The sequence below is a fragment of the Primulina eburnea genome, chromosome 8 (genome assembly GCF_022965805.1).
Source record: "Primulina eburnea isolate SZY01 chromosome 8, ASM2296580v1, whole genome shotgun sequence".
Lineage (NCBI taxonomy): Eukaryota > Viridiplantae > Streptophyta > Magnoliopsida > Lamiales > Gesneriaceae > Primulina > Primulina eburnea.
This window is the reverse complement of record NC_133108.1, coordinates 5,427,931-5,546,207: the sequence shown is the minus strand read 5'-3', so window position 1 is coordinate 5,546,207 and position 118,277 is coordinate 5,427,931. Positions and strand designations below refer to the sequence as shown.

The 118,277-nt window shown below is 35.6% G+C and overlaps 12 protein-coding genes, 2 long non-coding RNA genes and 2 pseudogenes across 22 annotated transcripts; 9 read left to right on the top strand and 7 right to left on the bottom strand.

The window, feature by feature from the left end:
- Positions 1–2,542: 2,542 nt before the first annotated feature.
- Positions 2,543–7,662, bottom strand: LOC140838675 (U3 snoRNP-associated protein-like EMB2271). Its single transcript, XM_073205150.1, has 7 exons — positions 7,078–7,662; positions 5,791–6,133; positions 4,875–5,099; positions 4,261–4,477; positions 3,967–4,142; positions 3,333–3,398; positions 2,543–3,179 (listed from the first exon to the last, which is right to left on the bottom strand). Exons 1-7 carry the CDS (start codon positions 7,512–7,514, stop codon positions 3,102–3,104), a joined length of 1,542 nt encoding a protein of 513 aa, XP_073061251.1. The 5' UTR covers positions 7,515–7,662; the 3' UTR covers positions 2,543–3,101.
- Positions 7,663–9,940: 2,278 nt separating this feature from the next.
- On the bottom strand, positions 9,941–10,977 carry LOC140838923 (uncharacterized; annotated as a pseudogene).
- A 1,423-nt stretch (positions 10,978–12,400) lies between these two features.
- On the bottom strand, positions 12,401–15,109 carry LOC140838674 (nuclear transcription factor Y subunit A-7-like). 3 transcript variants are annotated; one of them, XM_073205149.1, is made up of 6 exons: positions 14,964–15,109; positions 14,558–14,606; positions 13,645–13,775; positions 13,280–13,381; positions 13,038–13,202; positions 12,401–12,781 (listed from the first exon to the last, which is right to left on the bottom strand). In XM_073205149.1, the coding sequence occupies exons 2-6, from the start codon at positions 14,583–14,585 to the stop codon at positions 12,602–12,604; spliced, it is 606 nt and encodes a 201-aa protein (XP_073061250.1). In that variant the 5' UTR covers positions 14,586–14,606; positions 14,964–15,109; the 3' UTR covers positions 12,401–12,601. The 3 variants fall into 3 exon arrangements, with proteins under 3 accessions (XP_073061250.1, XP_073061249.1, XP_073061248.1); XM_073205148.1 differs by lacking the exon at positions 14,964–15,109 and adding an exon at positions 14,686–14,957; XM_073205147.1 differs by lacking the exon at positions 14,964–15,109 and adding an exon at positions 14,690–14,957.
- A 6,808-nt stretch (positions 15,110–21,917) lies between these two features.
- Positions 21,918–25,050, top strand: LOC140838673 (ferredoxin--NADP reductase, root-type isozyme, chloroplastic-like). Its single transcript, XM_073205146.1, has 5 exons — positions 21,918–22,222; positions 22,341–22,397; positions 22,870–23,208; positions 23,675–23,894; positions 24,307–25,050. The coding sequence occupies exons 1-5, from the start codon at positions 22,199–22,201 to the stop codon at positions 24,804–24,806; spliced, it is 1,140 nt and encodes a 379-aa protein (XP_073061247.1). The 5' UTR covers positions 21,918–22,198; the 3' UTR covers positions 24,807–25,050.
- Positions 25,051–27,117: 2,067 nt separating this feature from the next.
- On the top strand, positions 27,118–30,866 carry LOC140838672 (ADP-ribosylation factor GTPase-activating protein AGD12-like). Of its 3 annotated transcripts, none has more exons than XM_073205143.1 (9): positions 27,118–27,258; positions 27,851–27,944; positions 28,337–28,418; positions 28,742–28,817; positions 28,949–29,112; positions 29,263–29,401; positions 29,517–29,633; positions 29,740–29,835; positions 30,396–30,865. In XM_073205143.1, exons 2-9 carry the CDS (start codon positions 27,905–27,907, stop codon positions 30,675–30,677), a joined length of 996 nt encoding a protein of 331 aa, XP_073061244.1. In that variant the 5' UTR covers positions 27,118–27,258; positions 27,851–27,904; the 3' UTR covers positions 30,678–30,865. The 3 variants fall into 3 exon arrangements, with proteins under 3 accessions (XP_073061244.1, XP_073061245.1, XP_073061246.1); XM_073205144.1 differs by lacking the exon at positions 27,118–27,258 and adding an exon at positions 27,287–27,548 and having other exon boundaries at positions 30,396–30,866; XM_073205145.1 differs by lacking the exon at positions 27,118–27,258 and adding an exon at positions 27,576–27,760 and having other exon boundaries at positions 30,396–30,866.
- A 398-nt stretch (positions 30,867–31,264) lies between these two features.
- LOC140838922 (caffeoylshikimate esterase-like) lies at positions 31,265–32,230 on the bottom strand. The gene has a single exon (XM_073205550.1). It carries the CDS (start codon positions 32,228–32,230, stop codon positions 31,265–31,267), a length of 966 nt encoding a protein of 321 aa, XP_073061651.1.
- Positions 32,231–36,434: 4,204 nt separating this feature from the next.
- On the bottom strand, positions 36,435–37,277 carry LOC140837727 (uncharacterized). The gene is made up of 2 exons (XR_012119440.1): positions 37,075–37,277; positions 36,435–36,754 (listed from the first exon to the last, which is right to left on the bottom strand). It is a non-coding gene; the product is annotated as an uncharacterized lncRNA (long non-coding RNA).
- An 8,506-nt stretch (positions 37,278–45,783) lies between these two features.
- LOC140838671 (obg-like ATPase 1) lies at positions 45,784–52,739 on the top strand. The gene is made up of 12 exons (XM_073205141.1): positions 45,784–46,038; positions 46,198–46,365; positions 46,553–46,676; positions 46,819–46,910; positions 47,171–47,269; positions 47,636–47,749; positions 48,730–48,794; positions 49,273–49,389; positions 49,535–49,610; positions 50,537–50,629; positions 51,374–51,424; positions 52,448–52,739. Exons 1-12 carry the CDS (start codon positions 45,952–45,954, stop codon positions 52,544–52,546), a joined length of 1,185 nt encoding a protein of 394 aa, XP_073061242.1. The 5' UTR covers positions 45,784–45,951; the 3' UTR covers positions 52,547–52,739.
- Positions 52,740–54,797: 2,058 nt separating this feature from the next.
- LOC140838670 (LRR receptor-like serine/threonine-protein kinase GHR1) lies at positions 54,798–59,557 on the top strand. 2 transcript variants are annotated; one of them, XM_073205140.1, is made up of 4 exons: positions 55,053–55,132; positions 55,225–56,536; positions 56,706–58,247; positions 58,662–59,557. In XM_073205140.1, exons 2-4 carry the CDS (start codon positions 55,474–55,476, stop codon positions 59,243–59,245), a joined length of 3,189 nt encoding a protein of 1,062 aa, XP_073061241.1. In that variant the 5' UTR covers positions 55,053–55,132; positions 55,225–55,473; the 3' UTR covers positions 59,246–59,557. The 2 variants fall into 2 exon arrangements, with proteins under 2 accessions (XP_073061240.1, XP_073061241.1); XM_073205139.1 differs by having other exon boundaries at positions 54,798–56,536.
- Positions 59,558–68,438: 8,881 nt separating this feature from the next.
- Positions 68,439–70,101, top strand: LOC140838667 (small RNA 2'-O-methyltransferase-like; annotated as a pseudogene).
- Positions 70,102–72,710: 2,609 nt separating this feature from the next.
- Positions 72,711–74,695, top strand: LOC140838669 (uncharacterized). 2 transcript variants are annotated; one of them, XR_012119640.1, is made up of 3 exons: positions 72,711–74,055; positions 74,145–74,241; positions 74,476–74,695. It is a non-coding gene; the product is annotated as an uncharacterized lncRNA (long non-coding RNA). The 2 variants fall into 2 exon arrangements; XR_012119641.1 differs by having other exon boundaries at positions 72,712–74,019.
- A 12,434-nt stretch (positions 74,696–87,129) lies between these two features.
- Positions 87,130–90,155, top strand: LOC140838666 (protein POLLENLESS 3-like). 3 transcript variants are annotated; one of them, XM_073205136.1, is made up of 5 exons: positions 87,130–87,712; positions 88,227–88,439; positions 88,509–88,657; positions 88,736–88,804; positions 88,892–90,155. In XM_073205136.1, the coding sequence occupies exons 1-5, from the start codon at positions 87,488–87,490 to the stop codon at positions 90,060–90,062; spliced, it is 1,827 nt and encodes a 608-aa protein (XP_073061237.1). In that variant the 5' UTR covers positions 87,130–87,487; the 3' UTR covers positions 90,063–90,155. The 3 variants fall into 3 exon arrangements, with proteins under 3 accessions (XP_073061237.1, XP_073061238.1, XP_073061239.1); XM_073205137.1 differs by having other exon boundaries at positions 87,580–87,712; positions 88,520–88,657; XM_073205138.1 differs by lacking the exon at positions 87,130–87,712 and having other exon boundaries at positions 87,833–88,439; positions 88,520–88,657.
- A 3,834-nt stretch (positions 90,156–93,989) lies between these two features.
- On the bottom strand, positions 93,990–94,589 carry LOC140838921 (putative germin-like protein 2-1). The gene has a single exon (XM_073205549.1). The coding sequence runs from the start codon at positions 94,587–94,589 to the stop codon at positions 93,990–93,992; it is 600 nt and encodes a 199-aa protein (XP_073061650.1).
- Positions 94,590–95,219: 630 nt separating this feature from the next.
- On the top strand, positions 95,220–96,001 carry LOC140837726 (putative germin-like protein 2-1). The gene is made up of 2 exons (XM_073203840.1): positions 95,220–95,361; positions 95,460–96,001. The coding sequence occupies exons 1-2, from the start codon at positions 95,250–95,252 to the stop codon at positions 95,993–95,995; spliced, it is 648 nt and encodes a 215-aa protein (XP_073059941.1). The 5' UTR covers positions 95,220–95,249; the 3' UTR covers positions 95,996–96,001.
- A 2,520-nt stretch (positions 96,002–98,521) lies between these two features.
- LOC140838665 (berberine bridge enzyme-like 21) lies at positions 98,522–100,499 on the bottom strand. The gene has a single exon (XM_073205135.1). The coding sequence runs from the start codon at positions 100,376–100,378 to the stop codon at positions 98,771–98,773; it is 1,608 nt and encodes a 535-aa protein (XP_073061236.1). The 5' UTR covers positions 100,379–100,499; the 3' UTR covers positions 98,522–98,770.
- Positions 100,500–105,995: 5,496 nt separating this feature from the next.
- Positions 105,996–111,945, top strand: LOC140838664 (condensin-2 complex subunit H2-like). The gene is made up of 11 exons (XM_073205134.1): positions 105,996–106,360; positions 106,448–106,547; positions 107,356–107,462; positions 107,548–107,690; positions 107,770–108,190; positions 108,293–108,468; positions 108,534–108,707; positions 108,794–108,886; positions 110,845–110,946; positions 111,021–111,179; positions 111,320–111,945. The coding sequence occupies exons 1-11, from the start codon at positions 106,171–106,173 to the stop codon at positions 111,749–111,751; spliced, it is 2,097 nt and encodes a 698-aa protein (XP_073061235.1). The 5' UTR covers positions 105,996–106,170; the 3' UTR covers positions 111,752–111,945.
- Positions 111,946–118,277: the final 6,332 nt, after the last annotated feature.

Below are 118,277 nucleotides of genomic sequence, written 5' to 3'. Positions count from 1 at the left end.
AGGGGGAGCTTAACAAGTCTTTTGCAATGAAAGACTTAGGACCAGCAAAACAGATTCTTGGAATGAAGATCTCTAGGGATATGGCCAATAAGAAACTATGGTTATCTCAAGAACAATACATTGAGAAAGTTCTTGAAAGATTCAAAATGAATAAAGCAAAGGTTGTTGGTACTCCACTTGCAGGTCATTTCAAACTAAGTTCCATTCAATTTCCCACAAGTGAGGAAGAAAAGAAAGAAATGGAAAGAGTTCCTTATGCTTTAGCAGTCGGCAGTTTAATGTATGCGATGGTATGTACGAGACCTAACATTGCTCACGCAGTTGGCATGGTAAGTCGATTTCTCTCGAATCCTAGCAAAGATCACTAGTCAGCAGTGAAATGGATATTCCGATATCTGAGAGGTACTTCTAGGCTTTGTGTGAGATTCGGAACTAGTCAAACTGTGTTAGAAGGTTATACTGATGCAGATATGGCTGGTGATGTTGATTCTAGAAAGTCCACATCCGGATACTTGATGACATTTGCAGGGCGGAGCAGTCTCATGGCAATCAAAACTTCAAAAGTGTGTCGCATTGTCCACAACAGAAGCCGAGTACACAGCCACAACTGAAGCATGTAAAGAACTACTATGGTTGAAGAAGTTTCTACAAGAGTTAGGCTTAAGACAAGACAAATTTACGCTCTACTGTGATAGTCAGAGTGCAATTCATCTGAGTAAGAACTTCAGTTTACACTCAAGGTCAAAACATATTGATGTAAGGTATCATTGGATCCGAGATGCGTTGAACGAGAAATTGTTACATCTTGAAAAGATACATACCGATGATAATGGCTCTGATATGTTTACAAAGTCATTGTCCAAAGAAAGCTGGAAAATTGTAGAAATTTGGCAGGTCTGTTTGATTCTACAAAATGAAGCTTGAGGGGGAGAATTGTTGAAAATTCAAGTCTTATTTGTGTTCAAACCATTCTTCAAAGTTTGGTTCAAAGTTAGGCTACCAAACTTTGAAAATGCATTAATCATTCACACTTCACCAAACCCAAAATTTTTCCTATAAATAGTCATGCATTTGCATTCATTCATCCATCCCAAGACAAGCAAAAACACAAGCATTTGAGTGTTGTATAGCCTAGTCATTTAGATAAATTTTAGTATGCTTTGTGGTTGCGGCAATGTCCGATCTTCCACATCAGAAAGAATTTTCTATGTGATTAGAATTGTGCGAGTTCCACTTTGAAAGTGAGCTTGAGTGTGTGTCATCCAAGAATAATTTATTTTTGAAGTTATTGGTGTCCCCTAAGTTGTTCTAAGGAGAGTTGTTGTTATCTCCTATTGTTGTAGGAACGATTTGTACCCATTGTTGATATAGTGGAGATTTTTTTTGTTGGACTTCGGTCTCGTGATTTTTCCCTAATTTGGGTTTTCCACGTAAAAAATCTCTGTGTTGTTTTCTTCATAATTATTATCATTGTTGATATCGTGAAAATATTTTGATCTGATATTATCGCTAAAAGGAAAAGAATCAACTCTTCCGATGTAAGAAAAATTATTTGGCTATCTTTCCCAACAAAAAACAAGCCAAGGAATAACTTTTATGCAATAAAACAATACAAACAATACAAAAAAAAAATCGTAAAAAGTTATGTGCAGTTACTGGAGATACGGCGGAGAGCCCAGCCATATGCCAAAACATGGTTAATTTTGAAGAGTGATGATAGAATTAGGGATCTTTCAACTCAATATCCCTCGCTCACACGCTCGAGTCTCTCGCAAAATGATCTGCACAACAACTTGGACTCAAGAAAACTTCCGAAATTTGAACCAAAATCAATCCAACCTTCACTTTCAAAAAAAAAATTAATAAACCCTACAGATTTCAAAATCGATGGCAATCGAGGACTAAATTCCACTCCAGGGGAGGAGATACAGGCAAAAAAAAGTGATAATCCTAGTAATCCTCAGCTCCATAAATATATGCGCGAACTTAGGAACGGAAATAAATATTCATTTATTATTTATTTTTTATTATTATCGTCATTTATGACATTTTTTGTTCAATAAATATATATTATTTTATTTTGATACTTTTTTTTTTTGAAAGATTTATGATACTTATTACTTATAGACTGGTTATCCCAAATATATTAAAAAAAGTAATAATAAATTTTTTTTATTAAAATTTATTCATTTCGTATTATAAATTAATATTCAAATGTTAATATTTTTTAAATTTAATAATTAATTAAATAAAATAACAATTAGTATTTAAAATAAAAAAACTCTCAATAGCAAAGTTCATCCTCATCTACACTGAATCAACATCTTACGCAATTTCTTCGTTACAGTATTCAACATGGTATAAATCGTACATATATGTCTTAGATTCGATAAAGTTTTGCTAGATCGAAAATAAATTTAGGATATGTTGACATTGTAATTTAAAAAATGATAATGATAATGATAATAATTGTTATTTCAAAAATGATAATAATAATTTATCATACACGAGCATCGCATTTCTTTGTCAACAAATATAATATAAAACAACAAAATACGTACATAATCACTACCCGCCACGCAAATGGGTGAATTGAAAAATAATATAGATAAAAAATTATTTCATCCCATCATATATTACTTCTACAATCTACAAAAATTAACGAAACAAAATTTAAGTACAGCTTCAGGCTGTGCCCGTGGTGATGTTTGGTTCAAAGCTTCTTCCGAAAAATGATAAACTCGGATTCCGATTACTTTGCTGATGTAAAATGAACTGAAAACAAATTACCCTTTGGAGACAATAAGCCATTGGAGACGAACTCGATCGACCCACGACTTGCCGGTATGAAAATGCTCTCCTCGGAAACGAATGACTGACCAATACAAAATCGCCGACTTAGTGTGATCAAGAGGTAAATTGTCGAAGGCAATCACACCAGTTATCCTGATCTTTTTTTCTCCAGAACTTAGGCTGATGAGATCAAAATTGGTAGTTGGATAAATAACTCCCAAATACTCGGAACATCACAATCAACAAGGGTAAAAAATACCCTTTTTTGTTATAGTGTAATCAAGCGAGAATTCAAATTTTGAATTGTGTCATGAAAGCACAAGCGGGTGTACTGAAACTCCATTTCTAGCGGCAGAAAGACGTCCCCACCTACCTAACCGTGGTTCCTGTCCAAAGAAGACACACTTCGACGTTAGATAATTGGAGCAACTATCAGCTATCATGATAAACCAAAGTCTGGCTACAATTCAGGTTCCATAGTAGCTTTTTTAAGATAACTTCGTATAGCTTTGCTGCATAAAGAGAAGAGAATGCATCACCTGCCCAACTCCGGCAATGAGAAATTTTCCAGATTTTGCAAAAGTCAAAGAATTTACAAATCCGACCTGCCATACATTGAGATATATGATAAACAGCAATAGAAACAAGTTAATTGATGTTGGATAATCAAGCCCAAGGAGCCGAATCTATGGTTAAAGATGAAGTCGCAAAATATTTTCATAGATTTGTCATATGAAACAAGTAACTACTTCTACTCTAGAGTTTTAGGTTCAAGCATATAAAAGACAAAAATTTCATCCATGAAAACAAGCACAATACTACAGTGCCAAGTTGAAGGTCTTACGAGGGTTCAGACAACAAGACAAACAATTCTAAATATTCAAACGCCCGTGGCACCCTCAGCATGCATGTATTACGCATCATAAGCACACAACAAGAATAAAGAAATCAAATTAAACACCAACACCAGACATAAATTAAATCCAAATTCCAAAGACACTAAAATTTGAAGATGGAAAGGAGAGGCAACTTTTAAAATGCCGGATATAAGTTGTTCAAGTGATATCCATGTGAATCACATATTCACATCAAATAAAACAACAAAAGCTAATAATGACAAATTAATAGACATAAGATTGCAATATAGTCACAATAGGACACAATAATACACACCAGGGGGAGCTCAAACAAAGGAGATATGCCTTTGGATTCGTTCTCAATTTTCCAAAGCCGTACCAAACCATTTCCAGCTCCCGAAGCAGCAAGATCACTGTTTCTGCATACAGTGATTGAATTAACCCAAGAAAGAGCTGTGGAACCACGTTTCTCTAAATCTAGGGCATTGTTTTCTGCAGAAGACCAAGTGCAACGAGGGACTTTGTCAAAGCGTCTCATACTATAACCACACAACTGATTTAAAAACACAGTTTTGAACATTGAGACGAATGGTATTGAAAGATTACTTGCCTTTATGGCCATTTGATAGCCCATTATTTTCACAACTGGGAACAGTACTTGAGGTATGAGCATTTTTTACAATATGAACAGGCTTCTTGCGCAGTACGTTCCAATGCTCGATGCTTCCATCATCGGAACCAGACAGGAATTCATCATTACTAATAAAGCAGCAGCATTCAAGGGAAGACGCAGAAGCCCGAAATATTAATTGTGATTCTTCCGGAACCTATTTTCCATATACCATAGGAAGACAATCAAATGATAGAACAAACTTAAATCTCCACTTATAAGTCTAATAAAATTGAAATTAAACCACAGCCAGGTTTAAAGTGTAAGCAATGATTGAGGAAGCAATAGAAATATTCAAAAAATTTCTCACAATTTCAGAATGGGCACTATGGCTTCATGTCTGAAAGCAGGGAATAAATGTGTCTAAATTGCATCTCTTATTTTTTATTAACTATAGACTGTGAATTTTGTTCCTTTTTATTCTAATTGTGCAAAGTTTGCAAGGCAATGTCATCACAAGAAAGAAAATATGCAGCACTCAACCTTTTTCACAAGCCCAAGATAAGATCGTTTTCGCTATCGTTTAAATCTCTTACCAAAAGACTTGATATTACCTTCCACAAATGCATGGTCCGGTCACGTCCAACAGTCAATACACGTTCTTTCCTCAAGCTGTCAATTGTTAACACCTCACTTTGGTGTCCAAACAATGTGTTTATGTAAGTTCTATCTTCTCCATTCCAAATTTTTATAGATCTATCAAATGAACCAGAAAAGAGTTCTGAAGACCCCTGTCTGAATGTTAAGCAAGAGACAGGTCCTTTGTGTCCCGGAAAAGCCTGCAAATGATGAAATTGGTGAGATATGCCATTAAATTACAACTTAAGTATTTCAGTGGAATTTTCTGTTTAGAAATAGAAACAGAAAAACATGTGTCTGAGTTACACTGATAGTGAATAATCAACATCCATAAAATTCATTAACTTGTTAAAAGATGACGATCTTTTAAAAACGGAATAACAGGTTTTGTTACCAGAACGCCGAAATAGAAGAACTAATAATCCACAGGCTCTAAAGGAAAGTCAATATGTACAAACAATGATTGTGGAGAAATATCTAAGGTATTTTTTTGTCACGTTCCAGCCCCCCACGCCCTTTCAAATTCTAATAAGTGAAACCAAATGTTACAGTCTTTCTTCTCCCAAAACATAACTTCAAACATTGTACATCTCCCAACAAAATAATTACTTTTCAATCACAATGCACCAGTCCCTAGAAATGCTCAATTACCATATTACTACACTTCTAGTCTAATCTGATAAACTGTACTTCAAAGGTTTAAAGATACTGTATAACTTTAGAAAAACTATATACACCTCAAATGACATCATTAACTCAGCATATTCTCGCATAAAATGATATCTACTAGAAATAAATTCTCTCTCAGAAACTAAACCAAATATAGCCCAAAATTTCCTTCAAGGAATGTGCTAAAATTTGAACATTTAGGTCGGGATCATCTAAAAATACCTGAATATGCTCTCGTGTACGCACGTCCCACAAATGAACATGTCGATCTAAGCCTCCACTAGCCAAATACCGCCCATCAGAGCTAATAGCCAGTGCTAGAACGTGTTTACTATGCTTAGTAGCTCGACCTTGTGGGTCTTTTACGCCATGAGACTTTAGAACTTCATCACTAGGCCATGTATACTTTTCAGTTTTCCCATTAATAATATCCCAATGTTCTATGGTACCATTTTTGGAAGCTGAAAATCCTCTCGAGTCATCCTCAGATAGAGCCACAGCAGTAACAGGTTGCTGGTGTTTTACAAGAAGCCGGAATCCCTCACTTGGTTCTGGCTTTTGAACCCTGCGAATTAACATACACATATCAATTACATTTGGCAGAAATGACATTAAAAGAATTAAATGGAAGTTCATCATCATGTACACTTGCACATAAGCATAGATAAAGGCACTAGGCAGTAGTCATGGCTTTTGCATACGAGAGATGGCGAGCAAGATGAGAATACAATATGCTAGCCATGTAGATAGGACCAAGCCCAGATTCATAGAAACATGCCATCGCGACTATCCTATTCAATATCTGAGACTATCTTGTCCCAGAGAGCCTGGCGTAGCAACACTCAGCATCAGCATTCTCTCGCCAGTAAAAATAAATTGATCAAATGAAAAAAATATTTCATTACATTGGCTCTGGCATTGGAATTTCTGCTAACCCGATCCATGTGACGATCCGAGGAGCAAAAGTATGTAATTTGAATAAGTTGACATGCCAAGAGCAACGGGCTCCTGTGGGATAGTCTAGTCCCCCAACACAGACCACAAAGTTGGATAACTTTCATAGCGAAACACAGATTTGTAGGCATGAACTTAAATTTAGGAATCTGACAGGAAACCAATCAGCTATTGACTTTCGCCCGTGCTTAAACAATTAATAGTGGCAAATAGAAATATCTAAAACTGAAAAACTTAAAAAGAACGTAACATAAATATCTCAAACTAAGATATCTCCTGAAAATCTAACTTTTAGGACCCCGTCACAAAATACACCAACATCGAATTCCAATCACTCTTATCACTCAAAAGACGAGAAAACATGAGATAACAAATTCAGTTATGATACTCCAGTAGAAACTCGTGTATTTAGCTAAATCATTAGTGTCCCAAACCTAATGCTAGGTAATTAAATCTTGCGCTAGCATTCCAGCAACAACACCAATAAGTGTGTCAACGACTACTTAGGAAAAACCCAAACTTTCAGAAGACAAAACGTACAGTAACAAGAAATACCTTTCCCCAATAGCTCTGCGGAGGCGGCCGCTCTCTTCCAGCTGCTCCTGCTGCAAAAGCTTCGCAATAAGTGAATCCCTCTCTCCCTCCCTCTCCGTACGAGCTTCATCCCCGTCCTCCAATACATCTTCTACTTTTCTCCTTTTCTCCAACATTGCGTGCGCCAACCGCTTCCTCTTCTCCGCCGGCGTCTCGTCTATCTCTTCTTCCATCTCCTCCGCTCGCCCCCTATCACCATCCGAATCAAATGCTTCTCCTTCATCATCACTGCTTTCAATGTTTTCGTCACCTCCATTGCGAAACTTACGGCGGCGCTTCGGATCAGAATCTTCGAAAAATGGATCCCGTGTAACGGAGAACTGCTTCTTATTGCTAATCTTGCCCTTGTTCTCCTGGTCCGAAGGCTTCTTCTTCTTCTTCAAATGCTTTCCCTTCATGGCTGGTGATAGAGGATGCTTGTATGTGTTGCAGCAGCCAAAATCTTGAATGCTCCTCCGTTGATGGCTTCGGGGGTGAAGTAAAAATTTTACAGTCGATCCACAGAACTGAGGTTTAGCGGTAGGGTTTTCTGACGTCCCCGTATAATTATAAAAATTGCAGGGTAGCCCATAACTTAATCCAATTAGAATTTTTGCCCACCAACAAATCTGGATGGCTCATTAGTCATTATAACTTATAAGCATCTACTGGACTTTACTGGGCCTCGTGCGATCCCCAATTGGGCCATCAAAAAATTAAAGCGTTCAATATGCAATAAGCTATTCTCTGAAGGGCCTCGTGCGATCCCCAACTGGACTTTACTTCCTCTCGAGCACATAAGGTCGAATAACATATATCACATATCCACACACAAAAAATAAAACAGCTCTTTTTGAGGTCAAAAACTCTAGTATCAGGCATAAAAAAACCACGATATGTGACATATATATCATGCATGAATACAATGCATCAATATGTGCAAAGATATCAGGATATCGAGAGCCAAATTATCGATATCAACAATTATACATAATACGCTCGAGCTGGTCTATGGCTTAGCGGACCGTGCCTGGGATATGGTCCATCTTCGAAGCCAACAACTACCTAAAATGAATCGAATCGATGTAACCAAACATTTTCATGACGTAATATCATATCATATACATACAACGATCTCAATCGAAATATAAGTGGATCTCAATTATAGACAAAATCAATATGATGTGTTCAATGGTATTGATGTGTTTAACTAAAATAAAATTATGTGTGTGCAAAAGAAATATTTTATTTTATTTTGCACATCAATTATCAACTCATAATACGCGACACAACGTATAAGGGCATCCGCATTCGTTATCATTATAACACTCATCACCTCATCAAAAAACGTAGGGTCCACATGACACATACATATTATAATAACACATCTATTCTCACACATTCATTTTAACATTAACATTCATTATTTGTAGGTCACGATGTCCACTCATTCATCTTATTTTAATTTAAAAATAAATAAATTCAATTTCAAATTATTTACAAAATTTAAAATATTATTATGTTACATAAATAATAGTATGTTTTTATATATTTAGTACGTACTTTTATCTTATTTTCTGAAAGGATCGGTGTTTAGAAGGGGGGTTGAATAAACACTCTTCAAAATTAAAAAATACTTTGACAATTTGAGTTTAGTTTTGTTATAAACTGATACTAGGTATCACGTCGGTCAATGACAATCAGTTAAACTGAATGAAACAGTTACGGAAAATAAACTGACTGAAAGATAGAGTATCTAACTGAAAAATAACGACTGAAGTAAAGATAACACAATTTGTTTCTGGATGTTCGGAGACTTGAATAACTCCTACTCACCCCTTCTATCACGAAGATAGGATATCCACTAAAACACTTTGATAAAATACAAGATACTGCACTGACCCACTTCAGTTTGGACTTATCACTTTGCCACAACTGAAACTCTTAGTATATAACACTTTTACAGATGGTAACTGATCTTAGCACAACTTAAAAAAACTTTATGAAAGATTACACAGTGCTATTTAAGCTCGAGGATGTAGCCTTGAATGCTACTGATATAACCAGTAAGCGTGAGCTTTTAACTTCTGAATGTGAGTAGATATTTTTGCAGCGTAACAGCAAGTAGAATGTAATAGCTGAAATCAGTCGTTGTTTCTTCGGCTGCTATATTCGTTTATTTATAGGCTTCTCTCTCAACGGTAACATTGAAAGATATTTGAATATTCTAACAGTTGATTGACACGTCGATATACTCTGACAGTCGTACACTGCTTATTCTGAAATGTGGCGTTACACTACCAGTTGCAGGTAGTTGTACTATTTGTCAGTTGTTGCTTTCAACTGATGACGTGTACAGCTGAGAGATCAGCTGATAAAGAGTCAGTTGACGAGAATGACTGAGGAGATGTTCAGCTAAAAGAGCAGCTAGCTGTTCAGTTATAATTCAGTTGCGTCGATCAGTTAGCTAAATTCAGTTGCTTAGTTCAGTTAGTTTATCTTTTTGTCAAACACCGGAATTTAGTTTCCAACATTTTCTCAATGTTATTTATTTGAAATTAAATTTTATTATAAACTTAAAATGAAACGTGACAACATATAAAAATAAATAACACTTTCATAAAAATAAAAAAACATATAAATTAAACGTAAGAGAAATTGTAAAATACTAATTCAAAGGTTGTTGTTATATTGTGACCAAATATGTTCAACTAAGTCGGCACGAAGTTGGTGATGCACATGAGTATCACGTGTTTTGGAATTTGTTCGGAGATATTCATGAAATTCTCGGTTTGAGCCTTGGATGGGTTGTGCAGGTTCGTCACATTCATCGTTGTACCAATTGTCACGTGAACCCATCATCTTCAACAATCATGTTATATAAAATAATGCATTCTCACATAATATGTTTTAACTTTTTTCCGTACCAATAACGAGCTGGACCTTTGACAATTGCACATCGAGCTTGGAGCACCTCAAATACTCGTTCAACATCTTTTCTTGCAGACTCTTGTCTTTCCTTAAAAAGCCTCTCTTTGGATCCTCTGGGCAAGGAAAAGCCTTAACGAAAGTAGCTCATTCCGGATATATTTCATCTGTTAAATAATATCCATTCGTATATTGAGTCTCGTTGACCATGAAATTAATCTCTGGGGCATTTCCTTGCTAGAAGTTATTGAATATGGGAGATTCGTACAACACGTTAAGATCATTAAGTGAACCGACGACACCAAAGAATGTATGCCATATCCACAAGTCTTGTGACGCGACCGCTTCAAGCATGATTGTTGGTGACCCATGGCCTCTTGTAAACTGGCATTTCCAAGCAACTAGGCAATTTTTCCATTCTCAGTGCATGCAATCAAGGCTACCAAACATTCTAGGGAACCCGTGCCTCTCATCATGCATTTGAAGAAGACGTTGAACATCATCAGCATTTGGCCTTCTCAAATATCGATCACTAAATAGTTCAACCACATATCCACAGAACTTGAAAAGACACTTGATGGCAGTTGATTCACACATGCGTAGGTACTCGTCAAGATGGTCGGCCGGGACTCCATACGTCAATTGACGAATTGTAGCCGTACATTTTTGCAGTGGTGACAAGATTTTTCTTCTCGCAGCATCGTCCCTTTGCTGAAAATATGGTGAACGATTCTCAAGTGCATTCACTATTCGAAAGAATAACTCTCTTCGCATGCGAAATCTTCTTCGAAATATTTGATCTGGATACACCGGGTTTGTGGAGAAATAATCATTGAACAACCTCGCATGTCCGGCTTCACGATTTCTTTGGATGAACCTTCTTCTTCTTCGCATCACGTTATTACTTTGATATTCTTCAACTATTTGTCGGCTTTGTGGAAGTATGAATGACATTAGCTCTTTCCCCGGATCATAATCTTTATCATCAACTTCAACTTGGATTTCGTTTTCCTGGAATATTGAGACATTTTCGAGGAAACAAATTCAAATCTACATGTTTGCCAAATGGTATGTTTGTAGAATAGAGAATTGTATATCACATGGTGTCGATATATTTTAAAATTTGCAACGACTATATTCTAACGAATACTTTCCAACGACCATATTTGCAACGGCTATATTCCAACGACTACTTTTCAACAACTACATTAATTGATCGGAGAATTACATTAACGGAAATGAAAATTACATTAAATGAAAATTACAATAATAACAAAAAATTAAATATTACATCTCCCTTAATATCTTGATATAGATGAATATTTAATTTTTTTATTAAATTAGTCGTTAATTAGCCGTTAAAATTATTTTTTAATATTTTTAATAAAACTAACCGTTACAATTTTAATATTTTTACAAATAAATAATCTTTATTATATTAATTTAAATAAATTATTAAATTAATACATATATATATTAGATATATAAATACATGTAATAATTAATGGGACCACTCCTTTGAAATTCAAAAAATAATAAAAAAATATTAAAAAAATGGAATGACGTGGGATGTTCAAAGAATTGAATTCCCATATGATGTGGCACAAGTGGGTAGATGATCATTGATATGAACACTTCGTTGGTTTGAACACCAATATAGGTGTCTTAATACCACACAAATTAACAAATAACAAATAAATCATATATAGGATTATCATATGTTTTTGTATAAATCATATATAGGATTATCATATGTTTTTGTCAGACATCCTGAAAATAACCGATCTCTATGTGCCTCAACCAATTTATTAATAATTTAAATTTTCAAGAAAATCATGAAAATGTCATTCAGATAAATCATCTTAATATTAATTTAAATAATCGTGTAATCATATAAAAGTCATAAATAATTTAAATTCAACTAAGTTTCCAACTATTTATACACTTTAAATTCGTAAAATTGCACTATTCAATTAATAAAATATTTAAAAGCAATCATTTCTACTTTAAATCGTCACATAATATTTTTTTAAGTTCTAAATGACGTTAAATTAATGTTTAATTATATGACTTTTCTAATTTCCCAAACTTTGAAGCTTATATCAAGAATTCGCATTTTAATTTTCAACAATTATCTTTAATGATTACAAGGCATCGAACTATTAAATATTCGAATTATACATATCAATGATTTGGAAATCCCATAATTCATAATCTGAAATTTTTAAGAAATGATAACAATTTCTGTAATTTGATCGATACCTCCTCGAATCAACTAAAAATGTGTACCTACATTGAAAAAAAGACAACAATTATCAATATTGGTACTAAAATCGTACTGATCGAACCCATAAATTTGATCACACAAGGAGAGGAGAACTAAAGTTACACCATTACTTGATAAGGTAACCATGCAATTCTTAAATTCTTGATACGTTGAAATCCAACAGTTCCCTACAAAAACCTATAACTTGATTTACACACACACGTCTAACTGGTGCTGCCAAATGCAACAAAAAGGAAGTTGCAGAACCCTCTACACGAAATCTTTAGGGTGACCCTCATTTATACTTTATCTTCAAGAAACACTTTCTGAAGAATTAGGGGCTTCCTTTTCACAGTTGAGGTTGATGTCGTTCTTTGATTTACCACTCGATTCCTCCCTGTTTTGCTGGTTTTCATTCTTCTTCTGGAAACGACCTCCTGTTCCCCTGTTTCTCCTCAGTGCATGCAAATGCCGAGATTCATGCAAGTATGGCTGCGATATTGTTCAAATGGGTAAATCTTAAGTTCAGATTTTCAGAGACAGGACCTTACGAGCAAAAAGAAACTGCTGCTTTGCACCCGGTTCAGTGAAATGATGCCTGGTTTTAAAGGTCTAAAAACATGACTCACTTGGTAAAAGTGCAACTGTGCAAGTCTAGTTCATTAAATCAAAAACACGAATGAAGAAATCAATAATAATTGAACAATGATGGTCCAGGCAAGAACCGCGTACAATGCCCATAAAATACCTTCCTAGATTTCATAAGTTTATTTTCTGACTCAGCCTTTGCACGAGATTGTCTACGCCTCATGATGCCATGATATTGCTTGGCATTGACGAAGACAGGCTCCTCAACTGCGCCTGATGGCAGAGGAACACCACCCTGCTGAATTCCCATCAACTGAAGGTGGACCTTAATTGAGAAAGAACGGATTTTAAACTTTCAGAAACGTCTGCCAATATTAAAACAAAAGGTGGACACTAGCGTACCATAGGCTGTGAAGGATAAGGCTGTGCTGGATAAGGTTGTGTCTCATAGGGTGCAAATATACTTCTATAGTAAGGATCTGGATATGGGTAAGCTGTCTGTGCCTGCGAGATATAATTCTTCAGGTGAACTAATGAAATAATAGAACTGGAAAGTACCAGCCAGCCTGCAAACTCAATAACATATTTTCCACAAAGAATTAACTATCAGGGCAAAAAAAAAAGCACGAACTGTGTGAAAGATAACTGAAAGCATCTGATATCTAATAAAGGAGATAAGAAACAGAGGGTTCTGTAAATCAAAATTTGACTAAAGTTTTAGTTTATAAACTGACATGAAAACAACCAGCATTAAATGATTGAATTACATTTCCAAATCCAATTTGAGCGGTCGCGGGATAGTGCATTGCTGGTGATATACCAGGATGTCCGTTAGCCATGGAAGAAGACTGAATTTGAGATTCTGTGAGCTTTTGTTGCTCCTCAGCCTCACCATTCTCTGAAACCAATACACTAATTAGACAACCCAAACATAGTTACATAAATAAACTAGTCCATAAATTGGAAAAGAATGATGCTACAATATTATCTTCCATCACCAAAAAAAAACCGATACAAAAATTCAAATTGCCAAAATCTCATGATATGATTGATGTAAATTGTAAATATCTATATACATGTTGTACCTATCACTATCCATTGAAAACAGAGGAAATTCAAGCCCATATTAAAAGAAACAAAAAAACACAGGCTTATCCTTCCATATGTCTGAACAAAAAGAATGTATTTAGGAAACTATATACAAAGACATACTGATTTTATCATCCCAACTTCAAATGAAGAACAAAGTGACATAAAATTCATCACCAAAACATCAGCAGAAATCTGTAGGTTTATGGGTTCAACGTTTTCACATATTTTGATCCAAATAGTAACCTTTGATTGTTAAATATCACTGATGAAACATTCTAAAATATTATATAATATTGTCATAAGTGTAATTCTATCAATGAACTTATGTACGCAAAGTGCAAAGGATTCTTTGAAACAAAATGATGTGACATATTCAGAAGAAGGATTAAGAATGTTTTGCAGAATTCTATTCGTTACACGGTATAACACCTCATAAGAGCATTGACAAATGAGCTTAGAGGTCTTTTCAAGACAAACCAAAGTTCTTACCGTGACTTCCCATTTTCAAGCAATTCAGCGGTTTCGTATAACCTTATAAATAAAATTCTACAGTAGGATAAAACGAGAAAAACTACATTGCGACTTTACCAGCAAGGTCGTGAACGGAGGAGGTCATTAGGCAGCTCGTCTCAGCAGCCTACATCCAGAACCACAAAATTTTCAGTAAACAGTATGTATTGCACACCCCAAAAAATATAATTCTTCTTCACACGCACACACCAATAAACTATTAATCGGCTCCACATAGACATGCATCTGTATTTTCATTCCCGACAGACTTTTCAATCACCATGGATCGGCTCACTTAAGCACGCAATTTTTCCAGAAAAATCCAGACTCCATCCAAAAATTACGTGTAGAAACAGCAAATATTCAAAACAGTGAATTGCTGAATTTAGTAACTGATTTCCATTCAGCACCATTACATTAAAAACAAAAATCAGCAATACGTTGAAAAATCAGCTAATTAGGGTTCGGGATTAGAAATTTTCACCCGCCAATAATTCTCGGGTGCCTCTGTGGATCTCGCCCCGTGTCGCTCGAGGTTTTATTCCGTGCGGTTGGATGCAGGTTGAGATTGGTTATGTGGTAGTCTGGAGCTTGAAAAGGGGCGGCTAAATTGTTGATGGGAAAGGGGTAAATACCATTTTTAACTTAATTTGTACTTTCACTGCAGCCCAGTTCCCTCTAATCTAATCTCTTCTTCTTCTTTTTACCATTTTTAGTCGCGGTAACTTCGGAGAAAAAACAACAATAAACATTTAGTAAATAAAAATAAAATGTCAGTTTAAATTTTCTTTTATGTTTTATGTATCGTTGAATCAACGGGAAATTGATCTTCAGTATCCAGTCGTCGATTTTTTTTGTCTTCAGTCTCTAGGTACTTTTTTAGTACCACATTTCCACATGAAGTGTATCACATTTCCACATGAAATGTACCATATTTTGTATGACATAATACCACAATTTTGTGGATAGAGAGTGAACCCAAAGAAATGTTTTAATTGGGGATTTTTCATCAACTTCCCCAATCAACTCTAGTACAGTATTTATTTCTTTTTTTTATTGATTTTAATCATTATTGTCAAAATCATGTAATTAAACAATATATCATAACTAGAATTTTTAATTATGTTGTCAATCATACGTATACATCTCATGAAATTTGTTTAACCATGTATTTACAAAAATTTAGCGATAATATTGGTCATTTAATTATATGATTTTGAGGAGAGATATCTAAAATTTATCAAAAGAACATAATTAAATTACTATAATTCATCAAATAAATATACATGGCTAAAAATGTCGCACAACAACTAAAATCGATATTTTTCCTAAATAAAGTTTTATAAAAATGAATATTGTCATATTAAATCGAGACTTGTGTTAAATTCAGTTTTTCAATGGTCTGATTCAGTAATAATTTTACTGTTGTCCATAACTTTTATTTTATTTGGGGCTGAGGACTGGTTTATTAAAGCGGTCTAAACCCAATACTTTGTCTTAAATTCGAGACATTAGTGCGCATAGACTACAAGTCATTGGCTATTGCTGGCGAGTACTCGTAACTTTATTCACATCTTCACCGTAGCTCTGGAAAATGTAACCACGAAGGCGTTTTTTCCCCTTGTAATTTCACACTAAAATCTGTGCATGGATGTGCATCATTTCATTGTCACAAATAATACGAGTGAACTTTTCGGTAGTAAATTTAGAGATATTATTGGATTGAACTTTTTTGTTTTGCGGTCTTGGGAGCTTCACTTAGTGGCAGTGGTTTGAGTGGTTTGATACAGACGAGATGCCATCTTCTTCCTTGATTAATTTTAAATGCAGTTGCAAAAGTCTCCTTGGTAGAGATTGGGATGTCATAATTAAGCATATTTATAGAGAACAAAATCGGGTTGCTGATTTTATAGCATATGAAGCACTAAACTAGTAAAGAAATTCGAGAGCTATTCCGGTTCCCCCCGCATAAGCTACAAGGGATTAAAGACGAACACAAAGTAGAGGAGTTCCTGTTAAGATTGGAATTTGGACCTAACTCAACCCCAAAAGCTAGCTATAGGGAGGAGGATTGTCCAATCCCATATATACCACTCAAAGGTTATTTATCCAACCGATGTGGAACAATTAACACACCACTCTCACGCCCATGAATGAACATCTGGAGCATGATGTTTACAAATGACCCAATTATGGGAAGAACGGGTGGTCTAATTATAGGCAGTCCAACACATAACGGTGAAACCCGAGCTCTGATACCATGTTAAGAATGGAAATTGATGTTAAGATTGGAACTTGGACCTAACTCAACCTCAAAAGTTAGCTCTAGGGGGGAGGATTGTCCAATCCCATATATAACACTCAAAGGCTACGTTTGGTTGGAAGGATAGGATAAACTAATGATTAGTACGTAAATGATAAAGAAAATGATTGTGGTAGGATTGTAATATATGGTGTAAAATAATATTATGTTTGGTAAAATTTTTAAGTGTAGGATAATTTTGAATTTTTTGATAAACAGACGAAATTGCCCTTCCCTCTCGCGACGGCGACAGTGGCCGGCGGGCGGTCGGAAATGGTCTGCCGGAAAAGATCGGACTGCCGGAAATTACCGACGGATTCTGAAAAACCGTCGCTAATAGCGACGGTTTTTTGAGAAACTGTCGCCGATCTTGTTTTGAATTATTTTAATTACTAAAAATTTGACATTTTGCGACGGTTTATTACAAAACCGTCGCTATTGGCGACGGATTGTTTGCAAACCGTCGCTAACCGGCTGTCGGCCGGTGTTCGGCCGGCAATCGGCAGTTCGTCGCCGGTCTGCCCGTGCTCGGCCGCGGTCGGCGGTCCGTCGGTGGTCGGCCGGCGGCGGGAAGTGGTGGTGAGTTTGAATTTAGGAGAAGGGTAAAATTGGAAAAATAGGAGGTATTAAGAGTGGGATAAATAATCCTAGGGGATGATGAGGTATTATTTTAACCTACCTAATATAACCTAATCATTCATAGGAGGGATTGAGTTGGTTAAATAATCACGTGAACCAAACAGCTGACTAGGTAGGATAAAATAATCAATCCCGGCTTATCACCCGAACCAAACGCAACCAAATGTTATTTATCCAACTGATGTGGGACAATTAACAGTTCTAATAAATTAATTTTTTAGAGATCAAAACTTGTGTGAGACGATTTCACTGATCATATTTTATGAGACGAATATCATATTTAGGTCATCCATGAAAAAATATTACTTTTTATGCTAACAACATTACTTTTTATTATGAATATCGGTAGTGTTAACCCGTCTCACAGATAAAGATTCGTAAGATCATCTCACAAAAGACATATTCTTGATTTAGATATCGGTTCAAATGTGGTCATGAAATTTTACTTGCGATAATATTTAGGTGAAAGACTTATCATTCGATAAACACTTGCCACGTTTTAGCAATATCTATTATTGTATTCTAAAAAGTGATTGTTTAATGGATCTTGAGCACTATTTACTGTGGTTATTTTTGGTTGGTGGGATAAACAAGGGATTATTTAATAGTCTCAATCAATCTTATGTTTATCTCGTTTTTAACAAAAGTGGGACGAGCCATTTGGCCCGCACTCGACCCGAACTGTTCACATTAATTTCAAGATGATTTGTCCCGTCTCCATGGTGTGATAAATTATCATCACTTGAATATTGACTTTTATAACCTTAAATTTAAAAATAAAAAATATCATATTCCTTCCAAAAAAAAATATCTATTTTTCTCTTTAAAAAAAACTTATTTATAAATTCCAATTTAATTTTATTATTTATTTGAATAAAATTAATTTTAATAAAGTAATTTTATTAATATTTAAATATTTATCAAGATAGTACTTTTAATTATGTTATTACTCACAATTTTAGTTATTTTCAAATAATATTACTATACAGAAAAATAATAAATAAAAGATATAAATTAACGATGGTAATAATATTAATGAATTGAATAATATCAAATTTGTACCCCACTATTCAAAATTTTACTCATATTTTAATTATTACAATAATTGCATACTTACGAATTTAATTATAATAAATATATTAATATTATTTTTATTAAATCTAAATTACAAATATAAATATTAAATTATATGGCCAATTATTTTAAATATATAAATTTAACTACCACTAGGGACATTTTGGTCATGGCAATAAAATTTACAGAATTAATCCATCATTTTAAAATCAAATCAAACACCATGTTACTTATCCTACCATACTATTAATCTATATATCTCATTTTTTAATCACTCTTACCAAACGTAGCATGTGTGTAAGTTTATACTTGTCATTATTTATTACTTTATTGTAATAGAGCCGAAACCAAAATTTTGGGTATACTAAACTACTCTCTATTTTTATTTTAATTGTTTAACTAATTCAGTGTGTAATTAACAATTAAGTTGTACGACCAATTATTATTCCATCCATGTAATTTCGAAAACTTATCTATTCAACATTTTTATCACAAGTGTGTTCGATGTTTTCATAATCGGGTCGGTGATCGAATCGATCCATTTTAAAAATGATTTAATCGTCAGATCGATTTAACCGGACAGTCGGATCAAAAGACTGTTATAATATATCAAATAATAATATAATATATTTTAAATTATAAATATGTTATAAGTGTATATAAATAATAAAATATATGTTTATGCAATTTTAATTTTAAAAACATAAATATAGTTATTATATATATAAATATAATAAAAAAATCAAAATAAGGTCTAATACTATAAGGCATTGTTTGGTGTGGAGTGATTGATTTTTAATCATTCACTTATCATGTGTTTGGTGTGCTACGTGTGCATGATTAAGATTGTGATAGGCTCGTTCAGCCCGCACCCGGCCCACACTGTATGCATTATTATCTTCTTGTTGGTGGTTACACAATCCTTTGTGGGAGAATGAATGATTTTGATTAATTTAAATTTTCCTCTAATATCCTAAAATTTAAAATAATTATAAATTCAAAAATTTAATCATATTTAAATATAATTTTAATTTAACTAATATTATAAATAATTTAATTATTATTAATCATATTTTATTTTAATCATAATATAATAATTGTTATTAACCATTATTTAATATTCAAATTTTTATTAATATTTTAATTATCATAATAAATGCATATTTATGTTATTATCAAATTTTAATTATATGGAAAATGAACCATCACAGCTTGCTCACGCGATTCTTTATACAACCAAGGACAATAATGTATAATTCATGTTTTATCCATTAAAATAATAAGAAGTATGAACTAAATTTATACACATGATTTAATAATTTTTATGGTAAGAATTCAAAATAAATATTAAAATATAAAATTTTATGCAATAAAATATAATTGTACAAATTTAAAAATCGTCTTAAACCCAGCTTATGGATTTACTACTCACTGTTTAATTTTTAATTATTTTCAAATTATATTATTCAAAATAATAAATAAATAATAATAATAATAAATGAAAGAGACAAATTAATATCAATAACAAAATTAAATAATTATAAAAAAAATTAATTAAATTAATAAGAAATCATTGAATAATAAAATTTCTGATTAATTATAATTAATGATAAAACTATAATTAAATTATTGATTAAAATAATATATCATTAATTATAACGAGAATAACGATTGTATAAAAAAAATTTAGAAATAGAAAAAAAAGTTACTATTAATATCATGATTTGTAATGAAAAATGTAAATAATAAATAATAAGAAATAATTTTTTGATAAATAATAATAGTGACGAGTCGGAAGAAGAATAATTAGTAATATAAAAATGGATTAATAACAAAATAATAAGAAAAAATCAACGTATAATAAATAAAATCAATGTAAGTAATAACAAATAATTATATAATAAATATTAACAGAAAAAAAATAATGAATGATATGAAATGAATTGGTAATAAAATAATAATAAAAAATAATAAGAATTAATCGAATATTTTTAAAAATTATTTATTTGTTTATTATTATTTTATTTTCTATTATTTCTTTATTTTTTGTTTATTATATTTAGGTAAGATGATTATATATAAATAGTGAGGATATTTTGATCATTTTAAGATAATACACAAAATTAATCCACAATTTTAAAATCATGCCAAACATCTTATATTTTATCTAATTATGTTAATATTAAAGTTCAAATTCAAATAATCATATAAAAAATTAAATTTTAAATATAAGATTTTTTTAAGAAATAGAAGAAATAATCAAAATTTAAAATTTTAACTAAAAAAGGACGAACCAATTGGACCGGTTTTAACCGGTTCACATGTGCATGATATGATGGCTGAATATTTGTAATACCCCTACAACGGTTTATAAACTTGGTTCGGACCAAACTGGTTCATAATCGAACCAGTCGGTCCGATCCGAGCCCATTTTAAAAACATCCAGTGTGAAGTCCATATAATTTTAATTTAATAATTATATAATTTTGATACCATTATAAATTCGACAAAAATAATTGAGTTTGCGAGAATAAAATTTAATTTTGTAAAAATAAAGATTTGATTTAATTTTATATTAAATAAACCAAAGAGTATTTAAGTAAAATGGCTTAAAAAGACAACTAATTGGTCACTAAAAAAATGATAAGATTTAAGTCAAATCGACCTTCTCTCTCATGTCAGGTGAGACAATGAATTGTTACTCAATAGATTACACAAATAAGATATACGCGCGAGAAATAATATATATATATATATATATATATATATATATATATATATATATATATATATATATATATATATATATATATATATATATATAGTAGTGGGACCAATAAATTCAATTCCATTTGGTTATAATTACCAAATTAAATGACATAAGCGGCTTTTGGAGCTCTTGCACAACCAAACCAGAGTTTCAAAAGCCAACTCTACATGCCAATCTAACACCACTTTATTCATAGAATAATAAGCCGGTTTAGTCCAACTCACCCTTACAATATTATTGATAAATCTAACGATTCCGTTATAAAATATTTTAACCATGTGAATTTTACATATTTGGATCAATGATAACAACTGATTTTATTGTGAGGATAACATCCACACACGATAGGATCTCATTAACCAAATAAAAACATATAATAAATTTATTGACAAAAAATTACGTGAGACGGTTTCACGAGTCGTATTTTGTGATATGAATATCTTATTTGAGTCATCCATGAAAAAATATTACTTTTTATGTTAAGAGTATTATTTTTTAGTGTGAATATCAGTATAAGTTGACATATAAGACTAGTGAAACATTCTTATAAGAGGACATATGCTCTAAATTAAAAATAAAAATAACATGAACTTTTTTTAACTATAATTATGGTAAAACTCGAGTAAAACGCCTAAACTATGCAAACATTGGCCCATTTTTTTTATTAATTTTCTTCCGATCTTTAAATAATCCCGAGATTTGCAAGTAGTAGTGGGAAAAAAAAAGAATCCCTGAATCGATGAAAGCAAGAGACGTTGAAGAGCCAAGAATCTGTGTGCCCTTTGCCAGTGCCCAAAGGATCGCCACCAACCTCTGCACCAGTCGCCACCATCTTATTCTGGGCTCCTATATTTAATCAAATCAATTGCCAATACCTTATTGTCTCTTTGCAAAGTGTCTTAACACACACACTCTCATTGTGTTTGATCCGATCATGGCTCACTCTGTTATCTATCAGGTAGAAATCGGACATGATCAAGCTGTTCTTTTGTTTCTGGGATTTTATTTTTCTTGTTTTTGGTGGTTGTTGAAATGATTTTCTGTTAAATTTAGAAAAATCCTGGCTTTTCTTGCAGGTCCCTGTTGCTGTCTCTATCAGCAGTGATTCGACTTTCCCAAGATCCGTCTTTCAGGTTTCTGTTTTTCACTTCTGTAGTTATCCTTTGTTCTCATTGTGCTTCTCATGTTGAGATTTTCAATTTTAATCTTGAAAGTGTTGTCGTGTGGTGTGAAGCTTGCGTTTTCTGGCTAAGTGTGTAGATTTATTTATCTGGCCGCGTCAAGCTTGATATCTGTGAACATTGTACAATTAATATATCTAGTGTCCGCTACTGTAGTTCTTGTGTACTCGGAGTACGATGTCCCAATGGCAATCCTGCGCCTCATTCTCCTAAGCCAGTAAGGAGAAATAATAGGATATTTAGCTGCCAAGGATATCAGTTTCATGTTGTTTGCTTGTTCAAAATCACATTCTTGAGGGGACTTTGTCAAGAATCTACATATTTTCTGGGGTCTAATAGGATATCGACTCATGATGTGTTTCATTTCTGAAACTTCAATAACTTGATTGGCATTGCTATTCTGATTAATCTCGTTATATTGCAGAGGAATAATTTATCATTCCATGATAAATCACAGACCTCTGGCTTATTTCTGGACTTCAAACATGCTAACTCGGGACTGCATTCGAGGGCTCAATTTGTCATCTGCATGTCGGTGCAACAAGCTAGCAAACCGAAGGTGGCAATTTCACCTCTAAGTTTAGAAGATGCCAAAGAACCGCCGCTTCACTTGTACAAGAACAAGAATCCATATACAGCAACTATTGTCTCGGTTGAAAGGCTTGTTGGCCCCAAAGCTCCTGGAGAGACCTGTCACATTGTGATTGACCATGGTGGCAATGTTCCCTACTGGGAAGGACAGAGTTATGGAGTTATTCCTCCTGTAAGTTTCCTAAATCCTTTTTGCCTCTGCCAGAAAGAATAGACCACAATAGCACCTCAGAACTAAACTTTGATTCATTCAGATTAGCAAGTATTTGTTTTTACTACACTAGATTATTTGAAATTTTCATTTATTTATTTTTACCTAATCTTATCTTCTGTCTATAGTGCCACTGGATAAGAGTAAAATATTGGCAAATTTATTTCATTTTTTAAGTAAAACTAGTTTGTGGGAAAGAAAGGGTGAATCATGCCGTATCAGGAACACCACCTTCATTGTTATGAAAATTGTAGTTAAAGGTGTCTTGTCTCCTATATCCCCTATAATATTTTACATACTTTCCCATTCTAATACAGGCGTATCTCTGCATTTCGTTGGCTTGACTTCGTTCATGGCACACAAATTTAATTATCATTTTACAGAACCTATAACCAGCATCGTTTTGTGATTTTATTTGTTCATTCAGGGTGAGAACCCTAAAAAGCCAGGTAACCCCCACAATGTTCGATTATATTCAATAGCATCTACGAGGTATGGCGACTCTTTTGATGGTAAAACAGCAAGTTTGTGCGTTCGACGTGCTGTCTATTATGACCCGGAGACAGGAAAAGAAGACCCTTTAAAAAAAGGAGTATGCAGCAACTTTTTATGTGATTCAAAGCCCGGTGACAAGGTTTTAATCGCAGGCAAGATTTTAGTTTGTATGGTTTGTGTTACTACTTCGAGATATTGCTATCAATGTTTTTTAGTCCATGAATATCTTCATTTTGCTCTTGCATGACATGTTATTTATAGTAATCTTGTCCCTGTGAAATGAACATTTTCTTTTCTTCTTTTTGCTTTCTTATTCCCTGAAAAACTACTCTTCAAAGGAGAAAAAACGAAGGCTACATAGGTTTCTATTTGATTTAAAAAAGGAAATACACAGAATCATCAACTGTAGTAAATGGTTGAATCAGCATGTTGTGAGATCATTGGGGAACGATTTATATATGAAACTACTTGTTGGTTGTGTCTCTTTGAATCTTTTAGATGTCTGCATTTATTCCGTTGATTTTTAGTTTTTAGCCTTTTTGAAAACTTGGTAATTATTCATAGGTCCTTCTGGAAAGATAATGCTTCTTCCTGAAGATGATCCAAATGCAACTCATATCATGATTGCCACTGGCACTGGGGTCGCCCCTTATAGAGGCTATCTTCGACGAATGTTCATGGAGAACGTTCCCACATTCAAGTTTAATGGCCTTGCGTGGCTTTTCCTTGGGGTGGCTAATAGTGATAGCCTTCTTTACGACGACGAATTCACCAAGTATCTCCAAGAACACCCTGACAATTTCAGGTACGACCGTGCCCTTAGCCGAGAACAAAAGAACAGGAGTGGAGGCAAGATGTACGTCCAGGATAAAATCGAAGAGTACAGTGATGAAGTTTTCAAACTCTTGGATAATGGGGCACACATTTACTTCTGTGGGCTTAAAGGGATGATGCCTGGGATTCAAGACACTCTGAAAAAGGTTGCGGAAAAGAGAGGAGAAAGCTGGGATGAGAAGCTATCAAAACTGAAAAGGAACAAACAATGGCATGTTGAAGTCTATTGAGAATCGAGTTACTTTGGCCTGACCCTTCCTTTTGAAAGGACGCGGGTTACTTTTTTTTCTTCTTCTTGTAAGTGTCTGAGATTTTTTTATTCTGGTGTGGAGCGAACTGTACTGCCTTTTTATATTTCACCTGTCCATTGATGGAAAGAATTCATCAATATGCACCAGAAAAATGCTAAATAACCTCTTTGGGTAACATCTGAAGATCATAAACCAGAGGTTTGTTAGACCAGTCATCTTCATATGTTCGGGTTTTTCATTCAATGTTTTCATTATCAAGCCAATAATCGAATCGATCTATCTTAAAAAAACGGTTCAACGATCCGTTTAACTGGATAATTTCATCGGAAAACTGTTATATTATATAAAATTATAATATAATATAGTAAATAATATATTTAAATTTTAAAGATATTAAGCTAGTATCTGAATAATTAAAAAATGTATTCATTAATGTTTAAAATCTGATCAAACATAATTATCTCTATATTTTTGTTAAAAAAATTAATCGAAATGAAGTCTAATATTATTAAAAATATATTTTTAACAAAATTTAAAATTAAAATTAATAAATATATATATATATATATATATATATATATATATATATATATATATATATATAATAAAACATTACATTAAAATTTTAATATAAGAAATAAAATTTTTAAAGTAATATAAGAATTAATCTAATTTTTTTTTAAAAAAATTAATAAAGGGTGAATTGATCGAACCGGTTTTAACCGGTTCATGACGGTTATTTACTGGTTTCTATCGATTTTGATTATTAAAACGTCTTATAGGTTTAGTTCGGATCGAACTCGGGACCGATCAACGATCAAATCGATTGATCCGAATCAATTTTAAAAACTCTGAACTGAGGAATACATCGGATGGAATTCCCCTTATTATCTGCAAAATTTAATGTTGCGACTTTTAAGTAGTGCTTGGCATTATTAATACCACTCTATCTTAGGACACATGTATATTTTCATAATAGAATGACAAATATACCAGTAAATTTTTGATTTGTTAGATGAGACGATAAATAAGATATAATAGAGAGATAATAAATCGATATATACAAATAACATAATAATTAACATTTAAACAATTGTAAAGTATAAGCAAAAAGTTAATAAAATACAATCTTTAATGGTAATCATTATTTAGAACTCCTTTTGAAAACAACAAGAGTTGAGCGATCCCATTACTTTTCTATTGAATTAAAAGTCAACTCTCCGATTAATTGTGTGTTTGAAACTGAAAAATTGGTCAAAGTTCTTTTTCAATGATGAATCGCAATTTGTTCCCAATATATCTTTTTGATTAATCACACTTCCATACCTTTGGTAGCTTCGATGCTACATGTGAGAGTATTGTCCTCATATGATTTGGATGGACAAGATTGGATGGACAAGATTCACACACATATGTGATTTTAAAAAAAAATAGTGGACTTCATTTATGTGTGGTTAAATTTGAGCTCGTGATTCTATCATGAGGTAGTATCCCTACATGTAGGATGTAACCTACCTTTGACAATGCTGCTCCGATGATGCAAGGTGGATTCAACTTGTCAAATATCACTTCATACCCAAAGATAATATTATTCTTATATAATAATAATAATATTATTATTCTAAATAGCTTGAAATCTTTCATTTTTAAGATCGAAAGATTTTAATATTGTTCAAGTGGTATGCATTAATTTTTCACAATATTCTCTTATACATGAATAATGGGCTTGTTTGCTAATTTTGAAAAGCAGTGTTGAGTATATATAGTCGAGAAATTAAGCGTTATATATGTTTGTTTTTCTTTCATAATTTATATAATCGATTATTTAAAAATAATAATTTTAAAATATGATATTTGTTAGAATGTGAAAAAGAAAACTAATGTATTTGTGAGAAATAATTATTTTTTTAAAAAAATAAAAAATAAAAACCGAGGAAGAGATAAAATAGAAAGCTCCTCTTAAATAAATAATAACCAATACACTGATGCACAAGTTGTCTGTTTATATAATATTTTTTGGCAAAAATTTGTGTGAGACGGTTTCACATATCGTATTTTGTGAGACAAATATCTTATTTGAGTCATCAATGAAAAAGTATTATTTTTTAAGCCAAAATTATTACTTTTTATTGTGAATATCGGTAGGATTATCAGTTTCACAGATAAAGATTCGTTAGATCGTCTAACAAGAGACCTATTCATATTTTTTTATAAATTATTTAATTTATATTTAAATAAAAATCAAAATATAATTAAAAAAGTAATAACTTCATCTTAATAAAATAAACATGGCCGAGAGATAAAAAGCTCTAATGATGATAATTAAAACGGCGACATTGTTCCAGTTTCTTTCCAACAATAAACCAGTATCATCCTCTGTCCTTTTCTTTCCGAGGATTCGAACTGAGTTTATGCTTTGTGGATATAAAAGGTAAGGATTCAAATCTTTTTCTAGATCTTTTTTTCCTTTTCAATGTTTTGCCAAGGAATAAATGGTGCAAATCCTTCTCAAATTTATATCGCTATGTTTCGATTTGAACGAGATCGTAAGCAAAGATATGGAATATATCTGCGTAATGAACGCTTGCATGGGTGAAGATTCAATCTTTAATCTGCAACATTATCTGGGTCTTTCCCAAGATCGATTATTTCTTCCTTTTGATTTCATTCGTGCGATAAATGTCCAGTTTCTCGCGATGGATTTGTGGGGGTTAAGCCGAGGTTTGTTTCTGTTTTTGGAATCTAGTTGTCGATGTAACGGGGTCTGATATATGAATCACGTTTACAATGTTTTTTGTGGATTTTTGTTGCCATTTCAAGCATGTTTTTCCATCTTGGTAACATGGATTCACGTTTTTTTTGTGGTCCTGCTAATTGCTCATTTATTTTGGAATTCGGTCTGCTGATTAGGAATGATGGATTTTTATCATTTGGTATATACTGATTGTCTCTACTTTGTAGATGTTTGGACTGACAAATTAGATTGAATTTGAATCTCGATCTTCTGTGCTATTTATGTGTAGGTACTTATTCAGAGATTGCTTGAATTGAATAAATAGTATTGTTGCAAGAAAGCTATGAACAGCCATCCATCTTCCTTGGGACGACCATCTTCAGGTGTGTTTCTGTGCCTCGTTGCAATACTAAGAAAATTTTAGTATTCTATAGCTCAAGTCTGTAAAAAGAGAGGAAAAGGAAAAAAGAGGAACTGAATGTTGATGTCGTGTGACCCTTAAAATTGTCTACTGTGCATTGTACCTACTGCACGAACTGCATAATATTGTTAGATTACAGATAATGTATCGCCAAGTGCGCTGTTATGTAAGATGAAATGTAATCTTGTGGGACACATCATAATCAATATTTGGCATGACAATGCTGATTTTTAAATATTAAGGCTTGGTTCTTTGATTTCTGACATATGTTTAGACCACACGGCTTTCATCACCGTGGTTTTATTCGCAGACTTCAGTTTATCCATGGTGCATTGGTTACTGAAATTTGTACAGGTGAACGAAGATTGAAAGATCTTCTGAGTCAACGCGATAACCGCGTATGTGCAGATTGTGGTGCTCCAGACCCAAAATGGGCGTAAGTTCCCAACACTTAGAAATTTCTGATGTTAATTTTTATAGAAAGATTCAGTTATTGGTCTCCCCATAGATGTGGCCTTAGGGGTCATGCCGCTCACTTTTGCCCTTTTCAAGTGCTCAGAGACTGCAGATTCAGTGGTTTTCTTCCCTATATTTGTTATAATAGCTTGTTTATACCGAAAATAATTAAAAAGTTCTGCCTATAAAGGATTGTTGACGCTTTTAAAATAATGGAATTGAGATGAAGATATCTAAAACTTTCAAAGAAAATTCATTTGTTCCTGGTTTATGGTTTGTTCAATTGTTCTCTTCCCCCTTCAGGTCGGCAAATATTGGAGTGTTTATATGCTTGAAATGCTGTGGAGTCCACAGAAGCCTTGGTACTCATATTTCTAAGGTGATTGCTTCAGGAATTTTACACTCCGCTACGAGCTCTTTACCCTAACCACTGAAGGGTCCCATTCAGCTTCTGCTTTTCTTAAAGTCTTTGATTCCTTTTGTCATTACCTCGTAATTTCTATCCTACAGGTCTTGTCTGTGACATTAGATGAATGGTCTGATGACGAAATTGATGCAATGATCGAGGTTGGTGGAAATGCATCGGCAAATTCTATTTACGAGGCTTATATTCCCGAAGGAGTGTCAAAACCTGGACCAGACGCTGGCCATGAAGAGCGTTCAAGATTTATCAGGTGGGTTTTAAATGTTAATTGGTGTACCTTTTTAATGAGATGAAGACTGGTGGTTGTTTCTTCAATTGTTCTACTTTATCCCACATGTAAGACCAATAATTAACACATGGCTAACAACTGCTTTACGATTCCTTGACTTGCATGTTGTAGGTCTAAGTACGAGCTTCAAGAATTTCTGAAGCCAAGCCTGCGAATACTGTCAGGTGCTTCCAAAAAAAATTCTTTGCAAGCAAGTTTGTCCAGGAAGATCATGGATAGTTTTCGTACTTCAGCATCGGCGCAAAAATCAGTATGTTACCTCGACTATCTTGGTTTTGTAAGGAGGTGATATATAATTATGCACCGGGTTTTGGTGTTCTAATGATCATTACTTGTTTAAAGGTTATTTCAAATCTGATCCACAGGAAGGCATGGTGGAATTTATTGGGATGCTGAAGATTATTGTGCTTAAAGGAACAAATTTAGCCGTCCGAGATATGCTTTCAAGTGATCCATATGTCGTCTTGACTCTTGGGCAGCAGGTTAATATATCATTTCAATTTCTCAAAAACATACAATTTTTCTGTCAATTAAGTTCCATACATTTGGAGTTTCTTACACCTTTCATGCTGCTTCCTTTGTTCTCAGAAAGCACAAACAACTGTGATTAAAAGCAATTTGAATCCTATCTGGAATGAGGAACTCATGCTTTCTGTTCCACAAGATTATGGTTCCATTAAGCTGGTAATCCTTTATTTGTTGTCGTCAGATCCAAAAATTCATGGAGAGGCCAATTTAGCATATTGAACAGGGACAAAACTTACGAACGACCAAGCATCTCCCACTATAGCAATAGCTATAGTTGGTGGTGATTCTATACTTTGTTTCGTCTAAAACATATAGCAATCCACACACTACATGTAAATCGATATGCCAGACAAAAAAAATTTATATTTCATGGGAATTAACCCACGTGAGCTTGGGGATGCTACCCATTGTAGGATTGAGTATTTATAGTTGCACTAGAAGCTATGGTTGATAATAGTGGTGCTACTTAAATCTTTCAAAATGTGCAGCAATCCAAATGCCATGTTTTGATTGTTGTACCAGCTTGATGGTCACAGATAGCAACAGGAAGCAACAAACCATTGTTTGCGCTCTGCGCTCTGACAGTTACACTTTCAAAATGACTATACATGTAATTTAGAGATTTTCCTGTGTTGCCAAACCATTTGTAGTATATGATTGAACCTTGTACGATGACGGTGAGGGTGATATTTGTTTTTGTTCCATAAATTTAACAGCAAGTTTACGATCATGATACATTTTCTGCGGATGATATTATGGGGGAAGCAGAGATAGATATTCAACCAATGATAACTTCTGCGACTGCATTTGGAGATGCTGGAATGTTTGGAAACATGCAAATCGGGAAATGGCTGAAATCACACGATAATGCTTTGCAAGAAGACAGCATTGTAAATATTGTTGATGGGAAAGTGAAGCAGGCTGTTTCCCTCAAGCTACAAAATGTAGAATCTGGTGAATTAGAACTTGAACTTGAGTGGATTTCTCTTGACCAATAGATGTATATATTACTTATTATCACCTTTTTCAACTCACCAGTTACTGAAAATTAATTTTATTTAGTTTTGATTGGGAAAAGTACGCATTCTTTTCTGTTACTTTTTTCTCGGCTGAGTGTTTTATACTGTACCATCTGGACAAATCTTCCTTTAAACTCGAGACGGATCCAAATTTATACTAATAATGATTTTCAAGAATGAGATTGATCAAGTTTTTGTAAGTAACGCTAATTTGAGCTCAGTCGGTTTTGAGTTTCTTCTTTCTTGTTCTAAAGGGTTAATCGCAGTTTTAGCCATAGCAAAAAATATCTCCGAGTTCGAGTTTTTAGCTTAATCGAATTGGCTACTCGACATGGATTGGAGCTAGGCTTCCGATCGTGCTCAAGTTGAGTTTCGACCGAGGTACTCGTAAACGATTCACTCGGAAAAAGAGTCCGATCTTGACCATGAAACCAACGGTTTACTAGTAATATATGTATTATAATTAGCGTAATATGGATCGATTTGCAGCCTAGCATCTCTGCATGTAGAGAATGCATTTAAAAAAGTTAATAATAAGAAACTTCAATATTATGCTACTCTTTTGCCTACTTGGTTGTTGTTGAAGCAGCTCTTACTTCCATCCATGCCATCATAGCGTTAAAAATATTTTCGGCACTTTCATTTGGTTCGCCAATTAACTGATGCCACACGCCCCCCAAGATCTTCAAACTCTTGTCCTTGCTACTCGCTGTTTCATACAGGTATTTAGCCCCTTCAGGATCGCATATTATATCGTCTCCACCATGCATAACCAGCAATGGAACTTCCAATAGATGACAACTTCTTTTTATATATTCACAGGTTTTCATAAACTGCAGTGCAGATGCTGCAGTTGGCTTCCCGGAAGTCCGTCGATTCGGGCTATTTTCCGCCAGTTTCCTCTTCCAATCTTCCTTGTAAGCTTTACTCAACGGAGGGCTAGTGATCGCAATTCTCCAAGATGGAGCAAAATACGCAGCTATAGGTAGCAACTTCTCCAACGGCCACACCGGTTTAAACTTCCTCGAGATCTCACACATTGCACCACTCAAGATCAAGCCTTTCCATTCTGTTTTTTGCTTCAAGCATATGAGTATGGCAATGCCACCACCTAAAGACTCACCGTAGAGAAAGCGTGGAAGATTCGGATGAACATAATGGATTGAGTCGAAATAATGAACGCAGTCAGAGACCAAGGGGTGAATATCTGAGATATGATCGTATGGCCCTGCTGAGAATCCATGACCTTGTAAATCGAGGGCGCAACACAAAAAACCGGCTTTCGCCATGGCTACTGCATTTAGTTCAAAAAGCCAACTGCTCTCTGAGGTGTAGCCATGAATCATGGCTACTATCCCTTTCAGTTTGGATTTTGGATCTGCAGGTTGCCAAGTTTGGGTGAAAATGTTAATGTTTTCTTGGTTTTTCATGTAGGTTTCTTGGTGGAGTATCTGATGTTTCTTGTAAAAATCCTCCTTTTTCAGGGATCCGTAAGGGCTGTTCTCATTGGCTTCATGAATTGGATGAGCCATTTTCCCTGGTTTCTTGTGTAAATTTTGTGTGAAGTTTTTACATCGATACCACCCACTAAACGTTCAACATATAAAGAAGATGGAGGTGGGGGTAGGGGTGCTGATGTTCTTTATGATTAGTTGGAAAAAAAAATTCCCACCTGTCAACATAAATGATCCTCAAAATAATTTACCCATTTTGTTAATTTTTCTGAAATTAGAAAAAGAAATATAAGTTTGATAACATCAAGTATTTAACTAATACCATCATTATGGAAATTTTATTTTGCAATCAAACATAACTTTGAATCAGGGGATCAATCTACCATCCCTTGGACTAATGGTCACATGTGGTGAGATATATGTCTCTAAAATTGTCACATCTGAACGAATTCAAGACTATCTCTCAAATTCACTTAACGCGTTAAAGGTCATGCTTTTTTATTAACCAGAGGTCAGAAAAGGTCGTGCTCATGGTCTCTTCCAAAAAAGTCGAGCTCAAGAACATATCAAATGGGCCAAGAACATGAAAATTCTGACAAGACCAAGCTCACAGACCATTCCCTAAGGGTCCAAGCTCATAAGTGTGGCTGAGAAATCCGAGCTCAATGGCAGCTAGGAAATGTGAAATCTTTGTCAGTAGATAAAACCCCGATAAATATGGGACCTGATCGAATCTTATCGAAATAAGGTGAGAGCAATAACGCCATGGTAAAGAAGTCCTACCATTTGATGTTTCTTATCTCAAGTAGGGTTTTACTCTAACAAGAATCGTACTCCAACAAGATAACTAGCATCTTCTGCTGTTATAAATACGAGATATTGGTCACGGTTTTACGACATTCACTATCTCTTGTTTACTCAGCACTAATATATCACACTTCGCTCTTTGTATTCTAATCAGAGCACATACTTAAGTATCGGATGGGTCACGTCGAAAACATATCTGACGCTCTCTAACCCTAATTTTGTCTGTGCAGACCACTCAACACTGACCCGACCCTCAAAGACTCGGAAGATTTGAAGACCCGCTCACCAGACCCAAGCCATGGTAAAATTTTTGTATCAATCAAGTATATACTTAATTACAACGTTATGGAATTATTATTTTTTTACAATCAAACATCACTTTGAATAAGAGGAATCAATCTACCACCCGTTGGACTAGTGGTCACATGTGGTGGGACTGAGCTGGAGTACTCTATGTCCCAGACTAAAAAATTTAATGAAAGTCGGTGAGCAGGCTAGTTTAGATTAGGGTAGTCTATATATATATATATATGTATGTATATATATATATAAGTATGTATATATATATATGTATGTATATATAATAAAGTGATGGTGAAGTTAAACTTTGAAAAATCTTATTTCTGTGCTCCTAAAGAGACCTCTCCCAGGTTCAACTACTGTGAATGGAAATTTGGTCTCCAAAAGCATGATGCGCTTGAGCTCGGGAACTTTCGATTTCAACTACAATGCATTAAATTTGAAGGCCCCAATGGCAATCAATACCGTTTCTCTTTGGTACCTACTTTTGACAGATTACAAAGCTATTATTATTACTAAATTTCTTGTTTCTTAGCCATCACTGTACAAAATAGGAAGTCGGATACAAAGATGTTGCATGTGATGTTGAAAATTAGGTACCCTTTTTCCTTGTCTTTTGCTTTTCTTGTTTACTTTCCTTGTAAATTGTTTTTCCTTGGGTGCGACTGCATGCATACCATTTAGGATAGCAGGCTATACCAAAAAAAATTATCATTTATAGACATTATAAATATTATTTTTTTTTAATGATAATTTTTTTTTATTTTAAACAATTATTTTTCTAAAAAAAATTAGCAATGGAATATTAAACATTTAAAAACCTTCGTTATTTGGTGCAATAATTGTCCCTACTTGGTAGAACGATCGAACCGTGATACTTGAGCTGATGTGTGGTTTAAAAGATTTGAGTTGCACCATTGTCACCAGCTATAATTTTTGGTAAAGCGATAAGCTATCGGTCCTGCAGTCGTCAATTAACAAAAAATGTCATTGTTGATTAAAATCATCGCTACAAAAACTATCACTGTTCACGACGGTTCTAATCAAAAATCGTTTTAAAACAAGCGTTTTGGTGACGGTTTTTTTCTCGAAAATCATCGTTAATTAGCGACATTTTTTGATAAATCGTCGACCGTCTCCATAGCTCAACTGCGAATTATTTTGTGAAGAAATTTAAATCTGCTGCTAATCTAAATAACGACGGTAGCTAGTTGGTTTTTTTGTATTCGAGGAAAATTACAATAGAGAAAAAAAAAACAAAGACCCATTCCATTTTATTTAAAGAGGGTTATCAAATGGAATCAGAAATGCTAAAAAGCCTAGAATATGGATTTGTTCACGCCCTCACTCTAAATCTAATTATCCACAATGAACTACATATATTGCTTTTATGTGGTCACACATAAAATATATGCGGCTCTCTATCAACAGTGAAGGTAATAAATACTTCCACTGTAGGGTCGAACTAACCCAGGATAACCGACAGTACTGTGACAAGAATTTTTGACATGGATCCCGACACAGCTGTGCAAAAATCAAAAGGAGCTGAATAAAGAATCTTTCATCTAGCTCTAATGTTTGGTGTGGCAATGCTTCAAAACTACGAGGATGTGTTGGTGCAGAATATCTCCGAAGAAGAAATTGAATTACTGTCAACTAGAAAGATGCTGGCTGATTAGTTAGCTATCAAATTTGAGTTACTAGTTTATCAAATTTAAGTGGAGAAGAACAGAACTTGGATGCTAAGATGTCACATTTGACACACTATCTGACCTTTTCCATGTGATAAAAATCTAGAGATTGGATCGATAAGGCAGATAGTTCCGCAGCGTACAATATGCGCCGCGGAAAGGTATCCGCAGCGTGCATTGCACGCTGCGATGCACGTTGTAAAGTTGAAAGCCGTCTTAAGTTTGACACTATTGACGGCGTGCAATTTACGCTGCGGTGTAGTCTATTAACGGCGTGCAGAGTATGCTGTTGATAGTTAAACTATTGGCAGCGTGTATATGTACACTGTTAATACAACATTCTGCGGCGTGCACATATACGCCGTTAATAGTTATAAAACAGAAAAACCTTAGCGACGGTTTACGACAAACCGTCGCAAAATGGTGACGGTTTAAAACCGTTGCTAATTTAGCGACAATCTTAAAATGTAGCGACGGGCTTATAATTTCGCGACAGTTCAAACACCGTCGCTAAATTTTGCGTCCATTTTTTTTAAAAAATTTACTTTTATAATTTAATTAATTTTTATAAAAATACAATGCAACTATAATAATATACTCATGATCTTAATAAACAATTAAAAAAAACTCATGATCTTAATTAACAATTAAATAATTTACCAAAAATTGAAACAAAAACAGAAACTTAAATCGAAACTTAAATCATGTTAGTAGAGAAAATTTTAAGTGTTGTGAAAAAAAATGCAACGGAGATCGGGAATAAATAGAGAATTTACGATTTTTTAGCGACGGTTTGTTACTAAACAGTCGCCGATGTAAGTCTATTAGCGACGGTTATTAATCGGCGACGGTTATATTTAAACTGTCGCTAAATGTGGACTTAAATCGACGACAGTTTCTTGCAGACCGTCGCTAATTTAAGATTCGAACTCATTTTCCGCGACGTGCTTATAATATGCATGCCGTGAATAATACTATTGACGGCGTACGATTAATGTACGCTGCTAATTTTTTAATACGATTTTTTTAAAAAAAAATGATTTACTTTTTGCAGCACACATAAACTTGCACGTCGTTAATAATACTATTAACGGCGTGCTTTTATGGTGCGCTGTCGTTTATATAATTTATTAACAGCACACATAAATGCATGCTGCGGATATTACTATCCATAGCGTGCTTTAATGGACGCCGTCAATAATAATATCCGCAGCGCGCTTTTAATGCACGCCGTTCATAGTATCAAGTAACTATCCGCAGCGTGCTTTTAATGCACGCCGTCAATAGTAATATCCGCAACATTTTTTTAATGCACGTCGTTAATAGTATCAAGTGCAACACTATTAACGGCGCACATATGGGTGCACGCCGCGAAAAGTAGTATTCGCAGCGTGCGTTTAATGCACGCTGTTGATGATGTGCTGCGGAAAATCATTTTTCTTGTAGTGGCGAAAAGCTATAAATTGTACGCAAACACTGTGTACTTAAATAACACTTTCAAGAAAGCAGAAGGCGTCACTTCACCTCCAATCTCTAAACAGAAACTTAAATCATCCCCACTCTAACTATTAGTCTGGTAACAACAGAAAGTCAAAAAGAACTTTGATCTACCTAAATTTCGCAAACAATACTAAATGTATCAGACAATATCTACATCATCTGATGATAAATCATTCACTTTGACATATTTATATACAATGTCATTTGTGGCCGTTTTGAGTCACTTTCCACAATAGACATTCGAGTCAGTTTCTACTGTGGCAGAGTTCCAGGCAAATAAAACAGTTCCAACGGCTGGCTCCACCTGAGGAACCAAAACAAAGACAACTATCAACATTTTCGAACCGAGCAAAATGGCGAAGGATGTAAGGAAAATTAAACGGAGAGATGTTTTTTAGAAAATTTGATCATGATAAATGATATGGCCCGTGCATTCCATAACATGACAAAAGTATAGTAGATAACCATTTTCCAAGGAAATAAAATAATTTTTCAAATTAAGCATTATCAGCATCATGTTATTAGAAATACCATAATAAGCATCAATCAAAGATACCCAAGTGCTTATAGCACTGAGGGCATACGGCACTCCAGGATTAATAGCCATAAATGAAGATATCTAACCTTTGGTCTTATCGGACAAGCCCCAGGGTAAGCCTCCACAATAGAATTAGTAACTTCTTCCCCTATATCCCATCTTTTGTTAGCTTCAAGTACTCCACCAACAATGACAACGGGGAAAGAACCCTTTCCATCTTCAGGGAAAAAATTATATCTTCGGTCTTTGTGTTTGAGAATGAAAGTGGGTGAGGTCCGTGCAACTTGTGCGGAAGAAGAGAGATAACTCGATGAAAGTGTTGTGCCTAAATATAATCCAAGAAGCCCACAAGATTTACCAAAGCCCAACAACAGCCCAACAGATGCTAAGCCCACAAGAGTTGCAGGCAGTTAGTCCAAGAAAAGCACGATGCGAGGAGTTAAGCCACGACCCAACGTGAATGATCGTGGAATGTGGTTGAAACTCCCCACGGAGTGTAACAAAAGCAGAAGGAATAATCAGAAAAAGGCCCCCGACAAAATCAACACAAAAATCTACAGCAAAGCTCTGCAGAATCCTCTCAATTCTATGCATGTTTATTTCAATTTTTCAGCAGTCAAGTATTTGAATTTTTTACACATTCCTTCAACTTTCTTGTAAAAACATCGATCAAGTTCATAGCAACATAATTATATTTGATGTTGTCAATGGATTCCCCCGGTAATTTTGTCATATTCCTCATTTTTGTTTGCGTTTTTGAGCCATTTCGAAAGAGTTAGAACTTACGACCGAATCGAGACCTACAACGTTTGGTAAACGAAGTCAGATTATTTCACAAATTTGGCACGAACACGTGCCTGGCACGCCCGCAAATTTTAGTGACAAACAAGTTGGCACGCTCAGTGGGACCAATGCCTCCAAAGCGTACTGAGAAGAGTGAAGGAATTCCTCCATCAACGGGGAAAGGTCATCGCTCACATGAAGAAGAAATCGATGCAGAAGGCAGAATAGTTGAAAGGCTAGTGCATCAGTTCGAGGAAGAGAATGTGAAGGAAGGAATTGACGTTTCTGGTGTTGGTGGACCTTCACTGAACTTTATGTCGGCCATGGAGAAAAATATCCGCAGCGATCTCAAGGAAATGACTCAAAATTTCGCTACTGTCATGATGGAATTTGTGGCAGAAATTAAGGAATGGAGAAAGTCTGCAAAAGGCGAAGTGGTTATACCAGAGAATAACAAACTTCAAGAAACTGATGTTAAATCTCTGAAAGATCAAGGCCAAAGATTAGGAGTTTCTCAAGCAGGTGAAAGTCGCCGCTTGGGGGAGACACTGATTCCTGAATCTGCCAAGGAAGGAAGATATACTCCTCCGCACAAAAAGGACGAGGAGTTGGGGTTGAAATTCCAGAATTGCAATAACAGTAAACAAATGGCTGCTAAAATGTTCTCTGTGACATCTCCTAACTCACATCCAGGGATGTATGGTGATGGGGGAATGCGTGGATTTTCAGCGCCAGGTTCAGGGAATAACACTCGCGAGGCAATCTATCCACCTTACCAGTTACGACAAACTCTAGTGGTGGATTTTGAGATGGTACGTGATGTTATTCAAGAGTTGTATGGCCCAGGAGTGAGGCCAATCAACCGAGCAGAATTCCATAAACCGTGTCATGATATTGTGGATCGTGACAACCCTTATCCAAGAGGATACCGCATTCCAGACTTCACGTTATACTCCGGGGAAGACGGTCAGTCCAGCGTGGAACATGTGGCCAGGTTTACAATTCAGTGTCGGGAATTGGCAAATTTGGAGAACTTTCCTAATTACAAGTTACGTTTGTTCCCCAATTCCTTGACCAGCACTGCTTTCACATGGTATGCAACGCTGCCTCGGAATTCTATTATGACTTGGCATGATATGGAACGTCAATTCCATACACAATTCTTCAGGACAATACCTGAGATTAGTATAGCGAAATTGTCAAGGGTGGTCCAAAAACCGGGGGAATCTGCCAATGATTTCATTTGTAAGTTCAAGAAGGTGAGAAGCAGATGCCAAGTTTTCCTCCCTGAATCAGAATACGTGAAGATAGCACAACGAGGACTCGATTTTGAACTTAGAAAGAAGTTCCAAGGGATGGAATTCCGTGATTTTTATGAACTTGCTGTCAAAGTGTCAGAGTATGAGGAATTGTTACGAGAGGAGAGTCATAAAATAAAGTCTACAGTGGGATCTTATTTCCAGGAAGTGGAGGAAGTTGCATTGGCAGAAGTAGCAAATTCCGGATCACGCACTGTTCCTTTATTGAAGCGCAAGAGTGAAGAACTTTCCAAGAAAAAAATTCCTCCAGTGCAAACTCCTTATACTTTCGATGCATCAAAGACGGAGGAAATCTTCGATCACTTAGTGAAGGAAAAGTTCATAACATTCCTCCCAGATCACAAGCTACCCACGAAGGAGAAGTTGAAAGGAAGAGATTACTGTAAGTATCACAATTCCTTCAACCATAATATTAATGCTTGTTGGGCGTTCAAGAATGTCTTGTAGGAAAGAATCAACAAGGGAGTCCTGAAATTTCCCGAGAAAAAGGAAGCGATAATAGTGGATGAAGATCTCTTTCCCCCGATGGCCAATGTGAATGTGAACAACACTGACTTGCGTTTTTTAATCAACGAGAGGAGAAGGAATGGGAGTGGTGACATGTCCATTAAACCAAGACTTACCATAAAAAGGTTTTGGGTGCCTCGGAAAATGATACTTGAGGTTAAAGAGAAGAAAATAGAAGTTGCTCATGGAAAAGACTGTTATTACAGTGGGGGCGGTGTGCATTATACTAGGAGGAATATTAGGTATAAACAGGAATCCATGGCCAAAAGGCCGGAGAACCAATACCTCAGAAAGGGCCCACGTTCTTGGTCGGTGAATGACAAGAGAAGAAATGACTCACGGTGGATCCAGAAGACAACCCAGAGGCCAGTATCTCTAGGCGCTGACAGGAAATATGAAAGGAGACCTCATTTTGTTGTTCCTCCCAGAGCAATCCCTGATGGTGTATGGAAGCGGGTAGAACATCCTAAGTTCCCAAAACCTCTTTCTCGGACCCAAAAACGACGTATATTAAGAGAAAAAGCTGTCATATAAAGAGAAGAAGAAATTTGGGAGGAAAGCCACTGAAGATAACGAGGAAGAAGATGACGATTTGTTATCAGAAGAAGACAGTGAACATGTAAAGAAGGCTACTTTCAAGGTGGGGCAGATCCTCGTTTCATTTGAGTGTGCTACTGGCTCGTTAATGTTGCCAGATGAGTTTAAACGCAAAAGGACGTGTGAAACCGATGTCTTTACTGGAAATCAAAATGGTGCAGAATCCGTTCAATCTGATATGGTGAGTGAAAGCGTCGGTGTTTTTGTTGATGAAGAGAAAATAGTATTGATGAAGCGACCTACAAATGAAATGACTATGCATATCAAACCACTCTACATTGTAGCGCATGTGAATGGAAAGCCGTTGTCTAGAGTGCTGATAGATAATGGTCTGCAGTGGATATTTTGCTGTACAGAATCCTTCAGAAGTTGGGGAAGAATGTGGAAGACTTAATTCCTACCGAAGTCTCCGTGGCAGCTTTTATCGGGGAGTCTACAAAAACCTTGGGAGTGTTGCCAGCAAACGTCACTGTAGGGTCCCGATCTTCGTTGTCAAACTTTTTCGTGGTAAATTCCAGTGCTAGTTTCCACGCTTTGTTAGGAAGGGATTGCATTCACACCAATCATTGTGTACCATAATCCATGCACCAGTTATTGTTGATGTGGAAAGAGATGAAGTTGAAAAGGTACAGGCTGATTCGCAGCCGTATCAATCTAATTCCAACGCAGTTGAGGCTAGATATTATGATGGAGCCTTCGGACCTATCAGAATTCATGATTACAAGGTGAATGGACAGCAAGGACAGTCTACATGGACACCAAGAAAGTAAGGGAAGCATTTGAAAAAATTCTCAAACCCACTGCCATGGTCTCTCCTAGACCCATGGTTCGACCTATTATCGAGGAGGTCGATGATTAAATTCACTAAGGAAGAGATGGAAGTGGCTGCAACTTCCGAGTGGAAAGCCAAAACGCAGCAGCTGGTGAACAAAGTGCAGCCTCAGGAGTTGTGGGATATCGATGGGGCTGGAGCTATATTTGAGGAGGAATATGGAGTTAGCAAGGAAGAAGAATTACAAATGGAGGATTTAATTTTAGCGTCGGCTCAGATGAAAGATCGACAGCCGGAGACAGATGTTTTATAAAGATGGAATAGATGAGAAGTATGGTACAAAGTAAGCTGGATAGCCACTTTGGCTAATTTTGAGATATTGACTCGTAGAAAGTTTCTGTAATATGCGAGGAATAGGCTTTTACGCCATTCTCTGCTGAACTTGTTTGCAAATAGTGATGGAGCATTGTGAATAAATAAAATCATTGCTCATGAAATCTGATGTAGTTGATGTATTTTGAGAGGAATATTTGTTGTGTTGGTTGGCCAAATTGATGAAAAAGTGAAGTTCGTTTATGGCATATCTCGAAACTGTGGGGAGTATTGTTAGAAAAATATTGTTGAACAGTTGGTTGGTAACAAGCAGTGTTGACCTGCCATGTTTGCATCAATGTTAAAGAAAACATGCTTTTTTCTGTTTGTTTAGTTTTAGAAAATTTTGGCAGAGTTTTCCTTGTAAATGTGAAATGCTAAAATCCAAATGGATGAAAACAAATCTCAAGCAGCATGTATATGGTAATAAAAACATGTTTCCCAAATAAAGTTTGGCTTTCGAGCCACTTTCTAGAGTTACAAATCAGAAGGACATTCGCCAAATTATGGCAAACAAAAAGAGACAGCAGAAATCAGAATAAAAATGAGATAATCTCCAGTCTGTGCAAAGGTAGTAACAGCAGAAGCTCAAGGAATATCCAATCTGATCAAATCCCTCCCATTTGGAATGACAATGTGTTCGAACTTGTTCAGCCTCCTTCAGTGTGTATTCCCATTGTTGGTTTTGAAGTTTCCAAGCTGTATCAATGGTTCTGAACATGTGGACCTAGAATCTTGGAAAGCTGAAATAGGGTAATGACTGTAGGAAAATCAAGACTTGGATTGATACCATGTTGGAATCTTCAGCAGAATTAGGGACAAAGATGGTCTTAGCAGCCAAAGGAATATCAGAGTTGGCTCGATGGATTTGCGCTAGGAGACGGAGGATCACTAACCATTCCTGGAAGTAAAGAAAAATAAATCAATACACTTGTGTAAAGTGGCCAAGAGATCATCCTCAGTTGACAACCAAGTAATGGCTTTTGAACAAGTGACATCAAACAAACAAGATATTGGTTATATTTGAAGTGAAGTCGAGATCAAGGCAAGTAGATACCTTGTATACTTGAATGAAGGTACATGAAAATAAATGTAGACAAGTTCTCTAGACAACAACAAAAAGCATAAGGCGCAATGATCACATAGAATGGCCAACAAAGATCGTGGAAGATCGAAAGCTCAAACAATGTATCAAACACCTTGAGTGCATGATCAAGAAAGCAAGTGAAGTCCTAAAGCATTTGTGTCATGAAGAAATAGAAAAAAATGTAGAAATCTACCTGCTCTTTTGAGATGAAATGGCTTAATGCAATTGAGGGTGGCAATTTACTTGAAAGTTGAATGGTGTCCACGTGACTCCACGATCCGGTGGCAATATCGAAAAATTGATAACTGAAAGTGAGAACATGATGAGGGAATAAAAGTTTGTTTATGAAATTCTTATTTTATACTCCTTTCATTCTCCCTTCAAATAGACAAGCCCAAACCCACTTGAGGCTAGATATTATGATGGAGCCTTCGGACCTATCAGAATTCATGATTACAAGGTGAATGGACAGCAAGGACAGTCTACATGGACACCAAGAAAGTAAGGGAAGCATTTGAAAAAATTCTCAAACCCACTGCCATGGTCTCTCCTAGACCCATGGTTCGACCTATTATCGAGGAGGTCGATGATTAAATTCACTAAGGAAGAGATGGAAGTGGCTGCAACTTCCGAGTGGAAAGCCAAAACGCAGCAGCTGGTGAACAAAGTGCAGCCTCAGGAGTTGTGGGATATCGATGGGGCTGGAGCTATATTTGAGGAGGAATATGGAGTTAGCAAGGAAGAAGAATTACAAATGGAGGATTTAATTTTAGCGTCGGCTCAGATGAAAGATCGACAGCCGGAGACAGATGTTTTATAAAGATGGAATAGATGAGAAGTATGGTACAAAGTAAGCTGGATAGCCACTTTGGCTAATTTTGAGATATTGACTCGTAGAAAGTTTCTGTAATATGCGAGGAATAGGCTTTTACGCCATTCTCTGCTGAACTTGTTTGCAAATAGTGATGGAGCATTGTGAATAAATAAAATCATTGCTCATGAAATCTGATGTAGTTGATGTATTTTGAGAGGAATATTTGTTGTGTTGGTTGGCCAAATTGATGAAAAAGTGAAGTTCGTTTATGGCATATCTCGAAACTGTGGGGAGTATTGTTAGAAAAATATTGTTGAACAGTTGGTTGGTAACAAGCAGTGTTGACCTGCCATGTTTGCATCAATGTTAAAGAAAACATGCTTTTTTCTGTTTGTTTAGTTTTAGAAAATTTTGGCAGAGTTTTCCTTGTAAATGTGAAATGCTAAAATCCAAATGGATGAAAACAAATCTCAAGCAGCATGTATATGGTAATAAAAACATGTTTCCCAAATAAAGTTTGGCTTTCGAGCCACTTTCTAGAGTTACAAATCAGAAGGACATTCGCCAAATTATGGCAAACAAAAAGAGACAGCAGAAATCAGAATAAAAATGAGATAATCTCCAGTCTGTGCAAAGGTAGTAACAGCAGAAGCTCAAGGAATATCCAATCTGATCAAATCCCTCCCATTTGGAATGACAATGTGTTCGAACTTGTTCAGCCTCCTTCAGTGTGTATTCCCATTGTTGGTTTTGAAGTTTCCAAGCTGTATCAATGGTTCTGAACATGTGGACCTAGAATCTTGGAAAGCTGAAATAGGGTAATGACTGTAGGAAAATCAAGACTTGGATTGATACCATGTTGGAATCTTCAGCAGAATTAGGGACAAAGATGGTCTTAGCAGCCAAAGGAATATCAGAGTTGGCTCGATGGATTTGCGCTAGGAGACGGAGGATCACTAACCATTCCTGGAAGTAAAGAAAAATAAATCAATACACTTGTGTAAAGTGGCCAAGAGATCATCCTCAGTTGACAACCAAGTAATGGCTTTTGAACAAGTGACATCAAACAAACAAGATATTGGTTATATTTGAAGTGAAGTCGAGATCAAGGCAAGTAGATACCTTGTATACTTGAATGAAGGTACATGAAAATAAATGTAGACAAGTTCTCTAGACAACAACAAAAAGCATAAGGCGCAATGATCACATAGAATGGCCAACAAAGATCGTGGAAGATCGAAAGCTCAAACAATGTATCAAACACCTTGAGTGCATGATCAAGAAAGCAAGTGAAGTCCTAAAGCATTTGTGTCATGAAGAAATAGAAAAAAATGTAGAAATCTACCTGCTCTTTTGAGATGAAATGGCTTAATGCAATTGAGGGTGGCAATTTACTTGAAAGTTGAATGGTGTCCACGTGACTCCACGATCCGGTGGCAATATCGAAAAATTGATAACTGAAAGTGAGAACATGATGAGGGAATAAAAGTTTGTTTATGTAAAGGCCAAATTTTGAGGATTAATGTGGGTTTGGGCTTGTCTATTTGAAGGGAGAATGAAAGGAGTATAAATTATAAAATAAGAATTTCACGTTAGGGATTGTTATTAAAGAATTCTGAAGGATGCTGTAATATAGAATGTGGTCTTCATATCAAGTTTTGAATATGGGCCCCAAGTTTTGAATATGGGCCAAAGTGGGCTAAACATATAATTAGCCAAATTGGCACATCGGCCAAATTGGCTACGGGGGGCAATTGTTGTGCCTAAATATAATCCAAGAAGCCCACAAGATTTACCAAAGCCCAACAACAGCCCAACATATGCTAAGCCCACAAGAGTTGCAGGCAGTTAGTCCAAGAAAAGCACGATGCGAGGAGTTAAGCCACGACCCAATGTGAATGATCGTGGAATGTGGTTGAAACTCCCCACGGAGTGTAACAAAAGCAGAAGGAATAATCAGAAAAAGGCCCCCGACAAAATCAACACAAAAATCTACAGCAAAGCTCTGCAGAATCCTCTCAATTCTATGCATGTTTATTTCAATTTTTCAGCAGTCAAGTATTTGAATTTTTTACACATTCCTTCAACTTTCTTGTAAAAACATCGATCAAGTTCATAGCAACATAATTATATTTGATGTTGTCAATGGATTCCTCCGGTAATTTTGTCATATTCCTCATTTTTGTTTGCGTTTTTGAGCCATTTCGAAGGAGTTAGAACTTACGACCGAATCGAGACCTACAACGTTTGGTAAACGAAGTCAGATTATTTCACAAATTTGGCACGAATACGTGCCTGACACGCCCGCAAATTTTATTGACAAACAGAAAGGATACTTTGAAATAAGAGGAGGGAGCTCGATTTATAAAATTTTTTGGTCGTGTGAAAAAAATATAAAATAAAACCGAGATCACCCTGATTGAACAAATGGATAATATATGAGAGATCCATGTGCAGGCCCAATGACGACACGGGATAATCCATAAAGATCAAAATTATCCATTTGTATTCTACAATCGACAGTGATATAAATTTCCTCATTATCGGATTATGTGGGTCGAGTCAAGTTTCCTTTTTGGGTCCAATTGTAGCGACAACGGACTAATCCGTCTCTTGTAAAACCCTAGAAATCCTAACAGTTGGCTCCCTCCAGTTCGCACGGAATCTCGTATTCTACTACAATTGTTTCTCGATTGATTTCCGGGGAAGAATATGCCTCCCAAAGCTGCGAAGTCGAAGGAAGCTCCAGCGGAGAGACCCATCCTTGGGCGCTTTTCTTCTCATCTTAAAATTGGAATTGTGAGTAATTTTTTTAGATGTCGCTGTTCGGATAAGTGACATGTGTTCTGTTTTTTTGAGCTTCCGCTGGGAATTACTTTGGCTGTATATATACGCGTGGATTGGAATTAATCTTACGTAATTATCTTCGCACAATTTTCAAGAGTTCTTGTTTTTCAGGTTGGGTTGCCTAATGTGGGGAAATCAACACTCTTCAACACTCTTACGAAGTTATCCATTCCCGCCGAAAACTTTCCCTTCTGTACTATTGAGCCCAACGAGGCTCGTGTTCATGTTCCCGATGAAAGATTTGAATGGCTCTTGCAACTGTACAAGCCAAAGAGTGAGGTCGTCACTCTTAACTGACAATTTTGTGGCTTTTAACAATGGATCATGCCGTCTGTTGTGATTTTTTGTTTTTATAAACGGATATGAGATGCATGTATCCCTTTAGTGGTTGCCAGTAAATTACATTCCTTTTATTTGACTAGACGAAGCATTTCCCACATCTGACCCAATTATTTTTACCGTTTAGGTATCTGCTTTTTTAGAAATTCACGATATTGCTGGACTTGTTCGTGGTGCTCATGAAGGACAAGGACTAGGGAACAATTTCTTGTCTCATATCCGTGCAGTTGATGGCATTTTTCATGTCTTACGTAAGTGGTGATGGGTGATCTCACCGTGGGATTTGTTTTAGCAAGCTTGAACCCTCAGTTGTTGTGGAATTAAATAATGCAGCTAATTGGATCTAGACATTTGCTGGGAAACATTTCCTCTTACAATGATCGGTTATTGTAGGTGCATTTGAAGATCCTGACATCATTCATGTAGACGACTCTGTCGATCCTGTCAGAGATCTGGAGGTTATAAGCGCAGAATTGCGGCTCAAGGTAATTTTGATAAAATTTTGGCATTAAGATTACTTTGCCTTGTCTTTAGGATTTTGTTAACTGGCATTGAACTTTGTAGTAGTTGACTAGTTGTGAAAACTCTTATATTACTCTCACTCTCCATTGGTGGGGAAATATGATTAACCTTCAGGCAACTTGAATTGATTCAAGCTTCTTCATGTAGCTGTAACTTCTGTGCTATCAGGGATTTCTTCAGTTTTCTGAATATCAAAACTTTGAAATGTTGTGCATGACCCAAGGATCTTGAGTTCATGGAGAGGAGAATTGAGGATGTTGAAAAGAGCATGAAGAGGAGCAATGACAAGCAACTGAAAGTCGAGCATGAATTGTGTCTACGGGTTTGTATACTATTTCAGTTTTTCTGGCGTGAAGTATAGGATGCTAATCAACGGTATTTTATACTTTATAATCCAGTTTGGATGTTGAAGTGATTAAAGAAGTAATCTGCTTTTACTGAGTCGAAAGCCTCTTCTTATCTGTGCTTTTAGAGAATCATGGATGTTTATTTATCTGTCAATTTAGTTTTTTTAGTGCTTGTGATTTGCTGTGTCTGAGTATAGAAATGTGGCATATATGCTTTATGATGCATATCTGCATTACCAGTTGAAACAAAAATATCGGTAATATTTACGTGGACTGTACTCGAAAATATTATCACCATTTAGAAATATCCAATTAAATATTGATAATTCATGGGTTCACAGGTCAAAGCTTCGCTGGAGGAGGGAAAAGATGTTCGCCTGGTGGAGTGGAAAGCTGCTGATATTGAGATCTTGAATACTTTTCAACTGCTCAGTGCCAAACCTGTTGTTTATTTGGTCAGTAAATCATATAATGCACTGCACCAAATGAAAATAAATGTTAAAGATGCATGTGATTGGGTCTTTGTTTTTAGTAAGTGATAGCTATTTATTTTCCAGATCTGCTAATTTTGTGTTTTTGTTTTTCCAAGCCTGCTAATTTTATGTTTTTGTTTTATTTGTTCATGGCTATTTTATTTCCAGTCATCCCTTTTTTCCAAAGCTTCCTTAAATAGACATGTCTTTAACTGATATGTGGCCTTCATGGAAATCAACAGCCACTTTGTGTGTTTCTCAAAAGACTTGTGTCATTTTGACATATAACTTGTAACTTATTACGAGGATCAAATAGGAAATAATTAATCTATCACCTTTTTTTATCATCCCTTTAGTCATCTTTGAAAAATTTTGTACCTTAAAAATACCAAGATTTTATGTCTTCTGTAACTTTTTTCATTTCGCTCAATGCAGGAGTTGAAATAACACATTTCTTACTAGACAATAGATATATCTTTTTGGGGCAAGAGTAGGAATATCTGACCATGTTATTTAGCTAACAGTGCACAACTCAGTCCCAAATGTCGTCTTCAAATAATTTATGCTGTTCTTAATCTAAAATGAATCTCAGAGTTTTTTCTTCTATGGACATGAATTTTCATGCAGTGAAGACGGTTATGAACATGCTTGTGTATTTTGTTCTTTCTAAATCTCTTTGCAAAAAATATGAACTATCTTAGGCTGATGAAATCCATCCGATAGATTAATCTTTGGCCTACTTGAGAAAAATATTTGCTAATCGGTTACACATCTCTAGTTGTTACACTATTCATATTTCCTGCATTTCCACCTTAGGTCATGGGAATACACTTTATTATATGTACAGGATTTCAAGTGTTACGATATATACTCCCAATTTTTCTCTTCTGTCATTGATTTGTATTTTTCTGTTATTCTTGTTAAAATTCCCCTTTCTATGTGTTGGCCTTGATTGGAAACAGGTTAACATGAATGAGAAAGACTATCAAAGAAAAAAGAACAAATTTCTTCCAAAGATCCACGCCTGGTATGATATCGATAAGTTTACTATGCTTCCAATGTTCATTGTATCTCTGCACGTGTACAAAAAATTTGTTCCTATAATATGAAGTTATTCAAAACAGAAGCCTAGCCTTTCTGATTTTGGATATTGTGGGTTTAGAGTTGGAAATTTTGTAAGCGTGGCTGCAAATTGTGAAATGACCAATACAGATTACTTCTTCTAATAAATTCATAATTTATTTGATGATTTGCGTGTTTTAAATTAATAAGTGGCCTTCACCTTCTGAAGTCGATAGAAAGTGACTAATTTCTGGGCATTTCCTTTCTCATTAGTTTGTCTGTTACCCTTATTTTCTTCTGATTTTAATGGAAAGAGATTTTTTTTGCTTAGCTTTTATTTTATCTTTACAGCTTTTAACTATTATCTCCCCAGGTTTTAATTTATCAAGATTTTTTTTAATTTTTCCTGTGTCTTTTAAGAATTATCCCTTGTTATTTTGTAGGGTGCAGGAGCATGGTGGTGAAACCATAATCCCTGTCAGCTGCGCCTTAGAGAAAAATCTTGCTGATATGTCCCTAGATGAAAATGTGAAGTATTGTGCGGAGAACAAGGTACAAAGGTTCGTTCAAGATCATTTTATTTTCTCAATGTGGGATTTTTTACAGTCTTCATCAAAGGAAATAATAATAAGATGTTTTCATAAGCATGTATAGTGAAAAGTTTGACTTGACAAAGTTGACATGAAATTTTTATGCTACATATAGTGCCCTTACAAAGATCATAAAGACTGGATTTTCGGCCATTAATCTCATTTACTTTTTCACAGCAGGACCAGATGAGGTATTTCACCAAACTTTTTGTTGCGTTAACTTTATTTGCTTGTAAGCAATATTTTTTTGGTTGATTTATCTTGAGTCATTGGAATTGTGTTCTATTTATGTTTCAGTGCCTCACTTTGAAGGAAATTGTTATTTGATCGAATAAAATACTAAATTGGAAGTACCTGTCAGCTGATATGATGGATTGTCGGCTTGCCATTCACTCGTTATTGGGCGGTGGAAATTATTGATGCCGCATAGTTTTAGAAAATAAAAGTCCAATCTAAAAAAGCAGAAAAGTGTGGTTGGACACACTGCCCCTTTAGTTGTACTTTCATTGCTCATCATAATCATTAATTTTAACAGTTACACAATCACCGGCGAAAGCACATGACATAATACCGTTGAATCCCCCTTCGATCTGTTTCTTTTTGAATATATAGCTGCACTGTTCCGAATACGAGGAAACTGACTGGATCACTGCTTTTAGTTTGTGGAGAAAAGCAACATATGCCTGAGAAAAGGTTTCTGGCATGGTCACGACATGTTGAATATTGAAGAACGTGCTCTCTAGCAATTTTTTCTCCGTTGATATACTTTCTCAGCTTCATCAAACATTCAAGGACTTATTTGATACACAACCTTTTTTAATGTAATCGAGACACTATGTTTGTGACATTCATTAAAAGCACTTACTTCGAAGAGTAATGTAACATGGCCCCCTTGAAGCAATGATTCCTGGTTGTTTGAGAAGGGCGTGCATCTTTTATTTCTTTAATCGCTTAATTTCTCACTAGTTCATGTGACCTGTACACCACCTTTTTTTAAAATCCAGCTAAGGTCCCAAATTCTTTATTTAATATTTACCTTTCAAATCACAATAAAATGCAAGCATTGGCTGATGTTTTTCTTTCTGGCCATAACAAGAATGAATTTGCTCTCATGCAGGTAAAGTGCTGGCAAATTCGTCGACAGACAAAAGCCCCCCAAGCTGCAGGAACTATTCATACTGATTTTGAAAAAGGCTTCATCTGTGCTGAGGTAGTTACATGCTTTTATCGTTATTTATTGACGCACGTTCATATTCTCTAAGACCTTTACGTGAAGTATAGCCATACATAGTCTATTTTACTGTTTCCAATTTCACTTGTTTATTTTCTTTCCTTTTCCGCATTCAGCATCCGCTTGTTCTGACTTCTCTTTTATCTACTTACATGATATATGGCTAATGTGTGCCTCAATGGAACTTTTACATACCATTCATTTTGTTCCCAAAACCTTGAATTTTGGTATCTGAATGGATCCTTATGTGCCATCTGTTTTGCACCCGTGAGATGTGATTTTATACTTGATATTTTCAATTAATTTGAATTGATCTGTACCTACCATCTGTTTTGTTATCGTAAGCTTGAGTTTTAAACTTAATTGCATTTTTGGGGAGTATCGGTAGTACTTTGAGACAACCTAGTTGTAAGTGTTTCCTTTGAATTCTGGTATTTTGATCTAATATTTTGTCTCCTGCATGGCCGTAAAGATTGAAATATCATTGATCAATGTTGCTTATCGTGCCCCTTTTTTTTCTCGAGAGTTGGTTTGCATGATTGTATGTGTTGGCACTTGTTTTATCTAATAGGAACGCAGTGGATGGAATATTCTTTTGTTCTACCATAATGCATGTTATTGTGTGATCCTTGATATTGGTAATATTTATCAGGTGAAATTCGTGACATGAAAATTGTGCTATCATGTGTGCTGATGTGCCATTGGTCTTGTAATATATTTTAGGTTATGAAATTTGAAGATCTGAAGGAACTTGGCAGTGAGGCTGCCGTAAAGGTATATCTCCGTTTAAAAAGTATTAATAATTCGTTGAATGGCGGTTGTATCTTAAAGATAATTTCTTTTATAAAATCATCCACCATGCTATTATTTAAGTATTTATCTATTTATTTAAGGTGGTCTCATAGTCATGGTTCTAAAATAACGTGGGTGCCCGCTCCCTAAACTTTGTTGCTGCTTCCTTCTGTTTATTTCCTTAAACAATGATAAAGATCTATTCATTGTCCGGTCATTCTTCATATTATAAAGACTTCCATGCAGTGCGTAGATTATGAGAATGTCAATCTCCATTTCCATTACCCAATGTGGAATTTGATTATGGGTGTAAACGAACCGAATCGAGCAAAAAATGACGAAAATTTAAGACTCAAAATAGTTCCATCTGAGTTAGAGTTCGATTCGAAGCTCAAATTTTTTTGGCTTGGATTCGTTTCGAACTAAAGTTCAAGTACAACTCGAAAGATTCGAACACGTTTGTTAACTATTCTAACTCTCGCTTGAAAGTAAGTACCCGAAATGATCAAAATTTGTTTACTAAATATAAAGTCGTATTACATATTAAGATTCGCGAGCTCTGTTGTTTATGGTGTAAACGAACCGAGTCGGTTCGCAAGCATTTCGAACTGACTCGATAAATATTTGATTTGTATTCGAGCTGAACTGAAACATGTTCAAACATTTTTCGATCCGAACTTGAACCCGAATTATTTTGTGTGATGGTTCGCGAGAGTTAGTTTGAAATGTTTGCGAACCGACTCAGTTCGTTTACACCCCTAAACTAGATACTCTGTAGCAGGGAATAATTACAGTCCTCGTGAACACATGCGTAGTGACTAGCGAGAGAGACATGTATTGATCTCTCTCGAGAGTATTAGTAAGACAAAGCTCACAATTTCTGTTGACGATTGATGTAATGTGCGGCACCAGTTGATTCGTTGATTTTTCATGTAATACTCTGGTCTTTGTATTTCGAATCTGTAACTGCTGTACATTCACTTATTCTTCTTTGTGTTTGCACAGGCTGCCGGAAAGTACCGGCAAGAGGGGAAGACGTATGTTGTCGTAGATGGAGACATTATTTTCTTCAAATTTAATGTTTCTGGTGGCGGTAAGAAGTGAGATATCTCGTCACATCCATTTTTAACTCCAATTTAAGTGGTTAAAATAATGGATACAAATTTACTTGTGAGATCTCTTATGCCTCTTACGAGGTTTGTAAAATTACGGCTTCTTCCCTTGAAAAAAACCGTGGTTAGACTGAATTTTGTTTGTTTTGGCTATTCGAAATCCATAATATATTCCTGATTTCGTAGCCTTGTGGACTTTGCCAAGATCCATATAATTAACTTCTTTTGTTTAGACAACACTTTTTCACATAATTTGCATTGGAACTTTCTATTGAGAAACTAGCATGGAGAAAAAAAAAACGTGCCTCGTCGTGTGATATTGGTGTAAGCTTAATCCCAATCTTTGGGGCAACTTACAGAACGAGGTTAATTAAAAGAATCCGAGGCCACGTTTGGTTTGCAAACTAATGTGTGAAGCCTGTATACCGATTTACGGCATGCTTGAAAAAGAAACGTCAAACGGTGATATGATTTTATTGAACTGTTGTTTTAAAAAGGAGGCCCGGAAGTGTACTCTGAGCCAAATGTTTGGGATACTTGATCAATCCATTCCCCATCCTGCAGGGATTGGTTGGACCAGTAACACCAGACAAAACGTGCCGCGCATTTATCAATCCTCCACCTAATCCACGTCCATATGTAGTTTATCATGTATTACTTATGTCATATTTCGAGAGAGCAACATCCAAAGAAATATGTGCAGTGTTTTAGGCAACTTTTTGCGAATGCCTCTGTTTGAAAATGAATAATTTAGATTCCATTTGGTGATATAAAGTTAAAAGAACAAACGCTCACACGTAAATGTGTTCTCGTGAACTTGGAGGGAGCTGCGGGCACGATACTTTATATACACAGATATCGAGGACAAGAGGAGGTCAACATTATCAAACCCTGGTCAAAAGGGGGTGGTGGGATCCAATTCAATACAACTCAGCACATCGATTCACACACATACAACTTTTACAAGAGACAAATGTTAATTTAATCACGTGATCTGTATCTTGTATATGATTTTATTTATAAAAATTATTAATTTTTATATTAAATTTTTATTATTTTTTGTTTATAATTTATCTAACCGGTATAAATTCGTGATATCATTTTTTATCACAAATGTGATATATGTAAATTTCTGATTTCTTCTTAGCATGCTCTCGTATACCAAGCATGACCTGAGTTATATTAGTGGCAAAAATTTGTGTGAGACGGTCTCACGGAACGTATTTTGTGAGATAGATATCTTATTTGGGTCATGCATGAGAAAATATTACTTTTTATGTTAAAAATATTACTTTTTATGTTAAAAATATTACTTTTTATTGCGAATATCGGTAGGGTTGATCGATCTCATAGAGAAAGATTCGTGAGATCGTCTCACAAGAGACCTACCCTGTATTAGTTTGATTTGAATTTTCTGTTTTTGAAAATAACATTTACTTATATCAAATAAGACATTTCAAATCAGGTATTTTTTTTGTCCAAAACAAAACTGAAATGATACGTCAACTCAAACAAAATGGGACCATATACCGAGCTTCAGATTCAGTTTCAACTGAAATCTCCCAAATTTTCTCTCTTTATAATAATACTTTTGTTCATTTGAAGAAAAAATTTCAACCTCTTTAGATAAACTTCACAAATTTTCCTAACAGAATTAGATGAATAAAAACAGATTGTATGACGAAATTAAAAAAAATTTTGAATTTTATTATGATTTAATTGTTTTCTAATTTCGATTTCTCTGTTTGATCGATGTTAAGTCTACACACGGGAATTTCAAGTGGTAGACTAAACAAATTTTTCGCTTTTGATCTAATCGTTATAAGTAAGTTTCTTGAGACGATCTCACGAAAAAATAATATTTTTTTATTGATGACTCAAATAAGAGACATGTCTCACAAAATACGATACATGAGACCGTCTAACATAAGTTTTTGTCAATCGTTATATATCTCATTTTCTTTACATATTATTTTCTCCTCTTATCATTTCAATTTCAAAATTTAAGGATTTCATTTTATTTTTTTTTCAAAAAACTACTTTATTATTTAATATTTCTACCAATGATAATTAATCAAGTGACTTACGAACTATATTGAAGCATGAATGAACGTTAAATCACGACGAATGCAACATTTCCAAACAATGGAACAAACGTAATCAATGGGGTATTTTGTCTGTTTGGAGAGAGAAAGTAGTAGCTTTATCTGCAGAGCGTGCTTCGTTTTGAATAATAATATCAGCAAAGAAAAGACAAAGTGCACACTCACCCATAAATGTTTTTTTAGGGTTCTGAAATGCAATTTTTTTTTTTTTTGGGTTCATGGATTACATTGTCTTTAATGCACCTGCGGTGCAGATTTGAAGACCTTCTACCCCATACTTCGCCAGCCTCATTTTTTGGTTCGGTTGTGGACTGGGTTGAAAAGGGCTAAAAATTTGAGATTTCTTAGTACAGTGGTTGAGTTGCCCCCCCCCCCCCCCCCCCCCCCAACCCCCACCACTGGTAGGAGTTTCCATCTTTCTTTGTCACGGGGGCTCTATCTTGAGGTAGAGAGTGCTGCTCACCTTTCGTCTGGTTAGATCTCAGAAAGTGACTTTAAAATGCAGTCATTTCGTGTTTTGCCATGTTCTGCATGCTAGACAAACTTTGTTTTTCTTGCTGTGTAGCTCGGAAGTGTTTCCTAGTTAGAACAAGCGCTATTTAATGCTTGTGCTACAGTTAGTGACGAAGGAACGTTTGGGCCGTATGTTCTGTTAGTAAATGTTAAAAAATCTATTCGGGTGATTTGTGTTGGAGTTCTGCACGTTTGTCATCCAACTCATTGGGCTGAACGATTGGATCTTGAATGCTGGGTGACCCAGTGCATTTCCTTTAACGCGAAATCTTTATACCATTTTCTTGGCTTAGAGGTTAGAATGTGGATAGTTAGGCTTTTCATGGTTGGTTTTTGCTTCGTCTGTTCACTGGGGCAGCTGCCATCCCAGGATATTCTGACTCTGCTTGAGTTCAAGAAAGGAATCAAGCATGATCCAACAGGTTTTGTGCTTGATTCGTGGAACGATGAATCTATTGATTTCAATGGGTGTCCTGCATCCTGGAACGGGGTTATGTGTAATGGTGGTAATGTTGCAGCTGTTGTTCTTGACAATGTGGGATTGACCGCGGACACAGATTTGGGTGTCTTTACAAATCTGTCAATGCTTGTCAAACTTTCAATCTCCAACAATTCAATATCGGGGACGCTGCCTGCCAGGCTTGGCGACTTCAAGAATCTTGAATATCTCGATATTTCTGACAATTTATTTTTCTCCTCATTGCCACCTGAAATTGGTAAAATGGGTAGCGTAAGAAACCTCTCTTTGGCGGGAAATAATTTTTCTGGCTCGATCCCCGAATCCATTTCTGGACTCTCCTCCGTTCTTTCTTTAGACATGAGCCGCAACTCCCTTTCTGGCCCATTGCCCTCATCTTTGACGAGGTTGAGAGATGTGGTGTATCTTAACCTATCATTAAATGGCTTCACAAAAAGTATCCCTAAAGGGTTTGAACTGATGAAACAGCTTGATGTGCTTGACTTGCACGGAAACATGCTTGATGGTAAATTGGATCCTGTATTGTTGCTAGCTACTTCAGCCAGTCATATTGATCTTAGTGGGAATTTACTTGGGAATGCTGCTGAAGAGCATCTGAACTTTCTTGGGGATATTTCGTTGTCCGTGAAGCATTTAAATCTAAGTCACAACCAATTGGCGGGATCACTTGTCAATGGTAGTATGGCGCAAACTTTTGGGACTGTGGAGGTTCTTGATTTGAGCTACAATCAATTGTCTGGGGTGTTGCCGGGGTTCAATTTTGTGTATGATCTTCAAGTCCTGAAACTCAGTAATAATAGATTTTCTGGTTACATTCCTAACAATCTTCTGAAGGGAGAGTCATTGGTGCTAACGGACTTGGACTTGAGTGGCAACAACCTCTCAGGTGCATATACTACTGTAAACTTTTAGCTGTCATCCAAAAATTGTCATAGCATCCTCTTATTCATTACTTTTGTGGTTGTGAAACAGTCTAATTTTGTTGTTTAGGGAAATTGATTCAGAGTCCCGTCAATCTTGCGATAACTACCTAACCTTTTTTGTTACTTTGACAGGGCCAATAGGTATGATCACATCAACAACATTGAACACCCTCAATCTCTCCTCAAATGTACTTTCTGGCGAGCTTCCACTGCTGACGGGAAGCTGTGCGGTAGTTGATCTTTCGAGAAACCAATTTGAAGGAAATTTGTCGCGGTTGCTGAAATGGGGAAACATAGAAATTCTTGATCTTAGCCACAACAATTTGGTGGGATCCATTCCTGAGGTAACTGCTCAGTTTTTGCGGTTAAAGTACCTGAACCTGTCCCACAATTCCCTGAATGGTTCTCTCCCAAAAGTTATTCTGCAATTCCCAAAACTCATGACCCTCGATTTCAGCTTCAACCAGTTGGATGGACCACTTTTACCTGCTCTTTTAACATCAGCTACTCTGAAAGAACTTCACCTTCAGAGCAACATACTATCCGGTAGCATTAGTTTTTCTCCTCCCTCGAGTGATTCAAATCTCAGTGTTCTTGATATTTCCGATAATCAGTTGGATGGCTACTTCCCTGAGGGGCTTGGAAATTTTTCTTCTCTTCAAGTGCTTAATATGGGAGGAAACAAATTCTCTGGTTCTCTGCCTACTTCTATTGGTGGTTTGGGTATCTTAAATTCATTGGATATTTCTCGGAATCATTTTACTGGTCCGATACCCAAGAACTTGCCTAACACTCTCCAAAGCTTTAATGCATCCTATAATGATCTTTCTGGTGTCGTACCAGAAAATTTGAGGAAGTTTTCTCTATCTTCTTTCTACCCTGGAAATCCTCAGTTGCAGTTCCCTAATCCTCCTCCCAGTTCTGACCATATTCCAGCTGGAAATACAAGTAAGAAACATTTGAGAACTCTCATAATGGCGGTAGTAATAGCGGCTTGTCTGATTGCTATTATCATTTTGATCCTTCTTGCACTTTTCATATATTACAAGTGTGTATCGAAAAGGCTTTTGCCACATGAGACCGAAAAAAATGCCAGATATCAAACATCGGCAAATACTTCAAGCTTTGGTGGAGGAGTCCGTTCAGGTGGGTTGGTTGTATCGGCAGAGGACCTTGTGACATCTCGAAAAGGATCGTCATTAGAGATAATTAGTCCCGATGAGAATATGGCTGCTGTAACCGGCTTCTCCCCATCCAAGCCCAGCCAATTCTCATGGTCGCCAGAATCAGGGGATTCCTTTACTGCAGATAATCTTTCCAGACTGGATGTCAGATCTCCTGAGCAACTGGCTGGCGAGCTTTACTTTTTAGATGATACAATCTCATTTTCAGCTGGGGAACTATCAAGGGCGCCTGCAGAAGTCCTTGGAAGAAGCAGCCATGGGACATCTTACAGAGCAACTATGGAGAACGGGTTGTTCTTGACTGTGAAGTGGTTGAGAGAAGGAGTTGCGAAGCAAAAAAAGGACTTTGCTAAAGAAGCTAAAAAATTTTCCAACATCAAACATCCAAATGTGGTTGGATTGAGAGGGTACTACTGGGGACCAACACAACACGAGAAGCTTATTCTTTCAGACTACATATCTCCAGGAAGTGTTGCTGGTTTTCTCTATGGTAAATGTTGTATTCTGTACTCGAGCAATTTCTGCATGTCTTTGCTTATTTTATGTTTTTTATCCTGATTTTATGAGAAAATTCTAAAGTTGTCAATCTATCTCCTTTCACCCCTCGTTTGGATGTTATCGAAATGTCTGTTTTCTCAAATGACACCAGTTTTGTTTTGTGGAATCAAACTGGTTGTGGTTAGGTTTCTATAGTTTCATGAAACTAATTTTTGTAACTTAGTATTTTTTAGTGACATCACTTGTATATACTCCTAAAACCCAAAAAATATATAGGTGGTTACAAGTATGGGCACGAGGACGCTATCCTATAAAATGCATGAAGATCAAAATGTCTACACTTCGTCTTTTTATAGTTGGAATATAATTGGCTACCTAGTACTTTCTTACCATCCCCTATCTGCAGATCGTCCGGGAAGAAAGGGTCCACCCTTGACCTGGGCCCAGAGGCTCAAAATAGCTGTTGATGTTGCACGTGGCCTGAACTATCTCCATTTTGATCGAGCCATTCCTCATGGAAACCTTAAAGCTACCAATATACTACTAGATGGACCTGATCTCAATGCTCGAGTGGCTGATTACTGTCTGCACCGCCTTATGACCCAATCGGGCATCATAGAACAGATTCTTGATGCTGGGGTGCTGGGATACCGTGCACCTGAACTAGCTGCATCAAAGAAACCTGTACCTTCCTTCAAATCCGACATTTACGCCTTTGGGGTGATCTTACTGGAACTTCTAACAGGGAAACGTGCAGGAGATGTAGTTTCTGGTGAAGATGGAGGTGTTGACTTGACCGATTGGGTTCGTTTGAGGGTGGTGGAAGGCCGAGGATCGGATTGTTTCGATTCTGTGTTGACATCAGAGATGGCAATCCCGGCAGCAGACAAGGGAATGAAGAATGTTCTTGAAATAGCTCTAAGATGCATTCGTGCTGTATCTGAGAGGCCCGGCATCAAGACCATATACGAGGACCTTTCATCAATTTAGTTATGTTTGTTTTGGTGGACGAAATGGGATTTGGGAATCAATTACCTCATTGAGCTCCCTCTTTGGTTAGATGAGATAGGAAAACTAGAAGTTGTATTAGTTGTTTCTCCAAAAAACTGCTCTGATATCGGGTCTTCTCATTTGTACAAAAGTCCTCATCTGATGAATGAGATCTGAGTATGTTTGGTTTGTGCTTTTTTGTGCAGATGAATCACAATTGTTTCGCTCAAACTGCTTCTTGTCTATGGTTTGGAATTTGATTGAATCTATTAGAAAAGTTAACAAGAAATCATAAAGTTTACGTATGGTTAATATGAAGCTTCAGAATGTACAAAAATCAAACCTTTGAGGATTATCTAAATGAATATTAGTTGATTATGAATTTCTGTTAAAAAAACAAAAATTGATGCGGTCGTTGCTCCTTGGAATGCCGAAATACATTGACGTCTTTAATATTTAACCTTGAAATTTATGGGTTAATTGGGAATTTTATAGAACTGTAAACAAATTTTATAAACTCTTATATACTTCTATTTAAGATTTTTGCGGAGTTTTGTAAATACTAGCAAGAAGCACGTGCGATGCACGTGTATATTAATTATTTAATAAAAATTAAACTTTGATTTTTTAAAAAATAATTTGAATCATTTTTTTATTTATATTGTGTTGGTAGAATAAGATTCACAAAATACGCTTTTAGTAAAACACATTTTTCCTATTTTTACTTTAGTATAAATAGTTTCTTTTCTTCCTTTGGATACTATTTTGGAAGCTCATTTCTCGATGTAAGCCGAACAATGAAACATCTCCATTTTCTGAGAAAAGTTCTTATGAGGCTTAACATATTGGTTTAGTCTTTTGTCATATTAGATGAATAAATTAATTAAAAACTTATATACCTTACTTTCAAAATTTTTTCTCAAATTAAAATTCAAGCAATTGATTTTATGTTATATAATAAATTATAATGAGCATATTATGTAGAACGAATTGAACTGAATTTTTTTTTTTTTTGAAAAAAATATATATATCTAAGCACCACGTATAAGTTATAATAACATAAAAATCAACCAAATTATAAAATTTATAAATGCATAAATAATAATTTATATAAGTGAAGCACACTAAAGACAAATAATTATTAATTTAAAATATTTGTGACTAACTCATCAAAATATTATCAAAACTAATGAAATAATAATATTGATAATAAAATATAACTTATAATATTCAATTTAAATATTATTTAATCTCTTACGGAACTGTTTTACCTTTTGCTTTAGAATTATATATAATAGATAAATTAATTTTCATATACATAAGTTAATGAATAATTTTTAAAAAGTATATAATTTATATTTTTCATTAAGCCATCAATTAAAATTATATATATATATATATATATATATATATATATATATATATATTATGTATTTGTATGTGTAGTGATTGTATATTATTGGGATCAGAAAAAAAATATACATTACTCTTTTAAAAATATTTGTTTTTAAAATTTGTCTTCAATCGTTTTTAGGTGTTTGAAAGATTTTCTCAAACGGTTAGAATATGAACCACGTGAGAATTGTGGAAGATGATTCAATATTTCTAATAATATTTTCAACCGATTGACAATCTAAACAACAAGATATAGTTTGAAATGTAAAAACTTTTGAAAAGTAAAGACACAAGAATTTTTTGGATGTTCGGAGAAAAACACTCATACCCTTTTCTTCCTTTGTAGGAAAGATTCCACTAAAAAAATTGTCTGATATATAATTTTTTTAAAAAAATTACTACTAAAATATTTAAATTTCTTATTATATAACTAACTCTCTTAATTTTTCTATCAGATTCATATTTTATTATATTATTAGTATATTAACATTCATGATTATTGATATAAATTATACTAAATAATTTATTTTTCAATTCTTAGTTTAAAAATCATAAAATATATTAGTATTAAATTTAATATTATTATATACTTATCATGTTATTCTACTATTTTATATATAATTATTTTTTTCTTATATCTTCTTGTGATACAATGATTTATTATTAATTAGAAACTACACTAAAATATAATTACAAAATTACATTAAAATCATAAAATAACATGTAGAAAGAAAATTAAAAGGATAAAATATTTAAAGTTGGTATAAGTTGAAATATTTGAGAAAATTAATATAGGAGTTACATTATATTCTTGAAGTGATATAAATTATTACAATCAATGTATATTGCAGCGATAATTCATTAGCATTTGTTAGGCTACTAATTATATATTATATGGAATAATTAGGCTACTAATTAATGATATATTAGGTGGAATAAATAAAAAATTATGATATTTCATTTTTACACTTACAACAATTAGAAATTTACAAATATATCTTTATTGAATCTAGGATTTGTATTGATGAGGAGGTCATTTTTATCTTTTGACAATTTGAAAACATGACCAATGATCTACACTTTTATAGGTATATAAAAAAAAATATTTTTATTATCAGACATATATTCATTCTTAATGCATAGATTTCCCATAAATTGTGTAGAAAATTTCCATGCAATTAATCTAAAACACACAATTTAAAGGGATAGTAGACAATGAAAAACTCTATTATCCTTTTACACTTTTATAAGTATAATAGTTAAAAATATATTCTTTTAATATTTTAATGATTTTTTTAAATTAAAAAATCTATTCTTTTAATATTTCTTCTAAGAATTATGTATCAAGAAATGTTATTTCTCTAATGTATTTTTATTATCAAATATCAATTCAATTTTTATATAATATTATTTTCAAAATTTCTTATGTTGCAATTTTCTATTAAAAAATAAAACACTATTATGATCTTCATGTATTTAATGATTGTATAGAAAATTTTTCACGCAATTAATCTAAAAACACACAATTGATGAGAATAGTAGAAAATTTACAATGAAAAACTATTTTATTCTTTTAACACTTTTATAAGTATAATAGTTAAATTTTTTGTTTAAAAACCCATAAAATATGTTAGTATTAAACCTCAAATTATCATATTATTTTATATTTATCATGTTATTCTACTATTGGACATATAATTAATTTTTTTATATATCTTCTTGTAATATTATAATTTATTTATTACTTAATTAGAAATTACACTAAAAATATAATTATTATAATAAAATCATTAAAAAAACGTAGAGAGAAAATTAAAAGAATAAAACATTTAACTGTAGTATAAAGATCAATTATTTGATAAAATTAATATAAGAATTACATTTTATTATTGAAATGGTATAAATTACTACAATCAATGTATGTTGTATTAGCATTTGTTACAATTTGACATATATATCCTTATATGATTTTTTGAATTCGTATTAACAAAGAAGACATTTGTGTCTTTTCACAATTGGAAAACAAATAGCGATCCACACTTTTTGTAAGGCCCGAGATGTTATCATTTTGTGAGACTCCGAAAATAAAATGGTATTAATGGCATTTTCGTAATTATTGGATGACAATGGCATTTTCGTAATTATTGGATGGCAATGGCATTTTCGTAATTATGGTATGGGAATGGCATTTTCGTAATTTTGAGAAATTTGGACGAATTTTTGAGAGGAGTCCACGTTGCTAGCCATGCAAATTTGATATATATATATGATTATTTCTCAACAATTCAGAGGTAAAAATCGAGAGTTTCTGGAGACCATTTTCAAGTTTTCCTCCGTAGCTTGGAAATTCGATTGTGCCGCACCTGTCCATCAGAATTTGAATCCGGACGTAGTACTGTACTCCTATCGTCGACAGCTATTACAGGACGTAAGTTTTATTGATTTCTGGTATCATTTGAAAATATGATATTGTCAGAATTGAATGGAATTCATATATGATGTTCTTGACATATTAGACATCGTAGAATCGAAGTCAGATTGAAGAACGGACTAGTTTTGTAATTGTTATGATTTTTGGAATCGATGTGACTGAGAATTCATATCAGATATGTATTGTTATTGAGATTATGACTGGTATCGATATTGATTAGGAGTCCTGGTATTATATCTGTGATGTTTGGACTGATGGGGTTATCGAGACTGTATTTTATACCGTCGAAACATCAGTTGGTTGATATTGATCAGATTCGGTATTGATTTAGATTGGATTGTGATACCGTATGTTGATTGACATTAATCAGATTATGTGTTTTGATTTGAGTATTAATCAGAACAGGTATTGAATTGAATTGTGTATTGATATTATACCTATTCAACTGTTATTACCAGATTGGGAATGGACCGAGATAGAGTCGGGACTTCTTCTTCTTCTTCTGAGCGAGAAGATAAAGGTATAAATTAATGTTGAGTTGGGATTGCACAACTCGAGTGAGGTTTGACTCGAGTTTCCCTAAATCACATATTGTACCTTATTGCATTGATATTTGCATTAAGTTGATTGATGTACTTGCTCTCTTGATATTAGATGACAGGTATTAGATGTGTTATCTTGTGACAGAAGTGCTGGATAGTGGTGGTATCGCCACGGCACATTGCACGATGTCTCAAGATAGGATAGTAGCGATAGAGCTATAGTCCTTGACGGTTAGGTCAGGACACTGGATGTTTGGTTATATCGAGTAATGGAATCTATTACGGAATTCGATATAGGAACACCATATTTGGTTATATCGAGTAAAGGGTATTGGAATTCTTCTATTACGGAATTCGATATAGGAATACCAGGGCCATGGTTATATCGAGTAATAGAGATTATGGTTCCATCCTTTACGGAATTCGATATAGGAATACCACATCTGGAAACCGGGATCCCTAGACTAGGATTGAGTCTAGTCTAAAACTTGTAGTCACGAGTTTGAGTGACAGTTATTGATTGATATTGATTGATGTTGATTATGTTCCTGAATATGGTTCATGTCCTTTTAGGTTCCTGATATTTGGTACATGTCTAGAATAGGAGTTATTCTTGATATTGATTATGTTCATGATATTTGGTACATGCCTAGAATAGGATGTATTCTTGATATTGATTATGTTCCTGATATTTGGTACATGTCTAGAATATGAATTATTCTTGATATTGATTGAGGTTCCTGATATTGGTACATGTTTAGAATAGAAATTATTCTTGATATTGATTATGTTCCTGAATAGGGTACATGTTTAGAACTTGAATTAGTATTGTATTGATTTATATCATGATTTTGATATATGATAAGATTTTCTGTTATATGCTTTTATATTGATTATATAATTGCATGTACACATGATTTATTCTGGGATATTTATATCTCACCGGAGTTATCCGGCTGTTGTCTTGTCTGTATGTGTGCATGGCAACAGGTGGGATAGGAGCGGGGTCAAGATGAGAACGAGGCTGGACTAGATAGCGTGGAGATCCGGACTTTGAAGCAACTTAGGGTTCAGCACTGACTTATAGTTGAACCTAGTTGGATTATTGTAGATCATACAATAATTGTATGTGATGTTTAATATGTAATTTGAATTTAATTACATTACGTTTCCGCTTTGCATTTTAAAAGAAAAATTTTTAGACCCTGTTTATTATGAATGATTAAATATTCCTAAAGACGATTAAGGAATGGATTAGCGTCCGGGTCCCCACAACAGGTGGTATCAGAGCTGTAGGCTCTTGAACTGTAGGTTCCTTAGCACTGAGATAGAAAAGAGTGAGCGGGGTAGACTGAGTTTTCTTTCCTGCTATTGATTGCTAGCATGTGATATAGTATTATGTTGATTTACATTGAGTATGCTAGCATGCCAGCATGGTTTATTGCATTTAAATGTATGTTACCTGAATATCTGAATTGATTTGGTAATATATCTGATTTGAAAATGAATCAGAACCAACCCATTTTGATCAGAAGGTAAGCTGATCAGAAAGGGGTTGAGATTGATTATCTCATGGGATTACTGATTCAGAATAGGAATTATTCTTGATATTGATTGAGGTTCCTGATATTGGTACATGTTTAGAATAGAAATTATTCTTGATATTGATTATGTTCCTGAATAGGGTACATGTTTAGAACTTGAATTAGTATTGTATTGATTTATATCATGATTTTGATATATGATAAGATTTTCTGTTATATGCTTTTATATTGATTATATAATTGCATGTACACATGATTTATTCTGGGATATTTATATCTCACCGGAGTTATCCGGCTGTTGTCTTGTCTGTATGTGTGCATGGCAACAGGTTGGATAGGAGCGGGGTCAAGATGAGAACGAGGCTGGACTAGATAGCGTGGAGATCCGGACTTTGAAGCAACTTAGGGTTCAGCACTGACTTATAGTTGAACCGAGTTGGATTATTGTAGATCATACAATGATTGTATGTGATGTTTAATATGTAATTTGAATTTAATTACATTACGTTTCCGCTTTGCATTTTAAAAGAAAAATTTTTAGACCCTGTTTATTATGAATGATTAAATATTCCTAAAGACGATTAAGGAATGGATTAGCGTCCGGGTCCCCACACTTTTATAGGTATATATATAGATTGTCATAGAATTATGTGAATTTTGTAATTTATAATTGTGATTTATTTATTTTTATTAATTTCTGTTAAATAATTATTGGACATAGATATCTTCTTCAATTTTAAATTATTATTTCTATTTATGAATGTAAATGAATTTTACTTAATTAACGTTTAATTTATGAAAAACGACAAATGAACTATCTAATTTATTGAAATCAAAATTTCAATTTTTTATGTCAATCCAACATATTAATGAACAATATTTTTATAAGTTCATAATAAAATTTTATTAAAGGAACAATCAAGTCTTTTATAAAAAAAAATCTACTTTTTATTGACAATTTGATCAACATCGCTCCACATTCCTTTGGCTATGATATCTTATATGTCTTTTGCAGAAAAATGCAAAGAGAACTTAGTTTGCAAGTTGAACAAATCTCTGTATGGTCTCAAACAGGCGCCGAGGTGTTGGTACAAGAAATTTGATTCCTATATCATGAGCCTTGGATACAACAGATTGAGTGCAAACTCTTGTACGTATTTCAAGAGGTATGGTGATGATTATATAATTTTACTGTTGTATGTGGATAACATGTTGGTAGCACGCCCCAACAAAGATCATGTCCCAGGTTTGAATACACAGTTGGCTAGGGAATTTGATATGAAGGACTTGGGACCAGCAAACAAGATAGGGATGCAAGTTCACCGAGACAGAAGTAACAGAAAGATTTGTCTTTCTCAGAAAAATTATTTGAAGAAAGTCTTGTAACGCTTCAACATGCAAGATAGTAAGCCAATCTCGACCCTTCTTCGTGTTAACTTCGAGTTATTCTCCGAGATGTGTCCTAACAGTGAAGCATAGATGATGGAGATGTCTCGAGTACCATATGCATCAGCAGTGGGAAGTTTGATGTTCGCCATGATCTGTACAAGACTATACATTGCTCAAGCAGTGGGAGCAGTTAGTCGGTGCATGTCAAATCCTGAAAAGAGCGTTGGAGCACGGTTAAGAAGATCCTTAGATACATTAAGGGTACTTCAAATGCTGCATTATGTTATAGAGTATTAGATTTACACTCAAGGGCTATTTTGATTCAGATTATGCAGGTGATCCTGATAAGAGAAAATCTACTACTGGTTATGTGTTTACACTTGTAGAGGGAGCAGTAAGCTGTGTTTCAAAATTGCAAACAGTTGTGACATTATCTACAACAGAGTCAGAATACATGTCAGCTACTCAAACTTGCAAGGAGACAATATGGATTAAAAAGTTATTGGAGGAGATCGAGCACAAACAATATAATGTTCTTTTGTTTTCTGACAGTAAGAGTGTCTTGTACATCACAAGGAATCCAGCCTTTCATTCCAGGACAAAACACATCGGAGTTCAATTTCACTTTGTTCGAGAAGTATTAGAAGACGGAATCGTGTACATGCAGAAGATCTATACAAAAGAAAATATAGCTGATTTTTTTACCAAGCCAGTGAATATTGATAAATTTGAGTGGTATAGATCCTCAATTGGCCTAGCGGAAACTTAAGCAGTAGGAAATGACAAGATTGAAAAGATATGTGGAGACGTGTTCGATTCTCAATCAAATATCTAAGTGGGAAAAATGTCAACAAATAATGACAATGCATTTAATGCATTGTCATTAAGTCAACAAATGTTGGCTGGTATTTGTCAAAACGAGCTGCAGCAGAATTTGAAGATGGAAAACGCGCTTTCTATGCTTCTTCAAACGGACATGAGGATCTATAAATAGATCTCCCTCCCCTCATTCTGAAATAATCTCTTCTCGAGTTTTTTGTCATCCTATAGTATTTGAGTGCTTAGTTCTATAATATTTGTGTGGTGTTTGTTCTCTTGTATTAAGAGAGTGTGTGTTCTCTTTGGAAACACAGTAAGTGAGTTGTACACCATAAAATATTTGTGTGGTGTTTGTTCTCCAGCCAAATGTGCTTCACAGATGGCTCATAAACTAAATTTAGCTTTGTTGAAAATGCATCACTTTCCTCGTTGTATTCGTCTGGACCTAATCCATGTAATAAAAACATTATTCACACTTCATTCTCTAAATTGAATAAAAAGATAAAATCTCCCCAAATTTTGGGATTAATTTGATTTGTGGAGCTTGGACATGAGTATTTCATTTTTTCTCCCGAGTATTGGGAGAATTGAAACTTCGAATGCGAGATATTTTTAAATTTGAGAGCACCATACCGCTATTGTGGTTGAGTATCTCGCGTTCGATTCATTTGGATTTCTTGATTTTATTTTAATAAACATGCTTTTGTTGTAAGTGTATGTTATCCTTGGGATTTAAAAATATGTATTATTTTGTGGTTATATATATTATTTTTTCTGTTTATTGTTTAGAATGACAATTTGGTTAAAAATTTTCATAAGTAAACATATTTTAATTTGCATGCTATCCAGGTTGCCTGGATACATGAATGTGATGTGGAGTACCACATTCTGATTATGCTACCCGAGCTTTCATTGCCTGGGCTCAGCTGAGAGCCGAGAGCCGAGAGCCGAGAGCCTTTTGAATACTGGTCAGTTTGCTTGACTTTCTGGAATCCCAACTAAAGATGATCTTGGTATCTCTTGGATTAACCAGATATCTCTAGAGGCATCACCACTCTTTCCTTAGGTAGTTGAGTTAGAGACTTACTCACAGTCCCGAACGATCCAAATGTAATTTGGACGAGAAATTTATTGTTATTTTGAATTCACGTGATGTAAGGCTGAAGTCAGCCTGATGTAAGTCCTAGCAGTCGAAAGGTCAGGTACCGCTTCGGACTCCATGCCCGCCTTTTTACATACTCCGCACATTTTCCAAGGCGCATCTTGTCCATCCATTTATTTTGCAATTTACGGTCAAGAGCGATCACCCGCTGAGTATATATAGTGATTACTTTCCTCCGTTTTTTTCAGTTTTACATCTTCATGGGGACACTTCTATGCTGATGCTTTGAGAACTCTCATGTTGCCTAATGACAGTTTTTTTTATCTCTTTGTCTAAGATACTCGTGAACAAGATACCTAACGGGGCATATAAGATATATAGAGAGGCAATACTTACTGCTAAGTTGCCATTAGCATTTACTACAAGAAGAAATTGAAGGGTTCCTTGCCAAGAGACATGCTTTGTACGATCTGTCGTTTTCATCATTTATCTGAACCCGTTTTCTCTGTTCAATTAATTTCATCGTATTCATCACAAGATTTACCGGGATCCCATAAGAAGCTGAAAGTTATGGAGGCTGATAGAGAAGAAAAATGGGAAGCAGGCCTTGATGCTAGCTGTGGGGATTGGTGGGATATATTCAAGCATCTAGTTGTGAAGTAAAAATATATTCCAAAAATCAGGAGTGGATCTTGCTATGCTCACCTCAACAAGCTTATAGAAAGCAGACCGATGCCATCCAAAGTGCTGCTTTGAAAGTTCTATCTTGGTTGGATATATTTATTGAAAAACCTGACACACCTTTGGAGAAGCTGAATGCAATTGCCGAAAAACTTGACATTCACTTATCGCTTCGTTACTTCTCATAGGAGTTTGTATCATGGCATTCTGTTCATAAACGTGGAATCACGATTGCTCAAGCTCGCAAAATATCGAATTATAGCTGCAGTAATGATGTAGTTAAAGATGAACCCTTTTTTTGTTGTTATTGGGGGTGAAAATTCTGGAACTACTCTCTCAAATGGCTCTCTAGTTTCCGTATGTTACTCTATTTTGTTGGTCACTGATGGAGACTGCATGAAGGAACACCTTGAAAGTTGTGAAGAGTTTGAATTTGAGGTAGGCAATGAAGCAATCCTGCCTGATCTTGAAGCTGCTGCAACACAAATAATTTTCAAATAGGGTTGGTTCCCAGTGAGTTAATTTTGGCAGCAGCTGGCGATTCTGCAGCAACTTTATCGTTATCATCTTCAAGTAAGCAGTTCTCGAATTAGCGAGAATATATGAGAAATAATTTTCTCCTATCAATTTCTTCTTTATGGTAGCTAGAGCCTAAGGGTTCTTCTTCATAAAAAAACACATGCTGTCCACTGAATCAAATGTTTCCTCCACTAACACCGTATCTGGAAAAAAATTCAGAGTCGGTGTCCTCTTTCACTAGGAGCGATATTTCCTCACCGCGAATCATGGCTCATTAACTCAACGGCATAAACTATCTGCAATGGGCTCAATCCTTGAAGATCGTAATATGTGGGCGAGGGAAATTGGGCTATTTAGCATGTCAACTTCCGTCGCCCAAGTAAACTGATCGTACAATCAATGGCAGGCCGAGAATTCGATCATACTTAGGGGGTGTATTCATTCTAAATTTTTAATGACTTTTATGGAATTTTAAAATCTAGAGGTATTCAATCTAAACTTTTAATGACTCTATATATGTTTAGTGGTATTCAATATGGATTTTGGTAGAGTTTTAAAAAGTCATGTGGTATTCAAACTTGACTTTTTAAAACTCTCCAAAAGTCAAGAGGTATCCAAAAAATCCATAGATTTTCAAGGATTCTTATTTTATTATTCATGTACAAACCTTGAAGCCTTATGTACAATTACAGAAAATCTAAAATATTCTTCCACCTATACCAAAGATTTTGATGGACTTTCTTTTTTGAAAAATACGCTATCTCTCTTCTATCTCAAACCATCTCTAGGGTTCTTCACTCTCTCCAAAAAAATTTCTTCTATTCAAAGGTATGATTATTCATGTACAAACCTTGAATTGTTGTTTTTTTCTTGAATCAATGCATTATGATTATTGTATTTCATATCTCATAAAAACAATGAATGATATGACATGTGATGAATTGTGTTTTTTCTTGAATCATTATGATTATTGAAAAAACTTTGGAATACTTCAGCATTCATATTATTCTTTCTTATGCTATTGTTCATTAATATGTTGAATTGACATAAAGAATTGAAATTTTGATTTCAATAAATTGGATAGTTCATTTGTCGTTTTTCACAAATTAAATTTATTTATCATTTAAATAAGTAAAATTCATTTACATTTTCATAAATAAAAAAAATTTAAAATTGAATAGGTTATACATGTCCAATAATTATTTAATAAAAATTAATAAAAAATAAATCACAATTATAAAAGTTTACAAAAGTCTATAAAAGTCTATGAAATATGTTTTACAATTCCATGAGATTCTATAAAAGTCAATCAAAATCCATCAACTCCACAAAAGTCCACCTTTTAAAAAAAATCATTAAAAGTCATTAAAAATTTAGATTGAATACACCCCTTTACTTGGCTCGTTAATTCCATGGAACCCAACATCAGTAGACGTTATCTCTGGTTGCATACCGTGAAGGAAGTGTGGGATGCAGCTCGGAAGATGTATTCGGACCTGGGGTATCACCTATCAGAACGCAAAAATCGTCAGTTATTAGAAGTCGCTTGTGCCATCATGTTTACCATGAATGTTCCAAAATACCTATGGGGGGACGCCATCCTTACTGTTGCTTATCTCATTAATCGCCTACCAGTCGAACCATCAACTTTGACACTCCGCTATCTCTCCTTAGCAGATCATGTCCACATTTGTTTAACTCCCGTAGTCTTCCCAAACATTTGGGTGCACGACCTTTATTCATGTTCATGCCCATCTTTGCAGTAAACTTGATCCTAAAGTTATCAAATAGTTTTCATTTGATACTCTCCAATTCAAAAAGAGTATCGTTGCTATTGTCTGGGATGTCACATTCTTTGAAGATAAAGCTTATTTTTTTCCCCACTTCACTTCAGGGGCGAAACCATATCAAGAAGCTCGTTGGGATATTCCACCCATCCTTGGTGTTAGTCGAGACACCAAGATTGTCTCCATTCCTGACCAAGTCCAATTCAACTCTCATTTAACCTCCCCAAGTCATGTCCCAATGATAGAAACAGGAGGAGAATCTACACACCTCAGTAAGTGTTGTAAGTATATTCTTGACGGAAAAAACTGCAAGTGGATGAAGACATTGTGAATTCTAACCTCAGCCAACTAAATGAACCGTGGTAGATCCCCGATCAGGTACTAGTCATGATCTTAATATTCCAATTGCAGTAAAAAAAGGTGTGAGATCTTGCACTCATCACCCGATTTCTAACTTTGTATGTTACTCAAATTATCCACTGCATTCATGCCTTTACCTCGAGTCTGTCAAGTGTGATGATTCCCAGGTCTGACCAAGAAGCACTAGCAATCCCAGAGCGGCAAACATCAGTTATCGAAGAAATGAATGCATTGAAACGGTGGAACTTGGTTGAATTACCAAAAGGGAAAAAGCATTGGAATGCAAATGCGTGTTTGCAGTCAAGTACTAGGCAGACGGTTCAATTGAAAGACAAAGCACGTCTGGTAGCTAAAGGATTAATTCAAATCTATGGCATTGATTATACCGTGATATTCGCACCAGTTGCCAAGCTCAACACTATTAGGATTCTTCTTTCTTTAGCAGCGAACCTTGACTGGCGACTAAATCAGTTTCATATAAAAAAAAAGCTTTCTTGAATGGTGAGCTCGAAGAAGACGTCTATATGAGTCAACCTCCAGAACATGAAAAAGATTTGGGAAACCAGACTGTTTATAAGCTTAACAAATCTCTTTATTGGTTGAAACAGTCACGAAGTGTGTGGTTTAACAGGTTTTCCAAGGCAATCATAAAATTCGAATATAGCCAGGGACAAGAAGATCATACCCTCTTTGTCAAACATTCAAAGGAAGAAAGCATCACTATCCTTATTGTTAAATCAATGGCTGAGATTTCATCTTGGCAAGAAGGAATAGACTAGCAGTTATGATATATTCTTTCTGTATATAAAGGTCTTCTCATTCAATAATTGTAGGGTGGACTACTGTATTCTTGACTCTCCATGTGAAATAAGAATTACACTTTTCTTCTACACTACTTCTACTCATTCTCTCACAGAGCACACACGGCCTAAACAAGACAAGTTCTTCTGGTGGATATCAATGAATCACGCCACATCTCTATAACACTTATAGTTTACGTTGATGACATCATTGTAACAGGGAATGATCGTCAAGAGATTGAAGATATCAAGTCGATGATTGCTAAAGAATTCGGAGTCAAAGATCTTGGACTGCTGAAATACTTTTTAGGGATGGAAATTGCTGGAAGTCAAAGAGGTATTTCAGACCTAGTAAAACTCCGATTGAGTTGGGAAACAAGAAGAGGGTGTTCGAAGGCAAACCGGCGGATAAAGAAAGATATCAGCGTTGGGAAACTTATCTATCTGTCTCACACTCGCCCAGATATTGTTGTATACGCACTCCCCATGTCAAGGTCGTCTAGACGCCGTATACAGAATCTTGAGATACTTGAAGCAGACTCCTGGGAGAGGTCTCTTCTTCGCAAAAACCAGTTATCGAGGGCTGAGAACCTTCACTGATGCAGATAGGGCTGAGTCGATCGCTGACAGAAGATCAATTTATGGATATTGCACTACAGTTTGGGAAAATTCGGTAACTTGGCGCAGTAAAAAACTGTTGCAAAAAGTAGCGCGGAATTAGAGTACAAAGCCATGGCTCGAGGAGTATGTGAACTCATTTGGACAAGACGAGTGATGGAAGAATTAAAGATAAAAGCCGAGGATCCTATACAGCTTTATTGTGACAATAAATCAACAATCAACACAGTTCTAATCATGTTCATCACGACAGAACAAAACACGTAGAAGTTGATTGACACATTGTCAAAGAAAAATTGGAGCAAGACATGATTATTGTTGAATACGTGCTCACATCTAACCAACTTGCTGATTAGAACGAGCTCATGAGTTCCTGGTAGACAAGCTTGGCCTTATCAACATCTACAACCAAGTTTGAGGGGGAGTGAAGATCGGAATGATTCCGATCAAATATTTATAAAGATCTTATTTCAGTTAATTGTACTTTAATGGGATAAATTATGTATTTTGTATCTTTTATCTTTAGTAGGACAATATTTGTTGGGGCCTAAATTAGTGAGATTAGTTGTAGCCTTGTATTATATAAATTTTGAATTGTACGATGATGAATTTATGAGAAATAATTTTCTTATCTCAATTTCTTCTTTACCTACCATGTTGTTTTTTGCCAGGAAGCTGCAAATTGGAGTACAATATATCTCTATTGCGGGTGACAGAACCATTGGAAGAGAGAAAGGAGCAAGCTTTATTCAGTCCTCCTCTGTCGAGGCAGCGTGTTGAATTTGCAGTACGCCATATTAAAGAATTTTCTGCGTCTCCTTTGGTTTCCCCTTTGGTATCAGCTGATATACTGCATACTTGTTTTCCAGCTATAATGTTTCGGGATTTGGGACTGGTTCACTTTCATTGCAGGTTGATTTTGGTTGCGGTTCTGGATGCTTATTGGATTCTTCTGGAAAAAAATGTAGGTGTAGATATATCGCAGAGAAGTCTTGCACGAGCAGCGAAGGTAAGGAGCATCGACTGTTGTGGCATCTAAAGCTGTATAATGTTTTTGTTGTCATGTCAACAATATTTCTCTCTGTCGGTCTATTTTTGTTTCAGTTTGATGATGTGTCTAGCCAGGGAGGTTTATGACTTGCAGTTACATAAATGATCTATTCCACTTAGTTCTCTGGGCCGACTGTGCCCGTTTAATCTTAAATCTTGTGGCAAATTACAAATAATCTTTCTACCATTGCAGTCATTGCACACAAAATTAAACAGCTTATTGGATACCAAGGATGCATCTAGCGTGATCAAGTCTGCGGTGCTATATGATGGCTCAATCAAGACATATGATTCTCGGTTGCATGGATTTGATATTGCAACTTGCTTGGAGGTACTTGCTTCTCCTTTCTCACTTTGTCTCTGCTATGGTTCCTATTTTCTCGCATTCATCGTATTTCTGATTGGCTAAACCTGGAAAAAGAATGATGCTTGTTTATTTCGCGATGTAGTCCTCAGTTCTTTCTGTCCCAAGATTCTGTTGGTCCCACGTGCGGAATTTGAGATAATAAAACCCGAAAATAAAGAATAAACTGGACACCGAGATTTACGTGGAAAACCCCTAAAAATTATTAGGGTAAAAACCACGGGCAAGATGAAAAGAATTCCACTATAATATTTTGTGGTGTACAACTCACTCACTGTGTTTCCAAAGAGAACACACACTCTCTTAATACAGGAGAACAAAACACCTCACAAATATTATAGAACTAAGCACTCAAATGCTTATAAGATGAGAGAAAACTCGAAGAAGGGATGATTTCAGAATGAAGGGAGGAGCTCTATTTATAGAGCCTCCTGTCAGTGTGAAGACGTGTACAAAACGCGTCTTCCATCTTTCCAGGAAATTTCCGCCATTTGAAATTTACGCCTGCCTGCCCACATTTATTACATGTTTTGACTGGCCCCATTTGAAAACTCTTGTTCCTGCCGACATTTCTCCCACTTGGAGATTTGATTGAGAATCAAACATATCTCCACACATCCTTTCAATCTTGCCATTTCCTGCTGCTTACGTTTCTGCTAGACCACTTGAGGATCTACACCACTCAAATTTATCAGTGTTCACTGGCTTAGTCAGAAAATCAGCTATGTTGTCCTTTGTATGGATCTTCTGCATATCCACACTTCCTTCTTCTACTACTTCTCGCACAAAGTGAAATTGTACTCCAATGTGTTTCGTCCTGGAATGAAAGGCTGGATTCTTTGCAATGTGCAAGGCACTCTGACTGTCACAAAACAAAGGAACATTCTCTTGTTTGTGCTTGATCTCCTCCAATAACCTTTTAATCCATATTGCCTCCTTGCAAGCTTGAGTAGCTGCCATGTATTCTGTCTCCGTTGTAGATAACGCCACAACTGTCTGCAATTTTGAAACCCAGCTTACTGCTCCCCCTACAAGTTTAAACACATAACCAGTATTAGATTTCCTCTTATCAGGATCACCTGCATAATCTGAATCGACATAGCCCCTGAGTGTAAAATCCGATCCTCCATAACATAATGCAGCATTCGAGGTACCCTTAATGTATCGAAGGATCCTCTTAACAGTGCTCCAATGCTCTCGTCCAGGATTCGCCATATACCGACTAACTGCTCCCACTGCTTGAGCAATGTCCGGTCTTGTACAGATCATGGCGAACATCAAACTTCCCACTGCTGATGCATACGGTACTCGAGACATCTCCATCCTCTCTGCTTCACTGCTAGGACACATCTCGGAGGATAACTTGAAGTTAACAGGAAGAGGGGTTGAAATTGGCTTACTATCTTGCATGTTGAAGCGTTGCAAGATTTTCTTCAAATAATTTTTCTGGGAAAGCCAAATCTTTCTGTTACTTCTGTCTCGGTGAACTTGCATCCCTAGAATCTTGTTTGCTGGTCCCAAGTCCTTCATATCAAATTCCCTAGCCAACTCTGCCTTCAATCCTTGGACCTGATCTTTGTTGGGGCCTGCTACCAACATGTCGTCCACATACAACAGCAAAATGATATAATCATCACCAGACCTCTTGAAATACGTACAAGGGTCTGCACTCAGTCTGTTGTATCCAAGGCTCATGATATAGGAATCAAATCTCTTGTACCAACACCTCGGCGCCTGTTTGAGACCGTACAGAGATTTCTTCAACCTGCAAACCAAGTTCTCTTTGCCTATTTCTGCAAAACCTTCTGGCTGGAGCATATAGATTTCTTCTTCAAGATCTCCATGAAGAAATGCCGTTTTCACATCTAGCTGTTCTAGATGTAGGTCAAACACCGCACACAATGCCAACACTACTCTGACTGTTGTAAGCCGAACCACAGGAGAAAATATCTCATTGAAGTCAATGCCTTCTTTCTGAGCATACCCTTTTACCACCAATCTAGCACGATATCGCTCCACTTGGTTATTGCCATCACGCTTGATCTTATAGACCCATCTGTTTCCAATAGCTTTCCTCCCTCGTGGTAGTGTAACAAGATCCCATGTTTTATTCCTGTCTAATGCCTCCAACTCTTCTTGCATTGCTGTCATCCACAAGGATACATCCGAGCTTTGAGTAGCCTCGTGGAAACTCGATGGCTCACCATCCTCTGATAATAGACAATATGCAATGTTGCTTTCAGTGACATAATCTGAAAGCCAACCTGGAGGTCTTCTGTCTCGAGTTGACTGCCTCACATTGGAAACCTCAGACTCAACATGTTCTTGTTCTTCGTGCTCTGGTACTGCTTCACAAGAAACTTGACCTTCGTCTGTCTTATTCTCCGCCTGAAATGTAGTAGTTTCTGAATTATGTGTGCCTTTGTCTCCCTTTACTTTATCTTCCTCGAAGATAACATCCCTGCTGATGACAAGCTTGTGAACAGTAGGATCCCACAAGCGAAACCCCTTTACTCCATCAGCATAACCCAAGAAGATACATTTTCTGGATTTAGAATCCAACTTTGATCTTTCTTGCTCATTGTACAGAACGTACACCGGACTTCCAAATGTATGCAAATGAGAATAATCTGTCGGCTTCCCAGTCCACATCTCCATCGGAGTCTTCAGATCAATCGCCACTGAAGGAGAACGATTGATAATATAACAAGCGGTTTTAACTGCTTCCGCCCAAAATGACTTTTCTAGACCCGCAGTCCTCAACATAGCTCTTGTTCTGTCCAACAAGGTTCTATTCATCCGCTCCGTCACTCCATTCTGTTGAGGTGTGTAAGCCGTCGTGAACTGTCTCTTGATGCCCTCATGTTGACAATATGCATCAAACTCGTCACTGGTATATTCTCCTCCATTGTCAGTCCTCAGACACTTGATTTTCTTTTCTGAATCAAGTTCAACCCGCGCTTTGAAATCTTTGAAGATCTGGAAAACATCTGATTTCTTCTTGATTGGATACACCCAACATCTCCTAGAGAAATCATCAATGAACGAGACAAAGTATCTCGCTCCTCCTAGGGATACAACCGGTGCTTGCCAAACATCCGAATGAATCAGCTCTAATATGCTTTTGCTCCTGGCAGTAGAAGTGCCAAACTTTAATCTGTGTTGTTTACTGGTAACACAGTGCTCACAAAAGGGTAGTGACACTTTTGTAAGTCCCGGCAGCAGCTTCCGTTCTGAGAGAATTTTCAACCCCCGTTCTGACATATGCCCGAGCTTTCTATGCCATAACACTGTTAATTCTTCTCCTGAACCAATTGATGCAACAGCTAGTTCTGCCTCTTTGTGTGTTTCTCCCAAAAGTACATACAGATTTGCAGCAACCTTTTCCGCCTTCATAACCACAAGCGCTCCTTTCACAATTTTCATGATCCCGTTCTCGATCCGAGTTTTGCACCCGATGTCATCCAATTGCCCCAAGGACAAAAGATTTTTCGTCAGTCCTTTCACATGTCGTACCTCCTGTATGGTGCGAATGGTGCCATCAAACATTTTAATTTTGATAGTACCGACCCCAGCGATTTCCAAGGCATGATCATTTCCCATGAATACAGATCCTCCTGAGACTGGTTCATAATGATCTAACCATTCTCTCCGAGACGTCATGTGCCACGTCGCTCCTGAATCCATAATCCATGTGTCACAAAATTTGTGTCTGCCTTCTGCAACAGTTGCTGCTTCGCTGAATAATATTTCACCACTGCCTGAAGTACTGGCCACATTTCCTTGAGAACTTTTATCGATACTCGTACACTCTCTCTTGAAGTGCCCTTTACCGCCACATTTAAAGCAGTAAATATTTTTCTTCTTACTTCTCGACTTTGATCTACCTCGCCTTTGGCTCCCACTGGAGTCACGGTCCATGAATCTTCCTCTTATCATCGGTAACGCCTCTGCCTGCTTCGAGGATACCAACCTATCTTCCTTATTCTTGCGCCGGCTTTCTTCTCCGAGAACCGCAGTTAAGACATCGTCGAATCTTAGAAAGCCCATAAGAATATTGTTGGTAATGTTGATGATAAGTTGATCGTATGAATCTGGTAGACTTTGAAGTAGAAGCTCCGCACGTTCATTTTCCCCTATTTTATGCCCCATGGAAGTGAGTTGGGCAAATAGAGTATTTAGTGTATTGATGTGGTCGGTCATCGATGAAGATTCCGCCATCCGAAGAGTATAAAGCCTTCTCTTTAGGAAAATCATGTTGTGTAGCGACTTGACCTCGTACATCTTTGTCTAAGTATCCCAGATAACTTTGGCTGTTTTCATCTCAGAGATACTTGACAAAACTTCATCTGCTATAGCCAAGTGTAAATTGGCAACAACATTATCATTCATCTCATTCCACTTTCCATCATCCGTAATCTCCACCGGTCTATCTCCAATAGCCGCCAAGCAATTCTCCTTTCTTAAAATTGCTTGTATCTTTATTTTCCACAGCATAAAATTGCATCCATTGAACTTTGCTATCTCATACCTTCCCGCCATTATGTCTACAACAATTTTATAGACTGGACAAAATAATCCTGTCTTAAATAAAAAATCTCAAAAAATCTTTTCTGATGTGGAAGATCAGTCTAGGCTGCAACCACAGAGCATACTCAGAATTTTAAGAAATTTTAAACCAAGGCTCTGATACCACTTGTTGGTCCACGTGCAGAATTTAGATAATAAAACCCAAAAATAAAGAATAAATTGGACACCGAGATTTACGTGGAAAACCCCTAAAAATTATTAGGGTAAAAACCACGGGCAAGATGAAAAGAATTCCACTATAATATTTTGTGGCGTACAACTCACTCACTGTGTTTCCAAAGAGAACACACACTCTCTTAATACAGGAGAACAAACACCTCACAAATATTATAGAACTAAGCACTCAAATGCTTATAAGATGAGAGAAAACTCGAAGAAGGGATGATTTCAGAATGAAGGGGGAGCTCTATTTATAGAGCCTCCTGTCAGTGTGAAGACGCGTACAAAACGCGTCTTCCATCTTTCCAGGAAATTTCCGCCATTTGAAATTTCCGCCTGCCTGCCCACATTTATTACATGTTTTGACTGGCCCCATTTGAAAACTCTTGTTCCTGCCGACAGATTCTTATTGTCTCTAACCCAAACTACGAGTACAATGTCATTCTTCAGGGATCTACGCCACAAAGCCAGGAAGAGAATACAGACGAAAAACATCAAGGCCAGAGCTGTAAATTCCGAAATCATGACCATAAATTTGAATGGACTAGATCACAATTCAATCATTGGGCATCTGATATGGCTGATAGGCATAATTACAGTGTTGAATTCAGTGGCGTCGGCGGGTCTGCTGACGCTGAACCTGGTTTTGCGTCTCAAATCGCAATCTTTAGAAGGGTATATGATGATATGATCGTGAGGCAAAAACGGAGTTTGGTCATCAATATGTAGTCCTATGGGAGTGGAATATCGAAGATTTGCTCCCTAAAAAAGATTAGTTTTTTTTCCATGGAGCTTGGTTCGAATATGTTTTTTGACATTTTACTGCAGTGGAAATGAGAATATAATATATATATATATATATATATATATATATATATATATATATGCATTAAAGAATTTTTTATAATTTCTTTCTTTTTTAGAATGGTTTTTTCTATATATTTGCCCTGATTTCATATGTGTTTTTGCATTTTTGGTGGAGTCGACTGAAATTTGTGTACTATGTTCGAATTTAAATTTGAATTTGAACATGATATTAATGAGTTTAATTCGAATTATATGTTCATCTATTCGAATTATATATATTAAATATCTTGTAAGGCGTTTAAAATTAAAAAGATGATGATAAAATGTTAAAATAAGCTGTAAAAAATTTATTTGATCATCTAAATTTACTTTTTTAGATTTTATTTTTGTGTTTTAAAAATTAAATTAAAATACTCACATAAACATCTCAAATATATCTCTTTAAATTCAATTATATAGATTTAAAAATGTATCCAAAAATATTTATTTATAATATTATATTCTTTGTGTGTGTGCGTGTGTGTTTTTTTTTTTGGGGAAATAAACCTTTTAGTAATTATTATAATAAAAAATATTATGATATCAAACACATATGTTAAAAGCAAGCGCGTATAATTATATAAAAAAGTTAAAATTGTTGGTCAAGATGTAATTTTATTTTTTATACTCGTGATAGTCCATGGTATACCTATTTGTGTGTTAAGGTCAAACAGTTTGGTTCATGAGTTAAGGGAGGTGCGCATGTCTATCTGTTGATATTGTTTCATATCTTTTAAAAACTAGTCTTGCTTTTTCTATGGCTGACCCTGTCTCCAACATAGATAGTATTGCCGGTTAAGATATGACGTTACGCTTTAACATTCCACTTAGTCAATCTGTGAAGGTGTGTGTCTCTCAAGTTAGCACATGGAAAAGGGCCCAGCTCAACTACCGGGTAATTGATGGGTTGGTTGGAATCTAACTACCAAGGGGAAACAAACTTGGGAAACAACCGGATGTAGGCCAATGTGGATATATAAAAGAAGAAAGAGAAAACACAAAGGAAGGCTTCACAGATACATTCAACAAGAAGTTACAGAGGGACGCAAGAAGGAGAAAGGAAGAGAGGAAGGCACAACAGCTTTTCGGAGAGAGTTTCATAGCTTCTTCTCTTTGTATTCTTTTTTTGCTTTAACTCAGGCTCTGTACTTGTAATCCATCTTTGATCAATCCATCTTTGATCAATACAATTTTGGTTGCACTCCCGTGGACGTAGGCGAATTCCTCCGAACCACGTAAACACTCTTGCACTTTCTTGAGTAGCGTGAGTTGTGTGTAAATCCTAGTGTGCATGCATGAACGTTGAGCAAGTCTAAGAACGATCAACAACATAAGGAACGAATCCTAACAAGTGGCGCCGTCTGTGGGAAACGTCGGGAAGAATGGGTTCGTTGAAATTCGACATTGAGAAATTCTCCGGGAAAAACGACTTTGGCTTGTGGAGGATCAAGATGCGTGCAATCTTGGTACAACAAGGATTGATCGAAGCGTTGGGAGGAGAAGCGAATATGTCAGCAACACTAAAGGATATTGAAAAGGCATCTATCTTGGAGAAGGCTCACAGCATGATAATCCTCAGCCTCGGGGATAAAGTTCTTCGAGAAGTTTCGAAAGAGAAATCGGCAGAAGCAATCTGGAACAAGTTGGAAAAGTTGTATATGACAAAATCCTTGGCCAATCGTCTATACATGAAGCAGCGGTTGTACTCTTTCAAGATCAGAGAGGAGAAAAACATCTTAGATCAGATTGATGAGTTCAACAAAATCTTGGATGACTTGGATAATCTGGACATCAAACTTGAAGAAGAGGACAAAGCTTTGTTTCTGTTGAATGCCCTACCACATACGTATGAAAATTTCAAGGAAGCAATGTTATATGGTAGAGAAAGATCAATTTCACTGGAAGAAGTCTTATCAGCAATCCAAGCTAAGGAACTTCAGAAGAAACATCACATCTCTACACAACCCCAAGGTGAAATGCTTCATGTTCGAGGGAGGATAGAAAAAAGAACGCAAAGGGGTCCAATGAACAGATCAAGATCCAAGAATCCAGTCAAATACAAGTGCTTCAATTGCCATCGAGAAGGACACTTTAAAAGAAATTGCCCTGAAAAGCCAAGGAAGCCTCAAAACAGATCAAACACCAGTGGTGAAGCAGCCATAGCATCAGATGGTTATGAGTCTGCTGAAGCTCTCATGATCTCGGATCAAGATCCTAACACTGACTGGATTCTTGACTCGGGATGCACTTTCCATATGTGTCCAACTAAATCATGGTTCGAGAATTTGATTGAGGCTGATGAAGGGCTAGTGCTACTGGGAAACAATAAACCTTGCAGAATAAAAGGCTCGGGTTCCATCAGATTAAGGTTGTACGATGGACAAGATAGACTTCTTACTCAAGTAAGGTATGTTCCCGAATTAAAGAGAAACTTGATATCTCTAGGAACACTTGACAGTGATGGTTTCACGTTCAAATCCGAGAATGGGACCATGAGAGTAATGAAGGGATCTCTAGCTGTCATGAAAGCTATCAAGAAAAACTCCCTGTATATACTCCAAGGAAATACAGTAGTTGGAGGATCTGCTATGGCACAACAGGAAGAAAACCAAGCAAGCATTTGGCACCAAAGGCTAGGCCATGTGAGTGAAAAGGGGCTGATGCAATTGGCCAAGGATAACTTGTTGTGTGGAGACAAAATTCAAGGGCTGGAATTTTGTGAGAATTGCATACTTGGCAAAGCTAAGAAAGTGCAGTTTGGCCAATGAAAACACACAACAACCAAGCCTTTAGAATATGTCCATTCAGACCTATGGGGGCCATCAAAAACAGCAACACATGGAGGAGGCAAGTATTTCATGTCCATAGTAGACGATTACTCAAGGAGGCTTTGGGTGTATGTATTAAAATCCAAGGATGAAGCTGCTATGAAATTTAAAGAATGGTTGCAGGTTACTGAAAACAAAATGGACCTAAAACTCAAGCATCTCCGCACAGATAATGGGCTGGAATTCTTCTCAGAAGGAAGTATGTAGGGTAAAGGGAATTACAAGGCATAGAACAGCTGCTGGAAATCCATAACAAAACGGGGTAGTAGAAAGAATGAATAGAACACTGCTAGAACGTGTTAGATGCATGATAATAAGTGCAGGACTTCCAAAATCATTTTGGGGAGAAGCCATTCATACAGCATGCTACCTAATCAATAGATGCCCCTCAAGTGCAATAAATTTTAAAACACCTATGGAATTATGGACAGGAACTCCAGGAGAATACTCACACCTTCGAGTATTCGGTTGCTTGGCATACGCCCATATTAAACAAAGTAAACTTGATGCAAGAGCCTTGAGGTGCATTTTTATAGGTTATCCAGAGGGAGTTAAAGGATACAAGGTATGGAATCTGGAAGCCACTGGACCAAGGTGTTTTAATACAAGGGACATCACATTCGATGAAACCAAGATGGGTTATAAACTGAAAGATGAGTCTACTGCCTTGGATAAAACAAGCCTACCCGAAACACAAATTGAGGTGAAGACCAACAAGAAATCACCTCAAGAGGAAACCGATGGATATACTGAAACTCAAGAGGAGATTATAGAACATGATCCACCAAATCATAATCTTCAAACTTATACTCTTGCCAAAGATAGAGCAAGAAGAGAAGTGAGACCCCCACAAAGGTATGCACATGCTGACCTAACATGGTATGCCTTCACTGTTGCTGAAGAGGTGGAGTTTTTTGAACCATCAAGCTATGAGGAAGTTGTCACATGCAAAGAAAGGGGAAGTTGGCAAGCTGCTATGGATGAGGAACTAAACTCACTCATGAAAAATAAAACATGGCAGCTGGTGGATAGACCGAAAGGGAGAAGAGTGCTTGGGTGTAAATGGATATACAAAATAAAAGAAGTCTTGCAAGGAAAAGAAAAGTTCAAGTACAAAGCTAGACTAGTTGCAAAGGGATACACCCAAATGGAAGGACTAGACTTCAATGAGATTTTTTCCCCAGTAGTCAAGCATTTTTCTATAAGGATTATAATAGCCCTTGTAACTCAAGTGGATATGGAACTTGAGCAACTTGATGTGAAGACAGCGCTCCTACATGGGGAGCTTGAAGAGACCATCTATATGGATAAACCGAAGGGATTAGAAGGAAAAGGGTTTGAACAGAAAGTGTGCCTACTGGAAAAATCACTCTATGGGCTAAAACAAAGCCCAAGGCAATGGTATAAACGATTTGATGAATTCATGCTGAGAATAAACTTTAAAAGGAGCAGCTATGACAGCTGTGTTTACTTTAAAAGGCAAGAGAGTGGTGTGATGACTTACCTTCTGCTGTATGTTGATGATATGCTCATAGCAAGCGTGAGCAAGTCGGAGATACAAGCATTGAAACAACAGCTTAGCTCAAAATTCGAAATGAAGGACTTGGGGAAGGCCAAAAGAATCCTTGGAATGGAGATCACAAGGAATAGGGAGGAGAAAAATCTGTTCTTATGCCAAGAATCATACATAAAGAAAGTGTTAAAACGAACCAATATGCTTGAAGCTAAGGCAGTAAGCACACCTCTAGGGCAACACTTCAAACTCTCTATTGCACAGTCACCATCAGGAACAGAGGAGAAGGAAAGAATGATGCATATCCCGTATGCAAACGGGGTGGGAAGCATCATGTATGGAATGGTGTGCAGTCGACCAGATTTGGCACATACAATAAGCCAAATTTCCAGGTTTATGGCTGATCCTGGAGAAAATCATTGGGAGGCACTAAAGTGGACATTGAGGTACTTGAAAGGAACATCTAAACCTGGATTGATGTTCCAAGGACAAAAAGAAAACTCATCACAGCCACTAGAAGGATATGTGGACTCAGATTTCGCTGGAAATCTAGACACCAGAAAGTCCATAACAGGATACATTTTTACACTGTATGGTACTGCCATCAGCTGGAAAGCGTCACTTCAATCGGTGGTAGCCCTATCAACAACTGAGGCAGAGTTCATAGCTGTCACGGAGGCAGTTAAGGAAGCAATCTGGTTAAAAGGCTTGATAACAGAGTTGGGAGTTCATTAAGAACAGGTTGTGGTAAACTGTGATAATCAAAGTGCTATACACTTATCAAAGCACCAGGTATTCCATGAACGCTCAAAGCATATTGATGTCAAGTTGCATTATGTAAGGGATATCATCTCTAACGGAGAGATAAAACTTGAAAAGATAGCAACGGAAGATAACCCAGCAGACATGCTAACAAAATCACTTCCTTTGGTCAAGTTCAGACACTGCACGACCTTGATCAATGCAGTACCACTGGAAAAATAAGTGGTGGAAAAGGAGAGTAGCCAAACTTGGAGACAAGGTGGAGATTTGTGAAGGTGTGCGTCTCTCAAGTTAGCACATGGAAAAGGGCCCAGCTCAACTACCGGGTAATTGATGGGTTGGTTGGAATCTAACTACCAAGGGGAAACAAACTTGGGAAACAACCGGATGTAGGCCAATGTGGATATATAAAAGAAGAAAGAGAAAACACAAAGGAAGGCTTCACAGATACATTCAACAAGAAGTTACAGAGGGACGCAAAGGAAGAGAGGAAGGCACAACAGCTTTTCGGAGAGAGTTTCATAGCTTCTTCTCTTTGTATTCCTTTTTGGCTTTAACTCAGGCTCTGTACTTGTAATCCATCTTTGATCAATCCATCTTTGATCAATACAATTTTGGTTGCACTCCCGTGGACGTAGGCGAATTCCGCCGAACCACGTAAACACTCTTGCACTTTCTTGAGTAGCGTGAGTTGTGTGTAAATCCTAGTGTGCATGCATGAACGTTGAGCAAGTCTAGGAACGATCAACAACATAAGGAACGAATCCTAACACAATCAGATCAAACGGCGCAACATCAACATCTTGACGTACGAGAAGTTTCTAAGACGTCATTCATCTCAATATTATTCTCAATCATGCACACTTAATTTAACAATATCAATATTTTCAAAATGTATTATCTCATTTTTTTTTAGATATTTTAACAAACATAAGTATGTTCTTAATAATCTCTTAAAATACTTTATAATATATAAATATTTGAAGCTTTGAATAAATTTACATTAGATGAAATCCACTCATTTATTAAATTATATAGATATAATAGTAAAATCGCACTAGTTTTATATATCATTTCAAATCTATTCTTCATTATCCTTTTTGGGTAATTTTTTTTAACTATGATCAACTTTTTAAAAAAAATGACACACAAATCAAATATACTTAAATATATTTGAATAAGTCATTTTCTTTAAAAAAAAAAATATATATATATATATATAATTTACCAAATTTATTTTACGAATTTTCCCATCCCAGTCATTTAAAGTCACTTTGATACCGTTTGGTACGATGGATGAGATGTATGAAGGATGAATAGAAGTGTGATAAAAACATGATGAGATATGAATGCGTAATATATAATGATGAATAATATGTTGTTTGGTATGTTTTTAATTTTGTAGGATTATTGTGTTTATTATTACATAATCTCTTAAATACCCTTGTCAATTGCACAAATGCCTCTCATGTGGAGTAGTGTTTTCTTTTGTTGAGGAGAAGGGTATATTTGTCAAATTGCAGAGATATAACGTTAATCCACCTCACATCCCTTGGGCTTGGAGTGATTTTTCATCTAACCCATATGTAGTCATATGTAATAGTATCACGGGCCATGAGATGATAGTTGGTTATCACAAAATTGAGAAAAACATGGGATTATTAAAAATTTGTTCTCATCCCACTTTTATACAGTATACCAAACAGTATCTTTGAGTTTCGGGGAGAGAAATAATTCATTGGGTAAACTTTAACCCGACCCGTTAATGCGGGCAAAAGAGAAAATACTAAAAGCCGCCGCTTTTCCCAGGGACCCCTTTCCCAACGGATACTTATATAACGGCTACTTCCCTCAACCGTGATGATCATCTCCCTCCTCCTCACTTTAGACTCCTCAATTTCAACGTGTAATTGATTTTCTCATTCACTATTATCGAATCCCCCCTCTCTGATATCGTGCACTCATGCTCCATCTTTGTTTACACGTCTCTTCGTATTCTTGATTTTTTTTAAGAAACTTGTTTCTTGATTGATTTCCAACGCCATTAGAGGGGGGTTTCTTTGAAATTAAAGAAAAGGGACTAAAAATTTATCAGGAGAAGGGGATTTCTTCGATCCATTACCTGATTATCTTTTGAGAGGGCATGCCGACTAACAGTAGTGTTGATCAGTACACCAGTTACTACAGTTCTCAACCTAGAGGATTCTTGACGCCGCCACCAACATGGAAGACCAGGCGGAGTTCTCCAGTGCTTCCAGGATCGGAGAAGAAGCCGAGAAGGTCACCCCAGGGGACATCTGATCTTTTTCATGTCTTTCACAAAGTTCCTTCCGGCGACTCTCCATACGGTAGAGCCAAGCATGTCCAGGTGATCGTTGATTCATCACATTTTTCTGTTTCTTTAATTGATTTTTTTCCTTTGAAGCTGTATGCATTTGTGATTATGTTTTATTTACATTGTTGGAATTTAATTGATTTTTTGTATTTTTTCTGGGATTTAAAGAATTTTGTTTGTTTTTCTTGTTTCTTCTAGGATAATGAAAACTGAAAATATTTCACTTGATTAGTCGTCAGGCAGTGGATATTGACGAAAATACATGGATTTAATTTTCGAAGTATGTATCTTGCTTCTATGGAGTTTCAAATCCAAAGGATATAATTGCAAAGGAAAATAAGATTAGATTCAAATTCTATACCCGCGTCCTGTTCTATCTTGGCAGAGTAGGTTGCTGCCAAAACTGTTCTAAAGAGTTACTCAAAAAGAAGTTGTGATTTGATGATAATTGTGATGGGAGAATCCTTCAAAGGCCAAAAAAGTTTACTTGACAGTAGTATTTAATTATTATAAAAAATTGGTTTGCTGATTTCATGCTCAAAAACAGCTGGTGGACAAGGACCCAAGCAGGGCTGTTTCCATGTTTTGGGCTGCTATTAATTCTGGAGATCGAGTTGATAGTGCTCTGAAAGACATGGCAGTTGTAATGAAACAATTGGATAGGTCAGATGAGGCGGTTGAGGCCATTAAGTCGTTTCGTCATCAATGTCCCCTTGAATCTCAGGAATCTCTTGACAACATACTGGTCGAACTCTATAAGGTAATAAAGTTTTTGAGATAACTACAATTTGGTAATGCTGATTCTTGAAGATTTTATTGGTTAATGCAGAAATCTGGCAGGATTGAGGAAGAGATTGAAATGCTTAAACTAAAATTGAAGCAAATAGAAGATGGAACAGCTTTTGGCGGGCAGAGGACGAAGATTGCAAGAACCCAAGGAAAGAAATTTCAGATCACAGTTGAAAAAGACTATTCTAGGTTCATATTCGCGTTACTTCTTGAGACCTTCTTTTTTAAAAAATTATTAACTTATCTGCTTTTAAAATTTATCTGAAGATTGTTGGGGAATTTGGCTTGGGCTTACATGCAGCTGAAAGATTACAAGTCCGCAGAAGAACTTTACAGGTACTTTTTTGCAGATTGGAGTTTATTATGCTAACTACCGACTGTTTTAAATACCAAAATCTCTTGCATCAATGTGTTGTCATGCAGAAAAGCACTATCTATTGAACCAGATAAGAACAAGCAGTGCAACTTAGCAATGTGTTTGATGAGCATGAACAAGTTAACAGAAGCCAAATTTTTGCTGCAAGCCACAGAAACTTCATTTGACAGTGGGCCTATGGATGAATCCTTTGCGAAGTCTTATGAACGTGCCTCCCAGATGTTGGTTGAGTTGGAGGCAAAGGGTGTTCTTGAACCTGTGAAACAAACGGACATCTGTTTGTCCTTCAAGAATATGAACCTAGGTGCATTTACGAAATTTCCCGACGAAAAAAGGTCCGATTTTGACCGGAAAACGAACCACGGTTGGTACAATGTGAGCCGACAAGAAGCAGATTGTGTGTTGAGACCGGTGTATGGTTCCCCGTTCTACAACGGAAAAATTCCAAAAGTTCCATTCACACAGCCGAGAAGATGTTCATTGTCCTCCAATAAAGGAAATCAAAGAAATGCAAAGGCTAATAATGGAGCCTTCTGTCGGAAATTATCTTTCTTCGAAAAATCTGCTGAAACTGAAACTGAGCTTGCACTGACATATGATGAAGAAAAACTGAAGAATTTCCAGCTGAAACCTGATGCTAAAGAAATTTTTGACGAATGTCTTAAAGAAGTAGAAAACTCGACACCTGAGGTAATCCTGAAGGGTTGCGAAAATTCTCCTGAGAATTTAAAAAGTGAACGCAAGAAAAGCTGGGCTGATATGGTTGAAGAAGAAGAGCAAGCTTCGGAAAGTTGGAAAATAGATTTTCCAAAGATATATTCAGGCAACTATTTTCCAGAATCTTTGTCATCTTACCCAACTCCAGGCAAGATGTCTGTGGGTTCAGTAAATAAAGGACTTAATGATGAAAACATGAATTCTAACGTGATACCACGGACTCCCATCTCCATGGAAGGATCTATTGAACATGGACGTGAAACTTTTACGCAACCTGAGAAATTATTGAGGCCATCATTGTGTTACTTCGACCAGCATCAGAATCCATTCACAACAAAAAATCGTAGTGCTTCACCATTGCCGTTGAAATCTTTCAACTTTGAAGGCAAAGGTTTAGTTTCATCAGATGATTTATCTTCTACGACAACATCAATAAACCGCAGGAATAGGCTGCAGGTTTTCCAGGATATCACACATGTTCCTGTAAGTCCAGGAACGTGACATAATCAGCTCTGGGAAAAATTACATGTTCCTTTTGTTCTTGATTTTTTCTGTGAATATCTTTATGTGCCGAATTCATTCACATTGCAACTATTGTCATCATTTGAATGATATTTTTCATTTTTTTTTTCCAAATTTGATCTTGGAAGTATTCTTCTGTGTCAATAATTGTTTAATGTTAAATGTGAAAACCAAACTTGTCATGTCTCACCTTTTAACGGTCACTAGCAAGAAGAACGTGCGATGCACGTAAATATTAATTATTTAATAAAAATTAAAATTTGATTTTTTTTAAAAATAATTTGATTCATTTTTTTATTTATATTGATTTAGTCTTTTGTCATATTAGGCGAATAAATTAATTAAGAACTTATATACTTTACTTTCAAAATTGTTTCTCAAATTGAAATTCAAGTCGTTAATTTTATGTTATATAATAAATTATAATTAGCATAATATATAGAATGAATTGAACTGAAACAAATTTTGAAAATATATATATAAATGCATAAATCATAATTTATATAAGTGAAGCACACTAAAGACAAATAATTGTCAATTTAAAATATTTATGACTAACTCGTCAAAATATTATCAAAACTAATGAAATAATAATAATTGATAATAAAATATAACCTATAATACTCAAAATTTGCTTTTGAAATTTGTTTTCAATCATTTTTACACGGTTGAAAGATTTTCTCAAACAGTTATAAATATTAACCACGTGAAAAGTGTGAAAGACGGTTCAATATTTCTAATGATATTTTCAACCAGTTGACAATCTAAACAACAAGATATAGTTTGAAGAGTTAGTCTCATGTGAGACCGTCTCACGGATCTTAATCCGTGAGACGGGTCAACCCTATCCATATTCAAATAAAAAGTAATATTCTTAGCATAAAAAGTAATATTTTTTCATGGATGATCCAAATAAGGGATCCGTCTCACAAATACGACCCGTGAGACCGTTTCATACAAGTTTTTGCCTAGTTTGAAATGTAAAAACTTGTGAAAAGTAAAGACACGGGAATTTTATGAATGTAAAACACTCACACGTCACTCCTTCCTCTGTAAAAAGGATTCCGCTAAAAGACTTTGTCTTATATATATATATATATATATATATATATATTTATTTATATATATATATATATATATATATATATATATATATATATATATATATATATATATATATTTATAAGTGCGACTAAAATATTTAAACTTCTTATTATAGCTAACTATTTTAATTTTTCTATCAGATTCGTATTTTATGATATTATTAGTATATTAAAATTCATAATTATTGATATAAATTCTAATAAATAATTTATTAAATTTTTTACTTTCAATTCTTAGTTAAAAAATAATAAAATATATTAGTATTAAATTTCATATTATTATATTATTATATACTTATCATGTTATTGTACTATTGCATATATAATTATTTTTTTCTTATATCTTCATGTGATACTATAAGTTATTACTTAATTAGAAACTACACTAAAATATAATTACAAAATTGCATTAAAATAATAAAATAACATGTAGAAAGAAAATTAAAAGGATAAAATATTTAAACTTAGTATAAAGATGGATTATTTGAGAAAGTTAATTTAGGAATTACATTTTATTCTTGAAGTGATATAAATTATTACAATCAATGTATATTGTAGTGATAATTCATTAGCAATTGTTAGACTATTAATTATATATGATGTGGAATAATTAGGCTACTAATTAATTATATATTAGGTGGAATAAATAAAAAAAATTGATATTTTCTTTTTACATTTACAACAATTAGAAATTTACAAATATATCTTTATTGAATTTTTGGATTTGTATTGATGAGGATGTCATTTTTATCTTGTGACAATTGAAAAAATTGTCAATTATCTACACGTACGTAGGTTTATAGATAAAAAATATATATTTTTATTATCAAACATATATTCATTTTTAATGCATAGATTTCCCATAAATTATGTAGAAAATTTCCATACAATTAATTTAACAACACACAATTTAAGGGGATGGTAGAAAATTTACAATGAAAAACTTTGTTATTATTTTTACACTTTTATAAGTATAATAGTTAAATATATATTCTTTTAATATTTTTAATGATTTTTTAAAATTAAAAAAGCTATTGTTTTAATATTTTTTCTAAGAATTATGTATCAAGAAAATATTATTTCTCTAATGTATTTTTATTATAAAATATTTATTCAATTTTTATGTAACATTATTTTCAAAGATTCTTATGTTGCAATTTTTTATTAAAAAATAAAAACACTATTTTAATCCTTATGTATTTAATGATTGTGTAATTTTCATGCAATTAATCTAACAATACACAATTTATGAGAATAGTAGAAAATTTACAAGGAAAATTTTGTTATTCTTTTTGTACTTTTATAAGTATAATAGTTAAATATATATTCTTTTTAATATTTTTTGTAAGAATTATGTATGAAGAAAATATTATTTTTTTAATATATTTTTATTATCGAATATCGATTCAATTTTTATGTAATATTATTTTCAAAATTTCTTATTTTACAATTTTCTATTAAAAAAATAAAAACACTATTATCCTCATGTGTTTAATGAGTTCAAAAAAATAAATACATCAATTAAATACATAATCAATACATTACAAATCCATTATCCCAAATTTGTCCCTAAATTTTATATATTTTTTCCACCAATGCCCATGCAATTAATACAAACAATGCATAGTTTTTGGACAATGTAGTAAAATCACAATCAAAAAACTTTGCCCATCATCCACACTTTTATAGGTATATAGATTATCTACACGTACGTAGGTTTATAGCTAAAAAATATATATTTTTATTATCAAACATATATTCATTTTTAATGCATAGATTTCCCATAAATTATGTAGAAAATTTCCATGCAATTAATTTAACAACACACAATTTAAGGGGATGGTAGAAAATTTACAATGAAAAACTTTGTTATTATTTTTACACTTTTATAAGTATAATAGTTAAATATATATTCTTTTAATATTTTTAATGATTTTTTAAAATTAAAAAAAGCTATTGTTTTAATATTTTTTCTAAGAATTATGTATCAAGAAAATATTATTTCTCTAATGTATTTTTATTATAAAATATTTATTCAATTTTTATGTAACATTATTTTCAAAGATTCTTATGTTGCAATTTTTTATTAAAAAATAAAAACACTATTTTAATCCTTATGTATTTAATGATTGTGTAATTTTCATGCAATTAATCTAACAATACACAATTTATGAGAATAGTAGAAAATTTACAAGGAAAATTTTGTTATTCTTTTTGTACTTTTATAAGTATAATAGTTAAATATATATTCTTTTTAATATTTTTTGTAAGAATTATGTACGAAGAAAATATTATTTTTCTAATATATTTTTTATTATCGAATATCGATTCAATTTTTATGTAATATTATTTTCAAAATTTCTTATTTTACAATTTTCTATTAAAAAAATAAAAACACTATTATCCTCATGTGTTTAATGAGTTCAAAAAAATAAATACATCAATTAAATACATAATCAATACATTACAAATCCATTATCCCAAATTTGTCCCTAAATTTTATATATTTTTTCCACCAATGCCCATGCAATTAATACAAACAATGCATAGTTTTTGGACAATGTAGTAAAATTACAATCAAAAAACTTTGCCCATCATCCACACTTTTATAGGTATATAGATATAGATTATAAAAGCCACTGTGCCAACAAGATTCCAGAATATTTAATTTTTAATCAAGAAATAGGAACAAAAAACCATTTGGAAGAAATGAAATCAACTAGAAATGTAGAAGAAATATTACAGCTGGAGAGAAAAACAAGTTTGAAATGAGAAGAGCCCGTGCCATGGTAATTCATTGCTCCTAAAACTTGGATTGTAGCCAATCAATTGTCTTAGTGTCGGTTTGGAATGACTTGGCCAGAAGATCATTGGCAATATCTGGGTTCGAGCCAAAGACTGCATTTGCGATGGTGATGACTCCGGGATTTTGGCTGCTTAAAGCTACGATGGCAACTGCATTACAAGATCCAGTATTCCTTTGAAAGTGGACTAGATTCACCGGGAAAACAAACACATCACCCTTTTGAAGTACTTTGGTAATCAGACGATTTTCCAGGTTAGATGTAATGAATCCCACCTCAAGACTGCCTTCAATCACCGTCAGAATTTCAGTGGCTCTAGGGTGCATGTGTTGGGGGTTGACTCCCCATGGAGCAAAATCAATACGTGCCAGGGAGATTCCTAGAGTGTTGAGTCCTGGAATTTGGGAGACATTTACGGGTTTAACTTGTGATCCGACAGGGTTAGAAGTATTTCCTGGCATGTGCAAGCCGGCCAAGAAGAAATCAGTTACCTGCACGGCCTTGGGATCCTTGCATGCAAACCCATTCACCATAACTGCCACCATGCAAAAACAAAAAGTAACCAACAAATTGCCGTCTACCAGACTTAGTACGTACATTGTAGAAAGATCAATAAATTAATGATTGCTTCATATATTGTTTTGTGAATAAACACAGACTGCTTTGAAAGGATCAACAATTTATATTTGTGCCGGTTTGCTGTAACTTTGACAGATGCCTATTCGGCTATTCCATTGATCACATATAGTGTACGTAAAATATATATACATGAAACTTAATTTTGGATTCGAGTCTCAAATGTAACAAATCTCTCGTGACAATCTCAAAAAAATTATACTGCTTATTTAGTACTTTTAAAAATCAATCTATGAATCAAATATTTTGAGTCATATATGCTCAAAATTTTTAGAAGTATGATCATATTTTAATGAATATATAACATGAAACAAAGTAGTAACTTTATTTAAATTGGTGAATTCGGGCTGGAAGATTTTAAAATTGGGTTAGGAAATAATTTGATGGGGAAAAGTGATCAAACGTTTTTTATTTAATCGATAACTAATATGCAAAGAAGCAGCTTTTACCATTTCAACGCGGGTGATAGAGAACTACGGGACAAGGGCCTTTTTGTTCAATTGTGATACAGGACGGCAAAACCTGAAGTTATGCACTAACTTGCTTCATCTATAAAAGCAGCCCTGAATAATATAGCCTCTGCACCTAAAAAAAACTTATAATCTTCTGCATCAAAAAGATAAATGGCGTCCCGTTTCGTTTTGTTGGTGCTCGTAGTCGCTACATGTTCGATTGCTTTCGCGTCTGATCCCAGCCCACTTCAAGATTTCTGTGTCGCTGATCCGAGCGGCCCTGGTATGACAACCTTGAACCAATAAACGTTAGGTTGTTCATTTTTCTGCATGATTTTATGTGTCTTGTGCTAATCGTTTCCGTAAAAATTGTGATTGCAGTGCTGGTGAATGGTTTTGCATGCAAGGACTCGAATATTGTCCAAGCAAGCGATTTCTTCTTCGCCGGCCTTCATTTACCAGGCAACACATCGAATCCCGTGGGTTCAAAAGTGACACCAGTCACCGTGGCTCAAATTCCAGGCCTGAACACACTTGGAATTTCCTTGGCAAGGATTGATTTTGCACCCTGGGGGATAAACCCTCCGCACACTCACCCTCGGGCAACTGAGATTCTGACAGTTATCGAAGGTAGTCTTGAGGTGGGATTCGTGACCTCAAACCCGGAAAATAATCTCACCCGAAAAGTACTGCAGAAAGGAGACGTGTTTGTGTTCCCGAAAGGCCTCGTCCACTTCCAAAGAAACGTTGGATATGGTAATGCTGTTGCCATTGTAGGTCTCAGTAGCCAAAATCCAGGGGTCATCACCATTGGTAATGCAGTTTTCGGATCGAAGCCTGCTATTGCGAATGATCTTCTCGCAAAATCATTCCAGGTTGACACTAAAACAGTCGATTGGATTCAGTCCAAGTTCTGAGTTGCCTGCCTGAAGAAGAACTATTGATGCTTTCTTCTTCTTTCTTATCTATTTTATTTCTTTGAATTCATTATCTTTGTATTGTCTCAATTATGGAAGATCGTGTCAGTGTTCACTCCAAGTTTGATTCATTTATCAAGTTATTATATCTTTGTATCGATTTATTGAGTTTTTTTTTGCTGTTTCAGCAGTCAGTTAAGGACTTGCCATTTCTTTTACTTGATCAACTCAAGAGTAAAATATCACTCTATATGATTTAAAAAAAATCTAAGTAATTATTTTACTTGTCAAATATTATATTATGGAGGGCAGATCCTTTTCTAATTCTTTTTAAAGGCCAAGGGATAGAATTATGTAAGACCGAATGTCGGTCGTTTTACCATAATATATAATATGTCGTAATTGTGCAATTCAAATCTTTTAAATTATACAGTAACTCAAATACCACGTTTCGATTACGTTATCCAGCAAAGACAATTATTATACCCATAAACTTCACGTATGGATTAATAATTATTCATACTAGATACATGGAGATGAGGAGATCTATGTTTGTTTAATCAATTTTAATTGTTTCCGTAACATGAAATAGTATTAAATCCTAATTTTCTTTGCGTATCTCATATTAGGAATACGGCAAATAACATTTTGGTCCTAACTTTTCTATTTTGAGTTTGGTGGGCTAAAATTTGAAAGTTTTGTTTCAGTGTTTCAGTCTTATTTCAGCGGTCAAATCAGATATTGATCACTGATTTTATGTCATGCTTATGATTTGATTAAAATAACTGAAAATTAAAAATTAATACTAAAATTCCAATTTTGAAAACTTGATAGATCAAACTCAAAATTCAACAAGTTAATTAATAATAAAATTATTTTCCATATAAAAATTACATAAAATGTCACCATAATTTGAATATTACATAGTCATAGTTAGATTATTTTCAGACATATGAATAATACAAAAAAGGTGGTTGTTTCTTTAAACTAGTGACCCAAATACTAAAAACTCACCGAATTATTTCCTATCATAATTTTATTGAAATATTAACAAGTATAATAATAATATAATTACTATTACTTATAAATAAGATATATGAATAGATTAATCTCCAAAAACAAAATTGAAGTTATTTATGTTATTGTTATTTTTCCTCAACAGTCAACAAAAACTGTAGCCATTGAGATTTATTATAAAACACACACGCACACAATTGTTATATTTTCTCCCTTAGAATGCATTTTTATTATTATTATTGTTTTTAATGAAATGAATTTCATTAATAATGTTAAAAAAATTAATTATACAACTACACTGAACATCAAGATAACACAATTCAGTTAACCGGTTCTAACTAAAGGAAATAGTTAAACCGAAAATAAAAATTCAAAAATAGAACCCGGAAAACAAAGCATTATAAGTATCTTGATCTTCTTAAATTATGCATCAATATTCGGCTTCTTCTTTTCAAACATTATTGTGTTTCTTGCATTTCAAACATGGTAAACTGTCACTGCAAGGATCGAGCATCTCATCTTTGACAGAGTGGAGCCGCCATGATACACACTTCTAAATGATTGAGTACAACCGCTTTTGAACCCATAATTTTTTCATGCCAAACCATTGTCTAATTCAATTCCAAATCAGCTCAAAAATCGAGCACAAGAAGAACAAATGGCCACGTTTTCGACAACAACGTTACACAACACATATTTCTTTTCGTCAACAAAATCAAGTCTATCTCAAGTTAGAAACTTACCGTGGGCAGACATCCATAATGTGAATCGATGTTTTGGTAGTATGCAAGATTTTGCTAGAAGAGGTTTCCATTGCCATAACCTCGCACTCCCAATGAAGAATCTTTAAGCACCAACCATCCCGCCATTACCACCAAACCATTGGTGTAGTGTATTAATGGCAAAATCAACCGAACCCTATTTCTAAACCACCTCGTCCCGAATGCAAATTAGACGCTTGATTATAGGAGATTTTTCCTTGTGCCACTCCCAATATCAAACATTCTCAAAATTTGATTTGCCATATAATCCACAGTCTCTCTTTATTCGTATGTATCTTACACAATGTTTTTTTTTTCTAAGAGCACTTTATTTCACGCTTCCAAGTTCTCTAATCCTAATCCTCCATCCTCAATCGATTGCCACAACATTTTCCTTTGTGTGTTCAAATTCGTGAAATTATCTCCGGTTTCGAGTTCGAAACATCTTAATGTTATATTCAGATGCACTAAAATATATTTTGCTTAAATGAATATTCAAAGATTTGTCACATCACATGCCCTCGTATACTAAAATTAACAAATCATACGATAATCTTTTCAAAATATGATAATTATAATAAAACAATCGTTTCAGTACGTACTAATAAATATCTCACGTATTTTTATTTGTAAAACGAAATAATAATGCTCTTATTATAATTAAAAGTATATATTTTTTTATAAATAATGTTTTTCATAAATGACATAAATAAATAAAAGACATATATCACAAAATTAACTCACGATATAGTCTCACAAATTTTTTTTTATTTATAAATAAAATACCTATTTTTCTTCGTGACAAATTCGACTTCGACTAAGCGCGTGCGCAGGCAGAAATAAAAAAACGCGGAATCCATTCTATGCCACATATTCAATGGATATATTTAGTTGAGTGCGAAAATAAATTTTGCAATGATCAATCCAAGCCAAAGCTGAGCCTGGCCCCACAAGTGTACTGAACTAACGATCGACCAATATACACGAAGCCACTCACTCAGCCTTTTGATTTTCTTCCTCCAACGGCCAGCGTAGGTATGCTCTGTTCGTTCCTGAAAACGTTGTCAGGGTCCACCCGAGTCTTGATTTTCACTAATCTGTCGAAGTTTGTCTTGAAATATTTCACCCCGTATACTTTTCCGTCGGTGTAGCTGTTTTTACCGTTGTCGGTGGTGCCGATATCCAAGTCTCTGTAGTTCAGGTAAGCTTCTCGGGGATTACTGGATACATATGGCTCCATGAAACTGTACAGTTGCCTGATTTGACCGATGTAGTTCTTGTCTGCCGCTTCACCTTCTTCGTCCCAGCTCACCGAATATTGGATTTTGAATAAGTTTCCTGCTCGGTGTGGGAAAGGGGTGTCTGATTCAGGGATTTCGCTCATTCTTCCGCCGTAGGAGTTGAAAACCAGGCCGACTTTGCCGATGTCCACCATTTTATTGAAAATGGTTTCGAGCCCGGATTTGGAAATCGGGGTTTTCACGTAATCTGATTTACGTTTCAGGAAATTGACCGAGTCAGGGACTCTGCTGAGTAACGCACTGGGGGCTGTGGTATTGTCGAAATTGGTCCAGAATAGGACTGAATCGATCCAGGACATTTCCTTACAATCGGATTGTTTCAACTCCAATACAGGGAACTGAGAATCCGTGATCGATACTAATCGGGCTGAATCCCCCAAGAACATCCCGATAAACGTTGCTCGAACGCTTCTCACTTTGTTCCTGGTAATTGGCTGTAGCAGCACTCTGATGAAGAGATCGTTGTCCATCTTTTCTACAATTTGTTGGTATTGAAAAACAGAGTCTGCTGCAGTACCGTTCTGGAATCTTTCCAACCTGAAAACGGTGACAACCGGCGGAACAGGAACTAGTTTTATCTTGTACTCCAAGATAACTCCAAAACTGGCCCCTCCGCCGCCACGGATTGCCCAGAAAAGATCCTCCCCCATGGATGCTCTGTCCAGAACCCTGCCATTGGCATCGACTATTTTTGCGTCGATCACGTGATCAACCGTAAGGCCGTATTTCCTCAGCAAGTTTCCGTATCCCGCGCCACTGATGTGCCCTCCGGCGCCCACAGTGGGACAAATTCCTGCAGGGAAAGCGTGGACTTTGCTCTTTTCCCAGATCCTGTAATACAGTTCCCCAACCTGCGCACCGGATTGAACCCACGCGGTTTCATCAGCGATGTTGACGTCAATCGTCCTGAAACTGAACATGTCGAGAATCACAAACGTATCTTGAGTCGACACGTACGAAAGACCCTCATAATCATGGCCGCCACTCCGGATCTTAAGTTGGATGCCCAGTTTCTTGGAACACAAAACGGCGGTACTGACGTGTAATTCGGTCGTTGGAGTGACGATTATATTGGGTTTCGGGGTAGTTGAGACATTAAATCGGCGGTTTCTGACATAATCCTCAAGAATATTTGTGAACGATGGATTGGTGGGGCTGTATATTATGCTGGAGATTTCCGAATCTGGGATTTTGTTTTCCGAAAAGCACTTAACAAACAAATCATAAACAGAATCTGCAGTTGAAAATGCAACAAAATTGAGAAACAAGAAGATGACAACCAAGGGAAATGGAGTTTTCTCCATTGTTGATTGTGGTAGCAGAATGCCTCTGTGAATTGTGAATTTGTAGAATTAAGACGTTAAATATATGCAGATTGAGGTTTGAATAATCTCAATTTCAACAAAACACGTATGTATATTTATTGTCATAGAATATATCATAGATTTTTAATATCTCACCGGTATGTAAATATGTTAAAATTTGAATTTTTTGGTTTTATATTTGGTTAATTGGACTAATTTATTAGGGGGGATACGAAGTTTCCTTACATGGATTAACACTATTTCTCAAAAGGAAATTATCAATTATTGTATTATTAGAATCGAAATGTAGCTGGTAATATGTTGTACCATATTCATTTCAATTTTATAAAATAAATATTTTATCTATGTCACTAATGAAAAAATATTATTTATATGTCAAAATATTATTATTTTTAATTGTAAATATGAACATAATTGAACCATCTCACAACAAAACCCTACATTGAAAAAATATATTTGGAATTTAGTTTCCCATATGATCTCATTATAACCTCGTACATTTATACATCCAATTATAATTATTTAAATTTTAATTTATGACAAAAAAATTACAAAGATAATAAGTTATACAGTAAAACTTATATATATTAATAGTATTGAAACGATGAAATTTATTTAAAAATCGATAAATTAATAATTTATTATTTTAAAAAACACCTTTTCGATTTATCAATATAACTTTAATTACAAAAAAACTTTGTATTTCACTTATATTTATATCATATTATTTGAATAAATTTAAAAATAAAATATATATATATATATATATATATATATATATTTAAAAAATAAGTAAGTGATATTCATTATGTTCGATAATTTACAATAATATTTAATATAATGACTAATTAAATAAATTCATCGTACAAACAAACAATAGTAGACTAACAACAGTAAAAACTAAATTATAAGAATTAAATTTAAATAAAACGAAAAAAATATAATCATATGTTATTAAATTATCTTACTTATGACTGAATATTTAAAAGATTATTAATTTAAAATATTTACGGATGCATAATTTTCCAAAAGTTTATTGACTTATTAATTTATCTAACTTGCCCAAATTTAGACCCGGCAAAAATATTATAATAGAGATTATTAATTTATCAATTTTACTGATTTTTTTGGGTCTCGTGCCTGGTCCAGCGTGAATGATTTTGTTTCTAAATTGGATAAATATGCATTGAATATTCTGATTCAGACATTTGGACGATTTCTTTGTTCAATAATGATAAAATGTTATTAATGGAATGGAAATAATACATTTCAATATTTATATTTTTTAATATTAAAATTATAGAATGAACTTTTAAGATAATTGTAAAATGATTATATTTTTTAGTAATTGAAAATTTCCGTGATAATTTTTCAGATAAAATAAAAATTTCCTTGATTAATTCTTGGATAGTTAGTATTCGTACGTTAAAAACCATTATATGATATAAATATAATTTATATACTCTGTCATATAATTCTGAAAATTTATTTCATGAATTTAAGTTAATATTATTCAGATATATGAATTCATTGGTTTGAAATTTTTAATTATAAAATAGTTAAATGATTAATGAATAATGTATAATAGCGAAAAATCAATAGTTTGATTACTTACTACAGAAATATGATATATATTTTAGTTTTATACTTTTTTCAAATGATGATATCTATTTTGGATGTTTTAACAATTTATCCTGCCCAAAATATATAGGTTATTTCGATTTATTTGACTAACATAATATACATGAAATTACGTTAGTCCGAAAGTTCATACAATCTACACCGAATGATAGTTATTACAGGTTCCAATTAGTCAAAATATTTGTATATGTATATATAAATCATTTGAAGTAACATAATGCGTTTTTTGCATTATCTTTCTCTATATTTATATATTTAACACATAATTTTTTTTTATCAAATATGAAAATTATAATATGTCAAGAGAAGTTACCGTCGAATACATAAAATATGGAAGGGACTGAACGCAAATGTAATTATAACAAATCCAATTACAAATTTAATTCCAAATCTCACGAAATCCTCTCAAATCCAAATGTCTTAAAATTCTCGGCTGACTTTAACATATCCCACATGTAGAATTTGTACGGTATCTACGAGGTTTCATACCTGCTGAGGACTTTGTCGGCAAAATCAAAATACTATTTTTTTTTAATCAATGAAGTGTGCCCTCTTGACTGCTTCTCTTTGGATTATTTTATTTTTCTTGTATTTATCTCATTCCATTTTCTTTTACAACACTTTTGAATATATATTACCAAGACCACAAAATCCAAGTGTGACAATCCAAATAATCTCTTACTTAACATAGAAGCATATGTTATAAGTAGAAATCATATGGTACACGAAATAATATATATAATATTATGTTTTATTTTTATGATTTTCTTCATTTCTATTTATTTTAGAACATTTTTTTCCCAATGTACTTGAGTTCTTGTTATATTTCGGTTTCTCGTAAAAAGAAATGTATAGTAAGAAAGATATTTGGAAAGAAAACTAGTATATTAAGGAGACTAAAACCAGTAATTAGTATAATATTTTACTTAATTAATAATACAATATTGTCAATATTAATATTAATTAATTAAATCCGCAACTATTAAAAACTCTAATATCCTACGACTCTCTTTGTTGTATATGTAGTGGACAAGTTTGGCAAGTCAACAATTTTAAAATTATGAAGACTGAACTTTGCACCATCAAAGCAAGTTCGATATTTCAAAATGCAATTATTATTTATGAAATAATGGCCGCCGAAGCTATAGCATCACCGCGCAAGACGTACCATCTAGAATAGAACCTATTATTTATTTATTTTTTTAAAAAAAAAACTACATGAAAAGATATATCAATATTAATTTAAGGTTGTATTTGAATCGATAGATTCAAATATATGAATTTTAAATCAATTATAACAAATCAATTGAATTCAAAATTTGAATAGTTATTTTTTGAGTTATTGTGATGAAGTCATTTCAAATCTCAATTAAATATTTTCTCAAATTAAAATCATAAAATTCTCAACCCGTAAACTAAAAGTTAATCACTCTATTTATTTCTAAAAATAGATTATGAAGTGCGTCGACATACAACACGCTGGAACACATTCCATGTGAAATTGGTCTACAAGTAGAGATATCAATGGGACGGGTATAGGGTGGGTTTGACTAAACCCAATACCCTCCCCATGAAAAAACTTTGCTCCATTATCTGCCACATCCCGGTTAAATATTCTTCGGACCCACCCCACCTCGAATACGGGCCGGGTAGGCCCGATAGACGCGTGAGACCCGATTTTTTTTAAATAAAAAAGTAATATTTCTTCTCACGTGACTGAATTACGAAACAGACAAGCCTCTAAAAACAACATTGTGAAAAATTAATTCATGTCTTCGACCAAACTTATAATAACAAACAAAATATTTTCACGAAAAGAATTACATAAAAAAAAAGGTTACTAGCTCTCCAAAAAAATCTTGACATCCTCAAAAATAAGTCATAAAATAATTTAAACAGATCAATATAAAATCAGCGAATAGGAAATATTTCAGACAATTCTTCGGGATCATTTTCCTCTTCATCAAAAATGGTGGGATAAGTTGGTAAACTACTTGAAAAATTAACTACAAAATTAAATAGAGAAAGTGTATTGAAAAAATAAAACTGTAATTTCAAATTGTAAAAAATGTAATTTAAAAAGAGAAAGTACAGTAAAAAAATTAAAATGAAAGTGCAATAACAAAATAAAACTGTGATTTATTTATCTTTCACCTCACCCCACAACCATCTTCGCGAGCCCATCAATTCCTCCAAAGCTGTTGGATCAAGTCTACTAAGATGATGACCAACTATTCTTCCACTATTGCTAAAAGCATATTCCAATGCAACAGTGGAAATAGAAATAACTAAGATCGTTATAGTTGAGGTGAGCTACTAAAAAAATGAAAATTAATAAAACTAAAACCCTAGAATATTTATATTCACATATATGGGGTCGGTATGAGCCAGGTATTATAGGACCCATGACCCGTCCCATATCCGAACGGGTCTGAAAAATTTGACCCGAGACCCGCCCTATGACTCATTTAGTATGCCAAAATCCGTCCCATACACGCGGACTCATTGCAGGTCTGGGTAAAACCCGACCCATTGACATCCCTATCTACAAGGCTTCAAGAATATCCGTTGACAATAGTATCAATCGCATTTGATCCTGATTTTTATAAAATGAATTAAAATTGCGTTGAAGCTGAAAGACCTAATAATGATTTTTGACATACGTGAGAATAGGCAAAAAAAAATACACTCAACATGCTATACCTATAACAAATCATGATCTTCAAGAGTTGATGAGACCTATGAAATAGGTCACGAGCTCAGGTTCTGAATATATACATATAATTTTGGAATAGGTTTATTGTGAGATGGTCTTACGAATTTTTATCTGTGACACGGGTCAATCCTATCGATATTCATAATAAAAAATAATATTCTTAGCATAAAAATAATAATTTTCATGGATGACCCAAATAAGATATCCGTATAACAAAATACGATCTATTAAGACTGTCTCACACAAATTTTTACCATAATTTTGATTTGTTATTTATCTATCGTTTCGTTTATATCTTAACTCACGTAAACTTAAAAGATTGAAAAACATGGTTTACTCGATATTTAATTGATGGACGAAATATTTTTGACTAATTAATTAATTTATTTTCATGAATCTACTTAAAAAAAGACTGAAAATGTCGTTCTATGTATATCTTAACCTATTAGGTTGCGTTTGGTTCGGGTGATTAGGGGGGATTGATTATTTTATCCTACCTAGTCAGTCGTTTGGTTCGCGTGATTATTTAACCAAGTCAATACCTCCTATGAATGATTAGGTTATATTAGGTGGGTTAAAATAATACCTTCTCACCCCCTAGGATTATTTATCCAAATCTTAATCCTTCCTATTTTCCAATTTTACCCTTCTCCTCTATCCAAACTCACCACCACTTCCCGCCATGACCGCCGCCACCGGCCATCGCCCGCCGCCGTCCCGCCTCCGCCAGACCACCGCCGGCCGTCGCCGGAAGACCACCCACCGCCGGCGTCGCCGCCGCCACCCACCGCCGACGTCGACGGCCGCCCGACCACCCACCGACGGCGTCGCCGCCAGACCACCCACCACCGTCGTTGTCGCCAGCCCGCCGCCGTCACCGCCGGAGTGGAAGAAAATAAAAAGAAGGGGCAATTTTGTCCTTTCATCAAAAAATTCAAAATTATCCCACACTTAAAAATCATACCAAACATAACACCATATAATACATTCCTACAACAATCATTTTCTTTATCATTTACTTACTAATCATTAGTTTATTTTATCCTCCAAACCAAACGCAGCCTTAGTATATATTTATACCATCTATATTATATTATTAAGTGTAAAATAATTAGAATAAATTATTTTTGATGTCTAATCTGTTTTAATAAATATATATATTAATAAAAATTTAAGACAAGTCACACATAACTGACCCGACCCATAACGAAGACCACCATGGAGATCTCCTGGACCAAAAATACTTATTGGGCTTCTCCGTTAGGCCCCTACTACTTTCTTCCAATCTAGGCGGGAAAAGCACGAAAATTTTAATCTCAGTCACTCTCCCTCTGACTCACACACACACACACACACACAAACCATCTTCCACACTACGCGAAGAAATCTGGATTCATGGAAGTAATTAACAAAAATGAATAGCGAATTTGACAACCCTGAATCTTCATCTGCGAAGTTTCTCCAAACATTACAGCCTCTTCGAGATCTCGAATCTAATTGGAGCGTGGATTTAGCCAAGAGTTTGGAAGATTATCTGCTGAAAATTTGCTCTGGTGAGATTTCGGGCAACGAGGATTCCCTAAGCTCTGTAAATTTTGCTGAAGGTAAGTCTCTGTACTTCATGTCACTTTGAAATTAACTTTTCCCCCTATTTCGGAGCTTTTTTTGATGTTTTTGCGTGGATTTTGTAGCTGCTTTGGTTCTTCAGGGATCGGCGCAGGTTTATGGTAGGAAGGTGGAGTATCTGTATTCCCTGGTTCTGCATGCTTTGGAGTTTATTTCCCAGAAAAGGTTAACTCTAAATTTCTAGGTTTCTTAAATTTATGCTCTACTCTTACAGCTTATTGAAGTTTGCTTTTCGTTGGCTTTTGTCTTGAAATGCGAAAGCTGAGGGTTTATATTACTGAGAAAATCTGGCTTGTGTTTCTCAACTTGTCATGGATAAGTATCACTTTTGTTTTGTATGGGGACTGATGGTTTGCAAGCCTGTGAACTGGCTAGAAAATTTATCATTTAGCATCTATACATGTATAGATTTGTGAATTCAACACCTGCAATAGTATGAATTTGTTTTGCTTAAGTGCTTTTATTTGTGCGAAGCCGATGTAATGGCTAAGCACAAAGAACTTGTTCATTGACACATTTTAATTATTTACTTGAGAAAAAAAACAACACTATTTCTAAGCCATCAGATTTGTTCTTGGAGTCGTAATATACTCGTGCAATCTAACTTTCAATAATATATGAATGTAAATGATTTTATTGTTAATATACTGATAGCCAAATACACAGGCGCACAACTGCTGGAATCATTGGTTCATTTTGTCTTTCCCAAACTTGACATGTGATGTTGATGCATGACAGCATAAGGGATGAAATTTTTTTTTTGACATTTAAATGCTAACAAGACCACGAGTTCAAAACTTGTGATGCCTGTGGGCCGTGACCACTGCTTTCTTTTACACCTAACTCCAATTGTTCTGTAGAATATTCAGTCAGATGTATTAATAGTGGTTATGCACCAATTCTACTATGCTGCGTTTTTTCAAATGACAAAAATAAACACAGTATGATGCCGCTGATGTGCATTTTCTTACAGTCAAGAAGATCAATCTGCGAGCACATCCACTCAAAAGGAAGAAACTGCTTCCCATCCTGCAAAAGATGAAGAAGATTATCCATTCTGGGGTTTAGATGATATCCCCGGTTGGTAGTTTCACTATCTTTTAGGCTGCTTAATTTATGGGCAATTTAAAATTTTGATTGCGTCAATTGATATTTTTTTTTTCAGTTGAAACAAAGATTTTGTTAGATAGTTCAGTCTCTAGAGATTTGTCACCTAGCCTTTTTGTGAGGCCACCTGCAAATTTAGTAGTGCTCGAAGGTGACTGCTTAGATGGTGTAGGTGATGATGGGGAGCTAGAAGCATATCTGGTACATTAATATCAGTTTTATGTCATGGTGTTTCGACTGTACATATCACTTTCTTAAAGTGATGTGTTTATTCTTGCAGTTAGCAACAAACGATCTTTACCGTGATTTCATTCTCCTGGATTACTGTGATGCTGTTACTGTTGATAATTTTCTCGATTGTAAGAGTGGCAAAGGGCTCCATAATTTTTATGGAGGCAGCTATCTAACTTCTAAGGGTCGCAAGAGCTTTCAGTCTCCATCGAGAAGATCTGCAGGAACTGGCCAAAAGCTGTCAGTGGGGAAGAAACAGGATTTTAATCAATCACTTTGTGCTGATCACGGGTTTCAATCAAATGACGATCAAAAGGGCTCAACTGCCTATCATTTTCCTGGCGATGATGGAATTAGAGACGGCTATTCTGGATCTGAGGATTTGTTTGACTCAGACAATGATGTTGATCCATGGAAACATTTGGATCCTCATGAACCAGGGAATTTGATAGTTAAACCTTATAGAAAAGGTTTTCTTAACTTCATTTTCTGTGATTTTGATTTACAAGAAGTGTTTTGCATGTACATTGTAGGCATGTGATACTTTTCGATCTCTTCGTACTCCAATGCAGTGAAAATGAACAGAAGGCTAGGGGTCGGTTCTAGGAAACATCTTTCGGTGGCTACAGAATTCCCTCTTGCGAAACTTCACGGCCCTATTGGTCCAGAGCTAGCTGAAATATGGGAGGCAAAATTTCATGCCTCAGAGATGCACGGTGAATCACAACCTTCATCACTGTATGAAAAGGTCGGTGTTTTGTATTTATGCTTGCGTGCTAAGTTTTTTCCTCAATGCCAAATTTCTATATGCAGCTGCGCCAATCACTTGTTATCGGGGACAAGAAAAAGGACAATTCCTCCTATGATCCTGAAGATCTCAATGAAGACATTGGATATGATAGTGGGGATCCAGATTCTGGGCCACCAGATATTGGCATATCAGATAGTGTCTTCAACAATAAAGATTTCCCATCACATCAGGAAAAGGTTAGGCCATACATTTATTTAGACCCCCTCAATGCATGTAAATGCTGGAAATGTTCAAACTTACTTTGAAGTCTGAACATGTGCAGCATGATTTTGGTGGTCACCACTTTGGGATGGAAAATGAATATGATGGTGCTGACGCTCATACAAGCCTTGAAGACCTTTGTCGGACTCACTTGGTAAGACAGATTCTTTAGCTTTTTCCAATGAATGGCGCATTAAGTTAATATATTTTTATTATTAACTCATCTTGAAATTGATCTCACGAAATAGAGAGATTATATAACTGAGTTATCAGATGAGAAAGCAATTCTTAAAGATAATTTCTGACTCCTAACCTTTCTTTAATTTCATAATCTAGAACCGTTTTATTGTTTTGTCGGAAGAGGGACTGAGAGAGGACCGACCATATATATAAGTGTTGCATTACCACATCACATCAATCAATCAACCTTCTATTCAAATCAATAAACTTCATTAATACCTCCACATAAATACATCCGAAATAATCTTTCATTATCATAAATTTGTAAGTTAATGTGGTCATATACTGTTTTGTGTATACCTCTTTCCATATATTAACATTTACAATTTTTGCCATTTAACTTTCATGAAGGATCATACTTTGATAATGGTCTCAATAATGTCTTGTGAAGACTTTTCTGCTAATTTAATGAAAGTTACGCATACAAGATCGGAACATAATAGGAAATTTAAAGTATATTTCATAAATACATTAGAGAGCTTGAAGTGCCAATCACATAAGTTTTCAATTAACCAAGACCCATCTTTAAAACATGTTAAAACAATCTTGGTTGTAAATCTTCAGTTATCTTCAGTTAAAGGTTCAATTATCAAGAGCATAGTATTGACATGCTCAACAAAAACTCTTTGTTTCTCAAACTCATCCATAATGGAAAATTATTTTAGTTTCATATGTTTAACACCTTTTGATATTTGTCGTTCCTAGAGAAGAATACTGTTACAGTATTAGAACAATAAAGCTTCAGCATCCTGTTTATAGAGTCGATAACGTCAAATCCTGAAATAAAATCCTGCATTCATAATAATGCATGTATGGTGGCTTCAAACCATGCCACAAACTCTTCTTCCGCAGTAGATAAAGCAAGGATAGATTGTTATGCGCAATTCAAGATATTGCTCCTTCAAATAATAGAAAGACATGAACAAAAGTGGATTCTTATTGTCAAACATCCGGCAAAATCCGAATCTGAGTATCCAATTACTTTTAAATGATTGTATCTTTGATACTCGAGTATCTCATTCTTAGTTTTCCGAAGATACCTAACACTAACATATAAGCTTATGGAATTGATTCCATTTCTTTAGGTTCTGCATAATTTTTTGGGGATTACGTGAACCTGAATTTATTATCCTTTTGTATGGAATAGGAGATTAGTTCAAATTGAAGTTCTCCAGAATTTTCTCAATTTATTTTTTTTGATACACTAGTCCTCGTAATTATTTACAAAATATTTATATTGCATAGAACGTTTGTTCCATACCTTTCATTTCAAAAAATTTCAAGAGAATTCTCAGTCTCGAGCAATATGCTTAAATTATTTGCAGGAACTCATTTTTCAACATATCGAACTGGAAAATAGACTTACTCCCACAATTCAGCAGTGTTCTCATTAAAGCCAAAAAGATGTTATCATATCATTAAATTTAATACACCATTGGGGGAAGCTTGTCCAGGACTATCTGTAAATTGACATTATGTATATACACCATTTGACTACTACTTTCTGTGGAAAAATCTTCATTTACTGCATGTTAACTTCCTTAGAAGGATCTTCATTAATCAAAAGCCGTTTTTTCATCTATTTGGTGTGGCTAAATTTGAGCTAATAATGTCATAAACCAAGGCAGGAGAAAGATCTCTTTACAATCAAAGCTTTGTAGTGTTCAATGAAGAATTAATACTTTGATGTGACAATCGATGAATCCAACGTGGTGACCACAGATATTTCTCTGGAAGAAAGTTTTTTATTCCCAAGCTGAGATAAGTTAGTGTGAATGATTTTAACAAGAAAATGCTACACACTGTCTACTGTTACTGCCTGTTGAAACTTTTGGCAATCTTATACGCGCTTGTCGAAACCTGTACTTGTAGGATTCTCTTCTAGCTAGTCTTTCTGAAAGTGAGAAGCAAACTGAACTGGCTAGCCGGGTTTCTACATGGAAACAAAGAATCGAAAAGAACTTGGAAGAGCAAGTGAGTATATCATGGTTTACAATGGCTTTAGGTTTCACATCATTTAGTGACTTAACAGCCATCATCTGTGTCAGGATGCACGCCCACCATTTGATATTCACAAGTACGGTGAAAGAATTCTAGATAAGCTCTCCATGGAACAAGATCATTCGAGTACCTCGTCTTTTGGAGATATAGTCGGGGGTCAAGAGAAGCATGATGTCGCTAGAACGTTTTCTGCCCTTCTGCAATTGGTAATCCATCCTACCAATATTGATTTTACACTTGTGTCCTTTTTCAAGTCACCCTTCTATTGATTGCCAAAATGTGGGTATAGTTCTGTGGACCTGGGCATGGACCGGTTGTATACTCATTTTCATTTGTAATGGTTCAGGTGAACAATGGAGATGTTGATCTGGTGAAATGCAACACAAAAGGTTCGTCCACTTGTTACTCAGATGTGAATAGTTTCCATGTTAGGCGGCTTAGGAATGAGAGGAAAAGTGGAGTGAAGCTTCAGTCATCCAAAAGGAGAGCTAAAACTCCTTTAACAAAACGACGTGCCAAAATCATAAGCGAAGAGGAAAAGGAGAATCAGGTGGGAAAATCAGGTGGTGTGAAGTGCACTCCTGAAGGCAAGAAGAGTGGAGTGAAGCTTCAGTCATCCAAAAGGAGAGCTAAAACTCCTTTAACAAAACGACGTGCCAAAATCATAAGCGAGGAGGAAAAGGAGAATCAGGTGGGAAAATCAGGTGGTGTGAAGTGCACTCCTGAAGGCAAGAAGAGGCGAAAATCCGGCATCATGAGTATGCATTTTGCTGGGTGACATGCGGTCTATCAGCAAGGTAATTCAATCTATTTTCAAGAACTAATTCGAGGTAGATTAGAATTCACTTGTAATTTATAATTTTCACATTAACAATCCAATGACTGATGACGAGATTAATTTTTTTTCATCACCTGTACTTGTTAGTAATTAAATCTTGCGACATTGTATAAGCAGAGCAGTGACATTCTGTGTACGGATTTCTCAAATTAATCTTGCTTTTGAAGAAAAGATTATCAATCATATAATCCACTTTTTTTTTTTTTAAATATCTAAATAACAGTTGAAAACACGAGATGTTATTTTCATTCATGGCATTTTAGATAAAGATATTTTGAATTCATGTAGCTGATGTATGGTTAAAGTTATGCACCAAATTGATGCGCTTATTCATCAGTCAACTGTCAAAATCAAGGATAGAAAGCCAAAATCTTGAACAAAATAAAAGCAAGCCTTCTGTTAAATAACATAAATCCATTTATAACATTTTACATACAAAAAGAATAAGTTAAATTCAACGCGCGACGGCTAACAATCTTATCTTCACTAATCTCTTCAACGTGTCACTTATAAAGAATCCGGGGTCCTCGGTTGTGCACAGATGATCCTGTACATTTTCCTTGTATCAAACAAATGCGATACAACCATAATAAAGCAGGGAAGATATTCTTTAGTGAAAAAGGGTCCAATTAGTGAGTTTATAGAAATCGTTAGCAAACTGAGATTCTGTAATTGGTATATAAAAAACAATTGTTTGGAGTCAAATAATAATTAATTAAGAGAACTCAAATATTGCATAATAATATATAATTATTGCTAAGTACTTAATTTAAAGTTTAGAAAACTATATTTTTTGCTATTAAGATAAATTATTGTTCAATAATACTTCAATGAGTAGAAAATAAATTAAATTTAATAATTGGATTAGTATTAGAGTTAGATGAAATTATGTGGAAAAGAAGTCCACGTGCAAAGCATGTGATAAAGTAATATGTTTTTCTAATATTTTAATGTCAATGAGTTAAACTAAAAAAAATTTGAAATGGAGATTGACACTAAAAATTCCATGACATTACATTAAGATTGAATTCTAGTTGAAAATAGGCTTTATGAATTTCTTTGGAGTTGTCCCTCATGTCATTATCTATTTGAAATGGAGATCGACACTAAAGATTTCCTGACAGATAAGATTGAAATACCTAATAATAACAAGAAAGATATTAATTTTTAACAATTTATAAAAGTAAATTTCTTTTTAAAAATTGGAATATATATTCATTGACATAATTAGCTATATTTGTTTCAACATATGTATTTCAAAATATTCAGCATGAACATCGTCTTTAATTCAATCAAATACTTTAACATATATGTGTTTCTAAATTTTCAGCACAAGCATCATTTTTAATTCAATTAGATAGCTAATTGATCGCAGTATTTCTTATAGTAATTTAAAAAAAAGGCCACGTGTAATTAAAAGACAGTTTAAACCATATAAAATATTCATCTTTAATCACACGATCCTTGTCAAGCTTATCAGCTTAGCAAAAGAATGTAGAATGATACTCACGGGAAATTTAGGGTCTGATCCCAACGAGCGTCACTAGTTCAGACGTGGGCTTTAAGATGACCCTGAGCCTGAAATCAAGAAAAAGACCGTTAAGAGGGGGCCAGGAGGGTGTCCTGGCGTAGCCCCTCCGACGCTCAAGTCAGTGACTGAGGATATATGGGGGAAGCAGCTAAGGGTGCTGCTGAAAACAATATTGAATGAATGAATTAACACTCAAACCTGGTATTTATAGGAGAATACCTGGGCCCTTGGTGGGCCTGTCTTCCATTTGGGCGAGGGCCCTTGGTGGGCCTGCCTTCTCTTTGGGCTAGGGATGGGCCAGGGGTAGTGGGCTCATCCATGGGACTCACGGGAAATTTAGGGTCCGATCCCAACGAGCGTCACTAGTTCAGACGTGGGCTTTAAGATGACCCTGAGCCTGAAATCAAGAAAAAGACCGTTAAGAGGGGGCCAGGAGGGTGTCCTGGCGTAGCCCCTCCGACGCTCAAGTCAGTGACTGAGGATATATGGGGGAAGCAGCTAAGGGTGCTGCTGAAAACAATATTGAATGAATGAATTAACACTCAAACCTGGTATTTATAGGAGAATACCTGGGCCCTTGGTGGGCCTGTCTTCCATTTGGGCGAGGGCCCTTGGTGGGCCTGCCTTCTCTTTGGGCTAGGGATGGGCCAGGGGTAGTGGGCTCATCCATGGGGTATCACCAGTCTCCCCCTCCCGAGTCGAACTGAATCGCAGGTTCGAAGTTCGATTATTTGTTCTGTCCCCGAGTTATCGGGTGCGAGTTGTGCATTTTCTTCCATCCGTTCGTCACTGCCGCACGCTCGCCCCCCGTCGAGTCGCAATGCCGAGCACGCCAAGACGCCTTCCCTCTCGCTGCTTGCCACGCTGCACGCTCGCCCCTGCCGAGCGCCCTACCCATCCACCTGCCGAGCTCGCCCCGACGCCATCACTCTCGCTGCTTGCCACGCTGCACGCTCGCCCCTGCCGAGCATCCTACCCATCCACCTGCCGAGCTCGCCCCGACGCCATCACACTCGCCGCCTGCCTCACGCTCGCCCTTGCCTCCTCGCCATCCCCTCGCCACGCTCGCCCCTGCCTCGCCGCCTCCCTGCCCAGCTAAGTGCAACTGCTGCCCCTGCCTCCTCGCCATCCATCTCCACGCTCGCCCCTGCCCAGCCGTCTCCATGCCAGCCGAGCTCGTCCAAGCCCTCGCCCTTCCGTCTACGCGTACCTCTCCACGCCAAGCCAGCCTCGCCATCCATCTCCACGCTCGCCCCAGCCCAGCCAGCCTCGCCCAAGCTCACACGCCAGCCTCGCCCTTCCGAGGTCACCCAAGCCCTCGTCCTTCCGTCTACGCGCACCTCTCCACGCCAAGCCAGCCTCGCCATCCATCTCCACGCTCGCCCCTGCCCAGCCGAGCTCGGCCAATCTCACATGCCAGCCTCGCCCTGCCGAGCTCGCCCAAGCCTCCTACAGCTCGCCCATCGCCAACGTTCGAGCTCGCCCTCGCCTGCTCGCCCTTCATCCGCCAGCTCGCCCCGACGCCCAAACAGGCCCTCGCCCAAGCACGCTCCTTGCGAATGATTGTCTGATTTCTGAAAAAATTATGGGGGCGTTGCCCCCACACCCCCACGACCTGCTCCCCAACATCTTTCGTTATCGACTAACCAAATAAACTTTTTTCCTCCCAAACTCTGCACCTCTGCTAGGCGATGCCTTAGCAGGAAAATTTAATTCTCCTCCTCCACTCTGCTCCTCTGCTAGGGGACGCCATAGCAGGAAAATAACAATTCGCCACCTCCACCCTCTAACTCCTCTGCTAAGCCGGGTCTTAGCAGGAAAATAAAAGATCAACATCTCCACCCTCTAACTCCTCTGCTAAGTGACGCCATAGCAGGAAGATAAAATTCAACGCGCCCACCTTCTAACTCCTCTGCTAGGCGATGCCTTAGCAGGAGAATAAAATTCAACTCTTCCATCTAACTCCTCTGCTAGGTGATACCTTAGCAGGAAAATAAAAATTCAACACCTCCACCCTCTAACTCCTCTGCTAGGCCGGGCCCTAGCAGGAAATAAAATCAACACCTCCACCCTCTAACTCCTCTGCCAAGCCGGGCCTTAGCAGGAAAATAAAATCAACACCTCCACCCTCTAACTCCTCTGCCAAGCCGGGCCTTAGCAGGAAAATAAAATTCAACGCGCCCACCCTCTAACTCCTCTGCTAGGCGATGCCTTAGCAGGAAAATAAAATCAACACCTCCACCCTCTAACTCTTCTGCTAAGCCGAGCCTTAGCAGGAAAATAAAATCAACCCCTCCACCCTCTAACTCCTCTGCTAACATCCTCACCCTCTTACTTCTCTGCTAGGTGACGCCTTAGCAGGAAAGTAGAAATTCAACATCTCTACCCTCTAACTCCTCTGCTAGGTGATACCTTAGCAGGAAAATAGAAATTCAACACCTCCACCCTCTAACTCCTCTGCTAAGCCGGGCCTTAGCAGGAAAATAAAATCAACCCCTCCACCCTCTAACTCCTCTGCTAAGCCGGGCCTTAGCAGGAAAATAAAAATTCAACATCATCACCCTCTTACTCCTCTGCTAGGTGACGCCTTAGCAGGAAAATAAAAATTCAACATCTCTACCATCTAACTCCTCTGCTAGGTGATACCTTAGCAGGAAAATAGAAATTCAACACCTCCACTCGCTAACTCCTCTGCTAGGTGATACCTTAGCAGGAAAATAGAAATTCAACACCTCCACTCGCTAACTCCTCTGTTAGGTGATACCTTAGCAGGAAAATAAAAATTCAACACTCTCTCCATCTAATTCCTCTGCTAGGTGATGCCTTAGCAGGAAAATTTAATTTCTCACGCTGCTCCTCTACTAGGCGATGCCTTAGTAGGAAAATAAAATTTCTCCCCACCCTCTAACTCTGTTCCTCTACTAGGCGATGCCTTAGTAGGAAAATAAAATTTTTGCTCCTCTCCCCACTGCTCCTCTGCTAGGCGATGCCTTAGCAGGAAAATAAAATTTATTTCATCCTCACAATACAACAACATCCATGAACTTAATATAAGAACTTGGTTTTATTGAATTCCAACTGATTACATAGGAAAATGCAAAGATGAAATACATTAACAATAAATTCAAGAGTAATAATATTTTCTGAGGTGGTAAGCATTTCAGGGTCCCTTTGAAGCCTTGCCCTGCGCTTTCTCCAACTTTTATGCTCCTCTTATACCTCCCTGGGACAAAGTCAATCACTTCTTCTTCTCTTAATCGTGTGAACCTCTACACGCGCTCTTTTCCCCTCCTCCCTCACTACCCCCTCATAACATCGACGCGCGGCTTTTCGGTCCCCACACAAGACTCCAACTCCTTTTCCCACATGAAACTTAAGCTTCTGATGATAAGTGGAAGCTACGGCTCTGAAATACTTCAGGGATGGCCGCCCTATGATTCCATTATATGCTGACGGGATATCTACCACAGTGAAGGCTATCATCTTTGTTACCCGCCGAGGATCAGTCCCCAAGGATAAGGGAAGAACAATCTGACCCAAAGGCGGGATGGCGTGTCCTGCAAACCCATACAGCGGGGTGGATACCGGCTCAAACTCAAATCCTCACATCTTCATTTGATCCAACGTGCTCTTGAACAAGACGTTCATGGAGCTTCCATTATCAATAAATATTCTCGCCACATCATAATTGGCAACGGTGGCCGTTACCACCAAGGCATCGTTATGAGGAGCCACAATGCCTCGGAGGTCATCCGGTCCAAAACTGATGACATGATCCTGGGGTAGGTCTGCACCCCTAGATAACTCAAAGTTCTCCAACCTTCTCCCATGTGCCTTCCGAGCTCGCCCAAAGTCTCCATCAGTAGCATCCCCCGAGATCATATGAATCATTCCTCTCGTAGGGTGGTTATCCTCATTCATTCCTCTCCTCGGTTCGACGAGTTCCTGAGGAACACCTTGACCTCGACCTTCATCTCTCTGCTTCCCGACCCTCTGATTTATCCATGGAGGGCCTTGACCACGCCTAGGGGACGGGAGAGACCTCGGTCGACTCCCAGATGCAGATCCTTCTCGTCTGTCCCGCGAAGGCAACCTAGCACTGCTCTTAGCCCTTCGCGACTTCTCCCACCTTTCCTCGGGCTCCCTCACCTCCATCACCTTGTCACGACTCCTGTTAAGAGGAACATGTGATGAGAATTGTCTTTTGTCCCTAGCCTTATCATCCTCTCTCTCGCCCGCGTGTCTCTTCCTACTTCCTCTTTCCGCTCCCTCAACTCTACTTCCCCCAGGTCGCTGCTCCATCCTCTTATGCGGCTGGGCATCTTCGAGATTTACATATTTTTCCGCCCGAGATAACAGCTCATCATATCTCTCCAGAGGTTTCTTGACCAGCGACTTGAAAAACTCCCCTCCTCTCAGTCCTTGTGTAAAGGCACTTATCATTATGTCAGGGGTAGCCGCCGGTATCTCCAGTGCTGCACTGTTGAAGCGCTGGACAAATTCTCGCAAAATTTCCGCATCCTGCTGCTTCATCACAAACAGGCTCAGATAATTTTTTTGATGCCTCTTGCTGCTGGCGAATCGGCGCAAGAAAGCCGTAGCAAAATCCTCAAAAGACTGTATGGAGTTAGGCTGCAGGGTATTAAACCATTGTTGGGCAGACCTCACCAACGTGCCCAGAAACACCCTGTATCTGACTCCATCTGAATATTGATGTAATAGGGCCGCATTCTCAAATCTCCCCAAGTGTTCTTCGGGGTCAGTATGTCCATCGTACTCTCCAACATTCGACTGTCGAAAATTTGGAGGAAGTCCTTCTTCTAAAATGGCTAGTGAAAAGGGAATTCCTCTCTTGGGTGCCGGTGCTCTGCTTCCCAACTGCTGCCTCAACATTTGTATTTCTTTCCACATTTCTCTCATCTCGCCAATCTCCCC

Coding starts and splice junctions, on each gene's coding strand:
- LOC140838670 (XM_073205139.1), top strand. CDS start 55,474: ATGTGGATAGTTAGGCTTTTCATGGTTGGTTTTTGCTTCGTCTGTTCA. Junction 56,537..56,705: donor GAGTGGCAACAACCTCTCAG/GTGCATATACTA, acceptor TTACTTTGACAG/GGCCAATAGGTATGATCACA. Junction 58,248..58,661: donor TGTTGCTGGTTTTCTCTATG/GTAAATGTTGTA, acceptor CCCTATCTGCAG/ATCGTCCGGGAAGAAAGGGT.
- LOC140837726 (XM_073203840.1), top strand. CDS start 95,250: ATGGCGTCCCGTTTCGTTTTGTTGGTGCTCGTAGTCGCTACATGTTCG. Junction 95,362..95,459: donor CGCTGATCCGAGCGGCCCTG/GTATGACAACCT, acceptor TTGTGATTGCAG/TGCTGGTGAATGGTTTTGCA.
- LOC140838675 (XM_073205150.1), bottom strand. CDS start 7,514: ATGAAGGGAAAGCATTTGAAGAAGAAGAAGAAGCCTTCGGACCAGGAG. Junction 4,143..4,260: donor GCTATCAAATGGCCATAAAG/GCAAGTAATCTT, acceptor GGTCTTCTGCAG/AAAACAATGCCCTAGATTTA. Junction 3,399..3,966: donor CTTTGTTTGAGCTCCCCCTG/GTGTGTATTATT, acceptor AATGTATGGCAG/GTCGGATTTGTAAATTCTTT.
- LOC140838666 (XM_073205136.1), top strand. CDS start 87,488: ATGCCGACTAACAGTAGTGTTGATCAGTACACCAGTTACTACAGTTCT. Junction 88,440..88,508: donor TACTGGTCGAACTCTATAAG/GTAATAAAGTTT, acceptor TGGTTAATGCAG/AAATCTGGCAGGATTGAGGA. Junction 88,658..88,735: donor GTTGAAAAAGACTATTCTAG/GTTCATATTCGC, acceptor ATTTATCTGAAG/ATTGTTGGGGAATTTGGCTT.
- LOC140838671 (XM_073205141.1), top strand. CDS start 45,952: ATGCCTCCCAAAGCTGCGAAGTCGAAGGAAGCTCCAGCGGAGAGACCC. Junction 47,270..47,635: donor AGCATGAATTGTGTCTACGG/GTTTGTATACTA, acceptor ATGGGTTCACAG/GTCAAAGCTTCGCTGGAGGA. Junction 48,795..49,272: donor CTTCCAAAGATCCACGCCTG/GTATGATATCGA, acceptor GTTATTTTGTAG/GGTGCAGGAGCATGGTGGTG.
- LOC140838672 (XM_073205144.1), top strand. CDS start 27,905: ATGAACAGCCATCCATCTTCCTTGGGACGACCATCTTCAG. Junction 28,818..28,948: donor TTGGTACTCATATTTCTAAG/GTGATTGCTTCA, acceptor TCTATCCTACAG/GTCTTGTCTGTGACATTAGA. Junction 29,113..29,262: donor GAGCGTTCAAGATTTATCAG/GTGGGTTTTAAA, acceptor TGCATGTTGTAG/GTCTAAGTACGAGCTTCAAG.
- LOC140838673 (XM_073205146.1), top strand. CDS start 22,199: ATGGCTCACTCTGTTATCTATCAG. Junction 22,223..22,340: donor CTCACTCTGTTATCTATCAG/GTAGAAATCGGA, acceptor CTTTTCTTGCAG/GTCCCTGTTGCTGTCTCTAT. Junction 23,895..24,306: donor TGACAAGGTTTTAATCGCAG/GCAAGATTTTAG, acceptor AATTATTCATAG/GTCCTTCTGGAAAGATAATG.
- LOC140838665 (XM_073205135.1), bottom strand. CDS start 100,378: ATGGAGAAAACTCCATTTCCCTTGGTTGTCATCTTCTTGTTTCTCAAT.
- LOC140838922 (XM_073205550.1), bottom strand. CDS start 32,230: ATGGCTCATCCAATTCATGAAGCCAATGAGAACAGCCCTTACGGATCC.
- LOC140838674 (XM_073205147.1), bottom strand. CDS start 14,737: ATGAAAATACAGATGCATGTCTATGTGGAGCCGATTAATAGTTTATTG. Junction 13,203..13,279: donor CTTATCCTTCACAGCCTATG/GTACGCTAGTGT, acceptor TTCTCAATTAAG/GTCCACCTTCAGTTGATGGG. Junction 12,782..13,037: donor AACTTATGAAATCTAGGAAG/GTATTTTATGGG, acceptor ACAATATCGCAG/CCATACTTGCATGAATCTCG.
- LOC140838664 (XM_073205134.1), top strand. CDS start 106,171: ATGAATAGCGAATTTGACAACCCTGAATCTTCATCTGCGAAGTTTCTC. Junction 107,463..107,547: donor GGGTTTAGATGATATCCCCG/GTTGGTAGTTTC, acceptor TTTTTTTTTCAG/TTGAAACAAAGATTTTGTTA. Junction 111,180..111,319: donor TTTCTGCCCTTCTGCAATTG/GTAATCCATCCT, acceptor GTAATGGTTCAG/GTGAACAATGGAGATGTTGA.
- LOC140838921 (XM_073205549.1), bottom strand. CDS start 94,589: ATGTACGTACTAAGTCTGGTAGACGGCAATTTGTTGGTTACTTTTTGT.